Consider the following 144,179-nt stretch of genomic DNA (forward strand, 5'->3'; position numbering starts at 1 on the left):
TCCTTATTTATATTAAAATACAGGCTATTTTGCCTCTATACGAAACCATTCATCATTTGCAATGAGATATTATGTTTCCCTCCACATACTATGCTTTTATGTCCAGGTCCAGAAATTATTTCTCATATGCAGTAAAACACAAAAGCAGAGATAGGGACTTTAAAGTGGAAGGAGCGAATCTACAGTAAAAGCTGTCCATCTGGAATCCTTAGACTCATGGCTTGAGCAAGATATTTTAGAACTTGGGACATTTCCTCGGCACCGCAGAGATCTTTGCAATCTCCCGGACACCTCTCTAAGAGCTAGTAGCTACTTCCAAAAGCCATTAACAGCATGAAGTTATATTTGTGCTTTTACATTTCCCCGTTGATCCGGGGCGATGGAATCCAGCTAACCTTGATGTGTCCAGTCAAACATTCGTTTGCATTGTCTATTTCTAGCATTGCCAAGACACAAGCAGTTATTAAGGGCAAGGAGAGACCATCTCTCACTTTGAAAGAAAACAACTGCGCTTCTCAGGGAACTAATGAGTGAGACAAGGAGGTGTTTCTAATTTCAGGGTCCTAGCTGGAACTTCAGGGCGTCCTTAATGTTCTTGCACATCTATATGTGACCCTTATTAGGAATATATATATATATAGTACATGGGACTTTTTAATCTCCTAGAAATCGGGATTGGGTTAAATCGAAGAGTGAGGAGACTTAATAAGCAGAGTCTCCGATTTCTCAACCCCGCAAATTAAACTGGAAAGTGTAAATTCGTCTTTCTTCTCTCTCCCTTCCCAACTCCCCCTCCCCCGCCATACACCCCATTTCCAAGCATGCATCTCCACTGGAAGCTCAACCCACAAAGAGGACGAAACAAATAGCAGATCGTTATTATAAGGGGATCAGGGCAGTTTCTGTGGTGGGAAGTTAATAAAGCAGAAAAGAGGGATTCTCTGCAAAGATTGTCTCGTTATCCATTGCTGCGTGGGGCTATCAAACGGGACTTCAGTTGGTTCGAGAGAGACGTCCGTCTAGAGCAATAGTACAAATAGGATATTGAAAAGCGAAATGTATATGTGTTGTTTTCATGTAGGCTTATACTTTGTTACACTCACAAACACAAGCGATACGGCTCTGCCTGTAGTGAGCAATAATTCCGATTCAAACAAATATCAGCTAAAGGGACACTTTACCACCAGTTTCGCGGAAGTCTCTGGCTCATCTTCTAAAAGGCTGGCGCTGCAGAGTGGCCCTGTTTTATGACCTATTTGTGCGTTATTACGAGTTACAATGGAGTAGGACGGGAGATTATGTAAGTGCCACGTATCAGAAAACAAAGTAATAATACAAAAAAAGATCAGATCGATGTATGGACTCCACTAGCAAAATGTTTTAGGCTGTGCATTCTGATTCACGGGTCACATATTTATTAGAACTCTCATTAACACAACCCAATAGAGCCAGATGTCTGATGAACATTTGGAAAACGATTTGATTGATCAAGGATCTTTTTTCCTCCCCTATGGAGTTTATTTCTGCTTAATGTGGTAAATTTCAAATATTTTTATATTATTTTATATTATATTAAGTTATTTTAGCTAAAATGTATAATACGCTTCATATTAAAGACATTAGAAGTATAATAATAATTAATCAATATAAAGATGTAGCTTACATTTCTAAATGTTTATCGCTAGTGTTTTAAAACTATTTGAATATACATTTTGAAATTAATGCAAACAAATATTTTCATGTCAAACTACTCAGAAATGTTGGAACCGATCAAATGATGCCTTATTCCAATATCATTTCAATATAATATTTGGTATGTCTTATTCTTCAGGACCATATTTGAAAGAGTGAATACATATTTTAAAAGTAGGTTATCAACATGGGATACAAATTTCCATAGCGAAATCTCACCGTGATTAGGATTAAAATCTAAGTAAATTGTTCCAAACTGACCATATCTGAAAAATCCTACATTTTTGAATACGGAGCTTTACAATCCTCTTGAAATCCATCATTGAACGGGGTAGCAGCGCCCTCTGTTGGGATTTTGCTTAACACAATAACTCTTGACAAGAGAGTTTAAAAGCTTGTTCTTGTGATTCTTACCATCTACAACTTCAGCTATAACTGTGATTCTTACCGTCTGTCGTCTACAACCAAGAGTAACAAACAGCGAACGCTTTGCGCTACTAGAAATTACACGGATAGCTATTTTAGTACAGACATTTCTCTTTCTGTTGAACATTTTTACAAAATAATAATTGGAACAAGTCAAAATGCACTGTCAAATCTCAATAGTTTTATCCTTTCACGGTCAAGTAACAAGGGTTCTTTTTTGCTATCTTTTAAATGTAGTGTGTATAAAAATACAAAATAAGTAATATTGTCTATTTACCCAAGTTAATAACTCTTCCCCAATCAACATAATCTATTGTTACTTTGTCAAAAAGTAAGGCAATACTACATTATTTCACCAAATATTCTATTTAATTCCCATTCTATCTATCTATCTATCTATCTATCTATCTATCTATCTATCTATCTATCTATCTATCTATCTATCATCTATCTATCTATCTATCTATCTATCTATCTATCATCTTGCATCCTTTCCCTGTATTTTGAAGCCAGAATGGACGTTTATAATAACAAATCTCTCTCTCTCTCTCTCTCTCTCTCTCTCTCTCTTTCTCTCTCTCTCTCCCTCCCTCCCCTCTTCCCCATGTATTATTGGCTACAGTTTAAAATAAAATCAATTTAGTGCAACGCCCTCTGCTGGTAGCTGGAGGCTCTTATCCAAAGTGAATTTTATGACAACCCTTTCAAACTGAAAATGCCTTTTATTCAGTAGTTCCTGGCACTATCAACGTGCACTTTATCTCTCTCTCTCACACACAGAGACACAATTTCAGAATTCAGTCCTTCTTTTACCCTCTTTAAACTTTACTCCTTTGGAAAAATGTGGAATTTTTACCCGTGTTTAAGATTCGGATGACACAAGTCACATGCTTTTTTCACCTGAAACTTCTCTTGTTCTGATGCTAGGCCCTGTACCATTCAGCTCTCCTGTCCATGAATAACACAATGTGCCCATGTTTTAAAATAGAAATTAAATCCAATTTCTGATTTTATTCCTGGTAAATCCATACTCTCCATTTATACTTCTCCAGTGGGTAGTCTGCACAAGTCATCAATGCTCCTTTCCCATGAAAAGTAATTTTGAAGCTGCACCTGCTGTTAAGTGGCAGGAATGGTTTGGGTAAAGCCCATAAATCCAAGTGACTACACAAAAGCATTAAACTTCCTTTGAATCTTAAAATTTGTTAAAGATATTTGCCTATCTTAAAGGGAGGATCTTTCTTAATGGGACTGAGCCTAATGTCAGGGCTGGCCTTACCATGATACAAACTGAGGTGGTTGCCTCAGGTGCCAGACGGTGTGGGGAGCCACTAGGACCCAGAGTGTAGAAAACTGTGTCTGCTGCTGGTGCATACATATTCTCTCTGCTCTAGATGCACAAAGATGGTGGAGTGCTGTGCTGGAGGAAGGAGGACACAAGAGAAATAACAGGCAGGCAGGAGAAAAGGTGAAAAGGGAATAACAGCAGGAGCTGCAGGGAGAGAGAGGAGGAGGAGCCTGTTATGTAACCCCAGGAGCACCCCCAGGACCCTGGACTGATTAATACCAGCTTTTCAGGGAGCTTCCTGTTTCCTGCTGCTTCCCTGAACCCACATGAGGAGAACAGGCAGTCAACTGAAGTAGTAGGAGCCTGTTAGGTCCTTAAGATGCTGATATCTTTCCTCACTCAGGTCCTGCTACCAGCCTGCTTATTTGTCCCCTTCAACTGAGTGTTGAGAGTCACTATAGCTGGCACAGAACAGCAGTCATGAGTGAAAGAAGAAAACACCCCTCTGGGGCAGCATTCATAAAAAGAAAGAAAGCAAAGGAAGCTTTTCTATCTAAGCAGGAAGGAGCTCTCTTGAGATACATAGACACAAATGTTCCCAGTGAGCCTTCCAGCCCCAGTGAGGATGTGAGTGGTGAGGAGATGCCTGATCTTCCAGGTAGTCAGAGTGCAGGTGACCTGGCAGCTACTGCAGCATCCGTATCTCCATCTCAAATGGATGTAGCCATGCACATTCCTGAAGAAAAGTGTAGCTCAGAGAAGAGTGTGGTGAAGGCACAAGAAACAGCTGCTGCTGAGTTTAGTTCCTTAAGTCTAGATGATCCAGGACTGTGGACTCACTTGAGCAGTAGCCTGAGGGACTTCCTTGTACTGCATGGGCCACAGCAAGTGAAAAACTTCATGTTCCCCAAAGACAATGAAAATAGAAGTTTCCATCCAACACATTATTGGCATGAAATCCCCAATGGTGACAAAGTGGAGAGGCCATGGCTTATGTACTCAAAAACCCAGAATACTGCACACTGTTTTTGTTGCAAACTCTTCCAGTCTAATGTTCCAGCCACATTGGGTTCTACAGGAAAAAAAGGACTGGAAAAATCTGGCTAGAAATCTGGAATGCCATGAGAAAGCAGCAAATCACCAAAGAGCATTCCACAGGTGGAAAGAGCTTGAGATGAGACTAAGGTTAAAGGCCACCATAGATGATCAGCATCAACAGAAGATTGCATCAGAGTCTTTTACTGGCAAAATGTTCTGAAAAGGCTCATTACCATTGTGAGAATGCTTGCTACCCAGCACTTAGAACTGTGTGGCACTTCCGATCAGCTGTATGTGCCAAACAATGGAAACTTCCTTAAAATTGTGGAGCTGATGGCTGAGTTTGATGCTGTACTCCAGGAGCATCTAAGAAGAGTCATCACCCAAGAAATGTACACACACCACTACCTTGGAAAAACAATTCAAAGTGAGATCATACAGTTAATGGCAACAAAAGTCAAACAGAAGATTGTGGCACATCTGAAGTCAGCAAGATATTACTCTGTTATTCTGAACTGTATACCTGGTTCATAAACAGATAGCTAAGGGTTAATGTTCTTTTACCTGTAAAGAGGTAACACCAGTAACCTGAAACACCTGACCAGAGGACCAATCAGGAAACAAGACTTTTTCAAATCTGGGTGGAGGGAAGTTTTGGGTGTGAGTTCTTTGTTCTTGGTCTTGGGTCTGTGCCCTCTCGGCTCTGAGAGTGATTTTTCTATCTCCTGCCTTTCTAATCTTCTGTTTCCAAGTTGTAAGTACAAAGATAGTAAGACAATAGGTTTATATTGTTTTTTTGTATTTACATGTGTGTAGTTGCTAGAGTGTTTTGAATTGTATTCTTTTTGGATAAGGCTGTTTATTCACTTTTTTTCTTAAGCAATTGACCCTGTATATTTTCACCTTATACAGAGACTATTTTTAATGTATTTTTCTTTCTTTTTATAAAGCTTTCTTTTTAAGACCTGTTGGAGTTTTTCTTTAGTGGGGACTCCAGGGAATTGAGTCTGCAGCTCACCAGGGAATTGGTGGGAGGAAGAAGTCAGGGGGAAAATCTCTTTGTGTTAGATTTACTAAGCCTGACTTTGCATACACTCTGGGTAAGGGGGAAGAGAGTTTAGCTCTCTTGGTACTTGTGTTTCCAGGACTGGAAGCAGGGAATCTCCTAGGGTCGTCCAGGGAGGGGAGCCTGGGAGGAGGTAACAAGGAAACAAGGGGAGGAGGTTATTTCCCTTTGTTGTAAGACTCAAGGCATCTGAGTCTGGGGGTCCCCCAGGGAAGGTTTTGGGGAGACCACAGTGAGATAGGCACTGTATAAATCCCTGGCTGGTGGCAGCGTTATCAGGTCCAAGCTGGTAACTAAGCTTGGAGGTTTTCATGCTAACACCCATATTTTGGACGCTAAGCTCCAGATCTGGGAAAAAATGTTATGACAACCTGACATCAGCCATATGGAACAAATTACTTTAATGGTGCATTTTGTAATAACAACAGAACCTAGTGAAAATGTCCCTGCAACGGCGACTGTCAGAGAGCATTTTCTAGAATGTATTGACATTGATGATACTACAGGAGCTAGTGTGACAAATGTGCTTCTTAAAAAGATGGAAGATTTGGGAATTGTGATAGCTGACATGAGAGGTCAGGGCTATGATGATGGTGCCAACATGAGAGGAAAGAATAGAGGAGTGCAGATACGGATCCGAGAGTTAAACCCTCAAGCTTTTTTTCTCCAGTGCAATTATCATTCATTGAACTTGGTGGTCAGTGATGCAGCATCAGTGTCTAGTGAGGCTGCTGAATGTAATGTAATTCAAAGCATCTCTGTATTTTTCTCTGCATCAACTCATCGATGGCAAATTTTGAAGCAACAACTGGGAACATCCTCTCTGACACTGAAACCACTGAGTGCCACATGATGGGAATGTCGAGTGGAGACGATAAAGCCTATCAAACACCAAATTGGGAAGACAGATGATGTCATAGTTCCCATTATGGAGGATAATGCTATGACAGGAACTGTTCATGGGAGATCAGTGGCAGAGGGAAGTGGAATCACCAGAAACATACATAACTTCAAATTTCTGTGTGGCTTAATGCTGTGGCATGACATACTGTTTGAAATAAATGTTGTAAGCAAGAGACTCCAAAGTGTTGACCTTGATATATCTGGAGCAATGGAACAACTGGACAAAGCAAAGTCATACCTACAGTCTTACCGGTCAGATGAGGGATTTCAAAATGTTCTGAAGAGTGTACAGAAGTTGGCAGAGGAACTTCACAATGAAGCTATTTTCCCACCCATTCAGGAATATCACAGTCACCGAAGAAGACATTTTGATTATAAGGCACGGGATAATCCCATAAGAGACCCCAAACAACAATTCAAAGTTGAATTCTTAAACCAGGTGCTAGATGGTGCAATACAGTCAATTGAAGAATGTTTCATGCAGCTCCAGGAACACAGCAGTATATTTGGGATGTTGTATGATATTACAAAACTCCTCACTATACCTGAAGAAGACCTATAGCAGCAATGCAGGACACTAGAGACAGTGTTGGCACATGATGACATGCACAATATTGATGCGAATGATTTAGGTGATGAACTGAAAGCCCTTTCAAGATACATTTCAGCAGGATCAACTCCAGAGGCTGTTCTGGAATATATGTGCACAAATAAGATGACTACTCTCTTTCCAAATGCTTTTGTTGCTCTGTGCATACTTCCAACACTTCCTGTAACAGTTGCCAGTGGAGAACACAGCTTCTCCCGGCTGAAGTTAATAAAAACATATACAGGCTCCTCAATGACACAGGAACGGCTGGCTGGCCTTGCAACCATCTCAACAGAGCATTAACTGGCCCATACTGTGAATCTTCAGGAAGCAGTTCAAATCTTTGCAACCAAGAAGGCATGGAAAGCACCACTTTGATTATTCAAACAGATGTAAATGCCAGTGTTTACTATGCAGACAAGAAAATATTACATTTGGTGTTCAGGTGTTTGAAAGTTATGTGTTACTTAAAATTTTTGAACAAGGCATTTTAAGTTGTCAGTTCTCCTTTACTGGGGTAGGTAGCAGAGCAGTACCATGAGAGGAGTAGGACAGGAAGAAGGCAGAACTGAGAGACCTTTCAAAGTTTTGGCCCAAGTGCGGGGACATGGGAGCGTCATTTGAGCTCAGCGCCTCAGGTGCCAAAATGTTGTGGGCTGGCCTTGCCTAATGTGGATATAGGAATCTTCCATTGGTATTGACTGCACACTTTCCATTTCCAGTAATGTCTCCCCAGAGTCCCTCTCAGAATATCTGTTTAAAAACAGAGCAGAATCAGTAGAAGTTACTAAAATATACTAAGAAAATAATAAATTCAAGTTCTCTTCTTTTGGAGGCTACATAACAGATTCACTGCCCTGAATGTCAGACTGGCTAGAATTTGAAAGAGCAGAATATAGTGATTAAGTCAGTTCTCAATATGATCACAGTCAGGTTACCAGATTCATTTAAAAGGCCGCAAAGAAAAAAACTACCAAAGAAGACAGATTGGCAAGAGGTAGATGTGGTCACCAATAGTACCTGTTTTTACCCCATCAAAGGAGAAGTGTCAGAGACTCCAGAAGTCCACTAGGGACTTCACTACTATTAATGATTTTACATGGAAGATGCTCAGATTTTACAGTGATTGCAGTATAAAACCCTATGACAAACAAATAGAAAAAAATGAAATTGTCACTTAAATAGTCACAAAACATAAATACATCTCTCTCTCTCTCTTTCTCTGAGTGTGCATGATTTATAATTGCTTGGCAAAATAAGCTAATATTTTGCCCCCTTCTTCATAATTTAGACAAGAATCTTATTAATAAATCATATGCAATGTGTTCTAAGGCACTTGGACATTTCTACAAACACACTTTGTTTGCTGTCTTTTGCTGAAGATTTTCTTTATCCTTGTCTGCATCTGTGTGTGTTGAGGGCAGGGAAGTGGTACAGGGGGTGCTAGAAGGAAACAGCTCAGGAAAATCCAATGCAATCTCATGCAGGCTCCAACCCCTATCACTAGGAGGTGTTGGAGGTCTCCTGGGTAAATATTTCCAACTGAGGTGGAAGTGAATAGTCTATTTCATTTTAGGAAACAAACAACGTAACATTTTCAAATGTGTAATAATGGAAAATTTCAGAGAGGGAGGAGGCAAAAGGTGAAGAGATAGCTAGCTAGATAGCTAGATATCTGAACAATTAGTATGTTTTTTTTTAAATGTCAGTGATCTAAGTTTAAGAATAGAAAGTAAATAAACTCTAAATAAAATCTGGTTTGGAGAGATTTGTATTAACTATCTATTCACAACCAATTAACCCCCCCAAAATTTAGAGAAGTTAAGAATGTTGACCAGAAACGGAATCTTAACTATACGAATATCCAGATTTTCTTTTTACTGAAGGATGCAGTGTTTAAAATTAAAACGTGGTCTAAATTGGGGAGATAAAATTATGTGAGCTGAGGCTAATATTAATTCACTCATACTTGCTATCTATCTAAGATACTTCTATAGCCCTCATCACAATAGTAGCTGGATGCCTCACTATTTTTATTGTATTTATCCTCATGCCCTCCTGTGAGATGGAGAAGTGCTACTATCCTCCTTTTACAGATTGGGAACTGAGGCCCAGAGAGACTAAAGACTTGCCCAAAGTTAGATAGGAAGTTTGTAGGGAGCAGATAATTGAATCCTGAAGTTCTCAAGATGTAGGCTCACGTCCTAAGCACTGGCTAATCCTTCCATTTTTCCACCCTTTAGAACATAGGTGGTGGAACTAGAGGTGTGGAGGGTGCTGCCACACCCCCTGGCTTGAAGTTGTTTCCATTATATACAGGGTTTACAGTTTGGCTCAATGGCTCTCAACACCCCACTATAAAAATTGTTCCAGCACCCCTGCTTGAGAATATGATAGAATAATCTTTGGTTTAACAGACCCCGATTGTTGGAAGCCAAGACAAAAAAGTGCATATAGGTTTTGAAATAAAAATAAGATCTCATTCCATTTTCCTTGCAACTTTGTATTGGATAGTGAAACCAAAACTGATCATTGGAATATTCATCAGATTAAATCATACCTTTTTTATTTATTTAAACTCCTGTGTTCCCATTGAAATAACCTATCACTTGATGTACATTTATATTCAGAAATTAATTTTAGTGGAGATATATTCATACTATGAAAACTGAAGGAAGTTTTCAGTCTGCTCAAACATTCAGAGGTGAAGTCAGAAAGTCAGAAGATCTGATTTTATTTGTTTTACCTCAGTTCTGTTGTATACATTTTGACACAGCATTTGTTTATGCAGTTTGCTTCATGGTGCTTTGAAATACAGATTTGCTTTCCATGTACACAAAAGCATCTGTATTATGGGATACTCCCTGCCAGCCTGTTCAGTGAATAATCTATGGCCATGATACAGTTATTTACATTTCATGGCACAGGGGAGTCAACAGACTTTAAGGAGTGAGAGGGAAAACTAATAAACTAACCTACTGTCTGACTGGAGAAAACCTTTCTCTTTTTTTCAGGGGCTATTTCCCCCCTTCTCTTGACTCCACTCTGTAAATCAGTGAGATGCTGGCTTCCTCAATTAGGTATTTAGATACTATGACCGTTGGCATCATTATAAGAATCTGCTTAGATGAATGGATGGAATGCTCCTCAGTATAGAACTAAAGCTGAATGATATTTGGAATTTCTGTCCCATAAAAAATTCTGACTTTTCAATATCTGTTTTTGTCCAAAAATGGGAGAAAAAGATAAATTTTTTTTGGAGTGGAAATTCTGACCCATTTCAAATCAGAAATGTCAACATGTTTCATTTCAGCATTGTTGCCTGAAACAGAGCACAGTGACAGTCACAGAATCATAAAATTATAGACTATCAGGGTTGGAAGGGACCTCAGGAGGTCATCTAGTCCAACCCCCTGCTCAAAGCAGGACCAATTCCCAACTAAATCATCCCAGCCAGGACTTTGTCAAGCCTCACCTTAAAAACCTCTCTGAAGGAGATTCCACCACCTCCCTAGGTAACCCATTCCAGTACTTCACCACTCTCTGAGTGAAAAAGTTTTTCCTAATATCCAACCAAAACCTCCCCCACTGCAACTTGAGACCATTACTCCTTGTTCTGTCATCAGGTACCACTGAGAACAGTCTAGATCCATCCTCTTTGGAACCCCCTTTCAGGTAGTTGAAAGCAGCTATCAAATCCCCCCTCATTCTTCTCTTCTGCAGACTAAACAATCCCAGTTCCCTCAGCCTCTCCTCATAAGTCATGTGCTCCAGCCCCCTAATCAGTTTTGCTGCCCTCCGCTAGATTCTTTCCAATTTTTCCACATTCTTCTTGTAGTGTGGGGCCCAAAACTGGACACAGTACTCCTGATGAGGCCTCACCAATGTTGAATAGAGGGAATGATCACATCCCTCGATTTGCTGGCAATGCCCCTACTTATACAGCCCAAAATGCTGTTAGCCTTCTTGGCAACAAGGGCACACTATTGACTCATATCTAGCTTCTCGTCCATTGTAACCCCTAGGTCCTTTTCTGCAGAACTGCTTCCTAGCCATGTGGTCCCTAGTCTGTAACAGTGAGTGGGATTCTTCCATCCTAAGTGCAGGACTCTGCACTTATCCTTGGTGAACCTCATCAGATTTCTTTTGGCCCAGTCCTCTAATTTGTCTAGGTCCCTCTGTATCCTATCCCTACCCTCCAGCGTATCTACCACTCCTCCAAGTTCAGTATCATCTGCAAACTTGCTGAGAGTGCAGTTCACACCATCCTCCAGATCATTAATGACGATATTGAACAAAACTGGCCCCAGAACCGACCCTTGGGGCACTCCACTTGAAACCGGCTGCCAACTAGACATGGAGCCGTTGATCACTATCCGTTGAGCCCGACGATCTAGCCAGCTTTCTATCCACCTTATAGTCCAATCATCAGCTCATACTTCCTTAACTTGCTGGCAAGAATACTGTAGGAGACTGTACCAAAAGCTTTGCTAAAGTCAAGGAATAACACATCCACTGCTTTCCCCTCATCCACAGACCCAGTTATCTCCTCATGGAAGGCAATTAGGTTAGTCAGGCATGACTTGCCCTTGGTGAATTCATGTTGACTGTTCCTGATAACTTTTCTCTCCTCTAAGTGCTTCAGAATTGATTCTTTGAGGACCTGCTCCATGATTTTTCCAGGGACTGAGGTGAGGCTGACTGGCCTGTAGTTCCCTGGATCCTCCTTCTTCCCTTTTTTAAAGTTGGGCACTACAGTAGCTTTTTTCCAGTCATCCGGGACCTCCCCATTCACCATGAGTTTTCAAAGATAATGGCCAATGGCTCTGCAATCACATCCGCCAACTCCTTTAGCACCCTTGGATGCAGCACATCCGGTCCCATGGATTTGTGCTTGTCCAGTTTTTCCAAATAGTCCTGAACCACTTCTTTCTCCACAGAGGGCTGGTCACCTCCTCCCCATACTCTGCTGCCCAGTGCAGCAGTCTGGGAGCTGATCTTCTTTGTGAAGATAGAGGCAAAAAAATCATTGAGTACATTAGCTTCTTCCACATCCTCTGTCACTAGGTTGCCTCCCTCATATTTACTATTCTTCCTACATATTGGGATGTTTTTTTCCTGCAACCTCAATGAGGATTCTTTAAAATACAGCCAGCTCTCCTGGACTCCTTTACTCCTCATGTTATTTTCTCAGAGTATCCTGCCCATCAGCTCCTGAGAGAGTCATATTCCTGAAACTGAAACATTTTGCTGTGTTGAGCTGACTCCGGACACTTCCTTTCCAGTCAGATCAGTATCAAAATGCACTTCTCTTGCCTTCTGGGAGTTGTCCTTCAGGTCCCCATGGCGTTTTATTGGCCAGGCTCCCTGGAGGACTATATGTCCCACAGTGCAATGTGGTCCAGCCCACTGAGTTGCTTGGTGCATCAGGGGAGTCATATGATCTGGGGACATCAAGGTGTAGTCCTGCAAGGGAGTCTGGCCCATAGGGGACAAAAGATGCATCTTGCTGGGTTACATATCCCATCATGTACCAGCACAGCCCATTACTAACTCACCCAGGGTTTCCAACTCTCACGATATGTTGAGAGTGAGGAGTTTGACCTGATCCATTTTTTTTTGTTTTCATTTTAGGCATTTTTAACAAAAAGCAAAGGAGGACTAGATTCCCAAAATGGCAGGAGGAACATGAGGTGGTAGAGTGGGTATCCTCCTTATAAGATTTAGCCCAGTGGTCCAGACACTCATGGGGCAGACCCAAGTTCAAATTGCCTTCTCCACATCAGGCAGAAGGGCACCTGGGTCTTCCACATCCCAGGTGAGTGACCTAACCACTGGTCTAAAAGTTATAAAAAGGTCACTACTATCCCCACCACCTTCTCCTCCTCTGGCCATTTTGTGACTCCAGTCCAAAAAAATTGAAATGTTTTGGAAACAAACTGTTTCATTTTGACATTAACAGAACATTTTGATTTTTTTAGTTCTGTCAAATGTCAAAGTACTGGAATAAGACACTAAGGGAAGTTATGGAATCACCATCATTGGAGTTTGTAAGAACAGGTTAGAGTCAGACAAACACCTGTCAGGGATGATCTATGTTTACTTTGTCCTGCTTCAGCACAGGGGTTGGACTAGATGACCTCTTGAGGTCCCATCCAGCCCTACCACATTTCTATGTTTCTATGCCTACAGTATCCATGGCTATTCTTGTTAGATATAATCGATAGATCCACTGCCACACACTGTATTAGCAGCATTTTCAAGAAGAGGTGACAATGTGAACCTGGGAGAGTAGGGGGAGCTGATGTTCAATTAATGCAAAAAATGACCATTCTCAGTTTCAACAATATTTTAGATGGCATGAACAGTTGTGAAGAAAACACACTGCTTGAAAAGGGGAGCATTGTGGCTGTCTCTTATTTCACCCAGCTGTAGCCATTATAACCTGACACTCAAATATCCTGGATTTTTACATCAGAGACACAGAAACATTGCTTTGGAAGACAAGGAGCTGGCTAGTCAAAGTATATGTGTGTAAAGACCTAATTTAATATTATTTTATTAACGGGATACCGTTAAATAGTAGAGCTCATTGGAAAAAGGAATTTCCATTCTACAGGAAATTCTGACAGTTCAAAACAAAAATCTATTCCATATTGAAAAGAGAAGTCAAAATTTCCCACGAAATGGAAATTCTAAAAAAAATATGATGTAGAAACACTGCAATATTTCAGTCTGATAAAGTCAAAACATTATGTACTTTAATATGACATAGAGTGTTAATTACAATATATAATATAGAAATTTAATATTACAATTAATATTCTAATATAAATGTCAAAATGAAATCTTATGGAATGAAAAAGTCAAACTGACACATTTCAACATTATCAAAATGAAACCTTTTGATGATTCTGAATCAAAATGAGAAAGAACAAACAATTTCAAATTTTTCCATAGAAGATCCTGTCAAAATCGACATGTTTCTGCGAAATATTTCAGTTTCAATAAAACAACATTTTCCAATGTAAAACTGCTCCACTGAAAAAATTTCGAACAGCTCTATTAAATAGTTTAAGATCTAGAGTGGTTAGTAAATCAGGGATCTTCAATTTTTGAGTGCTTGAAAGGGGCCTGATTTTGAGGAAGTGCCAAGCATCTGCTCTTTAAAAAACAGATTCCTTTACCTTGGTTTCTTAGTCCAGTACTTAACTAACCTTATAGTTAGAATGTTTTTCTAATATCTAACCTAAATCTCCCCTGCTGTAGATTACGTCGATTACTTCTTGTTCTACCTTCAGTGACCATTGCAAATAATTTAACGCTGTGCTGTTTATAATGACCTTTAATGTATTTGAAGACTGTTATCAGGTCCTCCTGCCAGTCTTCATTTCTCAAGACTAGACATATCTAGATTTCTTAATATTTCCTCATAGCTCAGGTTTTCTAAACCTCTGGTCATTTTTGCTGCTCTCCTTTGGACTCTCTCCATTTTGTCCACTTCTTAAATGGTGGTGACCAAAACTGGACACAATACTCCTGCTGAGGCTTCACCAGTACTGAATAGAGTGGAACAATTACCTCCTATGTCTTACATACCACATACCTGTTTGTATAACCCAGAATGATATCAGCCTTTTTTGCAATTGCATTGCATTGTTGGCTCATATACAATTTGTGATCCACTGTAATCTCCAGATTCTTTTCTGCAGTACTACTGGCTAGCCAGTTATCCCCAATTTTGTATTTGTGCATTTGATTTTTCCTTTCTAGGTGTAGTACTATGCACTCATCTTTATTGAATTTCATTAACTTGTTGACTACAGACCAGTTCTCTAATTTAGCAAGATAATTTTGAATTCTAATCCTGGCCTCCAAAGTGCTTGCAACCCTTCCAACTTGGAGTCATCTGCCAATTTTATAAGCAGACTATAAAAATAATTAATGAAAATATTGAATAGTACTGGACCCACGACAGACATCTACGGGACCCCACTCAATATGTCTGCCCAGTTTGAAAGTGAATAATTGCTAAGTATTTGTTTAGCATTGTTTTTCAACCAGTTGTGTGCCCACTTGATAGCAATTTCATTTAGAGCACAGTTCCCACCTCAGAAGCTTCTCACCTCTGTCCCGCCTCACCCTGTATGAATGTCCTGTCCTCACCATTTTTAACCCTTCCACCAATCTTTGTGTCACCTGAAAATTTTATCAGAACTGATTTTATATTTACTTCCAGCTCCTTGAGGAGTTTGATCGTACACTCCCATTGAATTCAGATTTTCAATTTGAGTTTGACTGAATATTGCTACCATTGTATTGCAGTTGAATGGAAAGGTTTTGTGGTTGAGTCACTGGACTGTGTCAGTCAAGGGTTCAGTTCCTAGCTCTGTACAAATTGACTGTGTAATCTCAGGCAGGTCACTTAATTTCTCTGGTCCTCATCTATAAAATGAGAAAAATAAGATGGGTTCACACAGTCCTGCTTAGCACGTAGTATTATTAGTTAGTTGACATTTTCATAGTGGCTTGAAGATGAAAAGCACCATCTAAGTGTTGAGTATTTATACTTTTCTGATACAGGTGAGCTGGTGTGACATATATACTCCATAGAGGGCAGTAGTAGATATATTGTTAAAGGACATATATTTGCTGTAGCCAAGTATATTATGTGGGCATGCACGTTAGTAAAACATTTTAATGGTGCTATGGGAACATATAACACAGTGGGCCAGAACTTCAGTGGTGTAAATCAGCACAACTCCAATGAAGCTGTCTCTCTGCTGATTTATATCAGCTGATGGCCTAGCCCAGAGGCAGAAACTATAGCTAATTAAAATAGATGTTAAGATATCTTGCTCTCTGATTGCTCTATAGAACCAGGAATGTGGGGGGATTGGATGGACTGTTGTGCTTTTAAAGGAATATGGATCACTTTTCATCACCAGTCACCAATTCAAATGTCGCCCAAGTCGCTAATGACTAAAAGTCATTCCCATTTGATGATCACTTGGAGACCAACGGAAAATGAATCGGTGGTCCCAGTTCATATCACAAAAACCACCGTCACAACTGGCACTAACTGGTCACATTAGCTGCCTTACTCAGTGGCCAAGGACCCGGTCACTGCTTCTGTCACTCTTCAAGCTGGTTCTTCCAGAACAAGATTAAGGCCATATAAGACAACTGTAGCTGACAGTACTCGTAATATACTTGCTCATAATATACTTCACAAGCAACAGTTCTTTCCTACAAATTGGACAATTTCATTTTCTATTCAAAGTTTTCCACCTGATACCTTTCACAAGTATTTCATTCCCTTTCAAAGTGACATTAAAATCAATTTTGTTTCATCTAAACTTTTTGATGAAGAATGCATTTTTCCCAAATGATACGAAAATTTAAATGAAAAAAAAAAGTTTGTTATTAGATATTTTCAGATTTTCCAACAAAATGATTTGAAACAAAAAAGAAGTTTGGAAACAGTTTGAACACATTTTTTTGCTTCAAATTGTTTAACTGAAAAATCAGTACATTCCAATGAAACTGTGACTGTGTATCCCATAAGGCTTTATGGGGTGGGGATGCTTATAAATGTATGTATAATATAACTGGAATAGAGTTTTGCTACATATGCCAGGTAACATATCTATGTAAAGGTTATGTTCATTCTAGTTGCATGCAGGCACCATTTGTGTGTTCAAAGATATGAACATTGGCTGTGTAATTGCTTGATTTCTAAGTAACCTTATTTGGAGCATTTGGTCACTTCTTGGGAAAGGAATGTGCTCAATTAAGAAGCATTCAACAGACAAAAGAGCTTGGAAGACTCCAATCCACATAAGAAATCTACCTGAGGACATTCAAGGTAGCATGTGGGTATTGACTGCTGCCTGCAAGTCCTGAGTCATGCATGGACATGTGACTTGCCCATGTGATTCCAAATCTCCATTTTGTGACTGGATTCTACACAGGGTGAGGAGGGGGTCTCCACTCACAAGATAGAGTCTCTTTAAACCCCTGAGAGACTCCTCCATTTTGTCTTCAGCTGGCTAAAGAAGGACCCTCTCCACCCCCGCCCCCTCAGGATACTTAAGGGAAACTGGAACAAAGGACAGTAACTACAAGGGGTGTGAGTGATTGCTGGACCCAGGCTAAAAGGAGATTAGTCTGTAAAAGAGAGCATTCTGGAACTGGTGAGGATCCTATCTGTATTGAGTTTGATTAGACATAGATTTGCACATTTTATTTCATTTTGCTTGGTGACTTACTTTGTTCTGTCTGTTACTACATGGAACCACTTAAATTCTACTTCCTGTATTTAATAAAATCACTTTTTATTTATTAATTAACTCAGAGTATGTATTAATACCTGCAGGGGCAAACAGCTGTGCATATATCTCTCTAGCAGTGTTATAAAGGGCTAACAATTTATGAGTTTACCCTGCATATGCTTTATACAGGGTAAAACAGATTTATTTGGGTTTAGACCGCACTGGGAGTTGGGCATCTGGGTGCTAAAGACAAGCACACTTCTGTGAGCTGTTTTCAGGTAAACCTGCAGCTTTGGGACAGGTAATTCAGACTGTGGGTCTTTGTTAAAGTAGACAAGAGTGTCTGGCTCGGCAAGGCAGGGTGCTGAAGTCCTGAGTTGGCGGGGAAAACAGGGATAGAAGTAGTCTTGGCACATCGGTTGGCAGCTTCCAGGGGGGTTTCTGTGATCCAACCCATCACAGAAACAACCATTTTTTATTACATTGGAACTTTTTCATGGGACAAATCCTTATTTTTCTACCAGACCTCAGTTTAGAAAATGAGTTGGTGATATTGTGACACACCATCATGGTTGAAATTGTCTGTGTTTACTGTGTAACCTCACAAACAGTCTATCTGTATCTCCTGCCCCTCCATTTACACTATGCCGCTGACCATTCCTAATTCCTTGTTCAGTTTTATTACCCACTTCAGAGTATATGGTAATTGGCAAACTCTTTATGTCTTGATGACTCCTTCATTCCAATGGTCATAATGACATTGCCTAGGGTGGTTCATTAATATTTTTATTAAATACATATTAATAAAAACATATGGAGACTAGATGGCTCACAGGTGGGAACAGTAACGGCCAGTGGAGCATTTCATATAGGTCACTACTGCATATCCAGCCCAGATCAGTAATAAGCAAAAGTTATTACCTTCTCCTGGCTGTAGAGTGGTTTCTGCAAAATGAGTTTTGTGATCACTGTTACAGGTATCTAGGTCATACATACACTTCTTTTGATAGTTTCAGGAGAAGCTAAAGATTTAATGGACACAAAGACTGAATTATCTTGTCCCTTCTAGAAGCCACAGATTCCGGAATGGACACTGGCTTGGAGATGTACCTTGCTATCATTCTTGCTCAGCCTGCTCTGGCAATACACTGTGTTTTTATTGCTGCCAACCAAGCTGCTTTCATACTCATGAAATCCCTTTAAAACAGTCTGAAACAATAGGGGCCAGATGGCTAGGGTGATCAGATGTCGCATTTTTAAAGGGACAGTGCCATATTTAAGCCCTCCTGCAGGTGTCCCAACTTTTTCTTTAAAATGGGCAAATTGTCCCATATTTTTTGCCTGTTGCACGTCAGTACAGGTGGGTCCTGCTGCTGGCCAGATCCCCGCTCGCCAGCTGCCTGCCCAGCAGCAGTGAGTGGGGGAGTCCAGTAGCTGACTATGGGTGGGTGTGCAAGGCTGGTGGAGGGACAAAGATGCAGCGCACGGGGCTGGCTGCTTCCCCTGCTGATCTGTCAGTGCAGCCCTGCTGCGTGCCGGCTCTCGGTCAGCAGGGCCCCACCCCCCATCTCATTTCTGTCTGCCACTGCCGGAAAGCTGCAAGCTGTGGTGGCTGGTGAGTGTGGGCAGGCACCAGGTGGTTGCCAGTTACGTGTCACCTCTGCTGCCCCCCTTCAACCCTTTATATGCTCTATCTTCTCCCTGCTTTGCCCATTCACCACCACCTCAGCCCTGCTGCTTCTCCATATTCCCCCCGCTGGGGCACAACTGACTCCCAGTGCTGTGTGGAGAGCCAGGTGTCTTGTATTCAGCATCAGGAAATATGGTCACCCTACAGATGGCCAATGACCCATAGAGTCATAGATTCATAGATTGCAGGGCTGGAAGGGACCTCGAGAGGTCATCGAGTCCAGTCCCCTGCCCTCATGGCAGGACCAAATACTGTCTAGACCATCCCTGATAGCCATTTATCTAACCTACTCTTAAATATCTCCAGAGATGGAAATTCCGTAACCTCCTGAAGCAATTTATTCCAGTGTTTAACCACCGTGAGTTAGGAACTTTTTCCTAATGTCCAACCTAAACCTCCCTTGCTGCAGTTTAAGCCCATTGCTTCTTGTTCTATCATTTTAGGCTAAGGTGAACAAGTTTTCTCCCTCCTCTTTATGACACCCTTTTAGATACCTGAAAATTGCTATCATGTTCCCTCTCAGTCTTCTCTTTTCTAAACAAAACAAACTCAGTTCTTCCAGCCTTCCTTCATAGACCTTTAATCATTCTTGTTGCTCTTCTCTGGACCCTCTCTAATTTTTCCACATCTTTCTTGAAATGCAGTGCCCAGAACTAAACACAATACTCCATTTGACGCCTAACCAGTGCAGAGTAGAGTGGAAGAATGACTTCTCGTCTCTAGCTCACAACACACAGGCATAAGTGAGGAGGCATGAGCACCAGCCAGTATAGTTGAGCAGGCATGAGAGAGGAACACTATAAAGGGATGGCAGAACATGGGAATGCTGATATGGGATGCCATCAGTAAAGAATTAAAGGATGGTAGCATAATTAATAACAATCAACCTGCTTTTGTGGAAAATAGATCTTGCCAAACAAACTTGATATTGGGTAACATTTTCCAAAGCACTGAGATTCACAGACTGTAAGGCCAGAAGGGACCACTGTGATCATCTAGTCTGACATCCTGAATAAGTCAGGCTGCAGAACTTCCCTGAGTTAATTCTTGATTAAAATCCTATTGCTGTGGTTGAATTAGACCAGTGGTTCTCAATCTTTCCAGACTACTATACCCCTTTCAGGGGTCGGATTTGTCTTGTGTTACCCCCAAGTTTCACCTCACTTAAAAACTACTTGCTCACAAAATCAGACATAAAAATACAAGTGTCACAGCCCACTGTTACTGACAAATTGTGTACTTTCTCATTTTGTCTGTATGAAATTGTAGTTTGTACTGACTTTGCTAGTGCTTTTTATGCAGACAGTTGCAAAACTAGGCAAATATTTAGATAAGCTGACGTACCCCCTGGACAACCTCCGAGGACTCCCAGGCATGTGCATACCCATGGTTGAGAAACACTGCATTCGAGCTTATCTTTTAAACAAATATCCAGTCTTGATTTTAATACTTCCTGTGATGGAGAATCCACCACAACACTTGGTAAGTTGTTCTAACAGTTAATTATCTTTGTTGTTAAAAATGTGTACCTTATTTTTTGTCTGAAGTTGTCTAGCTTCAACTTCCAGCCATTGGATCTTGTTTTACCTTTGTCTGCTAGATTGAAGAGATCTCTAGTATCATATTTCTGCTCCCCATGTAGGTACTTACAGAATGGGATCAAGCCACCTCTTAGCTTTCTCTTTGTTTGGTAAAATCGATTGAACTCCTTGAGTCTATCACTAAGAGGCATGTTTTCTAATCCTTTAATCATTCTCATGACTCTTCTGTTAATCCTCTCTAATTATTCAACATCCTTCTTGAACTGAACACAATATTCCAGCAGTGACTGCACCGTTGCCAAATATAGAGGTAATGTAACCTCTTTATCCCCTGCAACATTCCCGTTTATACATCCAAGGATCACATTAGCACTTTTGGCCACAGCATCACATTGAGAGTTAGGTACCCAGGTGTTTTTGAAAATCCCATTACGTATCTGTTTGCATCTTTACATTCCTAAGTATCTTTAAAAATCTGAATCCTAAAATACATGCGTTGTTTTGATCATTTTTTTAAGAGATTACAAATTTGGCCGATAAAGATAACTGTGTTGACATAATGGACTTCTGTAAGGCATCTTAACTTAGTACCGTACAACATTCTGATTAAAAAATTAGCACTATACAAAATCAATGAAGCATATATTAGATGGGTTACAAAATATCTAATTCACAAATCTTGAAAAAGTAATTGTAAATGCGGAATTGTTGTCCTACAGGGGCATTTCCAGTGGGGTACCTCAGGGATACATTCTTAACCCAGTGTTTTTAAATATCTTTATCTATGATCTGGAAGAAAAAAATATATCTTGTGAAGTTTGCACATTACACAAAAGTTGGTGGAATGGTAAATAAGAACAAGTCAGTGTTACAGAATGATTTGGATCTTGTGTTAAGATGAGGTCGCTACATGCATTTTCATACAGCTAAATGCCAGGTCATACACCTAGAAACCTAGGTCACACACATTCAATATGGGGGACTGTATTTTGGAAAGGAGTGACTCAGAAAAGGACTTGGGGGTTATGGTGAATAAACCACTGAACAGTAACTCCCTGGTTGAGGAGGAGTCTAAGAAAGCAAATGCTATTCTTGGTGTATAAGCAGGGGAATATGAAATAGAACTAATGAGATGTTATTACCACTTTACACAGCATTAGTGAGGTCACTTCCAGAAGTTCTGGTGTCTGCACTTTAAAAAGGATGTAGACCAATTGGAAAGGGTGAAGAAAAGAGCTACAAGAGTGATTCAAGATTTGGGTAACCTGCCTTCCAGTGAGAGACTAAATACACTCAATTATTTAGCTCAATAAAGGGAAGGTTAAGAGGTGACTTGAGCATGGAACATAAGCAGCTACATGGGGAAGAGATTTCTGACAGTAGAGAGCTCTTGAATCTAATAGACAAAGCCATAGCAAGATCCAAAGGCTAGAAGCTGAAGCTGGGCAAATTCACACTAGAAATGATGTGCACATATTTTACAGTGAGGGTAATTAACCATGGGAAAAAAACTTATCTAGGATTGTGATGGATTCTCCAAAACTTGAAGTTTTTAACTCAAGATTGGATACCTTTCGAAAAGATATGTTCCAGCTCAACCAGAAATGATGGGCTTGAAGCAGGAACCGCTTGGTGAAATTTGTGGCATGTGTTTTGCAGCAAGTCAGACTCGATGATCATAATGGTCCCTCTTGGCCTTAAAATCTAGGAGCTCCCATCTAGTGTGCACTTCCTGACATCCTCATAAAGGCATTCTGGCCGAATCAGCCAGAATGCTGCATGGGTGTTCCCAATGAGGCCTGGACTCTCTAATTATTCCCAATGTGGCCTTTTGTTTAACAGCCCTATTACAACTCCAAATAAATACTTTCTTTTAAAAAATATTGCCCCATCTTCTGATATCTGCTCTGCCCAGTCCTCCAATTGCCTTGATCAAATAGCACAGTTTGAAGAGAGGTTTAGTATCTTCATTTTTCAGGGAAAGTCATTCTGTTCTATTTTTAACAGTCTTGTCCCGCTACATCAAAATTCCCTGCTGCTCCCTTGTGCACAGGATGACCTTCATTTTTTAATTCAAAATAGAAGTAGTATTGACAATTGGGGGCCATTCGTTTTAACACTGCCAGCTGGAGTCAGTGAATATTGATGCCAGTCACGTGGCACAGGTATTAAACTCTATCCCAGCCCCTGGCATTTGAGCTGGGTCAGAGTTATTGCCCCTCCTGTGTGTCTAGCCATGATTCTGTTCCCCCTTCTGTTGCATCAGTGTTAGAAACCGAACAAGACTATGTGCTGTTTGAGCCATTGAATTCAGTGCTGCTGATATTCGTACTCGGGGAGCAGGGCCATCATTTCAGAAAAATACTGGGGGAGATGTGGGAACTGTCAGCATATGGGACTTTATATATGACTATATTATATCCCACAAAGCTGAGGCAACAGGGGAAATGGAAGACATAATGGAGCAAACAGACCCATGAAAAGTCAGCGGAGGTTGGGAGAGGACGCAAACTAAGACTGGGAGAGGAAGGGAGATAACTGCCCCCATTCTCCACAGCAAATGATGCCCGAGCCTGGGAGAGCTCCATGAAATGGAAAAATAGACTGCTTTAAAAAGAGGAGGACCCTCCACTGGAACACACAATGCCAGTCATAATTTAGTTGATGCTGAACAGGAAAGCAAAGTTAAACTCTCTCTTTTATGCTGGGGCCACCATGTAGTCCTGATGTTGAGCAAGTGGAAAGGGGATGCAGTGCGGGACATGAAACTGTACTTTGAAACATTAAATAGAGAAGAGGAGATACTTCAGTGATGAGATTGTTATATTCCAGTTAATGGGCGTTCTTTAAATGAAAGCCCTGGCACTGAGTAGTGATAGGCCAATGTCTCTAATGATATTTAATGTTAATGTACTTAACTATGAGATTCATTGATCATGTCTGCACAAGCTAGCATCACACATAGCTCACTGAGCTGCCAAAGTATTGTCCCATCCTGCACTGGGCAGAGGGTGTAATGTGGGATGGATGATCTTGGGCCAGTTTTTTCTTTGGTTCTTCCAAAAGAGTGTTCAGGAATCCAGAGGGGATGTCCCCGCTTGTGCTATATCATCAGTTCAAAGATAGTTACATCACAAAACCACAGGCCTCGAGCCTAGCTAGGTACCCGAACTGTGTTGATATCTCTGCACATTGTGGGTAAAACACTGACCCCACTGAAGTCAGTGAGGGTTTTGCCATTGATTTCCATGGGGGCAGGATTTTACTTTATACCTGCTGGGCTCAATCCTGCTAACTTCTGACCATCCTGGATGTCCATTAGATTGGGAGTTGAGGGGGCTCACCATTTCATAGGATCAGGTTCCCCGTTGTGTTCTATTACTTACCTGGCCTAAGGCCCCATATGTTCTCTGCACTTTGCTGCTGCTGCTGGTCCGCGACAAAACATTTTCATGTGTTATTCTGATGGCTTCCGTGATGTCACATCAAAGACTCCCTTTGGCTCCACTGGGCATTGGATCAGGCCCCTCAAAACATGGCAGCTAGAATTTCAAACAGTGCATGCACAAAGCAGAGTACACACATTTGCATACACCTTGTTGCTCAGAGGTGAATTCTGATGCGGCTGGATGACCCCTTGTCATGGTATAATTCCCCACTCTGAACCTTAGTGTCCAAAAGATGGGGTACCAGCATGAATTCCTCTAAGCTCAATTACCAGCTTAGATCTTGTAGTGCTGCCACCAACCAGGAATCTCAGTGCCTGGTACACTCTGGTCCCCCCAAAACCTTCCCAGAGGACCCCAAGACCCAGACCCCCTGGATCTTACACAAGGAGAGTAAACCCTTTCCCCCACCATTGCCTCTCCCAGCCTTTTCCTCCCTGGGTTACCCTGGAAGATCACTGTGATTCAAACTCCTTGAATCTAAAAACAGAGAGGAGTGCACCTTGCCCCCTCCTCTTTCCCCCTCCCCAAGAGGTAATACAGATTCAAGCTCCGTGAATCTAAAACAGAGGAATTCTACCTTCCCCCCTCCCTTCTCTCTCCCTGTCTCCCACCAATTCCCTGGTGACTACAGACTCAATTCCCTTGAGCCTCAACAAGGGGAAAATATCAAGCAGGTCTTAAAAAAGAAAAAGCTTTTAATAAAAGAAAGAAAAAAGTAAAAGTTGTCTCTGTAATTAAGATGGTAAATGTTACAGGGTCTTTCAGCTTATAGACACTAGAGAGAAGCCTTCCCCCCAGCACAAATACAAATTAAAATCCTTCCAGCAAAATACACATTTGCAAATAAAGAAAACAATCAAAAAGACTAAACTGCCTTCTACTGGTATTTACTATTTGAATAGAAAATTAGAGCGCCTGTAGGTACGTCTGGTTACTCTCAGAACCCAGAGAGAACAACAGACAAACAAACAACACAAAACAAAAACTTCCCTCCACCGAGATTCGAAAGTATCTTGTCTTCTGATTGGTCCTCTGGTCAGGTGGTCCAGGTTCACTGCTTGTAACCCTTTACAGGTAAAAGAGACATTAACCCTTAACTATCAGTTTATGACACCCCTCCCTTTCTACTTTGCACATACATATACAGGCACATGTGTACAAATCAGAGGTTGCTTCTATATATTGGCATTTAATGCATGTAAAAGTGAACATGCGCTTTGCAAATCTGCCTGCAAATCTCTCTTGGCGTTCTTGTTTTCCTGCGGATAGGGAGGATGACTTATAACCCAATGTGAAATGAATTAGCTGAACTCATCCCTGGTGTAACTGCCCTGAAATCACACCAGCAATGAATTTGGCCCACTGATCTCCTTCTGACTCTCTAGTTCATACCAAAGGGCAGGGACTCAGAGACTGGAGAAAAGCAGTTAGCCTACAGAAGTGGTATTTCCCAGTGAATTGTGCTCTTCATCATTCATTAGCAAGGCTCTGATTTTGGCATGGAAGTCATGGTGTTCATGGTAATTGTGAATTGTAATAAAGTCTGTGACCTGCACAACAGTGCAGGTCACAGCTGTGAGCTGGTTTCCCGCTCCTGTCATTGCCCACAAGGTCACAGTGCTCCCCTGGCTTGGCATGTCTGCCCCTCCACAGAAGGAGATGGAGGGATAGAGGGGCCAAATTTGATTGTTGTTGCCACCTAGTTTCTGGAGTCACACTGCCACTCAGGTTTGGTGTGTCCAGCCTTCTGTAGGTGGAGCAAATGTGCCAACCCTAAGTGGTGCTGCAACCTATCAAACAGGATTGCAGTGCTTGGAGTGGGGAGGTGGGCCTAGCCCCATGGGACAGAAGCCACAGCGGCTGGGCAAGGACTTGCTCTCCAGCTGCTCCACCCTTGGTGCCTCTCCTTCCCTGTTACATAGAAGTGTGGGAGCCGAGACTATTGTGTGGGGCCTGAAAGCCAGCTTCTTCCTCTCCCTTACACAAGGAAGGGGGCATAACCACTTGAGAGCTGTAAAAGTATTTTCTTTTTGTCTGGACTCCTTTATATCCCTGGAATGGGGTGGACTTGCTAAGAGGTACAGCTGGAGAGCGAGCACAGGATTGCTGTCACCCAGAGAATGACATATGAGGTAAATTAGGCACCTGAATTTACTCCAAGGGGATGATCTCAAGACATAACTTTTGACAGTTCTGAAACTTAACATTTCCTTATTGTCTTTCATTTTTATGCACCTCCACATGGCCGCTGCTGGAAGTACTGACACACTGCATGAGAAGTAGTTCATACCACTTTCCCAACCAACTAGAAGCAGTATGTCCAGGAAATGCAAAGCCTTCTCTTGTGAGACATCCAGCAAAACTTTGCAGACCCAAGTGCTCTGAATAATTAAGATAAACATCTAAGCTAGAGTTAAGCTGAACTAAAACACCAAGAAGTTGGGGTTTAGTTCTAGAAACAAACTTTTGTGGCTGCTCCTTATTTCTATAATGGAAAGAATCACAATGCTGGATCTGAATGCCTCCCAGAACCCTGGACCTGAATCTGAACTGGAGTTTTTCAGTTTGTGCCCATTACTATTCCTTCCTTTTGATTAGCACCCAAAATAGAATTTGAATTTCATACCTTCTGAGATTCTCCCATGGACAAAGGATAGTCATGGCCCTCAGGCACTGGCTTGGGGCTCATAAGATCTAAGTTCAGCTCTTGGTATTGTCACAGGCTTCCTACGTAACCATGGGCAAATTGCTTAATCTCTTTGGGCTTCAGTTTTCCATCTGTAAAATGGGCATATGATACTTCCATCCTCTCACCTGCACTTTGTCTACTTCATCTATCTGGATTGTCAGCTTTTCAAGGCAAGTATTGTCTTTTACTGCATGGATCTACAGTGTCTAGCACAATGAAATCTCATTCTTAGCTGGGGTATCCTCTAGGTACTAGTACAATACAAGTACATAATATAATAATGCTGGTTGCTGTCACATGGCCCTACTGTTAAATCTTTAATCTTTCTTCATAGACAGAAATTATTTTCCAGCGCCAGACATCAGGTTAAATCAACGTAGATTTTATTGCCGTGAAATGTTCTGTTGAATGTGGTTGCTATCTTAAGAGACTCATGTAAAATGGACAGGTCAGATAGGAAATAGAAATATAAAAGATTATGATCTATACCACTGAATTATAAATAAAATTAAATTAAATTGAAGGAGAAAACCAAACCCTAATCCCCCAACAATAAGTAGCACATTGCTTGTTTGTGACCAAGTGCACAGTCACATTTAATGCAATCACAACAGCTGCTGTACAGAATGGAGTTCATCATACAAATTAAATAAAAATAAAAAAAATAATAGCAGTAAAATAGGTCGGTTCTTTCAATGTGACCTTCACTTGGCAAAGGAAACTGAAATAATAATCGTCTCCCTCCCAATCAGCTATATTTTGAGTCTTGTAGCATCTGTAATGGGGGAAGAGGAGAGGATATGGTTATACAATAATTACCGTCCTGCATAATTATTGTAATTGATTTTCCTTTGTGTTGCAAGGCTGGATCGTCTATTAATACTAGTTTTTTTAAATCTTCCTTTAATGTAAATAATTAGAGCAGCCGAGTTGCCTCTCTGAAAGATAAAAGAAAGTCAGGTTCTCAGGGAATTTATCATCAGCCCTTTCGGATTGATGATTTGTAAGACCAAAAAAAGAGTCTAGCGTGATTAGAAAAGGTGTTCAGAGACAACGAACTATCAGGAAATAAAAATGCCTTTTCCTTAGTCAAGTGTCAGCTGTGCCAGTGAGTCAATTTCAAAGGGAAGAGACAAGCAGGGGCAATATTTACACAAAAGTCTATGATTTGGGAGGACTCTGCATTGTCTGGTTGCCATATCTTCTAGCAACAAATGGACGAGAAACTTCAAAGAACGGCTGCCTTGTTGGGTTTGGAGATCTGACAGTCTTTTCCCAATGGATATTTGGAGTTCACCTATGGGGAGGGAAGAGGGTAAAGCTAGGAGCCAAATTCATTCTCGGTGTCCCTCCATCAAAACGATGGAGTGACATCTGCAAGGAAATAGGTACTAAAGCTGCAGCAAGCTGCTTGCTAGCATTTCAACATCAAGAGCAAGTCTCTCTGCAGTCTCTAAACTTTAACGGGTAGAGTCATGGCCATTCATCTGCTGGGCTCACTCACTGCGACAGGTGTGTAGGAATTCCACTAATTCTCTCTCTACCTGCTGTGTAAAGGGCATAAGTGGCTCTCTCCTTAATGTGCATTTGTAACTCTTAATCACATTATAGGGTGCTACATGGGAACACTCAGGCCTAGTGTTTAGAGCAGGTGCTGAAAGTGCGGACTATGGGATTTTATTCTCAGTCCTGCCACTGATTTACTGTCTGACCTTGGGCAAGTGACTTAAGGCCAGGTTCGGATCCCCTTGCTCCCAATGAATAATACCCTAACTCCATCAGTAAGGTCATCGCTATTAGTCAATGGGACTACTCATCGAGTAAGTTGCTACTGAACCAAAGTAAGAGTAGCACTAGCTGGCCCTTAATCTCTGTGTCAAAAGGAGAATTATACTCATTTACTTACCACTTCTTGGAGTTTCTGAGGCTTACTTAATAAAGCTGTGTAGAGCTCCTTGAACTGAAGATGCCATATAAGTGCAAAGCATTTTTAATAGTGTTGTCAGTGAGAGCAGGTGCTAACAGAGCTGCTGAACTGTCAAAGGCTGGGTGGCCTGGTTCAATTAGAATAAGGCCCGATCCAAACATTCACACGAAACTTCAGCACACATCTATTCTGGGGGTTAAAAAAAAAAATGGTTCATTTTTTTTTGTCTTGGATTTCAGCCGTGAAAAAGATGTTTCTAACCTGCGTAGAATGAGAAATTCATGGATATGTGATGAGAGAGCTTGTTCCAGTCCTAATTTCTAGATCAGAAATGTGCACATATATTTGGATATACTTTGGATAAACACCCACCATTCTGGATACTTCTTTGCATCTGACTTGAAGCCACTGCCCATCATTCAGGCTGATCTAATGGACGAATGGGATTGGGATGCTTTCCATTTGGTAGCAAGCTTGAAACCTAAGTAGTAACCCTCAAAAAGCTAAACTGACATAAGCAAGTTTTAAACTGGCTTCAGTGCATCTACATTAAGGGTTTGCATTGGTATAACTAGTCTGGTTTTAAATCAGTTCAATTATGTTGGTGCAACTTTTCTCTATAGATAAGACCTGAGAAAGGAAAAGAAGGGGAAATGTTTGTGTGCATGTGTAGGTAGGGTGGATAAGAATTTAGCTTGGGATTTTCAAGGAACCTAAGGGAGTTAGTTGCTTGAATCCCACTGAATTCTAAGGGTATTTTGGTATCTAATTCTCTTAATCTCTTTGAAAATTCCAACCATTGAAACAAAACTTAAAAATATTTCCCCCCCCCTCAAAGAAAGTAAATACATTAATTGGAAAGACTGAGAACAAACAAGCCAACACAGAGAGAATATTATCTTCAATTAGGTTCCCAAGCAGCGTTTTGATGTGTTTTTCATTCAAAGAGTTTCAGGGGAGCAAAGAAGAGAAATAGGACGATGAGCTGAGCTATAAGAAAGACCATTAATAAAAAGAATCTCATTGACTTGAACATGTTTCGGATCAGGCCTTAAGTGATTCCATTCTAAGAACTTCTAGTGGACAATAGGGCATAAGTGTGGAAAGCTAGAGCTTAAACAGCACACAATTTCTATTAAGGTTAAGTGGGTAGAACAGTAACCCAAAATACAAATAATGTGCTCCATTGATAGCAGTGACTGAGCTCCAGCAGAGAATGTAAGTATTTCAAGAGTAAAGATTGCAGAGACATTAGAATGTATATCGAACACCATATTACTTTAAATAGGGGCACATAAGCATTTTTTGGCTCAGATATTTGATCCATTTTATAATTGAATGCAGTGTCTGGGCAGAATTCACGACCACAGATACTTTAGTGCCTTTGTAGAAAGTGTTTCAAAATTTGTAATGTCATTGGAAAATAATGGGGAAAAATTGAGAATGTATTTGTATTCTCCTCCCCCCCCACACATCATTTTATAGAACAAGCTACATAGCTTGTCAAAAATGTTTCAGAATTCCAAACTTTGATGAAAAAATTACAAAAGTGTTAGGTTTTTTTTTCTCTTTTTTCCTCCCCCTACCCCCAGTAGTTCTAATATTGATTAATTCAAGTTTTTTGGAGCTAGGGACTGTCCCTCTTTTTATTTGTCAAATGAATTTCATGACACTTTCATAATGTGGTCAATCTGGAGATAGTTTTAAAAAGGAACTTGACATTAGTGGGATACTGTCATCTTAAAAAAAAATCCAGGGCCAAATCCTGAGACATACTAAGCACCTGTAACTCCCAATAGTCTGGGGGAGTTGGGCTGGGCACAACACACTTAGCACCTTTTAAGAGTTTGCTTTCTGTTTATTTTTGCTTATTTATTTTGTCATTCCCCTCAGCTTGGGAATGAAAATCAATGAATGAGTTTCTGTGTTGCTTATAGTCACTGACTAGTGAATTTCATTTTCAAGTTTCTCATGCTCTAGCACAATCCTGCAATGTCTGAGTTGCAAACATTGCATGAAAATGTTTGTTTGTCTTTCACAACTGTTTCCACAGGAATTTTTGAAAATATGCCAGGGAAACTTTTACACAAGTCTTAGATTTTATATAAAAAGCCTTGTTTCTACAAAGGCTAAATATAGGGCTAGATTTGACCCAGCAGTGACTCTTTAACAGTTGGTAGGTTTTCTGAAACTCAATCAGCTCTCAATAAATGTATGAATCCTGCTCCCAATGAAATTAATGGCATAACTCCCACTGGCTTCAGTGGGAATAGGACTGGGCCACAATTGACTCACTTCCTTCAACACTTCAACTCTCTCTGCAGGCCAGTTTTTGTAATCCCAGCTTGGTTGTCCTATCTACTTACAGCCAAGGCACTCTTGCACATGCAACAATATTTTTCCTTTCCCAATAAAGAGACATGATGGAAACCCAAAAAAGAGGTGGTGAGCTAATGAAATAAAACTCCTCTGGCATGAATTGGAACTAACCTAAGACAAGACAAAGTAAAATCAGACTGGAGACACTTTTGGCTTGAAGTGAGTTGGGCCTGGTGGATGCTATGCCTGGCTCCATTTTAGATGATGAGTGGGGCAGGTGGTAAAGTGAGGCTTTAGAAACATGTAAGCAAGGCCTTTAAACCTCTGGCTGCTGTGGACAAGACCAATCTATCCCGAGACATCATTATTTGAAGTGGGATTCTTTTAGAACCTCTGATCTGTGAGTGGGTGTTTTTGGAAACTCCCGGGTCCCTGCTGCATTGCTAAAGACAAACAAGCTGCAGATACAAGCCATTGAAGAAAAGAAAAGCATCGTAAAATCAAAGCAAAACAAAAGTCCTCTCCAACCACCTGCACCAATCTATTTGAATACAGACCCAGATATGACTGACTGCCGTTTTGGAATTCAACTGCCAATACTAGGGGCCTGTAAAGGATAAGAGACAGAAGCCTATCATTTAATCTGACCTCCAATGATTACGGTTACTAGGGCTTCTGCTGAAATTATCTAGGCTCTTTCATTTTAGACTGCGATGTCCTTCACATGAGAGGCACCAGGGCTGCTTCTTGAACAACCAGGACAGTTCTCTGGCATGCTTTGGCATAATTACAATGCAGATTTACCATAAATTCCCCCACTGGGCTGTGCAGCCCAAATATCGAATGGTACACTCTTCCCAGGACATAAAGGTTCTTCTCTTTCCCCTTTCCAAATTTCCATACTGTTTCCTGATGCTCAGCTGATTGGGCCAGCTTGGTAGGGTGAAGGAGGCTCTATTTCCATTTTATCCATCTCATGGGCAAAATTTTAATGCCAGATCTGCGTATCCCATGACTCTGGTGCTTGCCCTATTCCTAACTATGCTGCTGGATAAGAAAGTGCTTCAAGTTAGCCCCGAACAAATCACACGTGCCACCTCATCTGAGTCCGGAAGTGCTTATAAAAAACAGTGTTAGTGTATCATTGGGAACAATCAACCACCACGTGCACAAAAAAATATAGTTTAGAGCAACATAAATAAAAAAAGTGACAATTTCATCACACAATTACTGTACACTGCTTTTCTCAAGGTTTTTTTTTTATCTTTTTCTTTTTTTCCCTCCCTTTTTTTTGTTTTTGTTTTTTGGGTCCACTGGAGATAAATCACCCGCAATGATATATATATTTAAAAAAGAAAAAATATCAGCAGCAAGACTCTCTGGAAATAGATTCTGTTTGATGTAGCTAGTCTGTCTTTTCTGTTTTGCCCTCTTTCACAGCAGCTTCTGAAGTTTTCCTCAGGGGGGCTTTCTCCGAGTTGGCGTGTCCTTGGCCAGATTCTGCAGCTCCTCCGGTTTTGTGCGATGTGTGTTTTTCCAAGTAGTTCAGCATTTCGCTGAGAACAGTTTGGAAAGTGCTGAGGGCAGCACATATTGCAGGAGTTCCAAAGCCATGAGTGATCAAACTGTACATGGGAGAGAAACAGGGAGACAGAAAGAAAAGAAACATTGACGAGTTTATTGTGCACTGATTGTCTTGTAGTGAAATTCAAGACTTTCCCCCTCAAATATTTATTGCCTTTGGAGGAAAGAAATAAAAGAAAACTAGACTAGATGCAACTTCAAAGGGGTGTTTTTGTAATAGGAGGATAAGGTTTGAAACACCTAGAGCCAGCTTCTCAGAGGATGTAGCACCATTGACTTCAATGGGGCTATGCCGATTCACACTAGCTGAGAATCTGTCCCCTATGCTCACTGGAATTGCTGAGTTAACATATTTCTGTGGTAGATTAAATAAATTCTGTATCGTTTGCTGAGACTTCCAGATGAGACCATTAAAAACTAAGGGCCTGATTGCTATGCACAGACATTATAGACCCTAAGGTAGTTTTAGTCAAGATAAAGGTTTGTCCTAGTGTTATTGTAAGGCTGACAGACCCCAGTAATCGGGATCAAACCTGGGACATCTGAAGCTTATTGTATGAGCCTCTACTGCATGAGCTAAAAGCCACATGCCTCTTAGCTAAGGCTGTAGTAGACTCATTAATTGTTAGATGGTCTAGATGCTACTAGAGAGGGACAGCATGCCCCACCCCACCAAGCAGGCATGGGTTACATCATAACAGTCTTTTGCGTCCTGCTGCTCCTGCTCTGCACCCCAAAAGTGGCTACATTTTAGTGGTGCTGCACAGATATAGTTGATAAAGTGCTTTGAGATTAAAGATGCAGCACTCTTCTATTGTTTATTTTATAGCTTTTGTTAATTAACAATAGGCAAAATCCTGCTGCTGGGGAAATACTGGAGAGACAGTTTATGGGATAGCGGCTGTTTTTGACAATAAAGAGGATTGAACCAGTGACCTCGCAAGCAAAAGGCATAAGTGCTTATAGCTTGAGCTAAAGACCCACACTTTGTAAGTATGGCTTGTGACAGACCCAGACCAGTGGGGTACAGGAGTCTGATAGAGGGCAAATATACTGGTCACTGGGTGAGTAGTTTTCTGTTCCCTGAGTGACCAGAGCAGGGGCTGCACTAGAGTAATCAAGCACTTGCTAGAACCAATTAAGGCAGACAGGCTGATTAGAACACCTGCAGCCAATCAAGGCAGGCTAATCAGGGCACCTGGGTTTAAAAAGGAGCTCACTCCAGTCAGATGGGGAGGAGCTAGAGGAGAGGAAGTGCGTGTGAGGAGCTGGGAGCAAGAGGCACAAGGAGCTGAGAGTGAGAGGCTGTGCTGCTGGAGGACTGAGGAGTACAAGCATTATCAGACACTAGGAGGAAGGTCCGATGGTGAGGATAAAGAAGGTGTTTGGAGGAGGCCATGGGGAAGTAGCCCAGGGAGTTGTAGCTGTCATAGGAGGCACTATAGACAGCTGCAATCCACAGGGCCCTGGGCTGGAACCCAGAGTAGAGGGTGGGTCTGGGTTACCCCCAAACCTCCCAACTCCTGATCAGACACAGGAGGAGTTGATCCAGACTGTGGGGAAGATCACTGAGGTGAGCAAATTTGCCAATAAGTGCAGGACCCACCAAGGTAGAGGAGGAACTTTGTCACAGGCTGTAACAGACTCATATCATCTGTGGAGCAGGCACAGGGGTTAGGATGACCAGACAGCAAGTGTGAAAAATTGATATGGGGGTGGGGGCTAATAGGAGCCTACATAAGAAAAAGACCCAAAAATCAGGACTGTCCCTATAAAATTGGGACATCTGGTCACCCTAACAGGAGTGGCAACACATGCACATTGAACAATGAATTACACTTGCAGGAAGTGAATGCCCCTGCTGCTCAGTGGTGACTCCTCTGGCTGACTAAGGAACTGCACAGACAAGCACCAAAGAGCCACTAAACCCTGCAGCTAAAAAGCAGCTGGCTATCATGGGGGATTCCCTGTGATGTGGAGATTGGCAAGGGTAGTTTAATGCACTAAAACACCTGCAGTTCTGTCAGGGAAGCACCTCGTGTATTCTACAGAGCAAGGATGAGTCTCCTCAGCATTTTGCTCCCCAGTCTGACCAGACATTTTAGAAATAAGTGAGACCTTGTTGACAAGAAGTTGGAGGAGACGAGTGGGAAGTAGGGTTGCAGGTGTTCAGTTTTCGACCAGAAAAAGCAGTCGAAAAGGGACCCGCGCTGCTCCCGTTAGCTAGGAAATGTGGCTAATGGGACCTGAGGATGTGGTGCCTGAAGGCGTGGGCAGCACGCAGAGTCACTTGGTTGCGCCTCTGCATAGGTGCTGGAGAGATGCTGCAGCTTCCTGGGATTTTCCTGAGGTAAATGCCACCTGGAGTCCACATCCTGCACCCCCTTCTGCACCCCAACCCTGTGCCCCAGCCCAGATACCCCTCCCACACCCTAAACCCCTCATTTCTGGCCCCACCCCAGAGCCCACATCCCCTAGCCCAGAGCCCATACCTCCTCACACACCCCAACCCCCTGTCCCAGCATGAATCCCCTCCCACATCCCAAACCCCTCATCTCCGGCCCCACCCTAGAGCCTGTACTTGCAATTGGAGCCCAAATCCCACCCCCAAATCCCAATCTCGTGACCCATTCCGAATCTCCCTCCCACATCCTGAACCCTCATTTATGGCCCCACCCCAGAGCCCTCACCCAGAGCCCATACTCCCTCCCACACCCCAATCCCTTGCCCCAGCCCAGTGCAAGTGGGCGATGGTAGGGGAGAGTAAGCAACAGAGGGAGGGGGATATAGTTGGGGCATGGCCTCGGGAAAAGGGCAGGGTATGGGGCGGGGCAAAGGTGTTCAGTTTTCTGCGAATAGAAAGTTGGCAACCCTAGTGGGGAGCAGCAGAAAAGTTCCAAATGTGCGTCAGACAGGCTTGATTTTCTGCCTCTCCTAGAAGCAGGAAGTACCAGAAATAGGGAGGGTCATAGTCTTTTGAGATATCTGACTGAGATGTGGAGAATCCAGTTGGTCAGACACCTTGGAGAAGTCCCTAGACATTGGAATCTGAATCTCCTACTTTTCTGAGGCTTCCCATAAATAACAACAATAACAGAGTGATAACTAGCTCCTATGTAGCATTTTTCAGCCAGACATCCCAAAGCACTTTTCAAAGATGTTAAGCATCGTTATCCTCATTTTACAGATGGGAAAAACGTTAACAATGACTACTTAACAATTATTGAATAATAATATCTGGAGGCCCCATTGGGCCTTCATTTTAGCTATAGTAAATGAGGAAAATCTAAATGTATTCAGACTGTAGAGTCTTTTCCTCTCAGGACAGGGACAGTCCTTTTTTTATGTTTTGAAAGTGCCTGGCACACTGGACAAAAGATTAATATTTACACCAATATTGCCATCTTATGTGATATTTGTTGTTTTTCTTAAAGTCCAAGCTTCTGGAATCACGTGATTACAGAGGATCTCAATTTACATTCTGATAGTGTAAGTTTCAAGCCCTCATGACTGTGGAGAAAAGCTCTAAAATACAAACCCTAAAGATTGCAATACTGGAAGACAAATAAAAGGAACCCAAATGTCAGGATGTATGATTTAATTTAGATTGAAGGTACCTTTTAGTGAGCATTGTTTAGATGGATTTTTACGCGTGTAAGGATTTTAATTGTTTAAATACCTGCAGGTTGTTGGACCATAATGTACGTACATGAAATAAGATGGGGTACCCTTAGGGGGTGAGCTGGAATGCTTTGACTGTTTTTTATTTATTTTTTATTTATTTTTTAAATAAACACACAGGGAGGATGCTCTGTTTGCGCTAGCAACATATAAACTAAGGGTTTTTTTTTTTACAGGGTACTTATACAGGAAAGGCTAATGAGGATGGCCATGACTCTTTTATTTTTTTTTTAGCAAAGAGCGTTGGCTAGTTTTGGGACGACGGCGCCGCTTACTTTGATTGCATTTAGTGAAATGATTAGACTGTTAGTAGCCCACACGGAAAGGAAAGGGGGAGGGAAGATGGGTTTACATGCTTTTAGATCCAGGTAGCTTTTTTACTGAATGATGCCAGGCCGAGTTAGACCACCGTGGGTTGGATTTTTTAAAGATTTGTTAGTTACTGGGCTTGCGTTAGAGTAGTTTTGGTTACGAGCTTTTGCTTTACAGGGTACTTTGGGCGTTTTTTGGGAACAGTTACTTACACTAGTGTATACACACACACACCAAGGCCTTATTTTTAAATACCACGATGCATTTGTACCTTATGTTTGGACCCAATACCATGAGGCGGTATAACAACCCCTTTTGAGGCGGTAAAAACCCCTTAGCACCGGTGCATACCTAATGCATTTACCTATGCATTACCTTGTTGGCCAACCCAGCAGTTTTTTAGAACGGCTATAAACTAACCTTATTGGGGCCTTTTTTTTAATATTACTTTGCATTTGATTTTGCTGCACAGTTAATAAGTTTAGATGACGTGAGCCCAACAGTGACAGAAGGCCCCACGGACAGTTTTTTGATGACACCTCAATAGAGATTTTAAAAGGTTTTATACCTTTTTTGTGGTGCCATGGGGTTTGAAGGGGAATGATTTGCAGCAGCTGCCTGTGTTTTAGTAGGCGTTGCCATCCCAGACGAGCCCCCAAATTGTTAGAGAAAAACTTAGTTTTTGCTTTTTGTTTGGGTGCAGCAAAATTAAATACTTTATTTTAACTTTAGCAATTGCAATAGAGGGAGGGAGTGCCCTAGGACACTGGGTTGCCCCAGTGTCGGACAGGTTTTTTAACAGGTAAAAAATTACAGCAAGCATTTATACCTTTGTTACAGACAATAACAAGCAATAATACAGACAATAATGAGCAATAGCTGCATTTTGTTTATACATGGGCTATTCTGCTATTTTATTTTTTTTACTTTTGGGCGCCAGTTTACGTATTTGATTATTAGTGTAAGGTTGTGATAACTTTTTACACAGTCTTTTTTACTTGCCTTACACTATTCTTGCTTTTACAAATTTTACATTATTAGGGTTACAGCTGGCCTAACTTTTGCTAACAGACTGACATGCATTAAGATTTCCTACAAATCCTTGTTAATTTTTTCCCTTCTTCCACACGGGGATTAATCTCATTAGTTTTAAGCCACGCTCCTGATCTTTCAGGGCCTGGTTTATGATTTTGGAATGGCCAGGGTTGTGTACATTGGAATACAAAAGGAATATTTGTTAGCTTATATCCAAGTGAAAGCTGTGAAGCTCCTTTGATAGTTGCCAGTATGCACTGTCATTTTGTTTGTTTTCCATGATTACAGAAAAGCCAAAGGCCAATGAATATGTAAGAATATGCATTTGTGCAAAGGATTGTGTGGATGTGATTTATGCAAGCCCCACCCCCCTCTGTTTTTAAACATTCTGGTCATCAAGTCAGGACATAGAAACAATACCATGTGACTAAGCTGGCCTATCACATCATAAGAACATAAGAATGGCCGTACCGGGTCAGATCAAAGGTCCATCTAGCCCAGTATCTGTCTACTGACAGTGGACAATGCCAGGTGCCCCAGAAGGAGTGAACCTAACAGGCAATGATCAAGTGATCTCTCTCCTGCCATCCATCTCCATCCTCTGATGAACAGAGGGTAGGGACACCATTTTTTACCCTTCCTGGCTAATAGCCAGTTATGGACTTAGCCATCATGAAGAGCAAAGAGGGAATACTATATTGAACACTCCCAGGGAACAGTTCACCAGCAGCCCATCGGTGTATACAGGTGGGCAGCTCTCAAATAATGAACAGAACGGTAAAAAACACCACCTGTCTGCAAACCATGTATAGGTTGAAAAAACGAGCTGTCTACATCGCTTCAAACCAGTCAGCATCATAACTAGAGCTGATTGGAAAATGGTTTCTTTTTCTGTGGAAAAAAATCATGTTTTCAGTGAAAAATCAGCCCCTCAAATATTTTGATTCTGAAATGCCACCTCAATGCCTCACAGGAGTTGTAGATCAGGCGTCTCAATGTCCCATTCTTCTCTATAGGTTGAGTGCCCTCATAGGATCACATCTCCCATCATGCACCCCAGTCACACAACTGCCATAGCACACGGCCTCCCTTCTTCCAAAAGAAACAGTTTTGAAGACAATTTTTTGACCAGCCTCACTGTGTATAATCTATTTTCCCCATTTTACCGACAAGGTACAGCAAGGCTGAGTGAAGATGTCCTTTATTTTTTATCACAGCCATTCACCTGGGCCCCACCATTTTTTTAAACCATTTGAAAATGCTGGGAAACAGGATAATTTCCCTTTACCAGGAACAGTAAGTTTATTCCAGTCAGAGGAGAAAGGATGGCCTTATGTTTAAAGCACAGGTCTAGGAGACTGAAGGCTTGGGGGAAAGTATTCAGCTACAGTTCCATAGCATCCACATTTAGGTACTGAAATAAAAGTGGCCTGATTCTCAGAGGTGCTGGGCTCCTTCTGAAATCAAAACAATCTGAGGGTGCTTAACATCTCTGAATCAAGTCATTTTTATTAAGGTACCTAAATATGGATTGAGGAGCCTAAAATCAAGCAGTTGAGTTTGGAAATCTTGGTCTGAGGTATTCTCAAGTCTCCTGCTCTCCTCCTTGTGTGACCTCAAAGTAAGTCACTTCACTGTTCCAAAATGGGGGTAATAACATAGCACAGAAATATTGCAAGGCTAAATTAACTGGGTTTTGTACCATGCATTGAGATCTTCACATGGAAGAAGTTATTTAGGGTCAATGTGTTATAACCATTATGCTTTAGTACACCTGGCATATATTCCTGCCTACAGTCATGCCTAGTGTTATGATGCAATTATGGCTGCTCATGTTTTAAAGATGTCCTTACTTAAAATTAAAACATCCCAGTGTTCCTGAAGGCTTGGACTCTAGTTTGGCAGCTACCTCGAGCACTTCTGCACACCCCAGGCGGGTGGCATGCCATTGCATCGTAAAAGAAACATGCTCACTCTCCATGGGTGGTGCCACTGCACCAATTTTTAATACCCCAATTAAAAAAGCAAAAACAGAAACAGGGACCCACTGGCCAAGCTTTTGGGAACATGAACATCCCAAAAAAATGTAAGTGACTATCCAGATTTCACAACATGCTGCAGATGACTGGCAGCAACCACACACAGCTCCCAGAGGAGACCCCAGCAATGAAAGAGAGAACTAAAACAGAGCCTGATTTCCTTACTCATGCCGAGTGGCACCTTACTCTACAAGTACTCTCACTGACTTCAAGAGTCTTTTTGTATTTCATTTGCAGGATCTAAGGGCTTGATTCAGATACCTTTCCTCAGGGTAAGTGGCATAAGGAAGCCCTCGGGAACATGTGTGGAGTCTGAGTAAAGATATCACTTACTACAGAGATAGATAACTCTATAAAACTATACAGTTAGCCTGAAGGCTCAAAGACACTACCGCCAGTCAACTCCCTGCATAGTCAAACACGTTAGGAAAATGCCATCATAAAGGATGGGCTTTCCTATACGATGGAGAGCAAAGATGAGTTCTGATGAGACAGAAAAGGCGGTTCTAGAATCTAGGGATCTCCACCAAAAACATCCTGCTCCCCAGAGCTCAAATCTTGTGGCTGATTTCACCTATCACTACAGTCAATATGGAAAGAGACCGTCTCCAAGGCAGCCAAGACCCAGACCATAAAATGTTTTGTCACAAGACTGACGACACTCAGAATTTCACTAGAGAGCAAATATAAAGCTAGTGGCCACTATACACCATAGTACAGCATGCTCTGCCAAGGACACGAGCTGTTACGTTCTGCACTAGCTGAAGTTCCTGGGTGTTCATCAAGGATAGTCTGAAGAAGCGCACATGATATGGTAGCAGGCCAGGCTAGAGATTTTAAGGGGCTGGATATCCAGGTGGCGGTCTGGATCTTGAAAAAAAAAAAAAAGTCACAACCTTCTGGCTGTGGGTAAAAAGCATTGACCTTGACACCCGTTGCTGCCTGAGAATCCAGGTACAAATGAAGGCCCCAAAGAACTCATAGGTTGAAGACCGCTCTGGAAGAGGTTGGGTTCAAACAAACCAAATGCCTTCCAGGTTCTCTTTCCACCTATGCATCAACATCATCTCCGTCTTGTGTGGCAGACAAAAGAGAGACGATAAACTGAATGAGCTTTAGGCATTTCACCACCATCTGCACCCCTCTCTTGGACAGAGGAAGTGTGTTGTCAGGATCTGATGACAGAGTTCACGCTGAGCGCCATCAGCATATTGACAGCAGTGCAGTATCACCAGCCCCAAGCATTCAGAAATCATGAGTCAGGTCCCCAGAATCATGAGATTTACTTTAAAATGGTCAGATTTAAACAAAAATAATTTTTAGGTTCTTTTGATTTGCCTTCTGGGTTTTGAACCTTAGGGGTTACATTGCTCAGCTTTTCTACACAAACACAAGGAATGGAAACTTACTCTTTTAAATCAATGAGAGACTCACTTGACTCCTGGAATTGGGGCTTTAAGAAAAGCATCAAATATCACAAGCCTCACAGGAAAATCATGAGAGCTGGCAACACTGGCAATACAGCCCCCACCCAAACCTTTCACTGCCAATGGCCAAGGAGAGGGTGACAGAATGATAGCTGCACAAAGCTACATGGAAGAGACCTTGGGCAAGCAGATGAGAAAAAATCCTAGCCAAAGGAACTCTATTGTCCGTTGCTGCCTGGGCCAGTAGTACAGTCTACAGTTAATACGAAAAAAAGAAAGGATCAGTATGGACAGCCTTTGTGTGTCACCAGATCACTGACCAAGGAAACCAATGTAATTTCAGTAATATAACCAGGCCTAAAGCCAGCCTGAAAGAGGCCAAGGAGATTGGAAAGCTCTAGATGGCACCAGAGCTATGTGACCACAAACTTCTTCATGCACCTGGCTTCTTCCAGTTCATGCATCTACACTGAAGGCAGCTTTCAATAAGCAAGAGGAATGGAATCAAGACAGCAGCTGCTGCAAATTCTGGTGCTGAAGTGACAAAAGGAAAGTGGCATAAATGCAGTAGGTGGGTGTGTAATTATAACATCAGTAGGGCTCTTGAGTTTGGGTATAATACTGGAGTTGAATTTCAAAACCTATTGTAATGATCTTTTTTTAACTTTGAAAAAGAGGGAAGTTACATTCGCCCTGCTCCTGATTTCTGCGCCTCTGGTTTCTAGCATACCACTTTCCTCGTCATCCTGTCAATATCATGCCAAACAGCCACAGGAAACTGACAACCTCAATCACAGAGACTATGAAGCGATAAAAATGCCTGCTGAAAAAATGCCACTTGAAAGTTGCTTTGTATCATCAGCGTGTTAGGCAGAAAACAATTTCATTCACCGTTATGCTGATTATTTTTACTGTATGTTTTCAACCTGTTATTTTATTTCTCCATTTACTTAAGATTGCCAGAGGTTTTCTTCTTGCTTCTTTTGCCAGTTCCCCCCCCACTGGCACAAGTGTCACTTGCAAGAAAATAATATTTTTTCATGCCACCATGCCAATCTTCACAACACTTGGCTCTAGAAGCTGGAACTTTAAGTAAAATGCCAGTTATTGTGAGCCCATCAATAAAATTGTGAGGCTGGTAATGCTGAGATGTCATTTTTAAAGTGCCATTTTTCAGAGTAATAATACAAAGTAAGAGTGGAATTTTAAAAGTACCTAAGTAATTTAGGAGCACGAGTCGTTGATGGGATCTCTGCTCCTACATCATTTAGGCCTTGTCTACAAACAAAAGTTGTCTCTCCTTAACAATATCAGTTTAATTAAAGTGGTACAATACTCTTAGGCTATGTCTACACTTGCAGATGTAGAGCACTGGGAGTTAAACCAGCCCACGGAGACAGCAGCAGGGAAAACACTGTTGTGTGTTCACACTATACTTCGTGTGCCTGTGGAACATGTCCACATTAGCAGCTCTTGCAATGCCACAGAGAGCAGCGCATTGTGGTAGCTATCCCAGTGTGCAAGTGGCTGCAGCATGCTTTGGAAAGGGTTTGCAATGCCTAATGGGGCAGGCACAGCATCACATGATGCAGGTTTCCCAATCCATTGTTCCATGGGCATCCTACAAGATTCCCAGCTGCTTTTCAAATGAGGGGGTGGGGAGTGTGACAAGGAGTGTGTTGTGCGTATGTGAGGGGAGAGACAGTGTGTTTTCAGGGGCAGAGTGTGTCAGCATGTTGTCTTGTAAGTTCAGACAGTGGCAGGGGGAAAGGGGAAACCCAACATCAGCCCCCACCCCCTGCCTCTCTCTCTCTCTCTCTCTCTCTCTCTCTCTCTCTCTCTCTCTCTCACACACACACACACACACACACACACACACACACACACACCACACACACACACCACACACACACACAAAGAAACACCTGCCTCTGCAGCAGGAGCATTCCACAGTAATGGTTTGCTTTGTATCCCGGAGCAGATAAGCATCCATGCTGTCAGAAATGGAGCTTTGAAAGGGGATATCCACTTGCCTGCAGCCGAGTTCAAAACAATCACCAGAGTGGCCACTTGATTTCAGGGGATTATAGGACGTTTCCAGAGGCCAATCACAACAAAGTAATGCAACACGTCGTCCACATTGACATCCCGGCACTCCAGCCAGGGCGCAGCAAACTTTATGCTTCTCATGGAGGTGGATTACCAGGAGCACTCCAGCCACAAAGTCCAGGGGCTCTAAGTGCCTTGCAAGTGTGGACACCTCAGGAGTTAGCGTGTCCGGGGCTGATTTAATGCACTTTAACTTGCAAATGTAGACAAGGCCATAGTGTGGATTCAGTTATACTGGTCTAACGATGCTTATACTGTATAGACGAAAAGGAACAAGCTCTATCAGTATTAACGCAATGTAACTATGAACACGGCTTTACTGGCAAGTGGCAGAGCTTTAACATGGCTTGTGTAGTCACGGTGCCGCGCTGGGAGAGAGCACTCCCAGCGCTCTAAAAAACCCCACCCCCACGAGTGGCATAGCTACTAGTGCTGGGAGCGCGGCTCCCAGCACTGGTGCACTGTTTACACTGGCAGGTTACAGCGCTGAAACTTGCAGAGCACGGGGGGTGTTTTTTCACTCCCCTGAGCAAGAAAGTTGCAGTGCTGTAAAGTGCCAGTGTAGACAAGCCCTATATCAATAAAACAGACCCACCCCTAACAGACATAGGTCATCTTTACACTATGAGCACAGGTACAGTGCAATAGCTATCCCACTGTAGTGCTGTAGCTTATACACACGCTAGAGCGACGGAAGGAGGTTTTCTGTCACTACTAATTCCACCTCCCTGAGCAACAGTAGCTAGGTCAATGGAAGCATCCTTCCATCAGTCTAGCTGTGTCTACACCAGGGTTTTAGGTCAGCATATCTCCCATGCTCAGGCATGTGGATATTTCACACCCTTACCCTTAGCAATGTAGACCTCCATTTTAAGTGTAGAGCAGGCCATAGTTATTCTGGTACAAAAACTGTATGTGGTCCAAGCCTCAAGTGCTTTTGAAAATCTCACTGCTGTGACCTTAGTCTGTGAAGAATTATCTGTATCTAAATAAAGAAAACAGACCTTTGTTTTGATTAAATACTACGTGGGGACTGAGAGATAATGAAGAAGTGATGTTGGGAGGAGTTCATCACCCAAGGATGGTTGCTGGTGAAATGTCATTATATTCAATGGCTTTGTAATATAATTGCGGTTTTAAAAGAGTTACTCTGAAAAGAATGATGCGGCCCTGGCATCTCATGTCCCCCCTGCTCTTCCTCCCCAGACATTTAGAGCTGTAACAATTGTATAACCAATCCCAGCACCAGGCATAACAGGCCTGGTTATGGGAGCCATCATGAGCGTAAGACTCCAATCAAGTTCAGAGAAAAGGTTTGTAAAGGTCACATATTGCTGGAGTCTGGCTGAAGCCCTAGAAGATGACGGATGTTCCAGTGGTTCGGGTGCTAATCTATGACCTGGGTGCAAATGCCTGCTCAACCACAGACATCCTGTGTGACCTTGAGCAAGTCACTTCTGCCCATATCCTGAAAAGTGAATGGGAATTAGGAACCCCAATACATTTGAGGATCTGGGCCTTAGTCTTTCTGTGCTTTGGTTCCTCATCTACAAAATGGCACTTTTCTACCTCACAGGAGTGTTGAGATGGGTAAATATATTAACTGATTGCGAGGGGCTCAGATACTACAATGATAGGTAACATATAAATACCTTATATGCAACATGTCATGATACATCTATGTGGTTGTGGTGCCACAGTATCATATATATCCTGTCATGTACCATTACGATGAATAAGATTTTGTCACGGTAAAATTATGCATAATCCACCACACAGTCATGGTAAAATATAAATATTTTCACGTGATACTTGTGGCAACCATGCGGACCATGCTGCCCTGCACTAAGGGTTAGTTTGCTTTGATCTAGTCCTCTTTGAAATGGGACTGGACCAAAGCAAACTAATGAATTGTTCACGTGGAGTGAACTGCAGCGCATTAACTGTTTGTTTGGGCGCTTTGCTCTAGTCTTCTTTATTAAAACCAATTAACCAACTGTTAATACATGGCATCTGGTCTGCATAAAGGGAAGAAATCATGGGTCTGTGATGGCAGTGACCACTCTGACGGAACTGAATCTGTAACCACTGGTTTCACTTGGCCTTTGAAGACAATTAGAGGGATTGAGGTATAGGTTGATAAATGGTAATAGAGAGTGGGGATTTCTAGTGCTGATTATGAGCTGTGCTTGGCATAAGGAATGGTTTGAGTGAAATTTGTATTTGGTTTTGTAATTTAAAATAATTGGCAAGGGGCCCAGAGCCTGTATATGGGAGCTTTTTACAGTTCCGACTCCAAAGATAGGTTTCAGAGTGATAGCCATGTTGGTCTGTATCAGCAAAAAGAACCAGGAGTACTTGTGGCACCTCTAAAGTGCCACAAGTATTCCCAAATCCAAAGATAGTAGCTAAGTAATGTAATGGGGAAATGTTCATATCCCTGATGTACTGAAAAGTGAGTTAGAGTTGAAATCTTGGCTCCACTGAAGTCAACAGAAGTTTCACCATTGACTTCAATGGGGCAGGATTTCACCATACATTTAAAAAAATTATTTCAGTTTCAATAAGTTAAAGGGCCCATCCTACATTCCTTGCAAACGCACCCTCACACCCGCACCCACCCACCCACACGCACACAGATCTTCCACCAAATCCAATGGGAATTTTGAGTCAGAAACAAATGTAAGATTAGCCCTAATTCAAGATTTGCGAAAGTCACTAGTGATTTGGGAGACCTCAGGTTTTGGGTGCTTTACTTGGAACTGAAAGGGATTGATATTAAAGGGATTGATATTAAAGAAATACTGAGCACACACCCTCTGAATATCAGGCCTCACTAAAGTATCTGAAACTGGGCACCCAAAACCTGAGGTACACTAAGTCATTAGTCACTTTTGAAAATCTTGGCCTAAATTGGTATCAGTAAAAGCCATTTAAAAAAAAGTTCTGTACAAAACTTTTCTTGGCAATGCCTTTCTTTCTTTCTTTCTTTCTTTCTTTCTTTCTTTCTTTCTTTCTTTCTTTCTTTCTTTCTTTCTTTTCACATGCCAACATTCTTTTGAAAGCAGCTACCATTATGATATCTAGGGCCTAAATTTAAAATCTGAAGGATGTAAAATTTGCTATGCTAATGTTAGCCTGGAGTTTCCTTAAATCCCCTAATAAAACATTTCTTTTTACTTTGCTTTCATGACTTATTAGTGTTTTGGGAATAGGCAGAATGTGAAAGGCAGTGAGGGATGATGGACACTGCCCTTTCAGGCTACAGAAACCCTTTGAGTACTTTCTTTGCTAATATCATTTTGTGCTTGGAGAGATTTTTCTTTTCTATTGAAAATTCATAGAATCATATTTGACCACTAGAGAGCACCTGTGGCAGGTTTGATGACAAAACCTTGTGCAAGGGTAATTGGGACCCCATAACTGTATTTTCACTACTGCAGGTCTTGAACTTGGGCTCTCTGGATCATAATGCATGAGCCCCACTACTTGAACTAAAAAGCAAAGGTAGTAGCAGACTCATACACTTTTATATGTGGGTGGGTCACTAGGAGCAAACAAAAAGCCACTGAGAGGCAGGCATGAATGTGGTTTCACAAATGCTCCCAGCCTTTGGATGGCCCTGAGTTTTCCCAGGATTCGCATGCTTGCTTCCTGAACTAAGCGATGCATTCTCCCTGGAGCTGTGCAAAAGCTCTCCCATAAATCCTGTCTATACTAAAGTCTTTCAGCATGTTCCTAAGCAGGTTATGGGATAAGCTGTAGTTGTGGCTGAGTGGTTAAGGTGATGGACTAGAAATCTATTGGGGTCTCCCCACACAGGTTTGAATCCTGCTGACTATGGGTTTCTTTTGGGGTTGCGAGTTCAATCCTTAAGAGGGTGATTTGGGGATTTAGTTGGGGATTGGCCCTGCTTTGAGCAGGGGGTTGGACTAGATGATCTCCTGAGGTCCCTTCCAACTCTGATATATTCTATGATTAACTCCAAACCTAGTTCATATCCATACATGACACAAACATATTTCCTAACTCATGGCTCTGCAACATGTACCATCGCTTGCTGCCTGTCGGGTAACTCATGTTATTGTCATCCTTTAATTCGGACCTAGCATGATCCTTTTGTAGTGTAGATCAGGAAACCTAACTATGCTTTTGAAACCAGGTTTAGCACTTTCCTGCTTCCCAATTCTCTTTGCAGAAAGCCACCTCAGAGGGCATTGACAAGGGAATTTTGAAAAACACCCCAAATTCTTTATCCAGACTCACACAGCATAGGATAATTGCTCAGATTTTCCCAGAGTTCCCTGATAGAAACATGGCTGCATGGTATCAGTGGATGGTTGAACATAGTTAACACACTGTACACCTGCAGTGTAGAGCTGCTGAAACTGTGTTTTCTGTATTCAGGTCAGATAGGCACATCAGAAGATAACTGCACAAACGTGATTGTATAAGTAGTGTAGATGAGCCTATGGTTTATGCCTGTCTACTAGAGCTGTGTGAAACTCAGCAGTTTTCAGGCTCACAGGGGGCTTCTTTGAAGCTTTTCCTTGCTTTCAGCTTGCGTGAGCTTTCAGGTTTGCATTTGAGCAAACCTAGAAACTCTTATTCCTTCATTGGAACTATCCCTGTCCTTAAACACATGTTTGAATATCTTGATGAACGGGGATCTCAACAAGAGAATGCCACTGCCTGATTTGAGGTGAAGAATTAAAACATTGGAACATAGGAATTACCACACTCTGTCAGATCTGTGCTCCATCTGGTCCAGTATCTGGTCACTGGTGCTAGCTAGTACCAGATGCAAGAAACTCTGCAGTTGGCAGTTATGGGATAAGCTTGTTCCTGGATAAAAATTCCTCATCGTACCCAATAAAAAAGGGCTAGATTCTGTTTTGTTCATGGGAGTTTATATCACTTTCAAAGCTCTTGCTTATGTCCTAATATTTACTATTCATTTATGTTGTCCATGGAAACGTCTAGTCTTTTTTCCCATCCTGTTAGACTCTTTTCTCATGATGCTTTTCTTCTTATTGGTTTTGAATTTGCCACCTTCCAATTTCATTCCACATTCCCTTGTTCTTGGCTTATGAGAGAGAGTAAACAGAAGTTTCTAGTCCACTATCTCTATACTAAACCTGAGTGAAACTACACCCATTTTTTTATTTTTTCCACCTAAAGTCATAATCGGCTCAGATTAGAGCAAGAGAGAGAAAGAGGCAAAAGCCAGATATTCTTCCTATGTTTGCCAAGATGTTTGTGACCTTTCAGAACAACTAGTGCAAGTCTGAAGTTTGTAACCCCCCAATAACTATCTAGTGGTTTTGTCACAGGACAGAGAGCTTTGCAACATTATAAACTTCCTCATAGTACAGGAGGTAAAATGTGTCAGAGAAAGATTATTATATTGGAATATAGCTGGGACAGCAGGTTTGTACTCTTGTTAAAAAATGTCACTGAATCGTTGATGACCGCAGTGGTCATTACCTCAGTTTTATTTTCTCATCTGGGAAATATTATGTTTTGAGAGCACTAAGCACATGATTGGCATTCAGATTACAAATAACGCCACTAAAGATTATCTTTGCAATCAAAAAGGGCTACCAATTTATTTAAAAAAACAATTTTGCAATGTCGATGTATATAATAAGAATGAATAATTAATACATTTCATGAGCATCAAAACCCTGGACATTATGACAGAGTATAGGCCAATTTAATTTCTGCCATAAATGATTGCAATATCTTTGACTTTATTAGAGTCATACCTATTTACATCAGTGGATAACTTGCTTGAATGAATAGGGAGATCACTTCATCAAGTATCAAAAGGTGGTCCTCTGAGATGGACCAAGGCAGGGTCAACAACGCTCAATTTTTTTTTTGTAAGGAAGAAAGGAATAATACCTTATCCAATGAAAGCAGTAGAAGCATAGAGTAGGGCAAATGTACGGTAGCTACCTATATCATCATTTGGCTGGGACATTTGAGCAGACTTCCCTGTTTTGGTAGACATTGCTCTGGGATCTTTAGTAACCACTAAAAACCAGAAGTTTGGTTTTGTTTCTGTTCCAGTCAGTGGCCTCTGTAGCAGTCCAGGGCTCCATAGTAGTAAATTGGGGACATGAACTGACTCAGGAGGAAGAGTGCCACCCACTATCAGCACAAAGAGCATCACTAAATCCCTAGCACCACTTCCTGCAACATCAGAGCTTTCTCGTGAAGGACTCCCAGTCAAGAAATGAACAGGCTTAACTGGGCTCAGTTTGTGAATGGCACAAAAGCTCATAGCCTGAGTTTGCGTCAGTGTACACCACATAATGGAGGCATGATTAATAGTCTCAAAGGTAATAAGGATATATTCTTTTTTAACAATATGTTGAACAAATAGGACCCAATTTTCTAAAGAGCTCATTATCTAACATGCTCTTTTGCAACTCTGTCCTATAGAGTCTATAATCAGGGAGTGAGTCTCCCACTGGGATAGATGGTTTCTTCTCAGTATAGTGGTTGTTGACCAGATGACCTACCTGTTTTGGGAGTCAAGCACACACAGGTCTTTCTGCTTATGGTGATCAAGTCCCTCCCTATCGCTAGGATAGTGATGAACAGCTGCCTCTCTGTGTGACCACTAGAGGGCATAACAGCACCCTGGAAAGTTAGCAACCATGTCTCAAGCTAAGATTTTGTCGCAGATATTTTTAATAAAAGTCATGGACAGGTCACAGGCAATAAATAAAAATTCACGGAAGCCATGACCTGTTCCTAACTTTCGCTAAAAAAAATCCATGACAAAATGGGGAGGCAGGTTCAGCTCAGCATGCACTGCGGCTGGGGCTCCGGGGTCCCTCACCCTGAGGTGAGTGGGAGCTCCAGGGTGCCCCTGATGTGGCAGCAGAGTGGCTCTGGAGGATTCCCGCAACCTATGGTGAGTGAGAGCTCCAAGGAGTCCCACCACCATGGCTGGGCAGCTGCAGGGGGTCCCTCCGTTGCCCACTGCATCTGGGCAGTTGCGGGGTCCATTTGCCACAGCTGGGAGTTGCAGGGTCCCCCCACCAGTGAAGGGGCTGTGGAGGCAGGAGGAATGGCTGCGAGCTTCAGCCATGGGGCAGAAAATGTCATGGAGGTCAATGGACGTCACAGATTCCGTGACATAATAGTAGCCTTAACCATTTCTGAAATGTCTAGGAACAAAGTCTGGACAACATTTATTTTAAAGATAGATCCAAGCCCATCCCAACATTTCAGGGTGTTTGGATCCAGGAATTGGTTTATCCCATTATAGAGTTAGAGGACAGATCTGAAATTCTGACTCAGGTTCAGATTTACAACTGCCACTTCACTAACCTGGGGAGTGTCTGTCTGCAGCCTGTTTCTTATTTTATTGTCCTAGATTTTTTACCCTCTTGACCTCACCTATTGACTGATGTAAACCACATCGAGGCCAAAGCCAATCAAGTGACCGGTGAAGGAAGTTCTGCCTTTAGGCTCCAATTCAGCAAGGTACTCAACCATGTGCCCAAATTTAAGCACCTGAGTAGTACCACTGAAGATAAGTTAAGCATCCTCAAGGATGCTAGCAGTTGGGATTGAAGTCCCAGTGTAGCAGGTGTGACAAGATGACCAATGTTAGTATGGTGGGTCCCGTGCTTTTCTTGGCGGGGGGCTAAGACGCCACCCCTTGCCCCTGCTCTTGGGCACCAAGGGCCCCACTAGTGGCCCTGATAGGTGGGAAAGGAGAGGGGTAGGGGTCTGGCTTTGCTCCTCACTCTGAGTCCCAGCCCCTCTCAACCCCTGCAGGTTTCTTACCCTCTTCCCCCTTGGGTGGGGTTACTCCCAGTCCTTAGATGCTGGGGAAGGGAGTCTCCCTGCCCTGCTGGGGCAGAATCTTCCTTACTTCAGTTCTCTGATCTTTCCAATCTCACATCACTCCTCCAAGCTTCAGTCCTCTCTCCTTCCTCCTCTTCTGACTGCCTGAAGCAGGGGATTTTATTAGGCTTCTGACAGGGCCATAATTGTCTTCAGGTGCTCCAATTAATCTGTAGTAACCCTCCCTAGTCTTCAGGGAACCATGCCTTAATTAGCTTAGGGCTTATATATTTCCCCTATACCACTCTCCCACTGCTCTCTGGCCCTCCTGTATCACACAGGGCAGAAAAGAGGAGGATGGGAATCTTGACTTCAGTATTAGGTCCGTTCCCTCTCTGTCTCTTTTAAATCCCATTTAATGTAATGTTAAAAACATACCAAGATTAGCTGCATTGTGTCCAGGGGCAGCTCCAGGCCCCAGCACGCCAAGTGCATTCTTGAGGTGGCATGCCGTGGGGGGTGCTCTGCCGGTCGTCGGGAGGGCGCGTGGCGTGCTGGGGCCTGGAGCTGCCCCTGGACACAGTGCAGCTAATCTTGGTATGTTTTGCACATTACATTAAATGAGATTTAAAAGAGACAGAGCGGGAACGGACCTAATACTGAAGTCAAGATTCCCATCCTCCCCTTTTCTGCCTTTGGCAGCATGCCTGCAGAGGGTCCGCTGGTCCCGCAGCTCCGGTGGACCTCCTGCAGGCATGCCTAAGGGAGGTCCACCGAAGCCGCTGGACCAGTGACCGGCAGAGCACCCCCCGCAGCATGCCACCATGCTTGGGGCGACGAAATGTCTAGAGCCATCCCTGATTGTGTCACATTTGCTTTGTGTGCATATAATGTGACTTATCCATACCCTCAACAGGATGGTCCCATTTATATCAGCTTATGATTGATGGGAGCTCTGTGTGTGTGTGCATCTGTGTGTGAGTAGAGGGGAAACAAGACCCTGGAGACACTGAATACTGTATGGCTCAGAGGACTATTAAAGGGAACTCAGTCCAGGACAGTACAGACTGAAAGCCATTACTCTTACAGGAGTGTGCCATAAAAGAGAGAGGTTTGTGTAGTTAGTTAATAGATAATGTGCCAGTAGACGGTGCTAGAGAGCATGCAACATTGTTCCTGGGTTTTGTATCACCAAATACAATTAGTTGGCATGATACACTCCAAATGGCTACTTGTGGGAACAGTTCACATGCAGCTCTTGTGGTGTCCCTAGCCTCTGTTTGCCAGAAGCTGGGAATGAGCCACAGGGGATGGATCACTTGATGATTACCCGTTCTGTTTATTCCCTCTGGGGCACCTGGCATTGGCCACTGTAGGAAGACCAGATACTGGGCTAGATAGACCTTTAGTCTGACCCAGTATGGCCACTCTTATGTTCTCTTCTGTTAGCTCTTAGCAGATATCATTTGATGGCTGTTCAGTGGCTTACGTGAAATAAATTAATAGTTTCAATCAACTTATTTAATAGTTAATAAACAACTTGCACAGCCCAGTGCACCGCACTGAAACCATTTCCTCCACTGGCAGTAGCCAGAAGCTTTGTTGGCAGTCTCAGCAGAAAGGCTAGGGACTGCTGAACCACAAAGACTTAATTATCCTCTCCCAATTTCCAGGTCAGGGCTGAGGTGTAGCAACACCATGAGGTAAAGCTTCTACTGCTACTATCCCTATCTTGTGTGAAAATACTTAAGGGCTGTCTGGCTGACATAGACCCCACCTGAAGCTCACAGTAGTTTATGTGCGAAGAGCGGAAGGATGATTTTGTAATCAAGATATTAGACTAGGACTTAGGTGCTCTGGGTTCTGTCCCCAGCTCTGCCATAGACCTTAGCCAAGTCACTTAGGGTCTGATTTTCAAAGGTGCCTAAAGATGCAGATAGGCACCTAGTGAGATTTTCAAAAGTGCCTAACTAACTCTTGTTTCAGTCAGAAGGAATTTGGCACCTCAGTGCTTTGGAAAATTCCACCAGATGTCTATCTGCATCTATAGGTGACTAAATACCTCTGAAAATCTGGCCTTGAATCTCACTGCACCTCAGGTGGTATGGGCAGGATAATACTTCCTTTCTTCCAGCCAAGGGTGCAAGAACCTGTGTAGAAGTGATGGGGGCACCAGTTGTGTGCACCAACATGCTGCACTGTAACTCTCCCATGTGGACACTGTGGGTGCAAAGTGAAAGGTTCCTACTTCACATTAAAGTAGCCCTGTTTGAAGGAGACTCTCTTAATGCAAACTAGGAGCCTTTTAGTTCACACCTGCAGCATCCACATGGAGGGGTTACAGCTCATCTCCCTTGTAGTCCAAACCATGGGGAGATAAGAGAACAGGTGCCACTGTATTTGAATGCAGAGTCTTTATGAGATCCAGCTTTGTAATTTTGTCCTTCTAAGCAGAAGTTCCTGTAGAAGAAATCCAGTTTAAAAGACTTCCCATCCACCTCTCCAAGATCTCTCCTATTCAGTTAACCTAAGCCTTTGTCTTTATTTGGGAAGTTGCACCACAAAATGACTTCAAAAGTCATACCTGAAGTGTGTTAAATGTCTCTGGATGTCGAGGTCTAATATTGGAGTTGGTCTTGAGGATCCAAGGGGTGATCTGTCTTGACTCAATAGGTCCTGGAATTCTTTACATATTTGTCTAAAAGAAAAGGGGAATAATTTTAAAGGGATCCATGCAGTCTTCATTGTGAGGCTGATACCCGTACCAGACATCATAACAATTCAACATTATTGTTGTAGCATCTGTGAGACCAGCCCTAGCACAAAAATGGTTTAGAGTGCAATGATATACGACAGCAAAAAAAAAATGACCAAAAGCATCAGTAGACAGACACTGTCAGCAGCATCTTCACAAGTCTATCTGTAGGACCCTGTCTAGATTAAAGAAACAGGTTGTATTGGAAAACAGGTTTCCTGACCTGTTTTTACACATGATTTTTGCACTTAGAATGGAACAGTTTTAACACCTTTAAAGATGTGTTAACTGGGTCAGCTAACACACTTTTAAAGGGTTAAATTTTGTCTACACTAGTGGCAGGGTATGTTTGAAAGCCTATTAACATGATAGGTATACCCTAAACTTGTCTGCAAATTTGTACAGACACTATATAGGCAGGCAAGATGATATTTGCACGTGCAAACTGGCCAACTGTGCATAAAGTGCCTCGCCTAGCCTCCGTCCTGGGTCCTGGTAATCTATCTGTGAGTCATCTACAGTGTCTGAACCCAGGACCTATTACAACTCAACACAGACCTCCCTCCTAGGGCTGACCGGAGGACAGTAATTCCATTCTGCAGCAACTTTTGAAATCTGGTTTTGTTCTGCATCAAAAACTTTTGAATATTTTCCCTGAAATGGAAGTGTGCCAAAATGTTCTCTTCGGGCTGAAATCTGAGCTCTGTGCCCATCCACTGTAATTAGGCCTCAGTCAGAGGAGAGTTTTTCATCCCACATCACTCTAACTTAGGCAAAGCAGGTATTTGAAGCAGCATCTCCCACCCAAAGGCCTGCACCATCAGGCTATAAAGCATAAGGAAGTTGCCCCTTTCTTTCTCTTTTTTCTCCCCTGCCTGATAAAACCTTATTCAAAACCAATAGGTCTCCACAAACATTTAGACAAAAATGTTCACACCAGCTGTATCATCTCTATTCCTGGGCTAAAGGAGCAACTCAATTAATTGGCAGCAATAGTGGGTGGCTATCCTCTTGCAGAACAGCCAGTGGAGGGGAACGTGCAAATTTATATTACACAACTCTGCTGTTAAAATCATCTCATCTTGCATATCTGAGGCCTACAAAAGTTTGTGTCCTTTTAGATACCACTTTTGTAACTGATTCCCTCAGGAGTCATCTATTGGGGGTGAACTCAGGAACTTCAATACTACAACCCCCTTACGCTAAATGTGGGACCCCAAAAGCTATAACAGGCTAGCAACCTCTGTGCTAGTCTGGGTTTACCCATCCTGCCTCTTGTAAATGGGGGCAGTGAGTATGGCTCTGTGAGCTGACTTGTTGAAAGGTTTGCATCAGTGCAGACTTTTATGCAAAGACAGGGATTCAGCACTTTTTCCGGTAAAATTACAGAGAAGTGTGTGCATATGGAATATACAGTTTTAATGAATCAGGCCCTTAGAGGGGGAAAAAAAGACTCTTTTAACAACAGAAATCAGTCAAGTGCTTTGGCTTATAAATGATCACACACCTAGGATGCCTGTCAGTTCTACCTCCAGGTTCTACCTGTTGGAAACATTCAGCTTAAAAGTTGTTAGATTTGACTATGGCAAGTGTCAGAACTGAGCCAAGTGCTCGGTTCCTATCTCTTCCCTCCTGACATGTCAGAAGTCGTTAACTAGGGCTGTGGATTGAAGGGGGAGAAAAGCAGCTTTGCATTATACATGAAAACTGACAGAGAGCAGTAACCTACTTTAAAGTGGCTTCCCAGGCAGAGAAGTGTCTCTGGAAAAGCAACTCCATGGGGTTCCATAGCTACTCGCTCTGGGACAGCCTGTGATTCTGCAGGCAGCCCTGATGGAGGGATGGCACATGGGCATGTGGTCCCAGAAGCAGACCAGAGTGTGAATTGTGACTCCAAGAGGCACAGTACTTCTCATGCTCTAAGGGAAAGCAAGTTACTACTCCTTTCCATGGAGCAGCGTACTCCTCACTCTGCATCCAGTCATCTACTCAGGCCAGGGAGGGTGGGGTCAGGTACCTCCACTGCTTACCCCTTCGCCACCCACTGACTACATTCCTTGCCGATGCTCTACCTCCTGCCTCCCTGCTCCCTTGCTTGCTGCCTGGTGTATCAGGCAAGTTGCCCCAGCTAGCCTCATCATGGTCCCAGTCACAGTCTGAGCAGCACCGAGCAGGGATGTGAGGGATGCTTTACTCCAATCATGGCCAAATGAGGACTGTTAACGACTTAGGGGGGTACATTCCCAGAAGGGTTATTTCCTGTGCTGGGGGCAAGTTGCAGTCACAAACTTTACACTTTTATTTCCATTGCACCCACAAAATTCACATCCTCACTGTTCAGCCTGCAGTTGAATTTTGGGTGCAAATCAGTTGGGGCAAGTGCTCAGATGTCCAACCTACTATTCAATTTTGCAAATGCAATGAAGGTCTGTGAATGGGAGAGTGAGTGTCTACCCAGCTGAATGTACACTCCTTGGTGGCTCCACCAGAAATCTGCTCAATTCACATATGAAAACATTATTTCCTTGGCTGCCAGGGATGGGCAAACCAATCTGTGTGATTTTAGAACCAACCAGAACTCACACCCAAATTTCAGTCCTGGCTGTCCTGAAGTTCAAAAAAGTTTGATTCACTTTACGTGTCTGTTAATGTGCATTAGAGCTGAGTCAAGAATTCACAGGAAAGCATTTCATTAGATGAATGTAGCCTCTTTTGCTACACCTGGAATATCTGCAGCTGTGAGCAGATCACTGTTTTCTCCAGTTTTCTTTCAGTACAGGACCTAAATTCAGGTGATGAACAATGTATCCTTAGTAATAGACTCATAGACTCATAGATTCATAGACTCATAGGTCAGAAGGGACCAATATGATCATCTAGTCTGACCTCCTGCACAAGGCAGGGCACAGAACCCCACCCATCCAATTTTATAACAACCCCTAACCCAGGACCGAGTTATTGAAATCCTCAAAATTGGTTTGAAGACCTCAAGCTGCAGAGAATCCACCAGCAAGCGACCCGTGCCCCACGCTGCAGGGGAAGGCGAAAAACCTCCAGGGCCCCTGCGAATCCGCCCTGGAGGAAAATTCCTTCCCGACCCCAAATCTGGTGATCAGCTAAACCCCGAGCATGTGGGCAAGACTCACCAGCCAGCACCCAAGAAGGAATTCTCTGCAGTAACTCAGTTCCCATCCCATCCAACATCTCCCCGCAGACCATTGAGCAGACCTATCTGGTGGTAATCCAAGATCATTTGCCCAAATTAACGATCCTATCATAATATCCCCTCCATATACTTATCAAGCTTTGTCTTAAAGCCAGAAAAGTCTTTTGCTCCTACTACTTCCCTCGGAAGACTGTTCCAGAACTTCACTCCCCTAATGGTTAGAAACCTTCGTCTAATTTCAAGTCTAAACTTCCTAATATCCAGTTTATACCCATTTGTCCTCGTGCCTACATTAGTACTAAACTTAAATAATTCCTCTCCCTCCCTAACGTTAACCCCCCTGATATATTTATATAGAGCAAGCATATCCCCCCGCAGCCTTCTTTTGACCAGGCTGAACAAGCCAAGCTCTTTGAGTCTCCTTTCATAAGGCAGTTTTTCCATTCCTCGGATCATCCTAGTAGCCTGTCTCTGAACCTGTTCCAGTTTGAATTCATCCTTCTTGAACATGGGACACCAGAACTGCACACAGTATTCCAGATGGGGTCTCACCAACGCCTTATATAACAGTACTAACACCTCCTTATCCTTGCTGGAAATACCCCGACTGATGCATCCCAAAATCGCATTTGCTTTTTTAACAGCCGTATCACATTGGCGACTCATAGTCATCCTGCTATCAACCAATGCCCCAAGGTCCTTCTCCTCCTCTGTCGCTTCCAACTGATGCGCCCCCAACGTATATCTAAAATTCTTATTATTAATTCCTAAGTGCATGACCTTGCACTTTTCACTATTGTATTTCATCCTATTTCTATTACTCCAGTTTACAAGGTGGTTCAGATCTTCCTGAATAGTATCCCTGTCCTTCTCCGTGTTAGCAATACCCCCCAGCTTGGTATCATCCGCAAACTTTATTAGCACATTCCCGCTCTTTGTGCCAAGGTCAGTAATAAAAAGGTTAAATAAGATCGGTCCCAAAACCGATCCTTGAGGGACTCCACTAGTGACCTCCTTCCAGCCTGACAGTTCACCTTTCAATACGACCCGCTGGAGTCTCCCCTTTAACCAGTTCCTTATCCACCTTACAACTTTCATATTCATCCCCATCTTTTCCAATTTAACTAACAGTTCCCCATGCAGAACCATGTCAAACGCCTTACTGAAATCTAGGTAAATTATATCTACCGCATTTCCTTTATCTCTAATTACTTTCACTGAGGCATAAACAAATACTGGAGAAAGCAAACAAGCACCTATTGCTGGCTTAGAATAACTCACTCAAATGATAACTACTTATCAATCTATCTGTGTGTCAATGAAAGTAGTGCTAACGTATTGATCACCATAGGACCTTAGCGCCACAGCTGTATTTTGTGTCCTTAGCTGAATGATGGTCATGCAATGGAGTGGAATATATAGAGCTGATGGCATAGCAGGACATCACCTGTTTTGTGCCAGAGGTTTGACAGGTTCCCACGCTCCTTATGCAGTGGGTTATGTTGGGGCAACTAGGTTTTCAACAAGATGTGCTTAGCAGCTGAAGATCTCCCAATCTTTAATGTATTCATCCACAAGCACCCTGTGAGGTAGGGAAGTGCTATTACCTTTGTGTTATAGGTGGGGAACTGAAGCATAGAGAGACTAATTGACTTGCCCAAGGTCATTCAAGAAGCCTGTGACAAAGCAGGAAACTGAACCTAGGTTTCTCTAGTCATAGCCTAGCACCGTAGCCACTACACCATCTTTCCTCTCGCGCACACATCTCATAATAAGTTTTTGACTTGGAAAATAGTTCTTCTGATTGTACATCGTCATGCATCAGCTGATTAACAGTCGAAGTCATCAAGACATGCCCCCTATATTATAGCATTGCAGAGTTAGATATGTTGTAAGCGTTTTACACCTTCCTCTGAAGCATCTGCCACTGGTCATTCTTGGCGGCAGGACGCTGGACTATAGAGGCCATTGATCTATTGTCTCACAGCAGTTGTTCTCTTCTGGAATGTAACCATAAAATGAGCCTATGGTGGGCTCCAGACCAGGTCTAAGAGGTGAGATGGGAAGCATCTCATGCAGTTTTGTACAGGTAGATATGCCTGCAGTGCATCTGGCTTGTCAATGGCTCTTTTGAGGATGAGAACACTTTGAAACTGTGCATGCATGTGAAGTGGATCTGTGCTAGACTTGGGTAAATAATTTAAGTTGCCATGTGGACTTTTTTTGCCCTGACAGAGTAATTGTTTTTTATGGCTCCTTGGGGAATTGAAAGAGTTTATCAAGGACTATCTGTCTCTGGTGTGGTTATGGATTTTCAACATTTAGTTATATCTACAGTGAATGCCAATTAAAGTGGTATCCTGTTTCTCTCCACTTTAAGTCAGTGACATGAGTTTTGGACTATTGCATGCAGGTGTTCTACAGCTTTTGATCCTGTAACACATCTGTGGTCACTTACAACTTCATGATTTTCCCTGGACAGTGCATCACAGCTTATTAGATTATAAACTCCTTGGTTCATGGACTTTTTTTGTTCTGTTTGTACAGTGCCTAGTACAATGGGGTTCTGGTCCATAATTGATGATCCCAGGCATTACTGGAATATAAATAATAATAATTTTAAACTTCAGAGTCACTAAGTCTAGAACTCAAACCTTACTTCTCTATAACCAAAGTCCCCTACCGCTTGAGCTGAAGCGTAATATTCAGCAGAATGTTAATAACTAGTACTAGTGAAATAATCAAACAAGTAGAAAAATCATTTTTGCTGATTTTTCAAAATTTCAAAAAATGTTGACATCTCCATGACATTTTTTGGTTGTTAAGAAATTTCCACAAGCTGATTGAAAAACCTGAACATTTTCTTTGGGGAATTTTTGTCAACATTTTTCATATTTTATCAAGAACTCAAAATTCAGAAAATCTCTTCAGCTCTATCAATAACACACAGGTAAGCGGTTCTGATTCTATCCAGTAGAGGGCAGTGCCCAGCAACCTACCCACCAGTTCATTTACTTCCTTAGTTAAACAACTACATATTTAATGGGAAAATAAAATAACAATGCGAGAGTAAGGCTGCTGACAGCGCTGGGTTTGTTAGAAAATATAATCAAAGAAAGGCGGCTTAGATGGCTGAGACATGTACACTATACGGAAGATGGGAGGCATGCTGTGTGAGCACAGAACTGGGTACAGCCCAGGAGAAAATGAGGAAGGCCAAGGAAGAGCTCACAGAAGACAAGTGATGGAGGCTATTGAATGCACTGGTATCATGTAGGAAGATGTACCACAACTAGCCAGCAACTATTATCAGTGGAGGAACTGAACTGTCAATGGCAGAGAATGGATTAAGGTAAGGTTATACACAGCATATCCTTGAGTGTCTATGGTGCCCAAGCATTTCACATTAATTTTGGAGAGTGTAACTATCCAGAGCTTCATAGTTGTCACTGTGGTGTACACAATGGCAGCTATGAACTTCTTGTCAACTGCTAAGCTAAAGCTCAGATACTCCTTCTCCATGAGTATTGGCCCTGACACTTGAGCTAATGGAGAATGTTTGTTAGTAGCATAATTATGGATGTATTATTTACTACAGACATTTGTATGATGCCCATTTTTGTAGTATCTGGGATCGCAATACCTTAGGGCCTATGATACTGTGTGGTGTAGTTCAAATTCCATCCAGTAGAGGACACTTGCTACATACACACCAGCCAGTCTATTACAATACATCAGTCACCCCACATACAGTCAAGTATCAGGAGGTAGCAGTGTTAGTCTATATCCACAAAAACAACAAGGAGTCCGGTGGCACGTTAAAGACTAACAGATTTATTTGGGCGTAAGCTTTCATGGGTAAAAAACCTCACTTCTTCAGAGGTTTTTTACCCACGAAAGCTTAGGCCCAAATAAATCTGTTAGTCTTTAACGTGCCACCGGACTCCTTGTTGTTTTTCCTACATACGGTATGATAAATGATATCTTTACTTTTAAAGGTAGGGTTAACTGATCAACTAGCGAGTACTTTTAGCTGATGGAGGGGAAATAGGACATTTCTATAACTGAAAATATGATAGCATCATGGTGTCAATGGTTGCATTTAGGATCAGGGAGCATTTCCAGTTTAAACTGCCGTTTACTTCCCTCTTTATTTATTTTGGTCCATATCAATGCATTGTGTATACAGAATGGGGGCTAGGTTATGACGTGGACTATGCATCTGCCCTGGGGTGCGCGGTGGAGAAGATAACCTCTTTACAAGACCCCCGGATGGACTGGCTGGATTGTGGGTCTGGAGATGCAGAGGTAAATGGACTCTGTGTGCCCGCTACTCCTCACCATCTTTGCAAGCAGATGGCTGGTAAATGTAGGAAGTGGCAGGGGAATGGGCTGACCTGTCCCCCGATGGGCCAGCCAGTAGAGATGAACCAGCCTGGGGAGCATGGTAATTTGCTAGTGGTATAAGCCAGAGGCAATTTACTATCTCCCAAGGGGAAGGAGAGAGAATAGAAGAATTTGTGCCTCGGAGGGGTGTTGCTGACTCACCATGCCTCCTGGGGTAGTTCTGGGGTGGTGCCACTTACATATACCATCCCCTTGCTCAGGGCTATGCCTGGAGGCACAATCAAGCCCTAAATACTCAACGGTTTAACCAGAAGCATAGCTACGCAACTCAAAATAAGCTAAGTGATGTTTCAGCAACTTCTGGGTTATTTACTTATTTCTCCGTTTGTGAAATGCATCAGACAGCTGATATATGTGAGTGAAGAACATAAGTAGAATAATAACAATACTTTGCACTCACATCTTCCCTTGTACTCAATGTTCTCAAAGGGCTGCAGTACCAGGAATGAATAAAGCTTGACATCAAGCTAGCTATGTACATGAGTATCCTGAGTCAAGCGTTGTTCTTAGTCCGTGAATGGAACTCTCATTTACCTCAATAGGAACCGAGCACTAGATTTCATAGTCCCTGATGTGCTTTGCCACTTAGCACTCAAAGAAGTCTTGGCTCTGACTCACGTGTAGCGTTGGACATATAAACAACATGATGACAACAACAGTCTGCTCTGAATAGGCAATTATACTTGTGGTCCAACAATACATGAAAAATTGTAACTGTTGGTGTGTATGGACCATGAGGTCCAACTGCTCTGCATACCTTCTTCCCAGCAAATTATCTTTATTCCATGAGTTATATCCTGGCATGGTTTGTTCCCATTATTTCAGCCACTAATGAGGCAGGGTCATCTTGTGAATTGGGAATTCAGGAGGTCTGGCTTCAGTTCCTGGCTCTGCCACAGACTTCCAGTGTGATGTTGGACAAGTCACCGAGGCCCCGATCTTTATAGGCATTGCTGTGCTCGACATCACAATCCCCAATGTATTTAGGAGCCTAATCTCATTTGCAAAAGGGATTTAGGAATTTCGGAGTGTTAATCCCATCAACAGTCAGATCTAGACTCCTCAGCGCCTAAATCCCTTTTAAAAATCGGTTAGGCTCCCAGCTCAGTTAGGCGTTGCGAAGCTGAGCACAGCAAGGCCTAAATTGCTTTAAAGATCTTGGCCTTAATCACTCTGGTGGAGATCCTCACTTGGTGTAAATTGTCATAGCTCCATGGACTTTAGTGGAGCTGAAACAATTGCATCAGCTGAGGATCTGACCCCACCCTTGCCCCCTCGGTGCCTCAGTTCCCCCTCTGTATATTGGGAATAATTATTAATTATCAGTTGTATTGTGTTAGCAGATTGGACCCCTAGTACCATGGAGCAGGATTGTGCTGGACTCCGTACAAACACAGAACACAGAGCTGGCCTCTGCCCCAAAGAGCCTACATTTTAATAATGCTCCCTCCCTATTTATGCCCCAGTCCTGCAAAGACATACGCACATGCTTCACTTCCTGCACTGTGAGCAGTCCCAGTGTAAGCTCTTCAGGTTAAACGCTGTCTCTTACTGTGTTTTGACAGCACTTAGCACAAAGGGTCCTTGATCTCGCTTGCGGCCTCTGGAGGCTATTGTAATACAAATAATAATAAACCTCCTATGATCCGAATGAAAAGCGTCTGGCCACATTTCTTGTGTTTAATGATTTTTCTTGCTTACTTTGTCGCTAGGATCATCTTTTTCCTCGCTGTCTGTTCTTTCTGTTCCATATGTTGTCTGGCAAGATGTTCTCCTACTGCCTTGGCCGGGAACTCTGTTTCACAGGTGTAGCCAAAATCCCTGGCCAAATGTAAGGCTTCCCCTGGAGGCAGACAAAATGGGTCAATCAGTTTACATGAAACTTTTTTTAAAAGAATTTTTTCAGCTATATATATTTTTTAAAAAAGTAAGCACAACAGGTCACTGCAGTGTGACTACGTCCTTGATCTCAGTTACTCCAGCGTAACTGAGATCAGATTCTGGCCTCTTGGCCCTGTGGCCCAGATATGAGGCGCTGTGTAAGGAATGGAGGGGCATGGTGGCCACTCTTCCAGCCTTTCTGTTGGAAGAGCAGCTTGGAAAAGGCTGCAGTGAAGTCCTGCCGGTGAGAAGATGGAATCTATCCATTTCACCCCCCCTGCGGGGTCCTTCCCCCATTCCATGGAGTGTGATTACTGAGGCTTTGTGTGAGTGGGTAGAGGATTTCACTTCAGCTGCATATCTTTGAATTTTCCTTTGTATGTTTATTGACTGGGTGGGTTTCTCCAGTTTAATTTCCAGTGAAACCCATCATAAGTGAGCAGCTAAGGGATCAGCAACTACCAAGAGGTGGGGCCAGATTCCCTGAGCCTGCTGGAGGGAGGTGTCAATTACACTAATACCTCTTTCCATTTAGAGGGTGATGCTACTGTCATCTTCCGTAAGTTTTTTTCTGCCACAGGAACATCTTCAATTTCCACCATGCGACTCCCCCACTGTCTACATAAATCAGGTTGTCACACACCTAACGGCATGCATAAACCAATTCAATTCATGCACTGATCACATGACACTTGTTACGTGACATAAGTCGACGTCGACTTTTGCAAGCACAATCTGTTTGTGGGTGCTCAAAACCAGTGGTTCTCAACCTTTCCAGATGACTGTACCCCTCTTGGGAATCTGATTTATCTTGCGTACCTCACTTACAAAATCAGACATAAAAATACAAAAGAATCACAGCACACTATTACTGAAAAATCGCTTACTTTCTCAGTTTGTCTGTATGAAATTTCAGTTTGTACTAACTTCGCTAGTGCTTTTTTTGTAGCCTGTTGTAAAACTAAGCCAATATCTAGATGAGTTGATGTACTGCCTGGAAGACCTCTGCATACCCCTAAGGGTTATATGATTATAAGGGATAGCAAACAGAATAAAGCAGATTACCTTAGTAAATAAAAAAACCCTGCAAGCTGATCTTAACACACTAGATAGGGAGCATAATTAGCAAATTCTCGCCCTGAGTGATAAACAGTCTAGCAGATTCTTAAGGCAAAAGTTGCCTTGGTTTTTCCAGGTTTTCAAAGACAGGCTAAAGATCCTTCTAGTCAGGGCCCATCATTCCCCTTCCCACAGTTCAGTCTTTATTTCGCAGATGTTTCCAGGTATATTGTTCTAGTGTGAGTGAGGACCCACCATAATGTAATTTTCCCCCTTTTATATCTTCTCCCCACTTGCTGGAAAGCTCCTTTGCTGTGACCTGGGTCAAACAGTTCCCACTGTGTAGTGCTATCTCTGAGAGGTTTCCATTGTACACAGTTCCTGGATAAACCTTGCGCTTGTGCGCATTTCCTCAGTAAGCCATTCACTTTTTTACTGTCGTACCTGAAAGGCTGCTTGTGGGTGTTTTCAACCTCAGGACATGTTTTAGCAACACATACATAGCCAAACTTCATAACTTCACATATGATGATAGCACATATAATCCAATGAGATATTACTATCTAGCGGATCAAGACTTTTAGTGTAGATGCAAGGGAGGATTAGCCTTGAACCCGGGCTCAAGCATGGGCTTACATTGCAGTGTAGACCTACCACAGTCCTAACTCCCAGGACTCTCTGCCACAGCCATCTCATCCCTACAATCTCTAATCCCTGAGCATTCCCCCCTTCACTGCAGTCTCCTGCCCACATCATAAGTAGTTCTGCTGGAATCAGTAGCACCGATCACATGCCTAAAGTTAGACATGAGCTTAAATACATTTTTCCCATCAAATTTCTCACAAAAAAATACTGATTGGAAAATAAATGGAAGTTTGGAAAATGTTGATGAGCTGTATTGGGTCTCTTTTTACATCTGCTTATGATCTTGCTGATGTCACCTTGGTTTCTTCCTTTCCTAGTTGGCTATTGCTTCTTTCAGTGGAGTACTAGTCCCTCCATGGTAAAGATGGATGCTAGCTTCCCATTAAAAGCCCTGCGTTTTCCAATCAATTGCCCTGTTTAAACACAAAAAAATGACTTTGTTGCTAATAGCCAGAGCATTTTCCTGAGTCGGAGACAAAAGACGCCATCAGAGACCATTGTTATTTCCCATTAAATCTGGGGCGCTGCCTTGTTTACAGCTATTGCCTGCGCTGAACGGCAACACATTCCTATAACGCTTGACAATTGACCGGGAAGATTTACATGATTGAAAGGGACAGTTGCTGAGGTTGAGCTAACACAAACAGCTCTGGAAAGCCGCGCTGGAGGGACCAGGCTGTGTACCTTGACAGGCTTCTGACGGCAGGTGCAAGAAGCAGCGTAAAGCTCTCCTGGGCCTAGCAAAGAGTGAGGGATGCTCCTATCTGGAGTGAAGGCAGAGGCAGTGTCCCAGGAGAAAGCTCTGGATCTGAATCTCCTCTCCTCCTTGGCTTTACCCCATCTGATGCTACTATCCAACAGAACTCCTATATAAGGAGTAGAGGTGGGGTGGACGTTGTCTTTCCACTCACTGGATGGAAAGGGAGGAGGGAGGGATGTGAAAACAAAGGCTAAAGGAAGGGATAAGATAGAATATGATGTTTTATATCAGGGAGGATAAAAGAGCCGTTTTCCCTGCTGACCTATTTACCAGGAAGTGCAATGCTTGGGAAGGGATACCGAAGAGATGATCCTTGAAAAGATGCATGAAGGGTACAATAAAACTGGTGTCTTCATGGGGTCTGGCAGAAAAAATCCTGGGTTGTCTTTTTTTAAGCCTTGGATTCTAAAGTCTTATTTTGCATTGTTTAAAGTCTTATTTTGCATTGTTGCTTGATAGTCACTCTTGGATTTTTCACTTTGTGAAATGACAGTGTGGCTGGTGTTTTCCCTTCCATGGGGGAGCCTCTCCAAGCAAATGTGATCTCTGCACTCTTGCATGCTTCCTTCAACCCACCCCAGAGCTCCACCCCAGGAACTTTGGCTGTAAGAGGATAACCCGCTACCCTGTGAGCCGAAGGACTAGCTCGGTACTGTTGCAGACTGATAATCCACTTATCTAAACCAGGCCCTGGAAGGGACATTCTGGTACAGGCTGCAGTATAATGAGGTCCTAAGTCGGCGGGAGATGGTGCCTTTGCTGGGGTAGACATATGTGTGGATTTTACTCCCTCCTGAAATCCATCACATTCAACCAACTTGGTTTATTGGTTTCAATTTCAGCAAGGCCATGTGAAAGTGCCCTGGACAGAGAAGTGGAAATACACTCCGAGGAAAACGCATCCAGACGGAGCAAACCTGCCACCCTCCTCTGCACAAAAGAAGCCACAAAAAACATTTCCCTACTTCAGCTTCCACAAAAACCACATCCCCACCATGAAATGCACAGAACTTCCACAATTAGATAAGCTGTGTGATGAGCCCCAAAGAGCCACAGATTCTGGCAATTTCAGACCCAGGGAAAAGGAAGAGTGAATTTCTAAGGACTTCATGGAATATTTCCCTGCTCGTGGCTCCTTCTGTTATGTACCCAGAGAGCTCTTCCTCAAGCACTTCTTCTCTCCTCTTGTAGGTCTGGTTTGACATAAGTAATTTGCCTCATTTCTTAGTGGGCATAATTGGGAAAGTAAATGAAAGGTTAAGTTGTAAACAGGGGCTTGACAAACAGTACGCTGGAGTCAGGGAGTTTGTGCTAGCTAAGATAAGCAGCAGCACCCTGATGTCAGGGACTATGGACAAGGGAAACTTGGAATGTAAATGAACAGCATATGGACAGACCATGCTCTACAGGGATTGGTTCCTGCAGAGAGACCAAGCCATTCCAAAAATATGTGATTTAATGTACAGTAAATTCAATATAATGTGTAAATGTATATAAAGGAAGAGGTTGTTTGTGTAACTTTGGATGTGTGGTACACCCTGTACCCACCCCTCTATGATTGAGGCTGATCAACTCAGCATTGTTTTGCTCTATGCCAAATAAAGGTACCCAAGTGACGAAATCCAGAGTTGAACTGAGTGTTTTGGATCCCAGAGAACTGGATGAAGTGTTCTCTCAGAACTGGACAAGATGTTCTGGATAAGCTAAATGGAAAAGCTTTTGGAGGGAATCCCAACTCCTCTATATCAGCATGAGAAAGGCGGCCTCTCAAGTAGGCTGATCTCAAGCTATTTAGGGCGTTATAGGTCACAGTCAGCATTTTAAACTCCACCTGGAAACTAACAGGCAGCCAAGGCAGATCCTGGAATGATCTGGGCAAATCCACAATGCAGACTAGGCCTAAATCCCAATCTAGTCATATGTGCTGACTGGGCTTGATCACTCGAGGAACTAGGTCCCTCCTACCAGGTGCTACGTGTTCTCCACTCCCAGACTTGTGGTGACCATTCCATTTTCCCTTTTTTAAAGCTGAGATGCCCTGTTTACTTCTGAATGGACATGTAGGGTATTATCCCGTCAGGTGCTCAGCTCCCACTACGTCAAGGGTAGTTGAGAGCTCTCAGCACCTAGGAGGTTGTTCCTCACCTCTCTGGGGCACAGAGCTGCTCATGACCAAGCTACAGGCTAGCAATTATCAGCAGGGAGTGCTTGCTGAATGCCTTTCAAACTGTAGCTATATCCTAGGAAATCTTAAGCTGCTCATGGGCAATTCTAGGTTTGAAAAAGGAATTTTTCTCACAAAAATTCTTTGTTGAAAAATGTGTCCCCTCTTTTTGGGAAAATGTTCAAGATTTTGAACCAGCTTGAGGCAATTCATGAAGAGACACACACAAAAAGGACACATTTGCCAGAAAAATAGTCCCATCTGTAGAATGGGTATAGAATTCTCATCTACCTCACAACAGCACGGTAATGCTTCTTTGGTTAATGTGTGAAATTCCCTGGTCAGAAAGCGTCATGTAAATGTGAAGGGAAGCATGGTTTAATGACTAAGCTACTGGATTGGGGGAGAGGAGACCTGAGTTTTAACTTCTGTCTCTGCCAGTGATTCTCTCATGAATTTAGGCAAGTCCCTGTGCCTCTTTGTACAAAATGGGATGATATGTAAATCTAGGGATGGAAGGTGTCATATCAATGCAAATTATTACATAAACAAAGATGGGTGAGGTGATATATTTTGTTGGACCAACTTCTGTTGGTGAAAGAGAGAAGATTTCGTCCTCACTCAGAGCTCAGAACTTGTCTCTTTCACCAGCAGAAGCTGGTCTAATAAAAAGGTGTTACCTCATCCACCTTGTCTTCTTAATATTCTGGGGCCAACATGACCACAACACTGCAAACACATTATTACATGACAGTATTATTATATTATCATATTACAAAACCCTACCTTCAACCAAGGAAGTCAGAAGGGTGACATTTGCTGCTTTCCTTCTTCCTGCAGGCAAATTCAGTCCCAGTCTGTCCAATTTTTCTCGCAAACAGCGCCCCCCATTCTTGGATTTTGCTCTGTCGTGATAGAATGGGATTAAAAAAAACCCACCCTGATTTTATTCACAGATTCATAGACTAAAATGCCAAAAAATCCCACTGTGATCATCCATTCTAACCTCCCTGTATAACACAAGCCATACAACTGCTCCAAAATAGTTCCTGAAGAATATCTGTGTATTCGTTTTACTTGTTTGTTCATTACATGCCAGTCTAAAATTTCCATTCACTCCTTTTGCTAATCTTGGGTCTATCCCACCACTGCTGATGTCAATGAAAAATCTGTCAAGGACAGATCCTTATTTCCTTACTCACACCGAGTAGTGATTTACTCTAGAAGTGGCCCCACTGAGGTACCACTTGAGTAAAGTGATATAGAGCATGAGTATAGTGATCAGAATCTAGCTTTAAATTACTTCAGGCTGTGATGTTCAGCACTGTCCTCAGCAAAGGGTTTCACATAAGTTGCTCCACCCTAAAAGTAGCCTGGTGAACAGAACTGGACAAAATTTGTCTGTTGAAAGTTTTTCTGGTGCAAAATGCAGATTGGGCAACACTGAAACGTTCTGCAAATTCATGTTGATTACAAGACATTGTTCTTTTTGAAACATCGTCACCTCCGGAAAAAAAATCCAGACAAATAGACGCAGTGGATTTTGATATTGCCTATCTGAAATGCTTCAATTTTTCTGTTTGAAATAACTTTTTTTTTGTTTTTAAATGCTATTGAATGCTATTTTGAAACAATCCAGAAGTCTTTTTAAATAGTCAACATTGAAACAAAACATTTAATTTTGTCAAAATTAAACACTTTGGTTGGTCTGAAACTAAAATTATTTCTTTTTGCTTCTCTCAAAATTAAAAAAAATGGTTTTGATCTAACCCAAAATGATTTTTTTTTTACTTTTTAAAATCCCCAGCAAATCAAAATACCTGTTAGTCACCCAGCTCTGCTCAAGAGACTTTGGGTATGTCTACACTGCATCGTACAACATGACTCGGTGTTTCCAAGCCTGCACTTGAGTCTCCACTCTGCATTGGAAATCTGGGCTTACATCTGCTGGACCCAGGTCTCACAACTGTAGTAATGTGTCCATGCCTCAGTATAAAAACTTTCTTGCTTGGGTCTGTGCCTTGACCTGTGTCCACACTGAAAAAGAACAGGGCTTGGGCTTATCCCCCATAGCAGAGACCTAGAAGCTAGATGCAGAATCAGACAAATTTGTGTGTGGGCAGAAGGGTCGTTGGTCTCAAACCTGAGTTACCCCCTCGGCTCACTATTGAGTATTGACATACCCCTTACACACACCCCTCTGTGTCACAATCCACTCCCATTTTCCCCTGGCTGTGTGGGGTGTAATAAGTTACTTCTCTCTTTTTAGTCTATCAGCTTACTGCTTATTGCAAACTGAGGCAGCTCTTCTGTCTGGTGAGTGGGGCAGAGAGGAGATAAAACCCTGCCCACTGCTCCCTTCTCATTGCCCCATTGTCCCAGAGTGGGGAGAATCGAGCAAGTAGCACCTGCTCACTCCATCCTGGCTGGAGTCAAAATCTGAGGAGGGTTGGATAGGGGGCCTTACTCCCTCGTATTCCCTTATGCGGCTAAGCTGTGACTAGGGCTTGCTGAAAATTTTCCATCAAAATTCTTTTTCAATAGGAAATTAGTTTTTGGACTGAATGAATTTTTCCACACAAAGGGTCTGCTTTCCATGGAACATTTGGTCTTGCCAATGAAAAGTTGATTTTTCTTTTTCTTTCTTTTTTCCTTTTTTTTTTTTTGATGAAAAGTCCATCTTTTTCTGCAGAAAAGGTTGATGAAAAGAATATTTTTCTTTGTTTTCACCTGCTCCCCTCCCCGCCATTTTCTGATCTACTCTACCGATGATGATTTAGACAAAAGTTTATGAGGAAAAGAATGACAGTGCTACCTTGACTGTGCTACACCTGACCTCAACTTACCTTCTCAAAATGCCTCCCAAGAGCGAAGCATTGAGGCATTCGGGTGGAGAGAGGCGCCTCTTCACCTCTGCAATGGTCACTTTGTATTTAGAAGTGGAGCTGAGTAGAGATAAACGCCCGGGTACAGAGCAAAAAAGATCTGTGGGGTTAACAACACAGGTACCACCTACAAAACAAAAGACACATGCCTTAGGTTAGAAGACGGAATCGAAGTACGGTCTCTAAGATGTTTTTCTTTGCTTTGACAAATACAGGCACAATTGTGCACTTTTCTTTCTTTCTTTCTTTCTTTCTTTCTTTCTTTCTTTCTTTCTTTCTTTCTTCTCACTCTACAGTTTTCAGAAGACCTACTAGATTGAAATCTAATAGGCGGAGGAAATGAACCAATATTTTTTAAAATCGTAAATTTTAAAGCTATAAGACACCATTATGATTATCCAGTCTGATCTGCACAACACGCCATGTAAAGTCAGTCAGGGGTGCTGGAACAATTTTTATATTGGAGGTGCTGAGAACCATTGAACCAAACTGTACACCCTGTATATGATGGAAACCACTTCAAGTCAGGGCATGCTACAGCACCCCCCTGCACTTCTTGTTCCAGCACCTCTGATGTCAGCCAGTGATTCCTGCATGTAGCATGACAACAACTTATGGCTGAACTAAAGCATCTGCTTTAGACAGCTAGTCATGATTTAGAAACTCCTCAAGTGATAGAGAATTTACCACATCTCTTGGTGATCTGCTCCAATGGTAAATTACCCTCACTGCTAAAAGCTGTCTTTTAACGTTCACAAGATAGTGTATAACAGGAGTCGACAACCTTTCAGAAGTGGTGTGCTGAGTCTTCATTTATTCACTCTGATTTAAAGTTTTGTGTACCAGTGATACATTTTAACATTTTTAGGTCTTTTTCTATGTCTATATAATATATAGCTAAACTATTGTTGTATGTAAAGTAAATAAAGTTTTTCAAATGTTTAAGAAGCTTCATTTAAAATTAAATTAAAATGCAGAGCCCCCCGGACCGGCAGCCAGGACCTGGGCAGTGTGAATGCCACTGAAAATCAGCTTACGTGCCGCCTTCAGCGTGCGTGCCATAGATTGCCTACGCCTGGTATATAACTTCATTTGGGAATATTGGTATCCTATTTAGTCCAGGAGAAATGGTCATGTTACAATTGCTTTTTTTTTTTATCAGAATGGTTCCAGAGGTCTCAGAACCTTCAAACACTCTATCTTCCAGTAGGCCATCTCTTCAGCTGCTGTACCTTTCGAGGTCCCTTCCAGTTCTAGGAGATAGGTATATTTCCAATTATTATTATTATATTATTATATAGATCTACTTATTTCAAAATAAGAGGCAAGTCCTTTGTATATTTTACAAACAATCAGACTGTGCTGAAATTAATGAAATGTTAATATTTCTCTCTCTCTCTTTAATTAAACTCATATGTGCACAAGCAATTGACACTGAATAAATAATTATTCATTAAATATGAAAATATTTTGGTCCCACCTTGGCTTTCCTTCCCTAACCTGAGCTTATTGAAAACCTTGTCATTAATCTGTAGTTGTAAATGCCTTACAACTTAAATATTTAAAAACACAGTTATTGTGCAAAACAATCCCATTAATAACAATAAGGAGGGGGAACATGTATGGAAGAAAGAAAAAGTGTTCTTTTCTTCCAAACAAAAATCAAAAAAGCTAAATTCATTTTTATTTTTTTTTTAGAAATGCTGAAAAACAGATGCAAATTAGAACATGGTAAAATCTGTTGCATATAATTATTGCACTATATTAATTATTCATTGATACTGCACCACGGAGGAGAGGGGAGTTTTACGGACAAAGATGGCTCCAAAAATAGGCCTCGAGGAGCAGGCAATCTTCTTTGAAGTCCTTACTCACATGAATACACCCACTGGGGACAAATGGGAAAGAGGACCATGGGACTGGACCCTACACCCCACAGAAGAGACCAAGGGGAGTCGCAGTAAACAAAGGGAGAGGTGGTAGGAATAGAAAGGGAAGGACAAGTACAAACAACAGTGGGAGATCACAGGTTATGCCTCTTCCTGCATGCACATATTTTTAGCTTCCAATTCTTTTTTAGTTACTGTATTAAAATGAAGAGATAAAGTTGAGAAGAAGCGGAGGTCAGCCTGTTTGTGCATTATTTCCTATGAAATAGCAATGACAGCAACTAAGGCCAATCATTGCTCATCTTTAGAAACACAGTTCTTGGTACAGAACATCAAAGGAACTGTCCTAACCGATAGCCAACCACAGGCAGTGGGCAACCACTGAAATAGCAGAGGACTGGGCAAAAAATTCTAAGCCTCTCATAAGTTTAATGTCTGATCCTGGAAACCCTTGCTCGCATGAGTAGTTATCACTCCCTTCAGTAGTTGTTAGGAACCAGATGCTACCACTAGTACTCATGCTGAGTAGTACCTTACCCATGAAAAGTCAGTACTCAACATGAGTAAAGTGGCAGATTGTGAGCCACTTACACACACTGGTGAGCAATTATTCACATGAGAAGTCTCAGTGTGGTCTACTAGGACACTTACAGAGTAAAGGTTTCAGAACATAGTCCTTTGTGAGTGGTGCAGTTGAAAGGGCGCCAACAGGACTAGCCTTGCGAGCAAGGCACTGACATAAATAGTTTTCATAGGACTGAGCCCATTCGCTGTAAAACAGATCCTGCAAACCTTTCCTTACTTATGCAAAGAGACCTGTTGACTGCAATGGGGCCACTCCCAGGACAAAGCATTATCGAGATGGGGAAGCATTTGTAGGATCATGTATGGCACATAAGCTACGACTGTGGAACTCATGGATAAATGTGGTTATTAAGTTACAGTCTATCACATGACTTTGTCTTCTTATTTGTCATCCTCATTACTACTTCAACAAATATAACTGTACCGAGGAAAAGGGGGGAAAAAGATATCTAGAATTTGGGGAACAGAAGACCTAGCTGAGGGACAGAAGATTCTGAGCCCAATCCTTCAAGGTATAGAGTGTCCTAAGCCATGAACTTCACTGGGAGATGAGGATGCTGTTGATAAACTCTTTGAAGGATTGGGTGCTTTAATAGGGAAAGGGTATTTTTAATTTTTGCTGTAATACTTTTGGGCCCAATCCTATTCCCACTGAAGGCAAAGGGGAAAAATTTCCTTCCCATTTACTTAAATAGGAGTAAAACTGGCTTCATTGTGCTGGACTCTGCTTTGACTTTGTTCCCTCACCCCTAATCTGACTGTCGCCTCTTGAAATAGAACTATCAAGTGTTGTGCTAAATAGCCGACAAATTAGCATTAAAAGGAAGTAAGTGCCAGTTTTCGGAGAGTATTGGTACTTTATTCTCCTCTTTGCACCAAATGAACTATTTCAGTGCAAAACACTAGCCACCAACAGTGATAAATGCATCAAATAATAACAGTAGGAACAGCAGTGAACTCCACTAACTTATTAGAAACACATCAGTCCTGTCAATGCAATGAAAATGTCAGTAAATGAAGGTGCAAAGACAGGTTTATGGATTTTGATTTTGATTATGGTTTTTATTATGAATAGAAGATATACATGATAATGTAGTGTGGTGAAAAATCATTTAGATTCCGATTCATTTAAGCACATGCTTAACTTTAAATCTCACTGACATTCTTTAAGTTAGACATGTGGTTATCCTGAATAGGGCACATGTGTGCCCATTTATCAATAGATCTGTGTTCTGAGATGCCTCCCATCCTCCCGTTAGTTAAAATGTTGTGCATTAATTGTTTGTGTTTTAATAGAAAACAATGGTATTGCTTTGTCAGAAATGTGAGACATATATTTCTACTGCTGTCACTGCATTGTGATTTCATATTTTTTTTCTGGCCTGTAGCAAATCACATGTGTATATAGTGCTTTTCTATAAGAATCAGCATAATTCACTAGAGTCGTCATTGAAGAAATGGGTTTTTAAGGAGATATATGTGGGATTTATCTTATATAAACAATTAACATTAGTTTCTGTTCTTTTATTATTCTATTATGTCTACAGGTGCATTTAAAATGAATTTCTGGGTTACAATTCATGACACCATTCAGATTTTTTTTTTACTGTGTTCTGAAAATCTGGCAAATTTGCAGTTTATTACAAAATGGAGAAATGGAAATCCTTATATTTTGTTAAGTAATAGAAGAGCTGTCAAAATAGCTGCTGATGAGTGATTTATTTGGAACATTTCACCTCTTTTTCTCTTTATGAGTCACTGTGGGCAATTTATAATTTTCTCTGAATTATTCATCAAATTATCCAGATTCAAATTAATTTCTGAGAGGAACTGCTGCTCTGTAGTTTATTTCTTACCAGTTCATTGTAAATGTTCCAAATTCCCGCTGTGTTGGTTATCTGTGACTGGACAGGCTGAATACATATAACCTTTGTAATCAGGTTTCTTACATTTATGAGTTCAAACAGTGTCACTATCTCTCATAGTCACTTAAAACGTAGTGTTTCCATGTACATTTGTGCGATAAGCTCATTTATAGAATATTCATCTTAACTAAACACAAAAAGGGTGTGAATGCAGCAGAAGTGATTTTATTTTATATATATATAATCAGTAAATAATCAGGAGGTTTTTTTGAGGTTTTTGCCCAGCTTTAGATCCTGACCCAGCAAAGAATGTAAGCACCTGTGTAACTGTAAAATCATGAGTAATATGGTTGAGTTCAGTGGGAGCTGCGGAGTTGTCAATACGTTTGAAAATCAAACCACTTGAGTATAGGCCTAAATAGGCGATTAAGAGCCTAACTTTGGGCACCCATGTTTGAAAATCTTGACCTAAGAAGTTAATTCAGATGAAGTAGGAATGTTACTATAATGGATGCAAAACAAAATAAACAAAAGGACAAGTATGCTTTTGTTTGTTATGTTGTTTTTTGCCCTTCCCTCACTGGCTTCCAGGAACACAACTGTGAAGATTTCTACAGACATGCACAAGGGAAGACATTCGATGGAAGGAGAATGGGCACTTGATCAATCATAATGCCAACATCATGCAATTATACTGAAGGGATTTGTGCTTTATAATGAGAACATAAATCCCATTTGAATGATATGGGCTCAAATGCAAAATGTTCAGAGCTAAAAGAAAAAAATCAGACCATTTCTCTTTCACATCAATAACTCCTAAGCATTGTTAGAGTTTGATTTGTTTATTTCACCTGTCTCCCAAACTGTCAGATATGTCATAAAGAAGCAGAACTGTCTAAAAGAACTCCTAAGACATTAAGGTTTTTTAAAGCAGAAATTCCCAGTTAACAATCTTTTAGCAAATGTGCCAGTTCTTCATCGTGCCAGAGATTTGGGGAAATGTAGGCAGGCTTCTTTCTCTTTCTTTCTTTCTTTTGGCTTGCTGTGTTCTGCGTATATGCTGAATTATGAGATTCTGGCACTCTGTATTGTGTTTTGTGTTGTATTGTGTGTTTTCTTCCTGTGTGCATGTGTGTGTGTGTCTAATGATGAGACTTGGGTACGTTGTGTGGTGCGTTTTGTGTTCCCTGTGTTGTATTATGTACTTTTGTCTTCCTTGTGTTGTCTTTTGCACTCTGTGTGTCTCGTTTGCATTAGGTGCTGCTGGGCTTTGTGCTAGTCTGTGTGCTCTCTCTATGGGGGTGTGTGGGTGTGTGGGTGTGCACGCGCGCGTGCGGGTGGGAGGTGTTGTATTTGACATATTGTATGTCTGGGTGCTGTCCTCGCTGTGTGTGCGTGGCGCGAGATGTGCGACCCTCTTCTACTTGCGTTGTGTGCTGCTGGTGTGTTGTACCGATGTATGCCTCCTGTCCTGGCGCGCATAACTTGTGGTGGTGTTCAGGTGCGTGTGGTGTTCTGTGCGCTGGGCAACGTGTGCATTGTGTTTTGCGCCCTGTCCCAGTCTGTGCTATGGAAGTTCTCTTTGTGTGGCTTGGATTGTGCGCCGGTGCGTCCGTGTGTATGCTATGGAAGTTCTGTTTGTGTTGCTTCCAGGGTGTGTGAGTGTGTGTATGCTATGGAAATTCTGTGTGTGTGGCTTGGATGGTGCACCGGTGTGTGTGTGTGTATGCTATGGAAGTTCTGTTTGTGTTGCTTCCGGGGTGTGTGTGTGTGTGTGTGGCTAGCGCGTGTTTCAGCCATTCACAGCCAGGCCGAGCTGAAGCTGTTGTCCCGCGTTAGGAAGCACAAAAGCCCCCAGCCTTGCAATGGAGCAGAAGGTGAAGAAACTAGCAGAAGGTCAGCACAGAGCGGACTCCCCAGCCCCCCAGTAACTCCTTCCATGCTACAGCTGAAGCCACATTTCCATGCAGCTCTGACGGAAATGGGGCGTTTGTTCCCATCCCCAAGTTTCGCAGGGAGCCTGATCTTGCAAACATTAGCGACCAGTTGCAGCATTGGCTTGACACCACAAGGGAAGATTTGTGCAGGCAAACAAAACCGACTCCCTCCCAACCTAATCAGGTGCTTGCCGTTCCCGTGTAGGGCAAAGCAAGCTGCAGGAATAGGTTTTTTATAAATCATTATTATTTATTTTATTTGACGCCTAATAAACACAAACGCCTAACGCAGCGCGGATTACAGACCCTGCCTTCTAGCGTAACCCCTCGACCAATGTTTGTTGTTGTCGGTTTGAGATTATCTCGGCTGGAACTGCGAAACCTATTAATTAAACAAGTTATTAGGATTTAATACAATTCAAATTGGCCCCTGAAAAGAGACAGCCGTGTTAATTACAGAGCATTAGGGCTCAGGACACAATTATAGGTATTACAGGATTATCAAGACTATTGTAAGGTTCTTCAGCGGATAAGAGCTGGTGGTGGAAAGGAGGTGGGGCCTGAGAACAACAAACGGAAGAAAAGACAATTGAAAGATTAAATTGCCTTTATGTATAGTGCTATATTAGCCTACTGTACAGGATGCGCCTGTGGATCCAGATCTTATCCTTTGCCCTTAATTACCTGGAGAAAATAAGTTTCCTTTTAGTGGAAAGTTTCACAACATCATTGTAGAACGATACATTATCCTTTGTTATGTAAGACCGAATTCTGCTTTTTCGATGTTCTACATATATATTGTATTTTGGATACAGAATAGTACTGGAGAAATGTAGGAATAGGTATAGCCTTTCTTGGGGTGGCGGAGGGGTGAGAGAGAGAGAGAGAGAAGGGGAGAGGGAGAGGGAGATACAATAGGATAATCTAGCTTGAAATAGAGAATATTTAGCAAGCAAGCAAAATAAATTCCCTGTTAACTTCCCTGCCAAACAGGTGTTTGCAATGTAAATGAAATAAAAGCAATAAAGGATATTACCATTCCTGTATCTGCCCAGTTTTCAGTACCACTATTGCAGAGATTACAGAGATAGTATATGGAAAGCACCTTTTACACCCAGATCTAGTCTACCGCTCCTTCCATGTATGACCCGAGGTATCATAAAGGGGAAAATGTCTTGGGGAGCTTCAGTTTGTTGTTCTGTGTTAACATCGCCTCTAAGCGTCCCCCGCTTAAACTCTCGCCCTTAATGAGTGAGACATGAGGCTGCAGTTTCGTCATGAAGTGTCTCAAATTAAAACTGAGGATCAGAGAAAATGATCAAGCCGCATCGAATCCCTTTCAAATTGGAGGCAGCGCCATAAGTAAATACATAAAAGGCAGAAGAGAGAAGGGGAAGCGTCTTTCCCATGATTTTATTGGCAGACTTTTGGGTGACTGATGCTTGAGCTTTTAAGAATTTGTGTTTTTAATCAAATAAGATCTGACAGTGTTCCTAGCTAGGCATTAATGCCTCCGCATTCGCATGTCAGTCACCTCTAAGCGATCTGACAAACTCAAGATCTCTGAGAACGTGCAGAGTTCAGATCATATTAATTCCCCCAAAATGTTTTGATTCAAAGTAGTTTGTATTTTATGTTGCCAAGGGCAATCGAAAAAGAGCAATTGCCGATAGCCTGGCCCCTCTCTCGTCATGGCCCAGAGGCGATAGCGGTATTTAAGCATCTTGAAATTAGCCTGGGGCAGGAACGATGGATGATCACAAAGCGAAACAAGAGCTTTTTTTTTTTTTTTTTTTTTTTTTTTTTTTTTTTTTTAGAGTTTGCCTTCTCGATTTCATAAAACGACTGGGGCCAAATGTCACCGTGTTGTCTTTTTAAATCCAAATATTTGGCGGTGAGGACACTGAAGCGGTGGATGCTTCATACGCAAGGGGGCTTGGGGGGGGGGTTAGCAAACAAGCCCCCCCCAATCAAACGGGAAGCAGGCTCTTTGGCTTTAAAATGGCAACCTAAAAGGGAAGGAGTCTATCATAATGAAAGCCGGAGACATTTCCTGGGAAAGTGTCTGAGGAGAAGGTGGGGGTTTGTTGGTGTTTTGTTTTGTTTTAATGATCCAAAACCACAGACGACTCCTGTAAATAGAAGCTTCGTTTCTTCGAGTGATTTCTTTTGAAACAGGCGATCTGAATATTCAACTTTAAGGCAAAGCTCCAGTCTGTATGTACAACATTAATATGATCTCTGCAGAATTTGGTACTCAGAAATATTAACATATCAAAGCAGCTGCCTGAGGCTAGAGAAGCTATCGATACACGAGCAGTGGGTAAAGTAAAGATTATTGGTTCTGATGGTTGGAGTAGTGGCGCTCCGGGCTATATCCTGCACACCAGTAAATGAAAGTGATAGCATGGGGATCTCTGCATCAGAATTGGTGGCAAATATTTTATCTAGCTGGTAATTATCTCGCCACCACCAAAGTCCTGCAAAAGTCTTTTACTTTCCGAGGCTCATTAAAGGAAAACAAAATCATGGCACCGAACAATATCGCAGCCAGCCAGGATGCGCAATGTCAGACCTGTGTTCGGAGACGGACACGGGGGTTTGCTGAGGCTGTTTTTGATTTATTTGTATTTGTTATAATTATTATTCAGGTTGATAAAGAAAACCACGTGGCCTTTAAGACCCCCCCCCCCTCCTCTTTCGCCGAACAATAGAATGACTTCTGTTCACGGGGAAATTACATGAGGAGCTTTGTTTTAAAATCTTTCTTTCTTTCTTCCTTCGAGTAAAAAAAGAACAGCCAACCTCATTATTTAAATATATATATATATATGTATGTATTAACGAGAAAAAAAGTCTGACACGAGCCGTTTAAAATATTAGGGAAGCCCCGAATTAATATATTCTTGATGATGTATCACTGGAAAATAAGTCTGATGTATTTATATGAGATTCTGTACCGAGGTTAGGCGTAGGATGTTTTGATTATTACTAACTCCGATCGCTTTTTTTTGAAGTCGTACAAATTATTTATTATGCATTTTTAATATACATTTGAAACGTGAAGACTCATCTTTGATATCTACGCCTGACTTCATCAAGAGGTAGCTCCTGTGCAGCTTCGGTTCCGCACTAGATCAATGGAGGAAAAAGCTTATATTTTCAGGCCGGATTTCCTTTACTATCAATCTTTAAATCCTTGAGCAACTTGATCGCTTACAAAAAAAAAAGTCTTGACTGCAATCAGCCACACAGGTAATTGGAAACTCCTTAGCTGAGCTGGAGAAATTGAATAAACTGGATGTGAACAGAACGGATATATGAATCCTCTCTCACAAGGGAGATTAGATCCCAGCCAAGTAGTCCAGACATAAACCCCAATTTATGGGAATTCATTCACTCCCCGTCTCTCTTTGCTAAGGATTTAGCTTCCTAGAGGTCAGATTTTGGTTCAGAAACGAAAACATTTTCTAAGATATAATTAATATCAACTGAATTGCAAGAAGAAAGAGCCAAGGGGAAACACGCAGGCGGGGGTAAAGCCTTTTTATGGACAGATTGCAACCGATAGGAACTGCTAACACACATCCATGTAGAAGCAATCCCTGCGACGTCCTGAAGTTTCAACCCGCCATGCTTCTCCGGTACTACTGCAAACAGAACTGTGGGAGGAATGTCACCCTCAACTCCTCTGTTTTCCCCCACTTTACAGACTTCAGCAGCCTCCCTCTCCCCCCCCCCCCCGCCCTTGGTTCATTCCTATGTGAAATAAGAATTAAATCTAACTTGCCTCCGAGCCGTGTGGCGGGGGCTACATTTTTAAACCAGGGGATATGTATAGTGTTACACAGGACGGACTCCAAAGACAACCCCAGGTTGGAAGGAAGAGGCCAGCGCCGGGAAAGATTGCAATTAGTGGCGCTGTTCTTTCAGCACCAGAGCTAGTGTCACCAGCCTTCTCAATGACGGCCCCACCTTTCAGCTACCGTCCACATTGCTTTGAATAACAGCCTCTCACTTGGCTTTTTGTTCTCTCAGCTACCACGTTGACACTACCAGGCCCCGGCGTGTTTGTGCTGTCGGATTTCATTGCTGAACGTTATGCTAGTGCTAAAATCCTTGGCAAGCAAATCACTCTTGTTTAAAATACAAGTGGATTCAGTTGTTATCCACCCCACCCACCTCCCGCCTTTTGTTTTGGGCTAATTCTCCCCTCCCACAGTCACTGGGTCAAGATTTACAATGCTCCTTGCCACCAAACTGGGGATTTCAATCTGTACGTGGGATAAAACAACCAGTCGAAACAATTCGGAGTGACTCACCATCTGTGTCGGATCTCAGTCTCTGTTTAATACTAGAGGTTTTTTTTTTCCAAAGCAATTTTAATGGCGATTCGTTCCCGGGTGTATTTTATTTTTTATTTAAATCTATAGTTTGTCCCAGGATCTGAATAATAACATCGGTTTTATTCTACTTCGATAACACGGCACCTAATAGCATAACGAATAAGAACGGACTTCATTCAACAGGAAGGTGAATAATAACGGGAAAGAATATTACTTTCTAAGACGTAGGGTGGGTCTTTGACAAATCCCTTATATTCGTTTGATAATGAATACATATATTTCTGATAAGCATTATCTTGGGATACAGTATGTCTCTATATTGGAGTTGAATATATGGGCCTATGGACAATGCGGCCTATTTTTGCATCTCTTAGTCAAAACAGATTTTTCCCCCCAAATAGTCATGAGCAAGGTATTCCGGAAAAAGAACAGAATCTGCAGATATTTTCAGAAGCAGATGGAATCAAGGGCTGCTTTACCCAGGCAGCTAACTACTTTGTCAATCACTGATTTATCAACCGCTCTGTAACACTGAGTTATTTATTATATTCATATTTCCAGAACTCTCGCCCTGTACATAAGAGATCAGCCTGTAAATTTAACAGCCAGGCACTAGAGAGCACAAATATTTTTAAATCAAAACAAGAAATCTACCTGAGAAACGGGGAACTAATGAAATAAACCGAAACCTCGATTCCCTTTCATTTCGGAGAGCTGCCATGAAGGGGGGTATTTGTAAATTACAGATACGCTACAAAACCATCAAGACACTACATTAGTTTTAACGTGCTTCTCTTTGAATTCATCAATCGTTTTCCAATATATCTGTAATATGCTTGCACAACAACAGCCAGAGAGAGACATAGGGTTGTTTTTTTAAAAGAAGTCAAATATAGGAAAATATTTTTTAACCTGCTTACCTCTCCTTATCACCCCACCTTGGCTGTTCAGTACTAGCCCACATTGGGCCTCCACCGACCCCTTCAATTATGAAAAAAAAAATCAGTCAGATACCAAAACGCTTAAAATTAAGCAGCGTTTGTTTTTAATATGAAGCTCGGTCAATAACGACAGTAAAGACAATATTTCAGCAACACATTTCTAAAATGGGATTTAAATTACCTGACAACTCCATACAATATCTCAGTCTAATTCTTTAATCTTCCACTATCCTAGGAAATGTATTTTTCACTGAGTAAGTATCAGGTTCCTTGCTATATATATATTTGCCTAGATAGATAGATAGATAGATAGATAGATAGAAGGGGGTTTATATGGAGATAAAGGCGGTGAATGGGAATAGATAGATAGATAGATAGATAGATAGATAGATAGATAGATAGATAGATAGATAGATAGATAGATAGATAGATAGATAGATAGATAGATAGATAGAAAGGGGTTTATAAGAAGATAAAGGCGGTAATTGGAAAAGATAGATAGATAGATATAGATAGATAGATAGATAGATAGATAGATAGATAGATAGATAGATAGATAGATAGATAGATCTGAGAAGTGTATGTGTATGCATATAGTCTCTCCGTGTGTGTACATGTATACAGTGTGTGTGTGCAGTGTATACACAAAGAAATTCTCCCAAATATCTGTTGATCTAAACAAATAAAATCTAAGCAACAAAGCAGCTGTCAATAATTCTACCAGATATCGATCTCTCTCTCTCTCATGCTGTATATTGTGTGTGTATGAGAGAGTGTACACACATATACACACCCGTGTGTATGTAACATAGCCGCTCATGCGCTATGTACAAGAGAATATATGTTGATGTGTGTATGTGTGTCTTGGCTTATCTAGGAAGAGGTTTGCATTTCTACACCTCTCTTCCTTATATTTATTCTAACTCATACTCTCTTATTTTTAGATCCAATTCCTTTTTACACATATTTTTGTTGGGGATCATGAAAGGTTTAACAGTTTTTTTTACATATATACTGGGGGAAAAAAACACAGTGGAAATGTGGTAAAGACGCATTTTCCTTTACAAACAAACCAGATATTTGACATGAAAGAGTCCTTTAAGGGTGTTAACCTACTCAACAGCCCGTGAACAGTGAAGTAAATGCGGAGGGAGAGCCGGTGCATAATAAACCCCCCACTTTACAAAACAACCTTTACAGTCCTGGCGCTCTCCCCCAGTTTCACCATATTGGCGCTGGCCTGTAAGACCCTCCTTTTCAAGGCTCTTTCTTATTTTAAGTGTTCTGCTTTAAAGTGATTATGAAATCAATATGAAAAAAAACTTGGCGACTGAGCATAAATTAAAGCGGTGACGGAAAAAGGTGTGACAGTTTCCTTTGTTGTCCATGGAAAATCTTTTTAGGGGACTGAAAGATGCCACTCCAGCCCCAAGACTGTTTGCATCTGTTAGGCTGACTTAAACCGCCCTCTAAACTATTGGACTTTCACTTAACATTCTGTGCAGGGGAAAGTATATTTACATTTGTTGCATTGGAAATGAGGCATATGCTGATGACCGTTTTAAAAAGAAAGACGCAGGAGAAGGGGAAACTAGTTAGACCACCGTTTTGGTTTATAGTCCGCCTGTCCTCTCTATTTCAGTTTACCACCAAAACACCTCCCACTAAACACATGGTGAAATTAACAAGCCCGAAAATGTGTTTTGAAGCAACTAAATACATACATTCAATTTCTCCCCGATGAGTCTTTTCTATACCTCAATATATTTCCCTCTTCTGTATGGAAATAGAGGGGGTGAAAAATAAGTGAAAGGGAGGGTACCAAGATGCAAAGGGGGGATCAGGTTTATTTTTTAAATGGATTTTGATCAAATGATGAACCTTTACCTCTATTTTTTCCAAAGCTGTTTATTTCTGTTTTTAATAAACATGAATCTGGAGTTGCCAACTTAACCAAGTTTTATTATTTCTATATTATTATGATTTGTAAGGGAAATATGTTGTTTGGTCGGATGACATTGCATAAATGACCAGTTGAATGGCACTAAGTCGAAAATTGGATAAAGTATGGTGCTCTTTTGCACAGGATTTAGGCATTGTCCGCTGCCTTGCAAACGTTCTTAATCCCCTCTTTTGAAAGATACAAGGCTTTGTGCCCGGCAAAGAAAAAAAATTTGTACAGACACAAAAAAATCAGCAGCAGACGTGGTTATAAAAAGGAGTAAATAGGTTTTAGTTGGGCTAAGAAGTGAATGCCAGATTTGGGGGTTAGGGGCTGGACATAAGGGAAGCCTTATGGAAAATATATTTTAAAAATGCCCAGAGAATATACAATTATTTAGTGAATTTAAATATAGAAAAATCAAGATTTAAAGAGTTTCTCCTCCAAAGGGATCGAACAGATAATATTCTTTGGTTGGTATTCCCTCTCCTCAATAATCCCTTGCTCCGAGGTAAATAGAGGAAAATCTTTCTAACTGGGATCTTCTTAGTTCTCCAAACTTCTGGGTTCTTTTAGAGCAGCTGATCCCTATGTATGGGGGAAAGGACAACATAGAGTGCATTGTGGGAAAGGAAGCAAAGACTGAGGGGAAGTAAGTACAGTAAATACGGTTAAATCCGTTTTAGCCTGGCTACATCTGGAGTGAACCTGGCTCCTTAGCTTGTTTAAAGGGAAAGTATTTGTATAATTGCTTTTTTAAAAATATGTATTGTTCTAATAAATGATAGTTTTAAAAATACATTTTAATTTGGGACAAATAGATGCCTGGATATCAATTCTTAGCTGATGATAACGGATTCATAAATGACTACAAACTAGGTTATCTAGATAGATAGATAGATAGATGATAGATAGATAGATAGATAGATAGATAGATAGATAGATGATAGATAGATAGATAGATAGATAGATAGATAGATAGATAGATCTGCATCCATATCTATATGTCTCAAGACCTTCACTATTTTACTGTCCAACATTTATTTTATTCTTTACTTTTTGCTTTAACATTTCATCTATCGCAGTTAAACTAAGGGATATCTGCAGGACACCATGAGATTTTTTTTTAAAATATCTCATAGCAGAGATATATTTTTTCCTGACGTTTCTCCTTCCCACCTCCCTCGGTCTATTTGGATTTTTATATGTGTCCGCGTGTTAATTAAATATATACATTTACCACACACATTAGGAAAGGGAGAAAAACGGATTTAGGTGGATTATTTTGTAGCCATTTCGAGTGCCTTTGGTTTGGAGGGGATACACACAAACACACACTATCTCCTGATTAACTAGCCAAATCGCACCTGTTTCAACTCAGCCACCATCTAAAACGTTAATCCAGGTGCGAGGTTATTTGTCAGGCAAGAGGACTACATGTTTTTAGTTTTGGACCCTGGAAATGGCTCTTATGCCTCCACCCTATGTGATCGGTGTGAGAGCGATCCTGAAGCGAAGAGGCTATGAGGAGGATGCATCATCGAAAGTATATTGCATGCTATTTACCTGCAAATCGTCTGTCCCCGAGGCTGCAAGCCCGAGGCTTGGTCCTGGCAGGAGTCTTTGATCGGGATGCATCCCATATTGGGACCCATGGCTCATAAGAGACAGGTCGTGGCGCCGGTAAGCATCTAAACATCCCAGCTCTCGCCTCTGCTCGTCCAAGCAAGAGGATTTGAGAGCCCGGGCGTTGTGCAGGTTAATAAAATCGGTGGGTTCCCCATGGTGGAGCTGCTGGTAGTATTGCTGCGAGTGGTGGAGAGAATTCAAGGAGTAAGCGTCAGGGTTGACTGCCGGGTGGCCGTGTTGGAACTCGTAGTGGAAGGACTGGTGATGCAGTGGTGTGTACTGGTGATTAGTGGAGAAATATGGGGAAGCAAACTCAGTGCCCGTGGTGGAGTAAGTTAGAGGCGAAGAGGAGGAATAGGCGACAGTTGAGTTGGCCACAGACTCCAGACATCCAAGCTGCATCAAACGATAGCTGTTTGATCCGTCGTGACGTATCTGAAAGGAAGAAAGGAAAAGGAGACCCCAAAACTGGAGGTTTGTCATTTAAAACACAGTGTGCGACTCTGCCCAGCACCCTACCCGGCATAGCTTCCCCCCATTCGAGGTGCCTGGCTCCAAGCCGCCCCAAGGTCGCTTCCCCAACACCTTGGGCGGGTGTCATGCAGGTCTGGTCAAAATAATAAATAAACACCCGAACCTGCCTTAGTGCAGTCGAGCAAAACGAATCCACCGCACAGAAATTTAAAAAAAAAAGGGACCACAACCAAAAGTACTGATCGCAGCCTGTGCTATCTGGGACTGAAACAAAAAGTCATCATGCAGAAGGGCTTTAATTCCACGGGAACACTCAGAAGGGGGGAAAAAATCTCGCCCATGTGTTATAGAGCATTACACATCTAGATAGCTAGCTGCCGCCTTCTTGTGTTTGGAACCCCGGTTTCTAAGGAATCCCGTCACATTGTCCCCGTCAAATGTTGCTAGAGGAAGGCCAAGCTCCATCCTTGCTACATCTTCCCGTTTCTGGCGATTTAATTATTTTCCCCCCAACTTCATTATGTTATTAGGGGTCTAATTCTGTTTTCGTGCTGGGACTGTTTCAAAGTGGCAATGAGTTGCTCTGGCTGGTGACAGATGTCATAACGAATTCTCTCCCTATACCTCTTTAAATGATCTCTGAAGCAGGATTATAATTAAATGTAACGGTCCAATATGGATTAAAAAATGGAAACAACCACAGAGGCACACACGCTCACACCCATGCACACACACACCCATGAACACACACACACATACACACACAAAATACCTCTGCTTCGTGGACTAGTCCTGGAAATGTAGTTGACATTTTGGGTTCTCCGAAAAAAGGCTCAGGATAAACTTCCCTCTCAAAAAAATCAAATCAAATCAAAATAAATTTAAAACATCCAAACTCCTTGTATCCCCACCCGGTTTTTAAAAAATCTATATCTACGAGAGAATTTGCAATGTATCTGCATAGATCAGATCGCTTTCCTTTTCCATGCACCACCCTAAAAACCTGTAGGAACAAAATTTTCCCTCTGCACAAAAGCAGCTCCCTGGATCAGATTTTGTACTTGCTGGGTATTTCTTTGGCTGATGTCGTAGGTCCCTTGGTAATATAGAAGTTTTGAAAATTAAGCATCAGCACTGAGAACTGGGAGGACAATAGATAGAGGAGCTTCATCCCAGGAGACAAGGAATAAATATTGTATCTTCGCCTAATAAGGAACTGTAGGTTCTTTCAACATTTTTATACAGTTTTTCCTCCACTCTTTAGAATGCTTTTTTTCTCACACAGGCTAATATGGGAGCTAATCTGATCGAAGGGGGCATTTTGAACACATTTTATCGGGAGGCTATAGAGCTAATAGAGATAGTAATCTATATTAATTAAATCGTCATTTTTAATAGGTAAGTGTGATCCTTCCTGTTGGTTCTATTGCTTTTAAATATAGACCCAAATAAAAGATTGCACATTTTTGGTGTGTGTCTTTAGCTGTATTTTTCTAAATTAAAACAATGTTGCTGGGCTTGATTTTTTTCTTACGTTTACATCGAATTCAAGTTCATCCCACATTCCAATCTTTTTTTAAATAGTTTTTCAAATAAATAGCTAGTCTGAGACCATAAAGCATAATTGCACTGAATTTTTATACACACACACACACACATACACACGTATATATACCTTACATATAGTGTATATATATATATATATATATATATACATACATACACTTAAAGATACACACATACACTTAAATATACACACATATGAAATATGAGGGAAAAGATGGGATTGTGTGAGAGGAGAGTGGACCGTTTTCCATTTAAATTAAGTTTTATTTTTAGTTTTTTTAAAGAAGTGCTGATACATTTTATTCGTGGAAAATTAATTGAAGCTGGATAGCCCTGTATTGCACATATGAAGGTTTTACAAATATATTTATATATTTATTTATTGACAGTGGTAGGTTGGGTCTGAAGCACACTTAGGAGAAGAACGAAGAAGACGACGAAGAAGAAACGTTCTATTTAGAACGAGAAGTATCAAAATACAAACGACCGTTCCAAATCGAGCACAATCCTGGGAAGTTGTAAACGTTCTGAGAAAGGTTCCTGGCCAAATGGCATTTCCTGCCGATGTGTGCCTGCTGATGGCTAGTTTCTACAGATTACAAGCCTGGAGTTAAAAGAGGGTATAACTCTCTTTTAATTGCCATTTAATTTGGTTTGCTTTTCAGTGTTTAGCTGCAAAGGTGTCTTAATAATAAGCCGCAGGCAAATAGGCATGTGGCTTTTTTTTTTAAGGTCTACTTTTGGGGAGGGTTTACTGGTATCTGTTCATGCAGGCTAACAAGGGCTGTCATTCAGCCCTCTTTTCTTTATACAAATGGACAAAGGCACACGACTAGAATTGAAATGCATTGTCTGAGATGGAAAAGTGCGATTATCCAGGCGTGCACAAGGGTCAGCAGCAAACACTTTTTAGCACGCCAATGTTTTATTAGTGGGTTCATCTTGGCAGAGTTGCCCCCCCCCCCATTCTCCTTAATGGAGAAGGAGGAGGATAAGAGGAAGGAAAGGCATTTTATTAACTTTTTTTCTTTTAATAGGGAATTTCGACACTGATTATTCTAATTACTGAGAGAGCAAAGGTCCCTTTTCTTTCCCTATGTTTGATATTCCAGGAACGATTCCACATGCTAGCAATAGCTGGAGTTCTCAAGAGTCTGGTAGACAAGATGATGAAATAATGTGGAGTAAATAAACAAGCTGGACTCCTTTAAATTATTGCCCCACTCCCAATGAATGGAATATGTGTGTACAGTAAACACACAAACAATAGGGCATAAACCTAAAAAAGTTAAGACACCTTGAATAAATACTTCTGACATATAAATGACTTTGTTTCTTCTTCTTCTTCTTCTTCTTCTTCTTCTTCTTCTTCTTCTTCTTCATTCAGACACAAAACAATCTCTCAACACTCTTTAGAGGTAAAGATTTTCCTGAAAACGATGATTTATATCACTATTAATGCCTAAGGATGTTATTTTTGTCGCATGGATGTTATGTTTGTTTTGATTATTGTTTCTCCTTTGCAATTTATATTAAAAGGGGTTGAACTACAAATAAATACAGCAAAGAAAAAAAAACACAACGGAAAACGCGATAGACTAGGCTGTGCGTGGGGACAATGAGTTATGAAAAGAGTGGATGTGAGTCAATTTTCCCACAGGATCATACAGTATTTTCTTTCCTATTATCATATGTATGTAAATTCATTCCTCAGATCAATGCTTATAAAGAGCTAGTTCTCCACAGAACACATCAACCTTCTATTTATTTACTTGGAAAACTTCCATATGGGGAGTGGGAGTTATTTCCGTTTGAGTTTTGCTAGTCTCATTGGCTGCAAGTACTTTCTGCCCCCAAACAGGAAGTAACGCTTACATTTTAGGACATATACATAATTAGTTAAGTGGGACGCACGTTTACTAAACAAGGACTGATTCCTTCAGTACCCACTTAACAAAGGGAGTCACTCCTCCCCTCCTCCACCGCACGCAAAAATGCACAGTCGCAAATAAAGCGAAAGATGAGCCGAACTTCGCTTGTGTGGGGAGTTTTGATCAGTGAACCAAACTACAACAAAATGTTCCTGTTTGGAGGAAAAGTTTAAGAAATCTACGTGCCATATGCACGTACTGGTCAATTCCATCTGTTCTGTTTGGTTCTGTCCCCTATGCTTTTCTAAGGCACACCATATAGACAGTTTGTTTCTAACCTCCCCCCAAACCCAATTAATAGGCTGAGGCAAGCTGCAGATCACTTATTAATTACTCCAAAAGAAGTTCTTTCAGGAAAGTTAATTGGTATCTTTCTGTTTTCCTATCCTCGCCATAAGCTAATGGCCACAACAGACTTCAGCGCGCGGCTTAATTGAATTAGCTGGGTAAATTATTTAATAGAGCGTGCTCTCCCATTGACGAGCGTGCAGAGGTTTCTTCTTTGGGGAGAACCTAGCCTGACATTAGGGATGGTGAATTTCGAAGGGAGGACTGGGCAAGGCAGACTGGACTTCTGAAAAGTGCTCCTTGTCTGTGCTCCTCTTAATTCATTTGGTATAAAGCTGCGGCTGCTGTTGTGGCAGGAAGCTTGGTCTGGATGTCTGGCTGTTGGGCCATATCAACTGCCCAGAACCGTTGAGCAGAGTGACTTGGTGTTTGACCTAAAAATGTTCTCAAGTATTTACAGACCAGCCTGGAGCTAAATTTTCATTTTCCTGTCCCTTACCCGTGCTCCTTCTAGAGTCCCTGGTTCCGAGGCAGGCTGACTTCACAGTGTTTCTTTTTATTACAGATCACGAGCCTGCAGTTAATAGTCTTTACTGGCGCAAACCTCCCAGCGACTTTAATGGGAGTTTTGCCAAAGTCTTAGGACCAATTCTCCTTTCAAAGGGAGTTTGAATGAACAATGTGATGAAAGACTCAACAGCAGGGATCCACTTTAAGACCTTTTGTGAGAGTTGTAGCCACACGCCTACAGAAGAAGCGTCTCTATCCTTCACTGGCCGACAAAGGCTGTTGACGAAAGAGTATGTTTGCCTTTCCCTGTGGCTTTTTGTGAGTTTCTAAAGTGTGAAGGGCGTGAGCTTCGAGGAACCTCCTCTTGCCTTAAAAGAAAAGGCATCCCTTCGAATAAGATCCCGGGGACATTTCTTTGTCCACCCGTCTTTCTAACCTCGTAACCCATTGCTTTCGGGAGTCCGATTGCTTGTGAGGCTTTGTCTTAGCAGCCGCAAGGCTCCTGCCAATAATTTTGACTCCTGAGAGAGTGAAAACTGGACGCAGAAGGGCAAATCCAGACTATGAGCTACACTCTGCAGGCCGCACCCCGGCAAAACTTCAGTTGACTAGCCTTCTTGAAGAAGGGATTTCAGGATTGGTCCCTGCATGCATATGGTTTATCACAAGACATCCAGGTGGTCAATATCAGAAGGTTAGATGCTGCTGTATTCCATTACAGATCTTTTGTGTTAAATTCAGAAGACCATACCTTAGGTAAAACGCTGCAGGATTTGATCTATCTATCTATCTACACAACAAGACGATAGATAGATAGATCTTGTAAATATGCTGAAAATGGTATTACACTTAATACCTTTTAAATATTCGAATTTTTCCTATTGGAGATTGTTATCTTAAGACCCTAATTCATAAGACACCCTTGTTTCTTCTTCTTCTTCTCTCTCTCTCTTTCTGTGTCTCTCTTTGTATGTGAGGGGGGGACAATAAACACAAACCCGTGATTTCACCTAATATTGCTAAAGGAATCAAGTTACATATCTTTTTGCGGAGTTTTGGGTTGCTGTGGCCAAGTTAGCATTTTTGGAAGAGTTTCCCCCCCCCCAGTAGATTAAAATTTGCCATTGGTACCCTCCTCCTCTTTCCTTTTTAACTCCAACTAACAATTTTTTCTCGCCACAACACTCCATCATCTTTGTACATCTGTATTTTGCTTCAACACAGAAGCCGAGAGGCAACATAAGGGGACGGAGAAAAGTGCATCTGCAAGCAATTAAAACGCGGTGAATATATTAGTCTAAAATTAAAGGGCATAACTAGTGTCTGCGAGTAGTCTCTTTGATAACAGCGAAAATTCTTCTCGCTGAGATTTTGGCTGAGACTCAAGGGCAGCTATTCAAAGACTGGGGCCTGCCATCCTTAAACATCTAGCCGAGTATGGTTTTAACGTGGACTTGATCAATATTTTCCTACAAAAATAAGGATGGGACTGAATTCAGCCTGCACCATCCAATGCAATATTTTAGAATGGACTCCTTAGCCAAGCCAGCTTGGCAGCTCAATCTACTCTCCAATAATCAACGTTTTCACACATTCCTTGCATACACTGATCTCTTAAACAGCCCAGAACAGGCAAACCACTCCCCTGGGTTTGAAATCAAGACCCTTCACTCAGAACAGATTCTGTTTGAAAGCACAAAGAACATTATGCCCAGTGTCACTCACTGGATGACCCCTTTGTTCCAGCCTTCCCTTTCTGTTCTTTATTGACTATTGTGACCATACTGTTTGCACAGATTCTCGTGTTGTTCTCCTTCCTCCTGGCTGTCATCCCTTCGACTTGTGTCATTAGCTAATTTCTTCTTCTTAATTGGTGTTGCTTATTCCAAATCATAAACTAGACAGGGATGGCCCTAATTTGGTTCCTCTAGGTGCCTTGCTGTTTGATTCCTACGATCTTTGTGTCTCCAAACCAGCTTCCTATTCTTGCAAATATCTTGCTCTCTTCAGTACTTAAGTGCCGTGTGTTAAAACCCTTCTGTCCTTGCTCAAGTTAATTTACCAATGTCTTCAATGGGAGCTTTGCCTGAGGGCTGTGGAGAGACTGCAGAACCTAGTGTGAAGGGTTGCATAGGAATCTTTCCTAAAGGATGATCAAGAATGGCCATGACCCCACTGACTCATCAATACCATTTTGCTACATTCTGGGTGTCACAAATCTGTAGTTTTCTAGGTCTTTCATACATTCCTTCTTAGAGCTGTGTCAAGGTATTTTTCCCACTTTGAACTTTAGCGTCCTAAAAGTGGGGACCTGCATGTACCCTTCTAAGCTTAATTTCTAGTTTAGATCTGATAGTGCAGCCACCAGCCAAAATATAGTGTTTGGCACACTTTCTGTTCCCCCAAAACCTTCCCTGGGGAACCCAAGACCCAAACCCCTTGGGTCTTAAATCGAGGAGAAACAAACCATTCCCCCTCCTTTCCCCCTCCCAGACTTTCCCCTTCCTGGGTTACCCTGAGAGACTACACTGATCCAAACTCCTTGGATCTTAAAATAGAGAGGAATTAACCTTTCCCCCCCCCCTTTTCCCCCACCAATCCCTAGTGAGTTCAGACCCAATCCCCCTGGGTCTTAAACAAGGAAAAAAATCAATTAGGTTCTTAAAAAAGAAAGCTTTTAATTAAAGAAAGAAAAAGTAAAAATTATCTCTGTGAAATTAGGATGGAAAATGTTTACAGGGTATTCAAATTCATATAGCCTAGAGGGACTCCCTCCCTGCTAGCCTGAAATTTAAAGTTACAGCAAACAGAGGTAAAATCCTTCCAGTAAAATACACATTCACAAGTTAAGAAAACAAACATAAGACTAATTCACCTTTTCTAGCTAGTACTTACTATTTTGAACACTAGAGACTGTTTCAGAAAGATTGGAGAAACCTGGGGCGCACGTCTGGTCCCTCTTAGCCCCAAGAGCAAACAAGGAACAAAAAAACCAGCACAAACGAAGACTTCCCTCCACCAAGATTTGAAAATATCTTGTTCCCCCATTGGTCCTCTGGTCAGGTGTCAGCCAGGTTCATTGAGCTTCTTAACCCTTTACAGGTAAAAGAGACATTAACCCTTAACCATCCGTTTATGACAAGCTGTAACTGGACTTCTCTCAAATCTATGCATTCTACCTTTCCGAAGATATTTTAAATAGTTCTCCTAGCTCTTTCTCTATTCTTTAGTTAGCTCCATCCATCAGGCTATCTAGGCTGACTCTACTATCCCCCTTCAGACATTTGTAGTTCTACCCTTTTCTTTTCTTGAACCATCTTAATTCTCTCCAGTATTTCTATTGCATACCTTAGAAGGCATATGATTACTTGTGGTGGCATCTAGCCTCCATCCACATGTGTCAAGGATTCCTCCTACCTAAACAGCCAAAGCTAGCTCTTCTGTCAATTACTTCTGTGATCTCTTAGAGACCATTTTTATTTTCCATGGGTCACTAGAAAAACTAATTCTCTCTCTGCTGATACTCACACCTTCTTGTCAACTGTTGGAAATGGGCGACACCCACCTTGATTTCATGGACCTCGTTAGCACTACAAAGGTAATTTTCCCTCTCTTGATAGTCACCCCTTCTTGTCAACTCTTGAGAATAGGCCACTTCCACCTTAATTGAATTAGCCTCCTTAACACTGACCCCCTACTTGGTAAGGAAACTCCCATCTTTTCATGTGTGTATATATATACTGCTTACTGTATTTTTTACTCCATGCATCTGATGAAGTGGGTTTTAGCCCAGGAAAGCTTATGTCCAGATACATTTGTTAGTCTCTAAGGTGCCACAAGGACTCCTAGTTGTTTTTTTCTGTACTTGAAGAAAGTCTTATTACTTTATTTATGATAATCTTCTATGCAATCCTTTCATTCCTCAGCTTGGCTGTTCTCACATTTCTTACACTCTCTTCCCTTTTTAGGCAATCTTCCCAGACCTCTTCTCTATTTACCTGGTCTCTTTCCTTCACATATTTCACCTTTCTTACCCTTGAATACTTTTGGAACTTTTGTCCACCCAAATCAACTTTTCTTTACTCACAGTCTATTTGCTGCTGAGTGTAATAGAGGGCTCATAAGACCACGCTAATTTCTTTTGAATATTTTTAATCCTACTTCTGTTTAGCTATTGCTTTGTCATCTGAAATTTCGCCCCCTTCCCGGCTATCTAATTTGCTCTGCTGAAAAGTAAAGTTATAGTCTAATTACAAACCCAACCAACTTATAATTATGCATGTGTGCAGGATCAGTGTCTATCATCATATCACTAGAACTCCAGGCATATCCCTTTTTGCTAATTAACCATTGATGTCTTTCAAGTTATTTTAAGTGTGAGGAAGGGAGGTGGTCACAGATATCTCATGTTTATGTCCAATTAGCAAACTAAGCTTTCTCCAGGTGTGTCGTTTGTATTTGTATCTGTACAAATGGTGTTTGCATTTCTCCTCGCCCCCAAACCCTATTGCTCCTACTGACAAGATGTTCTGTATATAATTTCTACTGCCAGTCCTTTCCCCTGTAATTAATTAGGGAGTACATTACTAGTAGGAATTAGGACTGGGTGGAGAACAACTATTTTGTTTCTGAACATTTTTGAGGTTTCCAGGTTTATTTTCATTCTGATGTGGAACAAACAAATGAGATCTTTCCAAGGGGTTTGTGGGATAAACACACACACCCATCATGAAAACGAATTCCTAGATTAACCAATGGTTAGCACCCTCAGATAGCATAGGGACACCTGGGTTCAAATCCTTGTTCTGCATCGTTGAGTAGCAGACTTGTACCTAGGATTTATAAATTCCAGGTGAGTGCTCTAACTACCCAGTTATTATATTTTATTCCATCCTGAACCTGAGGAGTCTTCACACTAACACTGATATATTTCTCTTACATTATAGTGATGTTTTTTTTAAATAACATTTTTTTTCAATAGAAATAAAGTCATCAACATTTTTATCACTAGCTCTAGTATGAATGTCCCAAAATCCACCTCTGCAGAAAATGCAATGAAAGAAAGATTAATTTTGGATATTGATCCAAAGCCCATCAAGTCAATTGAAAGATTCCCATTAGCATCAAGGAACTTTGGATCAGGAGCTTGGAATTCACCATTTTTCAATGGGTATGTAAACCACGATACCTGTGGTATCTAGAAGGAAGCAGTGATGATAAAGCACAAAGCTTGAAAATTAACCATTGAACCCAGTTAAAACAATCCTCAAGCCAATCACAGTTTCAGGACAGTTTTGAACCATGCACTCTGTATATTTCACCCAATCAAGTCAAATAGGCCCTTGAAAATGCCCCTAATCAGAGAAACTGATGAGCTAATTTAAACCAAGATGACACTATCCACATTATTTTCAGGATGCATTTCAATATTTGAAGCAGAATCCTATCATTAAACTTCTCTCTGGTAATGGAGAATGAAAACATCTGTAGACTGTGATGTATTAAAGATGTACCTTATATTAGAATCATCCATAATTAATGCAGACATTCCAATAAATAATACAGTGTCAGGTTCTTTGGATTATTGAGTATAATCTACGGGACTCATATATTTATGTGCTGGTAGTAATAGCAAGCACATTTCCTTACCTAATTAAACACAGAGTACTGCAGTATGTTTAAATAACATTAAGGTTGTGACACAAACTTAGAAGAGTAAATTCAAAGGTAAGGCTGACATCCCTGTCCTTGCTCATGAGGCCTGGCTCCATGTGTATGCATGTGTGCAATGCATCGATTTATGGATATTCATTTTAAATCTGTCCCCCCCTCTCATCTTCATTTACAGCCTTAACACTCTTTACATTTAGGTGTAATATTAGTAATATTTTTAAGCCATTCTTTCCTCAGGAGCCTGGGATTGCTCTGAATAGCTTATACAAATCAATATTTAGGTCAAGTTATACATATGTATAAATGGAACACATATATTTATTCATGTATTTGAAAATGGGATTTTATTGACCCAAGAATCCAGGGTAGTTGCGGGGGAGCCATTCTACATTTTTGTTCGGGTTGATTCAATATTCTGGCATTTGCTATTAAAATGCATATGCTGTATCCCCAAAACTGAAGCCTGCTACTGCAGAGACAGTTGAGTCCATCAGGGGAATATATATTTATGTCTTTAAAACATATTTTAATTTCCTGATTGATCATAATGGCTCATGCATAAATTCAATTTTTTTCATTTCTCTTGCTTTAAAATTGGCATTAACATTTATTTGGCAAAGGGAAAAAAATGTTTCAAGCAACGGTATCTTGCCTGCAAAGTTTGAAATTTCTGGAATGATTTTTTTGGTTGGAGGAGGAACTATTTACAACCTTCTGACAATATCTAGGTTTCATAATGAACACGCTGATAGTGTCAAGCATCAGAGGGGTAGTTGCATTAGTCTAGGGGTTCTCAGACTTTTGTACTGGTGACCCCTTTCACATAGCAAGCCTCTGATTGTGACCCCTTATGCATTAAAGCCACTTATTTTATATATTTAACATCATTATAAATGCTGGAGGCAAAGCGGGGTTTGGGATGGAAGCTGACAGCTCGCAACCCCCCATGTAGTAACCTCACGACCCCTGAGGGGTCCTGACCCTCAGTTTGAGAACCCCTGCATTAGTCTGTATCCACAAAAACAACGAGGAGTTCAGTGGCAGGTTAAAGACTAACAGATTTATTTGGACATAGGCTTTCGTGGGTAAAAAACCCACTTCTTCAGATGCATGGAGTGAAAATTACAGATGCAGGCATAACTATACCAACACATGAAGAGAAAGGAGTTACCTTAGATGTGGAGAACCACTGGAATGGAATGAAGTGGAACATTTTCACCTGTTTAATGGAAGTGGGCTTGAACAAACAAGTTGCTCAGCCCATCCAGACCAGAATTTAAGCACATGCTTAACTTTTATTTTCTTACATAGAACAAAAAGTTCAAGTCGTGGTTTTAATACCATACAGCAACATACAGAGTGAACACTGGGTCTAGTTAGCAGAGTATTAAAGACAATTAAGTAATTTTACAGTGTGTTTATATGTGATGGTTATAGTTATAACATTTATAATATAGTGTATTTATGTACACAAATTATAATGTTATAGATATATGTGTGTCACACGTACACTATACACAGAGAGATTATTAGGTTTTGGGTGAAACTGAGTTAGGATTGTATTAGATGTGCAGTTAATTTTTATGGAGTATAATTTCTCAAGTCAATTTACACCTGCTGAGTATCTGGTCCCATATTTTGAATATAGAGAAATATATCTCAATTTGCACTTGTAATTCCCAGTAACACCAAATGGGATCTGCATATATGTAGTGATGTATATCAACTTTCTGAATATGTGCACATGTGGAATGTATACATTCTATCTATGCACGTTTTGTGTACAGTGCAGTTCCTGTTGATATCACTGTGCAACACAAGTACACACAAAGAAGATATATTTCTTTATATTGGGCATATCAACATTAGTTGGACATATGACCCTAACCTTATTTCTGACACTAAATTTGGAACCAAACCTAATCCTTAAAGATTAGATCAGTCGTTCTCAGGCTTTTTTACTGGTGACTCCTTTCACAAAGCAAGCCTCTGAGTGTGACCCCCCCCTTATAAATTAAAAACACTTTTTAATATCTTTGACATCATTATAAATGCTGGAGACAAAGTGGGTTTTGGGATGGAGGCTGACAGCTCACGACCCCTCATGTAATAACCTCATGACCCTCCTGATGGGTCCCAAACCCCAGTTTGAGAACCCCTGGATTAGATTAAATATGAAAATTGAATGTTATGCATTGCAAGCCATAAACCTTGCTATTAAAAGAGGGGAAAATATTATTCCTTGAAGTTAGAAAGATGGATAACATAAAAAGAAGCCAGATTAGACAGATAATTTTTTTTATCATCAGCCTAATACCTGCTGCCCTGCAGGATGGGTTCCTAAAACGAAAAGTTTCTCTTCTTTTATTGTCTACAAAGAGCCCCTCAACTAAGTTGTTTTTAGTAACCCAAGGAAGGAAGAACGCCTGTCTGGCACCCCTCTCCCTCCTTGTAGCAAGAGCAGGCCGCTATTGGGAGGGGTTTTCCCCACCTCCTCCCTTTGTCTTCTTGGTCAGCAGGTTGATTTCTGGAGGAGCAGCGCCGGATGCTGGCTTGTAGGAGACAAGTAGAGCCTGTTGTCGAAAGGAGCTGTCCATTCAGAACCAGTTGGCCACGTAGTGTCTGCCCGCCAAAAAAGTCAGCCCAAAACAAAAGAAAAGAGGGGAAATATTAATTAATTTAAAAAAGAAAAGGAAAGGCCAATCTGCTCAATCCTCCGCCTGCAGGCAGGCTCTAACAGAAACCACAGCTGCTTCCCCTCTCCCTCCAAGAAATCTACATTTGGGCATTAGAATACTTAAAAGGATTAGTCGTTAAATACTTGTACATTTGGTTTAATTCGCTAGAAACTCTATGTCACAGGGTTACATCAGAAAGCTAAGAGTTTTAATCTCATCTGCAGTATTTACCTAGACGTTTTATTTCTTCTGCTGCTTGTTCCAGGGCTCATATTAATATCCCACGTGCCCGGAGGGAGGAGGTTAAAAAAACTGAGCTGGTTGCTGTCTGATGGTATAAAAAATATATCAAAGGGCTTTTAAGGTAAAACAAAACAAGAAGCATGAATGGGAGTCTGGTGTTCCCTTTTGCAGCCTGGTGCTTATTGATGCTTCTGATGATGATGGAGGATGATGTTGTAAGCAGCTCATTTCCCAGGAAGGCCCTGTGGCTCTGTGGATTAGACACTGAATTGGGAGAGTTGGGTTCTGTCCCCATCTCTGCTATGTGACCAACAGTAAGTAACTCTTCCCCCTGATTCAGTTTCCCTATATAACAAATGTGCATCTCCTTTGTGAAGCAATTAGAAATCCATAGAAGAGAAGTACCATATAGGCTTGAGCTGGCAAGGCATCCAGGCCCATGTACTCAGAATTAGTTTGGTGCATAACTTTCATTAATTTCCATGTGAGTCAGGCTCCTCAATATCTTTGACAGACACTGGCTCAACAAGGTATGTAAGCAGTCCCTTCAAATTCAATGGGACTATTTACATTCTAGAAGCAAGGTGTACTTTGCTGAATTGGCTGAAGTGAAGGGCAATTGGGAGGCATCAGTGTGCATTATATGTACTGATCCATGGTGGATGTGAGTTTGTCACATCACACAGCTAGAACACCTGCCTTTTAGCTCAAGATGTTGAGACTTATGCTTTTAGCTCTGGACATCCCTGTTTGAATACCTGGTGTGTGGGCCAAGATGACAGATGTCACATGATTACCTCACAGGACTGGACCCTAAAAGAGCTATATTTGGCTACATGTCTCAAGTTAAAATGTATATATACAATATATGGAGTCACATGAGCAAGTCACATGTCCATGCATGATTTCCCTTAGTTATAGGAAGAAAATCCATTAAGTGTAGATAGGTGTCTTCCAGGATCCATTGTGAGTTAAATGTTCCTTGATGAGCCACTTAATTTGAATATTTCTTTCACATTGTGCAGGCTAAATACCTTGCTGGTGTTTCCCAGAAGCAAACACATTAGAAAATACAGTGCAGAGCCAATTCTCATAACATCAAATACAAAAATGATACATGCATAATCAGATTCAGCAAATCATTACCTTTCCATAGACACCTTACTTGACATAATTTGTACAAGATTTGTTGTAATTATATAACAGTAGTAGAAACAATGATCTACATACTCATATTTTATCAGAGAACATCACATTCAAGTCAAGCATGCTAACCACTGGGCCATGCTTTCTCTGCAGAGCTGCTGCTGCTCCTATTGATTTCAATGGGGAAGCACTGAGACTATTATTACCCTCTTTGAGAAACTGAGGCATAGAGAGATCCAGTGACTTGCCCAGAGTTAAGTAGCAAATTCTTGATGATAGGAGGCAGACTTTCTTCGTTCCTGACTGCATGCTCAAGCCATTCAAGAACTCAGGATTTATAACTCTTGGAGCCAAATACATATAAGTGACTTCAGAGCTGTTGGGCAATTCAGTGGTAATTTTAAACAGTGTAATTGAGTCCAGCAGCCGCGCTATGTTACAAAACGAGCTCCTTGGAAAACAAATCTAAAGACAAAGCATGTTGCACTATTTAACAGTTATCATTTTTATTACAATAATGCCCAGACACCCTCATTGAGATCAGAGGCCCACTGTGCCAGGCACTGCACAAATGCAAAGAAGCAGTTCCTGCCCTGAGGATCTCACAGTCTAAATAGACAAAATTGACCCAGCATAGGACAAAGGAAGGATTATTGTTCTTATTTTAAAGATGGGAACCTGAGGTACAGATAAATGAAGTGACTTGGCTAATGACGCACAAGAAGTCTGGCAGAGCTGGGAATGGCTCACAGACACCCTAAGACCCTAGACAATGCTGTAACCACTAGACTGCCTTCCTCTGGACTGGAACACAGGAGATTGTGGTTCTGTGCTCATCTCTGCCACAGGCCAGCTGGCTGACCTTGGGAAAGTCACTTCCCCTGTCCAGCTCTCAGTTTGCCTATCTGTAACATGGGGATAATGATACTGACCTCTTTTGAGATGTACTGAGGAAAAACACTGTGTAAGAGCTAGGTATTATTATTATTCCACAAGGAGAAAACATATGAAGAAAAATGTGTTCTAGAATATCAGTCCCATCTAATCTGGGACCACAGATACTAAAATGCCCTAATCATAACTGTATTGTGCGAGATCATTACAAAAAAAAATTAAAGTTGTCTCGATATCTTAACTGTGTGATTCCATATGTTCATATATATATGCATTTCATTTAAGTGCAACCTTATGAATTTCCTGGGTCTGTAATGCTTGGTTTGGGGGGTAATTACACAATCTCTGTTTTGTTTGTTGTTGGTTTGTTTTTCAACCTTCAAGTTATTGATACATACTTTCAACCATCATATCATTTTTTACTGTTAGTATTAACAAGTTTCATAGTTCTTACAAGGAGTTTATTGTAACACCTGGAACATTACCAGAGCAGCGGTGTATTTCTTTGCAATACTTTGTGGTGGAAAAGGGATGCAATCTAGGTTCAGATGCCCAGCGCAGTGTTCCTCTGTTGGAGGGGAACATCATGCTGGCGCATTTGAGCATTTGACCTGTGGCTCGGTCCCCCATACGTGGCATCAGTGGCATGTCAAGGGAGGGTGAGATTTCTCAGGGGCAGGGAGGGGCATGTCGTAGATTCCAAGCCCAGCAGGATTCACCATGATCATCTAGTGTGACTGTCTGTATAACACAGGCCTTAGACCCGCTCCCAGCTAATTCCTGTTTGTGCTGCAGCAGATCTTTTGGTAAACCCTCCAATCATCATTTAAAAGTTGCCAGTGATGCAGAATCCACCACGTCCCTTAGTAAATTGTTCCAATGATTAACTAACCTCTCTGTTAAAAATTTACACTTTATTTCCGGTCTGAATTTGTCTAGCTTCAGCTTCCAGCCACTGGACCTCTCTGGATCTTTGGCTGCTAAATTAAAGATGTCATTACCAAATATTTGTTCCCCATGTAGGTACTTGCAGACTGTGATCAAGTCACCCCTTAACTGTCTCTTCGTTAAACTAAATAGACTAAGCTCCTTGAGTCTATCACTATAAGGTGTGTTTGACAATCCTTTAATGGTTTTCATGGACGTCCTGGGAACTCTCTCCAATTTGTTAACATGAAAAGAGAAAGGACATGGCACAGCTTCGCTTCACCTGTCCTCCACTGGTGGTGGGTTCATTAGGGGGCTGTGCTAGCCCTTAACATCAAGGAGCCATGCGTGAGTGGCTCGGTGAAGATCCTCTCACTGCTGATTGACAGATGGAATCTGCCCCAGGAATGCTAGCTGCATATACAGAAGCTAAAATAATGAAGCAGAGGAATTGCACACAGTGCAGTCATGCCCAAGGGGGCTTTCTGTACTAAAAGGGCTATTTAAAAATGTAGGGCCTGGTTCTTCATCACCCTGCACCTGGTGAAGTCATCATCCCCTGTGCAAAGCAGGTGTAAAAATGCTGCTGCTCTGATTAGGTGGTGCTTTACATTCACTTTGCACTGACGTAAATGACTCTATAAGGTACAGGGAGGCCCAAGGAGCCCAGGTCCTTGGGGCGGGATAGGCATGGAAGGGACCCCATGGTTGGCTCTAAGATGCATCTACCCAATTGTCATAAACAGATAGCTAAGGGTTAATGTTCTTTTACCTGTAAAGAGGTAATACCAGTAACCTGAAACACCTGACCAGAGGACCAATCAGGAAACAAGACTTTTTAAAAATCTGGGTGGAGGGAAGTTTGTGTGTGAGTTCTTTGTTCTTTGTCTTGTGTCTGACCCTCTTGGCTATGAGAGTGATTTTTCTATCTCCTGGCTTTCTAATCTTCTGTTTCCAAGTTGTAAGTACAAGATAGTAAGACAATAAGGTTTATATTGTTTTTTTTTGTATTTACATGTGTGTAGTTGCTGGAATGTTTTGTATTGTATTCTTTTTGAATAAGGCTGTTTATTCATTCTTCTTTTAAGCAATTGACCCTGTATTTGTCACCTTAATACAGAGAGACCATTTTTATGTATTTCTTCTTTCTTTTTATATAAAGCTTTCTTTTTAAGAGCTGTTGGAATTTTTCTTTAGTGGGGACTCCAGGAAATTGAGTCTGCAGCTCACCAGGGAATTGGTGGGAGGAAGAAGTCAAGGGGAAAATCTCTTTGTGTTAGATTTACTAAGCTTGACTTTGCATTCCCTCTGGATGAGGGGGGAAGTACTTGTGTTTTCCAGGACTGGAAACAGGGAGGGTGGAGTCCCTCTGTTTAGATTCACGGAGCTTGCTTCTGTATATCTCTCCAGGAACCCAGGGAGGGAACACCTGGAGGGGAGGAAGGGAAATGGTTTATTCCCCTTTGTTGTGAGACTCAAGGAATCTGAGTCTGGGGGTCCCCCAGGGAAGGTTTTGGGGAGACCACAGTGCTCCAGGCACTCTATAGATTCCTGGCTGGTGGCAGCTTTACCAGGTCCAAGCTGGTAACTAAGCGTGGAGGTTTTCATGCTAACACCCATATTTTGGACGCTAAGGTCCAGATCTGGGAAAAATGTTATGACACCAATGAGTGGCAGCCCCCAACATAAAGTCTCAGAGCCTTCATCTACAGAACAAGGCTTGTGCTACTGTGCTAAAAATAGCTGTGTAGAAGTTTGGGGTCCGGCTCTGAAGTCCATCCCCTCCTCAGGCTTGAGAGCCCAAGCTCCAGCCCAGCCCCGAATGTCTACACAGCCCTGAATGTCTGTAGACCCAGGCTCCAAGACTCACTGCTAGAGGATGACGTTCATTGTGTAGATGCGCTCTTAGTTGTTCCAGCTAGAACAGTTCTTTAGGGACAACTCTACTGGCCAAGGGCCACTGGAGTGCAGTGTGCTGTGACTCTGTCCTCCTACCTCTAGCCATGCTCCTGCTGGAGCCATCCAGAAGTGAGGGAAGATGTTGTACAGCTGGCTGATTATACCCCTTAAATCAGGGAACCTCCTGCTGCCCGGCTAGGCCAGTTCTCTATCTTCTCTGTGCTGCTGGACCACAAAGGGGCTGGATGGTTCTGGGGGCCATGATATGGCCAGAACTGTCATAAGCGTAGGCTCCTATTGTTTTAGACACTGCATTGATTACCACCTTATATAAGAAAATAAACAACAGTGATCAATAAATAATAGTTGCTAAAGCCCAGATAACATTTGGGCTCGTTTCTTACAAGCTCCGCACAGGTTCTGTTGCTTTCCCCCATGCTGGCACTACTAGATAGCTATAACTTTCCATGCCCATCCTCCTTGGCCAAATATATAAACAACTCTCTGAAGAACACACTGACTTCCTGTCTGCTTTCAGGGGCAAATCCAGGTATTGACATGTATCTATAAGCACAGTTGTCCCAATCACAGATTCACAGAAACGTAGGGCTGGAAGGGACTTGGATGTGTCATCAAGTCCAGCCCCATATGCTGAGGCAAGGCCAAGTAAACTTAGGTCAACCCTAGCAGTGTTTGTCATCCTGTCTTTCAGTAAAACAGGGGAGGAGGCTAATGAGGAAGGTCTGCTCCTCCGGATCTGTTAGCTTCATTTCTCCCCAGCTGTTTCACTGGGGATGGGGGTCTCCCAGTAAATGAGTCACAGGACCTCCTCACAAGCTTGCTGATCCCCTGGAATTTGCAGGACATGAAGGCCATTTTCACTAAGGGTCTGCACCTCTGCATTGGCTCTAGAGCCCTGTTCTCTCTCCCTGCTCCTGGCAGTGCAGTTCCATGGATTTAAATAATTCTATATCAGGGCTTTTGTGAGTGGCAGGCAAGGGGGAAAGGTGAACATAACACTCCTCCATTGGCCTGCTTGGAGCATGGTGTGATCTGTCCAAGTTCCAGCCTCAGCCCTGGCACTCACTTGTCCCCAAACATCTCTCATCCACAAGAGATCTCCCCTGTTTCATCCAGATCCCCACTGTCATACAAAGCCCCAGGTAGCCAGATTTGTAGCAGAAGTGGGCCCATTTCCAAATTCTGCCCCAAAACTGCAGCAGAGATATTGCATCCTGGCTGAGCCCCAGGCCTCACTCTGGCATTCCTTGATGCAATTTAGGCCCATTGCTTCTTGTCCTATCCTCAGAGGTTAAGAAGAACAATGTTTCTCCCTCCTCCTTGTAACAACCTTTTATGTACTTCAAAACTCTCATCATGTCCTCTCAGTCTTCTCTTTTCCAGACTAAACAAACCCAAGCTTTTCAATCTTCCCTCATAGGACATGTTTTCTAGAACTTTAATCATTTTTGTTGCTCTTCTCTGGACTTTCTCCAATTTGTCCACATCTTTCCTTAAATGTGCTGCTCAGAACTGGACACAATGCTCCAGTTGAGGCCTAATCAGCACGGAGTAGAGAGATTTTGTCCAAATCTTTCCTGAAATGTGGCACTCAGAACTGGACACAATACTCCAGCTGAGACCTAATTAGCGCGTAGTAGACTGGAAGAATTACTTCTCACATCTTACTTACAACACTCCTGCTAATACATCCCAGAATGATCACTTTTTTTCCACCAATGTCACACTATTCACTCATATTTAGCTTATGATCCACTATGACCCTCAGATCCCTTTCTGCAGTGCTCCTCCTTTGACCATATGCTCAAGGGTATTGCTGACTCAGGACCTATGCACGTTATGAAAGCTCCCCCCACAGGCTAAGAGCCTACTAGCTAACAGAGTTTAATTAGATATAATAGAAACTGTGGCTGAAGATCTTAGGTTCTATCCCCCTCAACATTAACTGAGGGGTTCATAGACAAGCAACAGACAGATCATCACAGTACTAAATGCAGCATGACGTCCCTGCTTCAAGTAGATGTGGTGTGTTCAAAAAAAGGCCAGTTGCTTTAAGAAGGAGTGGAAATTCATTAGAAGCATTGTGATGAATAGTGTCTATAACAGAGGGGCTTGGAAAGGGGAGAATGAGGAGTCCTGAATAAATTCATTTTCTCCAATGACTCCCTCTCTTAAATCACCTGAACTATACCACAGAAGATCGAGGATCACTCACAGATGACCATCTCTTACCTGGATTGTTTCAAATCCAGATACAGCTTTGAATTTTGCAGCAAGGACTTGAGTATCAATGGGGAAAATTCTCTGCTGCTGTCAATGGGCAAAACTTTACCGAAGTCTGGAATAGTTTACAGCAGCAGAGACTTCGGGCCTCTGGATAAGTCTATAATGCAATAAAAGACCAGCAGCAGGGCCAGGTCATCTGACCTGGGCTTGTGGGGCTCAGGCTGTGGGACTAAAAATTGCTGTGTAGATATTCAGGATTGGGCTGGAGCCTAGGTGCTGAAACGGATCTCAGTGCTCAGATTCATGGCCGGCTCTACCATTTTTGCCACCCCAAGCAAAAACAAACAAACAACTGCTCGGACTGCTGTGCCTGAACTGCTGAAGCAGAAACAAAGAAACAAACAAACAAAAACACTCAGATTGCCACCTCCCAAACTGCCGAAGCACAATAAATAAATAAATAAAAATTAAAAAAAGCTGCCCAGCTCTGCCACCCCAAGAATGGACAGAATGCCGCCCCTTAGCATGTGTTGCCCCAGGTACCTGCTTGCTCTGCTGGTGCCTGGAGCCAGCCCTGCTAAGATTCCAGCCTGAACATTTACGCTGCAGTTTTTAGCCCTGCAGTCCGAGTTCTGCAAACTTGAGTCAATTGACTCAGGCTCTGAGACTTGGTGCCATGGGTTTTTTATTGCAATGTAGACATACCCTAAGTCAAATGACCTCCCTCTAATATCAAATGGAGCTATGTGGATTTACAGATGCTGAGGAGCTGGCCCAATATGTCTGTAATTTTAGCACCCAGGATTCTTTGTTATTAATTGGTATTAGGGTAGAACTGAGGCCCACTCTGCAGCCACAGAATAAAAAGACAGTCCCTGACCCAAAGAACTCTCAAGATAGGAGACAACAGGTGGGTAAAATAGACAGGGGAGGACAGATAACAACGAAAGAGTGCTTAGTGTTCTATTTTGCATGAATACACATCCTATCTCATTTTGGAATGTTATTGTCGGAACTCTTCCTGGATCTGCTTTAATCTCCAATTAAAGATGATGCTTTCATTGTCTTGAATATAAACTTGGCAGCAAATGCTACCAGTGAACCTAGTTTTCATCTCATTGAAAATCAAGCTCAAGTCCAATGGCGTAAAGCTAATATAAAACTGGTGTAAGTAACATCTGAATCATGCCTAGCCTTTTTCAACATGTGTAACAAAGGAGAGTTATAATTTTGATCGCCCGGTCTTAAATTATTTGTATGACTGTCCTGTGGAAGGAAAATGAATTCAAAAAGATATTGTAATGGAAAATTCATTTGCATCTTTTGTGCAGAAAGAATCTATTGAATGACATTTAAAAGAGGATTAAAGCTGATTTCTTACAAGTTGTAGAATAATCAGATTTCTAAGCTAAAGTGGAATTAAGGTCCTTCAATTCATCTGCAAAGCTGACTGAAGTTGAATCATCGTTCGGTAATTTACTTGTCATTTACAGGGGCATTCATTGTGCTTTTACTACTGTAAATATGATCTGAACAGCTTTTGATCTTTTGCAGCATTTGCAGGAACACATTATTGTTTCAGAGGCGAAAAAAGGCATAGTTTTATACAAAAAAACCTGGAAAGCTCTTTTACAATGTCAAAACAAACGTGTCAACCAAGTGGTAATATCTGTACTAGTTTCATTTATCTGAGCTCAGTGGTTGAGAGGCTTCATGATTTTTTGTCAGGAAAATACATTTTAAGAGAAGCAAGCAGATTGCTGAGTAGTGAACATGTTTTATGGAATATGTAACATTGTAAATGTCTTTTTTGTTTCTGTAGAATTTACAGAGGATTGTAAGACTAAGTACATTAATATAAAAACAAGAAGGAAGAAAACAAAGCCTATATTTTACTGGCTAAGTACTCTGCCATCCATTTGTTCTTGCAAGGAGGATTCAGTTGTTGCCATTAAAATTCATGCATTCATATTTTCCTTACTGGACTATTCTAGTTCTGAACTGAGAGTCATGCCAAAGACCACTGAGAGTTCAGTGGAAAGACTCCCATTGGCTTTGGATCAGTTTCCCACTTCATTAGCTTTAATGGAGCTATCCCACTTTACACTAGCTGAGGATCTGGCCTTATGTTTTAATATTGTGCTCATCACCACCCTGTTTGAGAACCTCCCCACTACCTCTCAGGCGGACAAACACCATAGAGAGCATTAAACCAGAACCTTGAAAGTTGGGCAGGGCTAGAGATTGCAGGTTTTATTACATTTGTATGTTCTAGAGCAGGTCCAATTTTCACTTACTAAATTAGTTGACAAACATTGCCATATTTCTTTAAGTAAAAAAATATTGTTCCAATATTAGAATAAGTCTCTGGCTGGTCAAATATTAAAGTATGGATGAATTGATGAATAATGATAATGTTCAGCCAATAAGTTATTGACAAATATTTTCCTCTGGCATCTGACTACTTCTAATACCTATCTACCTCCATGAGGGTTGACTTTTGCCCATTAAATGCCTGCCTCTCCTGATGAACAAAGCTCCAATAACTCCAAGATATTCACCTTCAAAAAGGGTTGTACACAACTCCCTTGGTCACCCACATATGACAGCCCTTGATTGACAATTAGGTGTCACAAATAACATTGGCATTGGAATATAGGGCTTCCAATGCCCATGGAAGTGAATGGAAAGATTTCACTTGACTTTGTGGCGATTGGAACATGGCCATGTTACCTTCCAGAGAGCTATATTCTCTTGAATCACAGCTTCCATCAGCCAAAGCAGTGAGAGGGTGGTGACTGAGACTTAAATTTAGGTGCTCTGCTAAAACCTCAGATCACATCTCACTGACAATGGGTTCAAAATTCCACAACCACAGTTGTCTTAATTTGTTGAAAAATATTGGAACAGAATATGCCTGTTGTACAAAGAGACACCCTGAGGCTGGGAGTTGGATGTCCAAATCCCACTGAAATTTCTTACTCCCATAGGCTTCTTTGAAAATGCCAGCCTGAGTTTATATCTGGCTTTAAAATGCTCCTTCATGATGCAGCTGCTCCTCTGGTGTAAATCCATTGAAGTCTATGCCAGTTTACACCACCTGAGGGTTTTTGCCCTGAATTTTGAATATGCAAATTGGAAGCCTTTTCTTAATGCTATGGTTCTTGACTGACCCTTTTGATACTTACATGAAGGAGACAATTGGCAATTAGTTTTTCACCAAACCAAGAAATCTGGACATAATCAATCTTTTTATTCTTAGTCTTTAAACAAACTATTTTAATATGCAACACCAAGCCATGCTCCTCTGGCTTGCTGCTTGGATTGGCTTACTTGGGCAAAGAGATCTGTTTGTGACCATTGTGTGTTTATGTTATTTTTGACTAGGCACCCACAGGATTTTGGAGATGTTCGCCTAAGATATTGGTATTGCGATTGGTGATATCACTGGATACTGGAATAAATGTCTAGTAAGGCCTGATTCATCACTGCATTGCTCTGGATTTACAGTTTAAATGTAGTTGTGCTGGCACAAAACTGACTGACAGGAAGGATGGCCCAGTGGTTATGGTGCAGGCCTTGGACACAGGAGACCAGAGACCAGTTCCCTGCTTTGCAACAGACTTCCTATAGGTGTGCAGTGATCATGCTGACCAGTACTGTCTCATTTTTCATTTGCACTCTGTCTGTCTCTATCCATCTCTGGTCTTACACTTTGTTTGTAAGCTCTTTGGAGCAGAGACCCTCTCCTTGTTCTGTGTTTGTACAGTGCCTAGCACAATGGAGTCCTGGTCCATGATTACATACCCGTAGTGTTCTGGTAATATAAATTATAATACCACTTTTTTCTCTCTATTTCTCAGTTCTCAATCTGTCAAAGAATAACAGCACTACCATACCTCTTGAGAGTATTGTGAGGATAATAATACTTGGCTCTTAAATGCTACTTTTTATCAGTAGATCTCAAAGCACCCTACAAAGGAAGCCAGTAACATTAGCATTCCCACATGGGGAAACCGGGGCACAGAGCTGTGCAGTGACTTGCCCAAGGTCACTCAACTGGCCTGGTAATAGAATGGAGCTGGTAAAAGAGCCTAATGCTCTTGAGTGCAAGCTCAATGCTCCATCCATTAGGCCACACAGCATTAAATGCTCAAATATTATGATGAAAGGGGCCATATAGATAATGTGCATAGAGTAACTTAGTGGTGAATCAGGCTCAATTAGATATTTGCAATTTAAATAATATACATATATTATTATATTATATTTCATTCTCTTTCGTAAAGGCTCCAAGTTTTTCAGCCACCCAATGCCTGGAACTCCTATTGATTTCACTGGTGGTTCCACACATGTAGCTGCCAAAAAGCAGGGTTAAAAAATCATAGGCAATGCTGGCTCATGCCCTAGAATTTTGCGGGAAGCTACGATTTGCCATATAGGAACAAGCCTGTTGCTTCATCAACTCCATTATCCTGCCTCTGGAAGGAACTAAAAATCATCTTAAAAATGCACCTGGCCAACTGTGCATTGCAGAATATGGATGAACATCTTTTTTTCCTGAGTTTGTGTTGACCCATTTAGACCCTGAAGCATGAGGTTTGAAAATAGTTCTGGTTATTGTTACTGAGATTTTATCTTTATAAACATAGAGGGTGGAATTTCTGAATGCGCTCAGAGTTGGCTTGATTTTGATCCCACTGAATCAGTGAGAGTTTTGCCACTCACATCAGTGATGGCAGATTAAGGCCAATGTGGTGAGCACTTTTGAAAATTCAACTCCTCTATGTCTCTTCTAAATAAGCTGCTAGGCTCTGGCAGACATGCAGCTCAGGAAGTGGATAGTGTAGGGGTCTAAACACAAGACAAGATGACAGTGATTTTTTTGAGTTCTAATTCTAGTTCTAAAACAAACTCCTCCTGTGGCTTTGGGCATGCAGTTTTCCCATTGGTAAAATAGCAATGATTATAATACCTTGCTTTTGTATAGCACTTTTCAGCAGTACATCTCAGATCAGGGTAAACACCATTATCCATATATTACAGATAGGGAAACTGAGGCACGTGGAGGGGACATGACTTGCCTAAATTCACCCAGCTGGCCAATGGATGCAAGAGGACTCCTAAATCTTTTCTATATACAGGTACTACAAAGTTTGATACTAGAGATGTTGAAGATAAATTATTATCAATTTGTGCTGCAATAAAGTCTAAAGACCAGAACCATAACAGGGCTCAGTTGTGCAAGACATTGTGCTAAGCATATTAAAAAGAGTGTTGTAAGCAAGACACAAGAAGTAATTTTTCCACACTACTCCGTGCTGATTAAGCCTCAGCTGGAGTATTGTGTCTAGTTCTTGGTGCCACATTTCAGGAAAGATGTGGACAAATTGGAGAAAGTCCAGAGAAGGGCAACAAAAATTATTAAAGGTCTAGAAAACATGACCTATGAGGGAAGATTGAAAAAAAGGGGTTGTTTAGTCTGGAGAAGAAAAGACAAAGAGGAGACATAATAACAGTTTTGAAGTACATAAAAGGTTGTTACAAGGAAGAGGTAGAAAAACTGTTGTCTTTAACCTCTGAGGATAGGATAAGAAGCAATAGGTTTAAACTGCAGCAGGGTCGCTGTCGGTTGAACGTTAGGAAAAATTTCCTGTCAGGCTGGTGAAACACTGGAATAAATTGCCTAGGGAGGTTGTGGAATCTCCATCACTGGAGATTTTTAAGGGCAAGTTAGACAAACACCTGTCAGGAATGGTCTAGATAATACTTAGCCTTGCCTTGACTGCAGGAGACTGGTCTAGAAGATCACTGGAGGTCCCTTCCAGTCCTATGAGTCAATAATTCTATGATTCTGCAAATATACAGTGATTATGTCAGTCCTTGTCTCCAGGAACTTATGATCTCAAAAACAAGACACGGCTGGTGGATGACTCAAACAGGGGCAGGATGAGGTTGAACTTCCCCTCTCACAAACATTGCGAGACTGTATAGACAAGGAAACTTTCTTAGGGGAACGAGAACACAGACATAAGCTCAGGGGAACACAGCAACACAGTACATATGCAAATAAAGAATAAAATACTCCTTCCCTTCTGGTAACGTTGACAGTAGTCCATCTAACTCCCTTCCCACTGGAGTAATCCCTGGACCTCACCACCTCACCCATCCGCCTTCCCCAGTCACTGTGGGGACAGCAGCTTTCAAGTGTCTCTTTGAGGTCTGTTCCCAGTCCAAGGGAGCTGATTGCCTTGTTCCAGCAGAAGGCACTAACACCTATCCCTGGTTAATTATTCAGTTTTATTAAAATGCTGGTTAAGTGGTGCCTCACCAGAGTCCACTCAGCTCTGTTGCTGTCCTCTGTGCTATCTCTTAATGCTGTGTCTTTGGTCTGTATTGTTTCTTGCAGTGGAGACCTCATGGGAAGGGAGTCAAGAGTACTTAGGATGCTCAAGCAGGGTCCTGGCTGCTTGGAAATAAGTACTTTCTCACAAGGTAAGAATTTTTCCCCCCTCAATCTGGGAGCCCACTAACTCCAAAGTCCAAGTCTATGCATAGTTATGGTGACTCCTCAAGGATCACTAGGCTAGGTAGCCTATGCAAAGGAAGCTCTTGATAGCAGCAATTTTCTCTTTTAACCAGTAGAGGGAGTAGAGAGCTTTCCCCCATACTGGAACTTCTGGCCAGAGGGCTTACATCTACAAAGGTGCCATATTTACAGGAATATAGACATTTGTAAATATCACTACAGCCAATTAATGGTCTACTTTTGAGTTTAATTTTCTATACAGGACATCTGAGACCGCTTTTTGAAGCTTCAAGGATCCCTCTGTTTTCCCCCTTTGCCTCTCCTCCCTTGAGTCGACCAGCCTTCCATCAACTCCTGTGCTGTGCATGTGCATGTGCATGGGGGCGCGGGGCGGGGAGCATGTCAGTCCAGAGTGATGCAAAATGAGTTACATCCATGAATGCGCACCTACACACTGGACAAGCTGAATTTATTGCCTTTAACCGTTGCCAGCGGGGGAGCGAGAGATTGATCTTTTGTCCCAAGTTCACTTCACCCATGAGACAGAATGTTGTGCCACCCATTACAATGATGGCCAAATCCTTCTCTTGGACTTTGAAGTATAGAAGTGACATTTATTAGATGACACCATCCCAATTCAGTGCAAAAAGGTTTAGTTACAAAACTTCCTCACTCACACTAGTGGAATTTACATTGCCAAAGCCCTGCACTGTAAACTTACACTCTCATGGGACAGATCCTCGGCTGGTGGAGCTCTACTGATTTCCATCAGTTGAGGATCTGGAGCAATTTCTCTAAGTGACATTATTGTCCTCCATTCATGTGAACCAGAGAGAACCAAAGAATTATATAAATGTAGGTCCATTCTCCTTCCTGTTTAAATTACTCAAGCCATGGGGTTTTCATCATTTATGCTGAAAGACTGCCTCCTGTCCAATGAACCTCAACACTAGAAAATGTTCTTGGTATTTAGCTTTTGCTCAAGTTTTCCAGCAGCCTTTCCTACTGTGACTGGGTGTGCTCACACTCTGGTGCCTCCTGCAAGTTGTCATGGGAATTAGCTGTGCATGGTAGTGAGTTCTCTTTTGGTGGTGCCTTGCTGCCATCACTCCTGTTATAGGACCCATGTATCTCCAAGGACCATGGTGTCCTCTTCAGCGACACAGCCCTCCGTCCATGCTACACACTGTGCTCACCGCTTCCAGGGGACCTGCAGTCTGCTATTCAGCCACTTCCCATAGTGGCTACTGCAGTGAGTTGTCTGGCCACTTCCTCATGGACCCAGCATCCCCTTTGCCCTTGCCTCAGGCTGCAAACCCCAGAAGCCAGCTAGGAGCTGTCTCCTGCTCCCCTGGTTCCTGCTACCAGCACTGCTCTGACCAGTTGCTGGCAGTTCTCTCTGCTCTCCAGAGAAACAGTCCTTCCTCCCTGGGCTCCCAGCAGAGAACTGCCTTCCCCTCTCCTGCAGCTCCCTTTTCATATGGGCATGCTTGGCCTTGACTGGCTGCTTCCTTCAGCCCTTCTCTAATTGGCTGCCACCAGTGCAGCCTCCTTTGGGCTGCTTTTACCACTTTTTTGCCAGTGAGGGGCAGCCGCCCCATCCCACCTACCTTCAGAACATCAGGTTATGCCATATATCCTCTCTCCCTATTGAAGACTGAGCTATTTTATTTGTTTCCATCTGTGTTTCACAAGCTTTGTGGCTAACACATGATTGTGAAGTTCTAAGTTCCAAACCCAGATTGTCATCTTCTTGTGTCATGTGGCTTGAGTCAATAGGGTGCTGAAAATATGATGCATAATTAAAGGTGTTGTGTCCCTACCCTTTTCAATGCTATTGACTGTAACAGTAGCTCAGCATCTCTGCAAAGCAGGACATTGATTTAGATGTCTACATTTAGGCATGTACATTTGAAAATTTTGGCTTTAACTTCTCAGGCTTTGTTTTGCTCTAGGTTTTTTATGCAGAATATTTTTTTCTCCATCGCTAACTCTGGTGCAACTCCCCTCGTGGAGAAATGGTGCCTAGTGCAAAGAGGACTCCAAGGATTCTCTGGCCTTTTAAGCACCGTGCCATCTAAATTTGTCCACAGCAAACACAGAGGTAAAAAACAAAATGGTAGCCTCTGGCACCTTGTCTACATTTGCTCTCCTATGAATGTTACCAGCGTAAGGGCTGCACCAGTATTAGCAATGGTCAGAAAAATTCTAGTGCTAAAATAAGCATAATACTTACTTACCCTATGCAAGATTTAGGCCATGATTCAGCAAAGCACTTTTACATTTAAATCTTAAATCCTATTGCCCACCAAAGGTTTTTTCTGTCTACAGGTGGATGGGAAATGGTTTTCCAATTCTATGAAGAATTTTGAGATTTAAAAAAATATTCCCATCCCAAAATGAAATGAAAAGTTGAAATTTGAAAATTTTGCAAACTAATACATAAATAACAACAATACTTAATTAATATATAATAATAACAACAAAAAGAATAGTAGTAGTCGTAGTAGTAGTTTAGATCAATTGAAATGTTTTGTTTTGATAATTTCAAAATGTTTTGTTTTAATTTTGACCATTTTGTAAATTTAAAAAAATGTTTTGTACTATAATTAGCCTGAATTTCAAAATAAAAAAAAACATTTTGAACCAGGAAAACATATTTTGTCCTGTCCAAAATGTCAGAGTAGGATATTTTTACATTTTAAAAATGCTTTTTCAAATTATTTTCAGTCAAGAAATTCATCAAAACCAACCCCCTTTCCAGGCAAAGTTTCATTTTTGACAAACCAGCATTTTTCAAAGAAAAAACATTTAATCAAAAAATACCAACTAGTTCTACTTATGTCCCATTGATCTGGTCAGTCTAGTTGATCACAATGCTCCCTTTTGACCTTAAAATCTATTGATCCATTAATCTAAAATGAAGTACCTGTTTAAGTCCCACTGACCTCTAAAGTTAAGCACATGCTTAAATACTTCAATGAAGCAGGACCTAACCATTTCTGAAGCCAAAGTAGGGTTGTAATAGTGTTTCTAAGATCAGAATTTTGCCTAATGTTGTGATGAAAGTGATGCAAGACGCTTGGATGCAATGTGTTTTTAATAACAAGCACCCAGGCTCCCTCCATCAAAATTAGGTTAGCCTGAGTATATCTTTTTCCTTCATGAAAATAGAGAGGTTTGAGCCAAAAAGCGATTTCCTGGCTACTGCGAGAACATCTATCAAAGACATATGCTAAGCCAGTTGGGTGGCTTTGAGAAGCACATCAGCCACCCAATCACCTAAAAGAAAACAAAAAATAAAAATACACAAAAACAGGCAAACATATGCAATGTTTGGTTTGGCATAACATTACTTTCTCATCAAACTCAAACAATGCAATCTAGTGCCAGGTGAATTTCATGAGCAGAGTTCTACTTCAAATGGGGTGTTGTGAGATTAATTAATTGGTGTTTGTAATATGCTTTGAGATCCTCGGACGAAAGATATGGCTACATAAGTGCAAAAAAGAAAACAAACCAAAGAACCCCCCACCACCAACAAAAAAACCAAAACCAACCACAAACTTCAACATGAATACGGTAAAGTTAATATGCTATGATTTCAGCTATGATCAAAGGCTGCCAGCTTTAAAAAACCAGAGCAATGAGCTTCACTGTGGCAGAGTGCTACAGAACAGATTTATTACATGCAATGGGGCCATAGAGTTGATTAGCAGTAGTGTCCCTTTTAAAAAATACTTTCTATTCACAGTCAGTTTAAATAATTAACATGGTATTTACAAATACTCCTAAGATCTTTTGTTATCTCATTTGGTATGTGTTGCACTTTTTTTCCCCCCCTGGTACGTCTAATAAGTAAATTGCAAACATACATTATTCTTCACCACTCTCCACTCACTTTCCTCCCACTGGCAACCAATCCACTGCAATTGTCTTCCATTCCCATTAATTGGTCCTTAGAGAGTCTCACTCGCATACCTTTGCAGTGACAGTCAGTGAACATTTCTTAGTAATACTGAGTCAGAGGCCCTGTGATAGCTCACAAGTCACATACTGAACTGGAGCTGTTCCTACTCCCATTCATTATGTTTAATGCATGAGACTTCTTTACTGGCATAGCTAAGGTGATGGCTCAGAATTTACTTCCAGAGTTTCTCTGGTTATTTTAAAATATATTTATATTTTGTGAAGAATTATAACTGTATGGCAGATCATATCAGGCACAATAGCATGGTAAGCGATATTTCCTCTTGTAGTTGCAAAATGATAAAATAAGGACAAATTAAATCTCTGCAGGAGAGAGAGAGAAAACAGCCAAGATCTTCCTTGACACTGATTTTGTCCACAAAGCAAAAATTTGGGGCCTGGAAAATTTTAATATAGAATGAAATCCAGGCTGATTTTCAACAGTCCGGCATTTGTTCATGGAAGTCACATTATTACTGTTCATATTACAGAAATGCTGACAGGTTCCAACCTAGGTGAGTGCCATGTTGTGCTAGGTGCTGTACATGCAATTAGAGAGTGCCCCTGCTCTGAAGAATTTACAATAGATCAGACAGCATCAGGATGGGAGAAAGCAAGTATTAGTATTTTACAGTTGGGGACCGAAGGCACAGAGATGAAGGGCTGGATGCACAAAAGGAGTTAGGCAGCTGGAAAATCACTGCAATTGACACAGCTCTTGTTAGGTGCCTAAGCTCCTATACAATGAGTGGGGAGAGATAGGTGCCTTTGGATGCAATCCACAAAGCCAGCACAATAGGCAGAGAGCCACCTAAGTCAGCCAGTGGAAGAGGCAGATGAGAGGGCTGTAAGCCCCTGGCACTCATACAGAGGGGCACTTAAGTCCAGTCTGTAGGAAGGCTCCTGTCACAGCCAGGACCCTCTATACAGTTTTGTAGGAAAGCAGAGAAAGAGGAATTAGCTATGCCATTTTGCGAGGAGGAGATGATGATTGTGGTGCCACCTTATAACTTTTAGCCCAGTGGCTAAAGACTGTATTCAGAATACACCCAGGCAACTTGCCCCCCTGTCCTAATCACTGGATTGCAGTTGCATTCCTGCTTTCTCTTTCTGGCCCAATGACTATTTAAGTATTTTTCCGCAGTGGAACAGTTACTGGGCTAGAGAGAGAGCATGTGCAAGAGAATGACTTTGTGGCTAAGGCACCCCTTTGGCAGGTGGGAGATGCTGGGTCCGGTCCCCCTGCTCTACCCACTCTTTATTTATCCATCCTGGAACAGCTTCAACAGGAAAGATTGAAGGAGCCCCATATTAGAATATCCAGAGATTGCACACATCTCCTGAGACCTCTGTCCAAATCCTTTCTCCTCCTCTGGTCAGAGGGTAGAAATCAAGCCTCAGTCTCCTACATCCCAGACAAGTGCTCTTAAAGTCTTTAAATTATAACTCAGCCAGAGTTTAGGGGTCTCTTACAGCCGTGGGTGAGCGAGGTTCTGTGGCCTGCAATATGCAGGAGGTCAGACTAGATGATCATGATGGTCCATTCTGACCTTAAAGTCTATGAGTCCATGAGCCTAACCACTGGGCTAAATGTTCTGAGATGGGCAATACCACCTCCTCCTCTGGTGGATACTGAATGGGATCTGATCTGGTAGTCAGCCGCTAAGCACACCTACTGGGTCAGACCCTGCATGTGACTTAGATGACCAAATTCCCATCTTCCCCTGGTTTGTGAATTGCTCTCAGGCTTATGTGTGACATAGGCATCCAGGTGCCTAGATGGAGGCAAAATGCAGCATGCCCAGAGGCAGAAACATAGGTGCCCTTGGAACTTTTACTCTGAAAACTTTGGTTCTGAGGAATTTCAGGTGCCTACAGAGGTTAGTCAGAAGTTTTGTGTGTCACAGTGGAGCCAAAATTGGCACTAGGCACCTAATGCCTTTTGTGCATCCAGGCTGAAGTGACTTGTCCAAAGTCACCCAGGAAGCTATGACAGCTGAGATTTGAACAAAGATTTTCTGAGCGTCAAACTAGCACTCTAAGCACAAGACCAACCTCACAACATATGTTGTCAAGACAAAGCACTGAGTTATGGCTGAGGAAATGCACACCTTGCTCCTTAGGCCAGGTCTATCCTGGAAAAGGTTTAGCTCTACAACAAATCCTCCTAGAGCAAGAACGTGCATTTGCTGCAATAGCTTATACCAGTTTGGCGAGCGAGAGGGTTTTTATGCCAGTATAATTGCAGCTACACTAGGGTTTTTGCTGATATAAAACTGTGGCAAAAGTTTCTAGAATAGACCAGGCCTTGGACCTGCTTCCTGCCCCTGGCCAGAATTTAGGCAGATTATCCTCCTATCTTAAACATTGATGTCAGTGGAGAATCATAGATGTAAATGAAAGGAGAATTTGTCTCATGAATTCTGTGTGATTAAAAAAAACCCCCAAAATGGACACAAGACTAGGGTCAGGGCAGCTCATCTAATTGAGTAGAAACCTGATCTGATCATATCCAAACCCAGTCAGATATGATGGAACAATGCTGCATCAAGCTGGGGTCTGATATTAGAGCTAGAAATTTAGACCAGAAGATTCTGGGGGCAAAGACTTACTATCACTAGCCACTAGCTTTACCCACCGCATATCTTCATCAACGACTTACATATTGGCATAGAAAGAATGCTTATTAAGTTTGCAGATGATACCAAACTGGGAAGGATTGCAACTGCTTTGGAGGATAGGGTCAAAATTCAAAATGATCTGGACAAATTGGAGAAATGGTCTGAGGTAAATAGGATGAAGTTTAATAAAGACAAATGCAAAGTGCTCCACTTAGGAAGGAACTATCAGTTTCACACATACAGAATGGGAAGAGGCTGTCTAGGAAGGAGTATGGCAGAAAGGGATCTAGAGGTTATAGTGGACCACAAGCTAAATATGAGTTAACAGTGTGATGCTGTTGCAAAAAAAGCAAACATGATTTTGGGATGCATTAACAGGTTTGTTGTGAGCAAGACAGGAGAAGTCATTCTTCTGCTTTACTCTGCACTGGTCAGGCACCAGCTGGAGTATTATGTCCAGTTCTGAGCATCACATTTCAAGAAAGATGTGGAGAAATTGGAGAGAGTCCAGAGAAGAGCAACAAGAATGATTAAAGGGCTAGATAACATGACCTATGAAGGAAGGCTGAAAGAATTGGGTTTGTTTAGTTTGGAAAAGAGATGACTGAGGGGACATGATAGCAGTTTTCAGGTATCTAAAAGGGTGTCATCAGGAGATGGGAGAAAACTTGTTCACCTTAGCCTCCAATGATAGAACAAGAAGCAATGGGCTTAAACTGCAGCAAGGGAGATTTAGGTTGGACATTAGGAAAAAGTTTCTAACTGTCAGGGCGGTTAAACACTGGAATAAACTGCCTAGGGAAGTTGTGGAATCTCCATCCCTGGAGATATTTAAGAGTAGGTTAGATAAATGTCTATTAGGGATGGTCTAGACAGTATTTGGCCCTGCCATGAGGGCAGGGGACTGGACTCGATGAACTCTCGAGGTCCCTTCCAGTCCTAGAGTCTATGAGTCTATGAATTTATGAATCCCCATGAGGCACACACAATTTCAAGACATCCCAAGTAACAGCAAAGTCAGTCTTAACATGGGCAAAGGCTGGTGCCCTGGCCTATGTTTGCATAGCAGCTAGTACAATGGAGCTCCGACCTGGCTGAGTCCTCTATGCACCACTGCAATATAAATGTTAACTAATAATAACAGAGCTAGGCAGGTGCAGTCCAACTGTGAAAACACTCACTAACAACATAACTAGTCTCTGCAGAAGTATCAGTGAGAATCACAGCAATGAGGCCATTTACATGCATCTCATATGCAAAATAAAAGCATGTTTATGTGAACAACAAGGAACAAGTCTATAATTCCATGCAATCTCAGCACATTCAGGAAGATGGACTGGATGATCTAATAGGTCTTTTCCGTCTCTAACGTCTGTGATACATACAGTATAAAGCACACTAGGGAACAATTTGCTGGCATGCATGCCACAGGATCCTAAATGCAGCAGGAACCTGTCATACAGCTGGTAGCATTTGTCACTGTACTGACCTCTCTTACAGATGGCGTTCAAGAGCGGTTCACTAATTCACAGATCACTGTCCCTGTTTGGCTTCTCAAGGAGGTGCAAATATTTCAGTGTGGTTATGTACAGTCATTTTCATCTTTGTGTCTGGGTGTCTTCACGCAGAGAGATGTGTCTTTGGAAAAAAAAAATCTGAGTGTGAAAAAGAACCTGGGCAGAGTCTCTTGTGTATTAACAAGACAAATAAGGGCATGGAATTACACCTCCACTCACCAACTCCCTTGTATGGGTCTCAGAGTTTCTATAGGGTTGTGAGTTCAATCCTTGAGGGGGCCACTTAGGGATCTGGGGCAAAATCAGTACTTGGTCCTGCTAGTGAAGGCAGGGGGCTGGACTCGATGACCCTTCAGGATCCTTTCCAGTTCTATGAGTTAGGTATATCTCCATATATTATAGTCAGTGTGATATTCCTGATTGTTAGTGATTTCTCTGAGACTTTGACATGGGCTGACCTATAATCATCTGTTTAGCATCTCTGTGGCTGCAAGGTAGGTTGAACAGCAGTTTAGCCACCTAAGGGTGCAGGGAATTTTTTCACAAGACATGGCCTCAGTACTTCGGTACTTGAAACATTAGAATCCGTATTATTGATAAGATGGGATAAAAACACTCCTTTGGCCCAATCACACCCCATTAGCAGGGTGGCCTGGGTGGAGTGGGGCACATAAAAGGGGTTTGCCCAGGGGCCCTCATATGAGAAGGCCCCCAAACCAAGTGGCATTGCGACTTGGTACAAACTCGAGTGATGCTGCGACCCCGCATGCCAGATCACAAAGCTTGGAACGGGGAGCCGGGCTAGCCCCATGGGACAGGAGCCACTGCTGCAGGGTGAATGAGGAGAGGGTTTGCTCTCCCCCCTCCCAGGACCTCCCTTGAGTAGTAATTTTTTGGGAAGGGTGGCAGGGCCCTCAGTTTCAGATTTTGCCCCAGGCCCCCAAGGACCTCTGCGTGGCCCTGCCTGTTGGAGATCTGTTAGGGCCAGTGTGGATCTGGAGGAGGAATCAGAGACACCTTCTCATCTCTGGAGTCTGAAGGGATCTGAAAATAAATCATTTCCATATTGAATCCAAGATGGGTGAGCGTGTTCACTAGAGCTGACCAACACCAGGTAGACATAATAGTTGCAATAGCAGCAGGTAGGGCGATCAGACAGCAAGTATGAAAAATCAGGATGGGGTTGGGGTAATAGGAGCCTATACAAGAAAAAGACCCCCAAATCAGGACTGTCCCTATAAAATTGGGACATCTGGTCACTCTAGCAGCAGGACTTCAGCAGGTCAGTGTCCCACTGTGCTAAGTGCTGTGCAAACCTATAGGAAATGATGGTCCCTATCCCACAGACCTTAGCGTCTAAGGAGTAGAATTTAATTTTGGGAGCAGTTGTGACGTTCAGGTCCAGAGTGTGGCTCTGAAGCTACAGCTTGGGCACTAGCGTATGATGCAACAGCAGTGCGGAGGGAGCCCCCAGCAGGCATGCCAGCTAACCGAGCTAGATTTCTTTCTGGGCGCTCCGGAGAGAACACATACCATCAGGACACCTGCCACCCTTCCAGAATAGTCACTTCTTCAGCCAGCCTGCCAGCTGTGGCATGGCCCCACCCTCAGACTGTCTCTCCCCACCCATTTTTATGTGGCAAGCATCTGCTGGGGGGTGAATATGGATCAGTGTCTGTGCTCTTTACGATGATTATGTCTCGTCCCTGTAAAGAGCCATAGGGCAAGAAGGGAAAGTCCCGGCACAGCTCAGTGCCTAGTACATTTGAGCCCTTAATATCAGACAAAAAGAACCAAAGTTCACTGATACCCTCTTTCTGCCACTGTAGGAATTAATTCCCTGGGCTGCGTCCACAAAACTCTAAGATATGACCCCTGCTCATGCTCTGGAGAAAAAGTACAACCAAGATACCAACCAGCCTGAAATGGGAGAAAAGAGTCCAAGGGCCAGATCCTGAGCTGGAATAAATCAATATAGGTCATTGAAATCAATGTAGAGTGTACGATCAGATAACTGAGGGTGTGGGGCACAAACTGTATTGATCAATTCAACCCTATGCATGAGAGTAAGAATCTCCATATTGTTAAGTACATGCTATTTACCCCAAGATTCCACTGTCCTAAAACAGCAAAAAAGTAATTTCTTTCTTTCTTTCTTTCTTTCTTTCTTTCTTTCTTTCTTTCTTTCTTTCTTTCTTTCTTTCTTTCTTTCTTTCTTTCTTTCAGTTAAATTCTGTTATTATCTTCTAGGCCAGCGCAAAAATAAGGTATAATTCCTACAATTCTTTGATTTCCCCATTTAGTAAAAGCATAGGATGTTTGCCCTTAAATCACTAAGCCAAATATTAAAAGATCTGTTATGCAAAGAAAGATGAATTCATAACTGTTAACAGTTGAATCCGTTATGCATCTAAAGCCCAGAGAGAGAGAGAGAGAGAGAGAGAGAGAGAGAGAGAGAGAGAGAGATTCCACTGAAAAAGGGCCAGTCCTCGCCATATGCTTTTCAAAAGGGCAAGACATGCTCCATCTGCCTAGATATTCAAAGCCAGATTTTCAAAAGTGTTGTGACTGCAAGTTTGTGCAACACTCATGCCCACAGATCGGGCTGCCATATATCTCCATTCTAGCACTTGCCCCTGAAGTTCGCTGCTTTTGCAAAAATGTCACCCTATAACTGGCTGATTCAAGGCAATTCTTAAAAATTGGGCCCTTTATGCTGGAGAACATCACAAACACTGACAAGTCACAACAGCAAATCAGAATGAAGAGTTTCATTTCCTAGTATTGCCAATCTTGCGAGGATTCGGGCATCCCTTTTTATCACTGTGTGCAGCCTTTTAGTTTTTGTTATTAACTAGGGGTCATTGATGAATTACACAGAGCCTAAAAGTTTGCTGGTGCTTTACAGAACTTATCCAAGCACATGGGCCCAGATTCTCAGAGATATTTAGGTGCCTAATTTGCTTTGAAATCAATGAGAGTTAAGCCCCCAAATATCTTTGAGTATCTGGGCCATAGTCACTGCTTCAAAGAGCTGCCGGGGTGATTTTAGATGGGACAAAATAAACAAGCGTGACAAACAATGGTGGGGAATGAGGTGAGGATAGTCAGAGATGTAAGATCACATGGTCTCTCAGATCTTACCTACATGGGGGAATTGCCCTAACACAACCCTGTGTGGCTAATCAGCAGAGTATCTTCATCAGTGCTAGTCATCAGAGTTTGATTCTCCTCTCACACCTGTGTAAATCAGATGTCTCTTCACTGGAGTCATGGAGCTAGAGAGGTTTGACACTGGCGTAACTGAGAGGAGAATGATGTCCCTAGTGTAGACAGGCAAAGCTGTAATTTGCATCAGTGGAGTTTACTCCTACTTGAGACTATTGCAAAATCTTGGCTTTTAGCATCTTACCATGTCTATACCAGGGATATGTCTACACTTCAACTGGGGGGGGGGGAAGAGAGGAGGGGAAGAATTTTCCAGTTCAACAAGATATACCCATGTTAGCTCTGATCGAGCTATGCTAAAAATTGAGTGTAGCCATGGTGGTGCGAGCAGCGGGAGGGGCTAGCTGCCCCAAGTACATATCCAGCCAAGACACTGGGATGGGGATCATACAAGCTGCTATAATCTCTCTCCAGAAAATCAGGATGAAGCATTTAAAAGCTTAAACTGGCTCCTGAGCCAGATTCAAACACTGTCTCCTCATCTAAAAGGGAAAGGAAAATGTTTAAACCACACATCCTATCTTTTAAAGGCTTCATAAATAACTGACCTACATGGCACATGACAAAGAACTGGCAACCTGTGTTTTATTCTTGGCTCTGCCACTGACCTGATTGGTGACCTTGGGCAAATCACATTGTCTCTCTTTGTGCCTCAGTTTTCCCATATGTAAAATGCAGGTGATTCTTAGATTACAAGGGCAGAAAATACCAATGTGATCGTCTAGTCTGACCTCCTGTATGATGCAGATCATATGACTTCCCTGGATGAATTTCTGTTTGAACTAGAGCATCCATCACAACCCATGGTAAGTTGTTCCAGTGATTAATTACCAGTACCTTCACTATTAAAAATGTGCACTTTATTTCTAGTATGAATTTGCCCAGCTTCAACTTTCAGCCACTGGATCTTTGTAAACTTTTGTTTGCTAGGCTGAAGAACACTCTATTATCATATTTCTGTTCCCCATGTAGGTACATATAGGGAACATCTTCTCTGCAAAGAAAAACCTGCCACTCCAAGTCACAGAACTCGTCTGAATTGACTCAGGCTTGCAGGGCTGGGGCAGTGGCTGTGGGGCTAAAAATAGCAGTGTACACCTTCAGGCTTGGGCTGGAGCCTGGGTTCTGAGAACCTCCCTCCTCACCAGATATCAGAGCCTAAGCTCTAGCCAAGCCTGAACATCTATACTGCTATTTTTAGCCCTGCAGCCCAACCCGTTAGCCACAGTCAATTGACCCAGGCTCTGTCAGTGTTCCCGCTCTTTATCACAGTGTAGATGTACCCATAGATTGTGACTCATAGACTCTAGGACTGGAAGGGACCTCGAGAGGTCATCGAGTCCAGTCCCCTGCCCTCATGGCAGAACCAAATACTGTCTAGACCATCCCTTATAGACATTTATCTAACCTACTCTTAAATATCTCCAAAGATGGAGATTCCACAACTTCCCTAGGCAATCTATTCCAGTGTTTAACTACCCTGACAGTTAGGAACTTTTTCCTAATGTCCAACCTAAATCTCCCTTGCTGCAGTTTAAGCCCACTGCTTCTTGTTCTATCATTGGAGGCTAAGGTGAACAAGTACTCTCCCTACTCCTGATGACACGCTTTTAGATACCTGAAAACTGCTATCATGTCCCCTCTCAGTCTTCTCTTTTCCAAACTAAGTGACCAATGCTGCTGACGTCTTTTGTACAGCACGTTGAGGTCTACTAATGGAAAATGTATGTAAGAGAGTTGTATGTATGTAAGGAGCTTAAAAATCTCATTGCATTTAGTATGATATACTTTGACCCTGATCCTGAGATGATGAGCATTCACAAGTCCCACAGCAGTCAATGCAGTTGCAAGCATTCAGAAACTCTTGCTTTGTAAAGTTTTACAGACCAGTTTAGTGTCTCACGGAGGAGGTGGCTGCATTTCAGTGGTGGGTGAATGTACAAGAAGAGGTAGTCAATTATTTTTTTGTCAAGGTCCACATTTCTTGGTCAAGGGATAGTCAAGGTCCAGACTCCAGAGAAAATAATAATAATAATGAAAAAATAACAACAATAATAAGTAAATAAAAAGATTTCAGGGTGGCCAGGATTTGGCCCGCACTCTGCCTATTGACTACCCCTTATGTAGAGTGTTGCTGTTTATTAAAGTTGTACAGCACTGGCTGCATAAATACAAGATAATGTATCTTAAAGGGACTAACTGCTGTAAGTGAAGGTTACAAGATCAGATCCATCCCTATCAATAACAAAGTGCCAAAAATACATTAGGTAAAGGTCAGCAGAGTGCATTTACAGATAACTTTTTTGTTGATCTATTTTGCTTGTATGACTTTTCTACATTAATTCTTTCCTCTTCTCCTGGTCTTTGTCTTCCACACTGGTAGTTCCTTAACATTCCCAAGAAGGGCGGCTTGCTTTACAGCTTGCAACTGGGTCCTGGCCAATGATACTGCTGGGTGGTAAAGGATCTGTGTCATTGGTGGCTGCCAATCTGCTCTTTGAAATATTCAGTGCATCTTTTCAGTTGCATGTTTGTCTTCTTTTGACCCATCAATTGGTTAAGATAGTCCAAGACCATTGCCAAACTTACCAGGCCTCATTCTGCATTATTTTGCATCTCATGCAGTTTTCTACACCTGGGCAAACTGGGGGTACAATGAAACATAGCACTGGAAGGAACCTCCTGGGTCAGAGTCCAGATCTCTATTATAGTAAGGAATCCTTTCATATAAACCCATTCTTAAATTTACAAAAATAGTGAGGCTATTTCCCCTCCCCCCCCCATTCCTACTGGGATTCTATTCCAGAACCTCACTCCTCTGATGGTTAGAAACCTTCTTCTAATTTCCACCCTAAATTTATTCATAACCAGTTTATACCCATTTGTTCTTGTGCCAACATTGTCCTTTATCTTAAATAGTTCTTTTCTCTCCCTGGTGCTTACCCCCACATTCCCCTGTTGTATTTATAGAAAACAATCAGTCTTCATTTTGTTACACTAGATAAGCCAGGCTCTTGTAGACTCTTTTTGTAAGATAGGCTCTCCATTCCCACTATCATTGTAGTAGTCCTTCTCTGAACCTTTCGCAGTTTGAATTCATCTTTCTTGAACATGCTTGACTAGAACTGTACAAAATATTCCAGATGAGGTTTTACCAGTCATATATGACTCTTCCCTATCTCTACTGGAAATACCTCCCCAATACATCCCAGTGTACAGTGTTAGCATATCAGAATGGCATTGACTTGCAACCAACCACATGCGAAGCGATGCGTGCCGAGGGACTTACTAGCCGCCGCTTCCAGCAGCCCCCATTGGCCTGCAGCCGCGAACCGCAGCCAGTGGGAGCCGCGATCAGCTGGACCTATGGACGCGGCAGGTAAACAAACCGACCTGGCCCACCAGGTGCTTTCCCTACACAAGCGGCAACCCCAGTCTGAGAACCGCTGATGTAGCCCAATATTCTGTCTTCTGACAGTGGCCAATGCCAGGTGCCCCAGAGAGAATGAACAGAACAGGTTATCATCAAGTGATCCATTCCCTGTTGCTCATTCCCAACTTCTGGCGAACAGAGACTAGGGACACCATCCCTGCCCATCCTGGCTAACAGCCATTGATGGACCTATCCTCCATGAATTTACCTAGTTCTTTTTTGAATCTTGTTATAGTCTTGGCCTTCACAACATCCTCTGGCAAATACTTCCTTTGTTTTTTTGTTGCCAGCTGCATGGATGCAAAATGCAACTACTGTGTAATCTCACAGCAAGTCTCCTCTGTGGGTTGAGTCCTGCCCTCGTGACAAAAACATCACTGGTTCGTTTGTTCAGCACTTCTCCTGCTGGTGTATGGTCCTGATTCAAATTCATTTCATTTGAAATAAATGAGAAGAAGCCTAGGCTTTGGATTGCCCACTGCATTTGATAGTGCAGTGATCTGCACTCCATTAATTCTGCCTGAATTTCATGCTGATGAAGATGTGGTCCCACAGGTTCACGTGTTCCATGGAAGTTTCCCATGCTCAATTAGCTCTAAAGATAATGTCTCTATCTGGCTTCCTTCTAATTTCAATGCAGTGCCTAGCCTTATAAATTCTTCAGGATGTGACATTGTATGTTTCATCCATTCTTCATACACAAAATGTTTTTTTCCCACATTTCATTTTTGAAACTTTACAAGCTGTTAAAATTTCCATCCCTTCTGCTCCATTTCCCCACTAAAATTCTAGCACATACCATATGAATTGTTAACCCAAACACCTGCTATGCAAATGGTCCTTAAAGTCGGGTAAGCAATGGAAAGCTGAGGACTACAGAGCACAACCAAGACCCTCTCACACACAGAGGCCCATGGGCTGGGTTGCCTGGGACACCTACAAGCTTCAACATACCTCAAGGAGGCATAGAGGCATAGAGCAGTAGGAAGGGGCCTAGGGGAAAGTGTTAGCTTGATCGCAGGTAGCAAATGCTGACTGTATGGTACCCAAGAGCGTGGTTCGGAACCTGGTGGCTCAGAACTCGGTGGAGTAGGTGGGTCTGGGATCCCCTACCCATCCCTGCTCCTACTGTCATGGTCTCTAACCACTAGGTGGGGCTACTGCTGCAGAATGTAACCACTTAACAAGGACCAATAATACTTGTTACAGTGCAATGCAATAATAATAATAATAATAATAAAGTTTTCTTTAGCTGTTCTTTACATCAGTTCTTATATAGAGCAGGGTGACATTTTTCTACCAAACCTTTTTTTCAGTTAAAGTGGAAATGTATTGACACCAAAATGTTTCATGAATTCATGTCAGTTTAGCTGAATTGTTTATTTTAAAATTTCCAAAAAAAATCAAAACATTTCATTTTGATATTTTCAGAAGAAGCAATGGTCTCAATTTGCAGTGGGGGAGGTCTAGGTTGGATATTAGGAAACATTATTTCACTAGAAGGGTGGTGAAGCACTGGAATGGGTTACCTAGGGAGGTGGTGGAATCTCCATCCTTAGAGGTTTTTAAGGCCCGGCTTGACAAAGCCCTGGCTGGGATGATTTAGTTGGTGATTGGTCCTGCTTTGAGCAGGGGGTTGGACTAGATGACCTTCTGAGGTCCCTTCCAACCCTAATATTCTATGATTCTATGAAAATGAAATACTTTGATTTTTTGGTTCAAAATAACTTATCATCTAAACATTTCCTTTAATTTTATTTTTTTTAAATCCAAAAACATTAAAAATGCTCAAAATCAAAATAAAACACCTTTTTGGGGATCAAACAAGACATTTTGGTCAACCTGAAATTGATGATGATGATGATGATGATGATGATGATGATGATGATTGTTGTTATTATTATTATTATAATATGCTGAAAATTTTGAAATTTTTCATTTTTGTTCTGAATCAAAACAACCCCTCCACCACCCCAACTTTTCAAAATTGCCAGTGCCCCAAAAAATCTTTTATTCATTGAACTCTGCTCTTCACAATACAAATTTATGAACTATGCTACACATCCTTATATCTGAGTAGATCGTTCTGTACCTATCTCTATATGCACACATACATATTTTTATTGAGAGTTTTTGTAACAACAGCATTCATTTCTTTACTCCACTCTCAGTACTCAGCGTATTGTTGCCATCTCCAAAAGTTATGCCAGTGACAACATGGAAGATGGGGCTGTTGCCATTTTACACAGATCCTGGGGCATTTTTACTGTTCAGTGAAGGATCTCCTGGACACAAGTTGTCTGGACTGATTTAAACACGGATTGACACAGTAGAACTTGCAATGTGAGCATTCATTGGAACTTAAGGGTATAGATGTTAACTTCAAATCCCTCTTTAAAATACTTCTTTGCCATACGGTGTCAAAAAAACTTGAGAAGAGTTAGATTGCTGCTGCTTCTGCTGCCTATCGTGCTGACCAATATTGTCTCCTTGTTTCATTGCACTCTGCACCTCGGCCTGGCCTGCGAAAATGACACAGAAGGCTGTCATGCTTTGGTTCTGGTTGTCCTCATTCTTGTTGAAGTCTCTAGCTCTTGAAACTAGGCAGATGCCATCTGCAGACTTGAATGGCCTTGAGATTGTTGGAGGTAGATAATTCATGACTATGTTGAAAAAAGTTGGAATGTGAAAATGTGGATCCCAGATGGTGTCCGTTCTTCTGGATCCTTCATGTGCTCAGTTTATTGCCTACTGTTGCTTGGAATTGTCTGTTTTAAAACATCGTTTCTGTAGCTATAAAAACCCTTCAAGGTAACGTCTTTGACATCTTAACCAGCAGGCCAGTATGCCAGACAATATCATATGCTGCTGTCAGATCATGAAATACAAGCCCTATTGGAAGAAGTGGAGACTTAAGATCAATGTATCAAAGATAGTGCCAAGGTAGCTCGGAAGACTAAGAGCAGAAATGGCCTCCTGATTAAGCTTGTGGGCTTAACTTGGGGTGTGCATGTGCAAACAATATGCAGCTTTCTGCTAGCTTTCTGCTATTCAGTTGAGGAATGCTGTGCTGCTCCGTGGTTAAACTCTGACCACACAAGGCTAGCTGACATACAATTGAATCAAACAATGTCAATAATAACAGTGTCTATGAGCCCAATAAACACATCTCTAGTAGCATGCCTCCTAACGCCATGCATTATGTTGCAGGAAAGAATCTCTTGGACAAAACCTAGGAGATGCCATAACTACCACTTTTTAAAGGTGTATGGGAAGCATCTCACCACCGACTCATCAGCAGTGGACCAATATGGCTTATGTTGCTGACCATCAGATACTTCCACATTGTGGTGAGCAGAATGGGAATGAGCTGCTCCTCTGAGAAACTTTATCCTCATCACTCAGCCTGATGAGAGACTGCCTGGCTTCATGCTACCTTTGGTGCAAGCTCAGTCATTTCAGATGTAGGCTGGTGAGGTGTGCAGCAAATGACCAAACCTGGGGACTGAGGAACAGCTACCTGTGTCGCTGTGGATGCCACACATCTACTGAATGGCTGCTCATCTCGTGCTGGTCTATTGGGAATACTTTCCAGACTCAGCACTGCTAACCATGAGGCTATTGAATGGCTATAACTTGAGATGGCTACTTAAGCCCTTTTGACATTTTTTCCTTTTGATTTCTACATCTCTGTTTTATCTACCTAGTTTAGAGTTTCCATTTAGAACTTTTTTGTATCTTTATTATACCACTTGTGCATTTGTGAATAATAGTTGGTATGTCTGTACCCATTGAATTACCGCTCACACTAGTGCCATTTACCCCATTTGGAGTTGACAAGGTACATCAGATGGCTCTGGAGTGCCGGACTGCTCTGTGGATCTGGGCTGGCACATGGACCTGGACCTCCATGTGGGACTGAGATACCGCATGCGTATGAGCTACCACATAGATTTGGGCTGCCATGTGGTTCCTGATGGTGGTTTTACTATCACTACACACACACACATGGATGCAGACACACACATCCTTATGCGCACACCCCCTTCCTACTACATAAGCTGCATGAAGGAAATTCAGATACACATTTCTGTCCATTGGCTTTAGATCAGGCCTTCATATTTATTTGTTTGTCAAGTGCAAACACTTTATAGTCCAGATAACGGTGCCTTAATCACATAAACACTTATGCACATGGTTAATTCTACCATGAGTCTTTTCATTCTTGGGTACGTTTCCAATCAGAAATCCCCCTGAACTCAAAACAGCATGTTGTGGGACCATGTAACTGATCTCTTCTCTTCCTTCTCCCCAGAGCCACTGAATCATAGAGAGGACATTTGCAAAGAAGCTATGGGAAATAATGCCACGAGGACCCACTGCTGTTCCTCACTATAAGAGTTTTGTGGCTTTCAGGTGCATTTTGCTATCCTCCACTATATATGATACAAGGTAGCATGTGGGCCCATGTGTATTGATTGGAAAGACTATCCATAGATTATTTTTTCTCCTTGTTTCTCAGCACCGGCCATCTGTGTCACTAGAGCAAGTTCCTGGAAGCTCATCCATGCCTTTATTTCCTCTAGTCTAGCTTGCTATCTCTCTCTTTTTGCTGTCCCACTGAATAAAATGATCCTATAACTTCAGCTTGTTCCATATGCAGTTGCCAGGCTGCCTAAAAATCATGCGATAAAACATGTCTCATGGCAATTTTTAGCACCCTGGCACTAGCTGATGGCCAAGCAAAGGATTGATGTCATGATTATGTTGGTGACAATAATCATTCTTTGTGGATCGAGTTCTGATCCGATCTGGGATTGGATCTCCACGTACATTCTGCCTAGCTTACTGGATGCAGATAGTCCCCTTCTGGGATAATAGCATGCTCTTGTCCTCTCAATCGCTAAGTATAGGGCAAAGAGCCAAAATAAGGGGCACAATATTTCTGCAGATTTAAAATAATGCGAGATCAATTTATTTGTAATATATAATATTGCTTACAATACCCTAAAATGTATCAATTAAAAATAATATCTTACCCATAAATTGCATTCATTAGTGGATCAGTCCTGCAAGGCTGGCTTTGATCCAACAAAATACTTGAGTAGATAAATAGGTGGGGAACACTGCTGACAATAAATACAGATTATTTTTCTGCCAGTCCTGCAAACTAAAACTGGGATCTGAAAATCAACCCATAGTCTTTTTAGCTTGTGCATCATCACAAATGATGAGGCTTCTGCTACTGTAGTTTAGGGCTGGATCCTTTTGTGACTGTGGTCAGTGGGAAGCTTTCCATTAATTTCAACAGGAGTTGGATGACGGCCTTAATTAACAATTATGATGATGACATGCATGCCAGAATACAATCCAAATCATAGTCTCAAAGGTATTTTGGTTCTACCGGGCTAGCTGGAATCAAAAGCAGTAGACTTTTAGGTACTGGTAAGGAAAATAAGAACATATAATGGTTGTACTGGGTCAGAACAATGGTCTATCTAGCCCAATACCCTGTCTTCTGACAGTGGCCGGTTCCAGATGCTTCAGAGAAAATGAACAGAAGAGGCCAATTTATTGAGTGATCCATTCCCTGTTGTTCAGCGGCAGCTTCTGGCAGTCTGAGTCTCAGGGACGCCACAGCACGAGGTTGCATCTCTGACCATCTAGACTAATAGCCATTGCTGGACCTATCCTTCATGAACGTATCTAATTCTTTTTAGAATCCAGCTATACTTTTGGCCTTCACAACATCCTTGGCAATGAGTTCCACAGGTTGACTGTGCATTGGGTGAATATGTACTTCCTTTTATTTGTTTTTAAACCTGCTGCTTATTAATCTCATTATGTGACCCCTGGTTTTGCGTTATGTGAAAGGGTAAATAACACTTCCTTATTCACTTTCTCCACACCATCTATGAATATGTAGACCTTTATCATATCCCCCCTTAGTCATCTCTTTTCTAAGATGAACAGTCCCAGTCTTTTTAATATATATAATATATCTCAAATGTTGGGTCCTTTTACTGTTTTTTTTTGTAATTTTGGATATACATATAGATTGGACCTCTATTATGGTGCTTTTAAAATAGTTTCCATGCAGCTTGCAGAAATTTCACTCTTGTGACTGTTCCTTTTAATTTCCATTTAACTAGCTTCCTCATTTTTGTGTAGTTCCCCTTTCTGAAGTTAAATGCTACTGGGGTGGGTTTTTTGCTTCCTGCACCTGCAAGTATGTTAAATGTAATTACATTATGGTAATTGCTCTTACCAAGCTGTCCAGCTACATTCACATCTTTGACCAGATCCTGTGCACCACTTAGGACTAAATCAAGAATTGCCTCTCCCCTTGTGGGTTCCAGGACTACCTGTTGCAAGAAGCAGTCATTAATGATGTCTAGAAACTTTATCTCTGCATCCCTTCCTGGGGTGACGAAAATGGGAAAAGTTACATGTGGTGTCTAACAGATCTGGGACCCTTTTAGAAACTAGCATGGTGTTCATTTTCTCTTTCTCAGTGGAGAGTGTGAACCCATGTCTACCTTCATTACTGACTTCCCTTCATTTCATGATAACTCTGCAAAGCACGGCAGGTTACCAAGCAACCAACAGCTGTCACCAAGGGTATCTGTGACAAATGCACTCCTGACACAGACATGTCATAACATCATGTGTTAAATTCTCAGGGTTGGTGCAGTTGCCATAGTCATTCCTAGTGATGGCTTTTGGCTGGCACACTAAAACTACCTGACACTTGAGGGAACTAAAGAAATGAGTCACTTTGCAGTTAAACCAGTTTATAGATTCATGTATAGACAAGGAACACATAGACTGACAATAGTGATAATATGAGAAGCAGGGCTCTGTGTACTGCATAATTCCAGAGACCCAGAATTTCCTGCAGAATCTGTCCCTTAGCTGGTCATTTTGCTCTGGAATCTCAGTTTTCAGGGTTGTTTTTTTTTAAATGAAGTTTTCATTCACTATGACAAGCTGACCAATGTTTACCAAGTGAAGACTGGAGAAATCATGTTTGCTGGTGTCTTCAGGCAGCCTGAAACAATAGCTCTGAGAGGTGTGAACAGCCCACATACATTACCTCTGTGAGGTATCTTTGAGGCCACTCTTGGAAGACAGGGTATTGAGCTAGATGGACCTTCGGTCTGACCCCAGTATGGCTGTTCTTATGAAACCCTTAAAAAGACCACAAAATGTCAACACTGATAACTGTTTATTACTGGTCCTTTTTGCTGGAATATGCACCAATTGGGCTTAAACAAAAATCCCAAACTGCTTTGTATACTTTCTCAGGTACCAGCAACTTCAGTCATTCCCCATCCAGCTACCAAAAATGCTAGCTCCCCCCATGACAAATTCTACAATGCAGGTATGAGTCTTTAGTACAGAATTCAGCCACACGAATAAAACAGAAAAATGAAGGGCAGAACAAGACATACTAAAATTACTATCAGATTAAATTATACAAGAGATACTAGGCCAGTAGTATTACTTATTGACATATTTAATTAAATAAAAATCTTCATTTTTACAACTTGTTTGTACGGGAGCTTGCAAATGTAGACAACGGGAACAAGGTTGTAACAATATACCTGATGCTCATGCATCCGACGAAGTGGGTATTCACCCATGAAAGCTCATGCTCCAATACATCTGTTAGTCTATAAGGTGGTACAGGACTCTGCTGCTTTTACAGATCCAGACTAACACGGCTACCCCTCTGATACCTGATGCTTAGTGTTTAAGGACAGTATTAGCAAATTAATACATGTCTCACAATAAGTGACCTAATAATAAAGTTTCTTGAAGTATTACAACAGTAACATGGGCACATGTAACTTGTGTGCATTAAAACGTTCAGTCAAGAAAATATTTTCATTTGTTTGAAAAACAGCTGTTTTCAGATTCTGTGTTGTATTTTTGCTAGTTCAATCAACTTATATATTTTTGTTTCAAGGTGCTAATGTTCAAGTTATATGAGCCATAGAATCATAGAACTGGAAGGGATCTCAAGAGGTCATCTAGCCCAGTCCCCTGCACTCATGGCAGGACCATATTATCTAGACCATTCCTGACAGGTGTTTGTCTAACCTGCTCTTAAAATCTCCAATGATAGAGATTCCACAACCTTCATAAGCAATTTATTCCAGTGCTTAACCACTCTGACAGGAAGTTTTTCCTAATGTCCAACATAAACCTCCCTTGCTGCAATTTAAGCCCATTCATTCTTGTCCTATCCTCAGAGGTTAAGAAGAACAATGTTTCTCCCTCCTCCTTGTAACAACCCTTTATGTACTTGAAAACTGTCATCATGTCCTATTCACTCTTCTCTTTTCCAGACTAAACAAACCCAAGCTTTTCAATCTTCACTCATAGGTCATGTTTTCTAGACCTTTAATCATTTTTATTGCTCTTTTCTGGACTTTTTCCAATTTCTCCACATCTTTCCTGCAATGTGCTGCTCAGAACTGGACACAATGCTCCAGCTGAGGTCTAATCAGCATGGAGTAGAGAGATTTGTTCTACAGCCAGTTGACTTTTAGCATATACAGTAGAGGCTCATGCCTTTAGCTTCAGAGGTCCCAGGTTCTATCTGTCCTGCCCACGACTGTTGGTGTTACAAGTGGGTGCTCATCCGGGATTTCAGCTGGGAAGCCTCTGAAGCTTGGGATGTGCTTCCTCACCTAGGGGGAGTATGTAACCCACACACCTTCTCACTGTGGTGTTCTGTCCCATCTAGTGTCACCAAGACCACTTAGAGAGAGAGAGAGATTACTGAGTCTGCTTGACATCGTTAGCTAGCAGCCAGCTGGCATTTAGCTCATGCAATAGAGGCTCATGTACTAAGCTTGAGAGGTCTCAGGTTTGATCATCCCCACCAATGAGCACAATCTGTTAGTATTACATCTCACTTAAAGCACTGCTCTTAATACATCCCAGAATGATGTTCACTTTTTTTGCAACAGTGTCACACTGTGGGCTCATATTTAGTTTATGGTGCTCTATGACCCTCAGATCCATTTCCACAGTACTCCTTCCCAGGCAGTCATTTCCCATTTTGTATGTGTGCAAATGGACTACTTTGCATTTGTTGTTACTGAATTTCATCCTGTTTACTTCAGACCATTTCTCCAGTCTGTCCAGATCATTCTGAATTTTAATCCTATCCTCCAAAGCACTTGCAACCCCTCCCACCTTGGTATCATCCACAAACTTTATAAATATATTCTCTATAACAGTATCTAAATTATTGATGAAGATATTGAACAGAACCAGACCCAGAACTGATCCCTGCAGGACCCCACACATTATACTCTTCCAGCATGACTATGAACCACTGATAACTACTCTCTGGGAACAGTTTTCCAACCAATTATGCATCCACCTTATAGTAGCTCCATCTAGGGTGCATTCCCCCAGCACAGGTTGCACGTATTATTTGATCACTTTTATTAAATCCTACATTAAGATCCACCTGAAGTGTGCTAATCCTAAATGAAAAGGAAATAAAGGTTTATTTGTCAGTGATTTCCATATGTTACTTTGTTCTCTCTGTAGAGACCTTTATGCACAACATACAGCTTGATAATAACCATATTTGGATTCAGCACACCCCAATTATCTTTAAAAAAACTTACTATCAACTTTTCACAAAAAATGCCTCTTGAAGTTAACTTTTCTGAAAACCTCATTTGTGGTTTACTCCTCTGTCTCAGCAACTCTTGTCAGTGGGAATACTCACTACATCTCACAAACTGGTGATACAATATTTATTTAAAGGGTGACGTTTAATATATCATTTGAAATCTAGTAACACTTTTGTCATTAATGTCACTGTGAAATGTTTGTAACAGCTCTGTAGGTGTAATTATGGATATTCTCTATTATTGTGTCCTGCATACTGTAAACAGACAAAGCTGACAAGACAGATGTCTTCTGTATAAAGAGGAAAGAAAATGTACTGTCCAGGAAAGAGGGCTCTGACCTGCTGCCTCTGGATCAGCCAGTGTTAGGGATGAGGTGTGACTATAAGACCATCTCAGTGCCAGAGGGCAAGGGGCTAACTGATATCAGGTCTGATATTTGGCTTGAGCAATTCAGTGTAGCCACCTCATTATGTTTATAATCTGCCCTGAAAAGTGTCATGTAATATGGCAATAAAAAACTAACTCACTGATCATTTATAGTCTTGTGTGATGTCTGTATGTGGTATGGTATTGAGAGTTATGAATATATGCTGGAATGATGGCTAAAATGTGTTTAAGCCAGGCGTGTCAGGGAATTGGTAAATAGGCCTTCTCTAGACTATGTCTGACAAGCCCAGTCACCAGGCAGAGACAATGAAGGTCAATTTACATATTAGGTAAACAAAGTTAACAAGCAGGGAAGGAGACAGCTTCCAGCAGGGAAGAGAAACTTTATCTAGGCTATAGAGATGGGGGGAGGGTCTTAACCTCAAGTGATAAGCAATTGAATCAATTGACTGTTTGTAATATTACTGTATTATAAAAGTTTATTGAGTGAGGTATTTTAAGAAAGCCTCTGACATGCTGGTGGTCGATATAACTGTAAAATGTATTTATTAATACTATGTAAGGAGTTATGGTTACTCATTAGTATTAGGCTTTACCATCTGTGTCCAAACAAATGCAGAAACAGGTCTCTTCCAGGCAAGAGGGGACATCAGAACTATTTACTTGTCTGCTATGTAAATTACACAAGGTGAAATTAAAAAAATGAAAGCATCATTTGCATAGAGCAGATGGGAAGCCAACGGGAAGGGAAAAAGTGTATGAGGTCATTCGGCCTCTTGAAGCAAAATAATTGAACTTTGGAAGATTTAAGGAAAGACAGAAGCCATCTTTGGCATCCATCTGTAGGCAGATACAAGAGAGCAGAGTTATTGCAAGCTGAGAAAAATGGGCCCTTCAACCAAGAGGTTGGGAGTGGTGAGGCTGCTGAAAACTGAATATAGGTGAGAAATCTGCTAAGGCAAAGGTCTTTCACCTAGGAAGACAAGGAAAACCAGCCCCTTGTGCTCCTGTGGAAGGTCCTGGCAGAGAGAAAGTCAGCCCGGGCTGGAAAGAAGAGAGATTGGTAAGAAATCTACCTTGTACCAAGATTGTAGCTTGTTAAGTCTTAGTCCCTAAAAAGCATTGGTCACGTTCATTTGTTTGTAACCATCTCTACTTTTATTTATTTTACTTACCATCACTAAACTTATGTACTATAGCTCATAAAATTGTTTTATTTTTACTATAAAGCAATTCAGTGCTGTGTTTGAAGGGAAGAGCATATTCACACCAGTTAAGTTAATAAGCTGTAATGGCCTTTTTTCTCTTTTGAAGGAGCAGCAAACCTTACTATTTCTCTGAGCTGTCTAGGTGAGGGCTGGACACTTCAGGTCATACGGTTTAGGGAAAATTCAGGACTGGGAGTGTGTTGGGGTCACTTTGCCAGTTGTAACCAAGGCTGGTGGAAGCCATAAGAGCTACTGACCCAGGGTTGTCTAGCACACAGACACTCAGGGTGTGACCTGCATGCTGGTAGGGTGGCTGTGAGCATCCCAGGCTGGGACTTACAGCAGCGAAGCATTGTGAGGCACCCAGTTTTGCAGGGCAAGTGATAACACAGCCCTTTACTGAGCTGCATTGCACCCCTAGCCCTGGCACATCCTAATTGGATCCTATTATTAAAAGGTTTTAATTACAGTGTCCAACACAATGGAGTTCTGAGCCCCAGGGGCTTCCATAATATAATTGATAAGTCACAATGATCTGCAGCAAGAATTCCTCCTTGAGTTTTTCAAATGAAAAATCCTCAATGTGCTTTTCTGCTTCTGTTGCCTTTCTATATATTTTGAGCATGTAATCAGATGCAGATACAAGAAGATAGCAGGAGGATCAATATACTTCTATTAGAGTGAATACCTATCTGCATCTAGATAAGTTGCACAATGTAACAATCACTGTAAAATGTATGCCTTGCCAGCAAATTGAAATGTTTCAATCATGAAAATTCTGGGTATAAATTATTTTTTAGAGAAAAGAAAAAGAAAAAAACCCAAATAGGTTATGTATATCCACCTCTTAAAACAAACATCACACATCTCAGAGCCAGCTCCAGCCCTTAGATGCTAAGCTGACTGAATCATTTTCAATATAGACTTGAGCTGTGCAAAGACTGCTTTAGATCTTCTTCACCCTTTTCTTGGACTTGCTTAGCAAATGAATGATGCATAGAGGGTCCTCTGCAAAAGTGCCTTCACAAACTGATCAACTTAAAAGTCAACCACAAACTGGTTATAGCAAAAAATTCTGCTCACTTATATTTGTCTGCATTACGATAACTCCACAGAAGTCAAAGGACATGTGCCAGATTTTTGCCAGTGTCACTGACAGCAGAGTCCAGCCCCATGTGTTTTAAATGACTGTCGTGTTTAGTAGTGGAAAAAAATAAGGAGATCCTTCCTCATTGTGCTCTTTGTTTATATTTTATAGTATCAGAAAGAAGAGTGGTAGATTATACTTTAAAACATCTTCATTATTTATTATTATTGTTAGCTTGTAGTTATACAGAGCCTTTCATTCCAAAAGATCCCAAAGTGCAAGCAGCTATGGGTGGATGATGTTACTCTTTCTCATGCTGAGACATATTGTACTCTGCAATTAGTTCCACTGACTTCAGTGAGGCTCTGTAGGTAAGTGCTTTGTAATGTGGAAAAAGGGTTCACACTTTATCCCTATATAAATCCAGGCATCACTTCCTCAGCTGTGCAGAACAACTGGTACACAGGACCCTGCACAATAGTGGAGGAAGGCGGATTTGGCCAAAATTGATCCTCCAGTCTGACCTCCTATATAAACACAGACCAAACTATTCCACCCATTCAAATAAGACAGGAAGGATTAAGTTATGTCTGCACAGCCTTGGCGGCGCAGAGAAGAGTTTTAAATCTGAAGCAGCGAAGAAGCAGAATTTGAAGAGGGGTGTGAGAAAATCAGAAAGCTGTCCTATGTAGATCATGTGACTGCTCAAATCGAAAAAAGTCCAGACACACAGAACTGCATGGAACTAGATATTTGGAGTTGAATCAAACTGGTTGAGATTCATACATGTGTTTGCAGGAAATCTCGGTACATCAAGCTTCATATGAAAGCTCCCAAGGTACCTCCTTCAGCCTGGTGTAATTGCCTTTTACTGTACGTTGAAAGTTATTATTTCTCCAACTAACTGTGTTTTGAGAGCATTGAAAGCAAGTAGGATTCAGGAAACCTCACGCCAATAATCAGCTCAAGTTGATTGTTGGTACTGTGCAGTTTCTTATCATCACTCTCTGTTTCCAGTATCCATTTCCTTGATGAAAGGAAAGATACAAATTAAGGTAAAGCCTTGGCAATCTGCTGCCACAGTGACAAGTTAAGAGATGGAATATAAATTATTTCATCTTTTGAAGGCAGAATATTTGCACTGAGCTCTCAGTTCTGGATTGCAAGAGAAATATAATAGCAGCAACCTTTATTTTAAGTTTTATACTGCCAGCCACCAGCACAGTATCTGAGTGCTTTCTACATAAAGCCTTGGGTGGACTTCATGGAATAATAATATCTAGCACTTATGTCTTCAAAGTGATATACAAAAAATATATTACATCACACTTGTGAGGTGTTAAGTATTATTGCCCTTGATTTCACAAAGCAGGCAAGCATGTTTAACTTTAAGCAGATGATTACTCCTATAGAAGTCGGTGGGACTATTCCTCTGCTTAAAGTTATGCATGTACCTAAGTGATTTTCTGAACTAGACCCATCTCTCCATTTATTTCAACAGCAGAATCCCCATGAATTTCAGTGGGATTGGAATCTGGTCCACAAAGGAGAGTATTTCTTCACACAACACACAGTCAACCTGTGGAACTCTTTGCCAGAGGATGAAGGCCAAGAATATAAAAGGGTTAAAAAAAGAACTAGATAAATTCATGGAGGATAGGTCCATCGATGGCTATTAGCTAGGATGGGCAGGGATGGTGTCCCTTGCCTCTGTTTGCCAGAAGCTGGGAATGAACAATTACCTGTTCTGTTCATTCCCTTGGGGGCACCTGGCATTGGCCACTGTTGGAAGACAGGATACTGGGCTAGATGGACCTTTGATCTGACCCAGTATGGCTGGTCTTATGTTCTTATGTAAGTTGCTCAAGACCACAAAGGAAATAATAAGTATCAGAGCTTGGACTTTGTTAGTGCCCAAGGCAAGCATACACAAAGCTATTCTGAAACACTGCAGAAATAGTATCATTGCATTTCCATGAGCTCACACTCACACACAAGATATTCGTCAATGAAAACTTGGCAAAGAGCTTCCAACATGGAGAACTATTCATGTGACTTCATGTGAGCCCAGCAGATCCACCAGTCATCTCATAGATGCAGATGGCATCCTAGCCCCTATTAAAGACAGGAGTCCATTTGCCAGGAGGAAGAGTCAGCCCTGGTGGCAATATAAAGAAAGGCTTTTCTGAAGAAATTCAAGTAAAGAAAGTGAAGATGGTAAATTATAGTGAGCAGCAAAGTGGCAGAACAACATTGGGACAAACACCAATCTCTGACAAATCAGAATAATGAGAAGCAAAGAGCAGTCAAATCTATATGCAAGCATCCTGGATCAAGCTGTGTCCCCTTGCTAATGGGAACAACTATGGCCAACACAGGTGGTTGAAGTCCTTCATACTTTGACATTTCAACAAGAATAATTGTTAACATTTTGAACTTTATGGAAAAAAATTGTCAATGTATCTGTAATTTCGCCCGTTTCTCTACCAATTGGAGAGTTGGTTGAAGTTTCTGGAATTTCAATGGAATTTCAGATTTTGAATTTCTGCAATAATAGGAGGGACAGGGAAATTTAAAAAATCAGACATTTGTTTTCTAATAAGCTCTAAAATTAAACAGGACATTTAGCATACAAGCATGGCTCAACATGTTCCAAGCCTGGCACAAATATGGTTCAGTGTTGTGTCACACCACTGCTGGGAGTTAAATGAGTATTATTATGTGATGGGGCTCTTCACTCACTGCTGGGGCATCTCGTAGTGCGGCTGTGTCTGGGGACTACCTCTGCCTGGTCTGACACCCGCTTCTGTCCCTCATTTGTGCTGCGAATGCTCTCACAGTCTAGGTGTTACAGTGGTTCCTCTTTATGATTCAGGATGCTCCCTCTTCACGTCTTAGCCCTCCAGCTAGGTCATTATAGTTTTCCCCTTCTGGGGTATAAAAGTCTCATTGGACTGACTATCATTCTTGGCAGTCCTCCAATTCCAGGCTATGCCACTTCCCCACTGGGGGATAGGGGAACCCACGCCATCTCGATCCCAGGTTCAAGCTCAAGGACCTTATGATCAGCAGCCAAGGTCTGCTCTATCTTCAAAACACTGCTGCCATTTCCCCTGGCTGCTTCCTATTCCACCTCTGTCAGGCTTCTTTCTCTACCACTCCTCTGGGTATGCCCTGCCTTCAGGTTCAGGATCCCAGGACTTATACATGCTACCTGGGTTTCATCCCTTTTCCTCACTAAACCCAGAGGGCAACTGGTGGCATCCACACTGCAACCTCCTTCTGCCCTCACTTTCTGACCTTATAGCAGTCTCGCCTGCTCCTGCCCAGCTTCAATCAGTGCTTGCCTATCAAGCCTAACTCTCCCTCAAGTGTGGCCTGTCAGGTTACTTAACACCTTCTAAGCCACTTTAACCCTTTCCAGGCTTGTGTGGGGTGGACACCCCATCTCATATTGCTAGACATGGTAGGAGTGTGTTCTGTGTGATCTGCTGAAAATTTCAATATTTTATTTCAGTAAACCAAAAATTGGGATAAAAATCAACAAATGTTCATCTGAAAACCAAAAAGTTTCCTGCCAAAAATGGCTGATTTTCCAACGAATAATCAAAGCAGACACTTTTCGCGAAAATTTTGAGTCAATCAACAAAGCAAAACAACTCCCAAAACATTTTCCATCAAAATATGTTTTGAAGGAAAATGTTGAGCATTGTCCATGTTATACAGAGGGGGAAACCGAACCGGAGTAAAGAGGTCAAGTGACTTGGCCAAAGTGACACAATCGGTGACAGAATTGAGATTATACAGGAAGTCCGACTGCCTAGCCCTGTGCTCATTGATTGCTAACACATAGTTACTGACACATACAGATGTCTCTAGGTGCAGGGGCAGCTCTATGTATTTTGCTGCCCTAAGCACAGCAGTCAGGCTGCTTTTGGCAGCGCCCTTGTGGGAGGTCTGCCGGTCCCGCGCCTTCGGCGTACCCGCCGCCAAATTGCTGCCGAAACCATGGGACCAGCGGACATCCTGTAGGCATGCCGCCGAAAGCAGCCTGACTGCCACCCTCACGGCGACTGGCACGCTGCCCCCCACAGCTTGCCGCCCTAGGCACGCGCTTGGTGGGCTGGTGCCTGGAGCCACCCCTGTCTGAGTGGCTTCTGTCCTTGTTCTTCCTGACTGCCTTTCTGAATTCCTGACTGCAACTTTTGCTCTGCATGATTTAATGACACCCCTTGGTTAGCTATTCTTTATTCTATGTAAATGGTATAACATCATCATCATCATTATTATTAATAATAATTTCTATTGCAGTAGCACAT

At 41.8% G+C, this 144,179-nt stretch overlaps 1 protein-coding gene across 1 annotated transcript; it reads right to left on the reverse strand.

Moving 5' to 3' along the window:
• Positions 1-32,296: 32,296 nt before the first annotated feature.
• TFAP2D (transcription factor AP-2 delta) lies at positions 32,297-87,060 on the reverse strand. Its single transcript, XM_030558421.1, has 8 exons — positions 86,990-87,060; positions 85,681-86,178; positions 82,152-82,212; positions 70,571-70,736; positions 68,511-68,629; positions 62,917-63,058; positions 53,472-53,585; positions 32,297-32,516 (listed from the first exon to the last, which is right to left on the reverse strand). The coding sequence occupies exons 1-8, from the start codon at positions 87,026-87,028 to the stop codon at positions 32,297-32,299; spliced, it is 1,359 nt and encodes a 452-aa protein (XP_030414281.1). The 5' UTR covers positions 87,029-87,060.
• Between the last annotated feature and the right edge of the window lie 57,119 nt (positions 87,061-144,179).

The sequence above is a fragment of the Gopherus evgoodei genome, chromosome 3 (assembly GCF_007399415.2).
Source record: "Gopherus evgoodei ecotype Sinaloan lineage chromosome 3, rGopEvg1_v1.p, whole genome shotgun sequence".
In the NCBI taxonomy this organism is placed as follows: domain Eukaryota; kingdom Metazoa; phylum Chordata; order Testudines; family Testudinidae; genus Gopherus; species Gopherus evgoodei.

Bases quoted from the DNA above. Each gene is read 5' to 3' on its own strand.
- TFAP2D (XM_030558421.1), bottom strand. From the start codon at position 87,028: ATGTCAACTACATTTCCAGGACTAGTCCACGAAGCAGAG. The intron at 63,059-68,510 runs GTAGGGTTTTGT...GTCTGCCTCCAG, and splicing joins TCTGACTTCCTTGGTTGAAG to GGGAAGCCTTACATTTGGCC. The intron at 53,586-62,916 runs GTAAGCAAGAAA...CTTTTCTTTTAG, and splicing joins AAGATGATCCTAGCGACAAA to ACAAATATGTAAAGAATTCC.